Genomic DNA, 142,456 nt, shown 5'->3' on the forward strand with positions numbered 1-142,456 from the left:
ATAACCCTTATTTCTAATTCATCTTTATCAGCTGAATTTTCAGAAATTCCAAACTCATCTCCAAATGAATTGTCATTATTTCCAATCATAGTGGCCTTCTACCCAATTCAGACAACATAATTCTTTACAAACTCAATAGCCACATATATTCGGTCATTCCACAGACAAATAAAAACTCAAATTAACACAAGCAACATATAGAAATTTCATATTGAAAGATATCACTACATAAATAACAAACAACAGTCTCATCATAACATTATTCATCAAAAGAAAAAGACACAGGTAATAATCCCTCAAACTATACAAGCAGGCACTAAGAAATGTACCAAAAGGAACCATAATATATATAGACAATTTCCTTGATCTAAATGATATGCTTCATTACTAATTCAATCTTGAAACATACATTTAGTTGATGGTAGCATTATGAAAATGCAAACAATCAGAATGAGATTACATTCTCCACACCTAAACCTAAAGTTTTGAGTGAAACAAGGGTGGGAGTGAAAACCCCACACTCGACACGGTCAGAACCAAACAAATCAATCATTTGTATAGTTTTAGTCTTGTTAGAGTAGTAGAAAAGGCGCTCAGAAAAGTTAGCTAGGCGCTTGGAAAAGTATACCGTCCCTAACATCAATAGGTCGCCATTTTCGCAAACTTCGATGGTATCAACAATCCACATGCCATCATCAAGGGGGATCACATATTCCATGCTCCAAGATTCGTCCACTCCATATTCCTTCATAATCCATATAGTAAGCTCACATCGTCCAATATCAAATTCATATTCGGATGCTACCTTGCAAAACCATAGGCAACCGCTCGAAGCAGAAATGGACCTTCCTCTTATGAAGGGCAATCCATGAGCATGATGAGGAGGAGCTTTAAAGAAGCTAAAACATTCTGTTTCAACATCAAAGCAAGAAATCCATGACGCTTCTCCAATGGTTGCTATCCAATGGAGATTTCCATTAACAAATGCACCTGAACCAGAATGGTACATATATGGATTAACATTAACAAGGCGCCGCCAAGATCCTGTTCCAAGAGTGTATACATGACAGTCCAATTTATCATCATAGGGCTTAGAGTGAATACAGACCACCTTGTATTGGCCAGTGATTTTGCTTGTCCCAAATCCAAAACCAGATACGTCTGAAAAAGAATTTTGTGGATCTGAGGGCAGATCTAGCTTAATAACTTCACGAGTGATCGGATTACATACACAAAGCATATCAAAACCCACCCTTAGAACAAGAAAACCATTAAAACAATTCCTTATTGTTCCAATGAAGCGGTAAGGGAAATCACACTGGGTGAGTGGATCGAGATGGAGATTGAGCTCGCCTTCCAATTCCAAAACTTTCAACCGACCTGAATCCTCCACAAGAACTAGGGCGGGGGCGGATCTGGCAAAATGAGACTTGACAAATGCATCAGACTCCAGCAGATGGAGCCATCGCTTGCAAACACATTTGCTTATTGGAATGCTTACAACAGGTAGTCTAAAGAAGATCTCGCTGATGATTTCTCGAGGTAGATTTTTGAAGAAATCTGGCTTCATTTTGGGGATGGATTGAGAGGGTTTTCTACAAATTCATGGAGCAGATAATTGCACAACTAAGTTTTGAAGAAATCCGGCTTCATTTTATCTACAAATTCATGGAGCAGATAATTGTCAACTAATTGGGTCAGGGTTTAGAAAGAGAAGAGGGAGAAGAGGAGAGAAGAAAGATAGGAGGCGCATTTAGGGGTTTAGAAAAGACGGATTATATATATATATATATATATATTTGGGTTATTGGATCCGAATCCGGGTATGGAGGATCCAAGCTCATATATGAGCTCTGAGTTTGTGTGGAGCAGCTACACCAGCGCATGGAATCGTGTCCGGGGTACAGATAAAGCGCACTCACACACGCACATACACACACATCCACTGCATAAAAACACACACACTGAACGTATCAAATACACACACAACACACAGAGATGAGCAGCGGCGGTGGCGGCGGCGGTGGTGATGAGGTCGTTCTTCCACTGTCATCACTCATCACCTGATTCCTACTCCCCTTGAGTGTGTGTGTTAGTGTGTGTTTCCATTTCCATTTCATTTTCTTGTTAGTGTGTGTGTGTTATAGAATGAGATGGACTCAAATGAAAATTTATTTTTTAAAATATAAATTAGAAATTATTTTTAGTTTTTAAATTATGAAGATCTACTGTGTATTCATTACTTAGTTGGATGAATTCATAATTTTGAGTTCGAATTTTATAAGTAGCAAAAAGTTCCAATTTTTGAGATCGTAGTTTGTACTATAAAAGGAATTTATTATTCTTTTACTGCGAATTCATAATGCATGGATTTATTTTATACGATAAATATCGTATGTATAATAACAATTCCTTATATTTATACATGATTTCTGTTGGTGGCAGACAAAACTCATTAAGTGGGAGACATCACTTTTGCTTTTATTTTTTGCTTTTTCCTTTTGCTTTTTGTAGTGAAAGTCGTAAGGGGAGAGAGGGAGCGTAAGTGAATACTCACTTCTTGCTTCAGACATCAAGGTGAGAGCAGAGAGAGCTGTGAGAGAAAAACAGAGAGAATTGGGGTGTGATATACACGAGAGATTGTGAGGTATTTGAAGAGGGTTTTTCCAGCGTGGGTTTGAGAGTGTACGAGAGTGAGAGGTTGATCTCATCTTGGGTGTAATTCTCGATTCATTGTGTGACGAGTTCGCGGGTTGTGCGAATCGTTGGAGTTCTTCAATATTACGATTGGTGTTGCTCCCGTGGACGTAGGCATTTGCCGAACCACGTAAATCTCTTGTCTCATTTATCGTCTTGCATATGATCTTGATTACTTGTGGAGATTTTCTTGTTTGCTAAGATTGGGGACGTTTCTCGGTTGTATGTGCGTTATAAATTGTTTCTGCTGCATTGGTATTATTGTATGGATTTGCATTTGATACCAACAATTGGTATCAGAGCTTGATATCAAATTCGGGTGGTTAAGCTCAGATTTGAGGGGTATTGAGCTGGTCCTTGCAGAGGCGCATACCAGGTGTTCGACGAAATTCCTGAGAGAAACGAAAATCTGAAACAAGCTGAAAAATGACGTCTACGAGTGGTGCGGTCAAGATAAGAAAGTATGAGATAGCAAGGTTCAATGGGAAGAATGATTTTTCCTATTGGAGGATGCAAATGAAGAATTTGCTAATTTCACAAAAGCTACACAAAGCTTTGGCGGGTAAAGAAAAGAAGCACGAAGACATGTCGAATGAGGATTGGGAAGAGTTAGATCTTGAAGCACGAGCGTCGATCATTCTCTGCCTAGAGAGGGATGTTGCTTTCTTGGTGGACAATGAGGTAACCGCCGCGGGAGTATGGTTGAAGTTAGAGGCGAACTTCATGACGAAGACTCTAACGAATCGGATCTACTTGAAATCCAAATTGTACACTTGCAAGATGGAGGAAGGTACACCTATCCAGGAACATTTAAACAAGTTTGATAGGTGCATATCGGACTTGAAGGATATTGATGTGAAGGTGGAAGATGAGGATCAAGCTCTCATGCTACTACTCTCATTGCCAAAATCGTATGAAAATATTGTACAAACCTTGATGCTCATGGGCGACACTCTGACGATGGATGAGACAAGGACTTCACTCCTGTCGGATGATCTTCGAAAGATTACAACTAGTGGCATGGCTACTAGTGGGAGCAAAGAGCAGGCACAGGGATTGTATACAAGGGGAAAAACAAGTGATCGAGAGAAAGGCAAGGGAGTAAAGGCTAGATCCAGTTCAAAACCTCTTGCAGAGAGACCATGTTTTAAGTGCGGGGAACTTGGGCATTTCAAAGCAAATTGCCCCAGCAAGAAGACAACTTGGAAGAAGAACAAGAACAAGTACAACAACAGCGGGAAGGTACAAGGGACACAAGAAGCTGGTTTTGCTTCGCAGGAAGGGGATATCGGTGAGTGTTTCAATGCCACGGGTAACGAGGAAAGCTCCGGTAAGTGGATACTTGATTCGGGATGCTCTTATCATATGTCTCCGAATAGGAAGTGGTTTTCTACCTATGAGGAAATAGATGGTGGAACTGTTTTGATGGGAAACAACCATTCCTGCAAAACAGTGGGGGTCGGTTCGATCAGAATCAGGATGCATGATGGGGTTATCAGAACCTTAAAGGATGTGAGACATATCCCGGAACTATGTAAGAACCTTATTTCCGCTGGCGTTTTGGACTCCGGTGGATGCAAAATTATCACTTGGAATGGAGTCATGGAGGTTGTTCGGGGTTCTTTAGTTGTGATGAAAGGTATCCGTCAAAGAAATTTGTATACGCTTTTGGGCACAACAGTGACGGGAAGTGCGGCAGTTGGAGCAGATGGAACTAGTAGAAATCAAGGGGACTACACCCGGTTATGGCACAGGAGACTCGGACACATGTCAGAGAAGGGTCTGCATCTACTTTGTCAAGAAGGTTTGCTGAAGAACTTGAAGAAGCCTTGCATGGAATTTTGCGAGCATTGCGTGTACGGGAAAACACACCGAGTTCAGTTCAGGGCCAACAAACACAGGAGCAAAGGTATCTTAGATTATGTGCACACTGATGTCTGGGGGCCAGCTACAGTTACCACCAAGGGAGGCTCCAGGTACTATGTCACGTTTATTGATGATTATTCTAGATATGCTTGGATTTATTTCTTGAAGCATAAGAATGAGGTGTTTGACACATTCAAGAAGTGGAAAGCAATGGTTGAAAACAGGACAGGAAAGAAATTGAAGACATTGAGATCTGATAACGGTACAGAGTATACAGATGGTGACTTCAAGAAGTTCTGTGACCAGGAGGGAATTGCTAGGCACTGGACTGTCAGGAATACACCGCAGCAGAATGGGGCCGCGGAGAGGCTGAATCGCACGCTGCGAGAGCGAGCAATGTCCATGCGGTCTCATGCAGGGCTAGGCAGAGAATGGTGGGCAGAATCGATGTTTACAGCACTTCATGTCATAAATCGATCTCCACATTCGAGCTTAGGTGGAGATACTCCATACAAGCTATGGTCTGGGGAACATGCAGATTATGAGAGACTCAGAACTTTTGGATGCACAGCATACTATCACGTCAGCGAGGGAAAGCTTGAGGCGAGGGCCAAGAAGGCAATATTCTTGGGGTATACAACTGGAGTGAAGGGTTATCGCTTGTGGTGTTTAGAAAATTCAAAGTTCATAATCAGCAGGGATGTTATCTTTGATGAGTATTCCATGGCAGCTAAGTTTAAAGCTACAATGCCCGGTGAAGATGAAAATGAGACGGTCAAGTCTCAGGTGATCAAGATAGAACCTAAGGATCAACCAGGTTCTAGTCGTGTTCAAGAAGTAGGTCATGGAGACACTCGAGAATAGAGTGATGAGGAGTCTGAACTCGAAGCTCTTGATCAAGAGAATGTAGATGTTTTACACCAACAGCGGCTCGCGGATGATTTGGCTTCCACTAGGCCAAAGCGAGCATACAAGAGAGTTCAAAAGCTGGGGTCAGATCAGCCTTTGAAGCATTATGGGCAGGCAAACTTGGTCAGGTGCGCACTACCAGAGGATGATGCGGTACCAGCATCATACCAGGAAGCTATTCGGGATAAGAATAGCGCAAGCTGGTTGGCTGCGAATGAAGAAGAGATGGTGTCTTTTCGGAAGAATCAAGTTTTGGAAGGGGTTCTACCTTTGCCCAAAGGAAAGAAGGCTATTGGTTGTAAGTGGATCTACAAGAAGAAAGAGGATAATTCTGAGCTCGGTGGGATCAGGTACAAGGCGAGGTTAGTAGCAAAGGGATATGCACAGAAGGAGGGAGTGGACTGCAATGAGATTTTCTCTCCAGTAGTGAAGCACACTTCTATTCGGGTGTTGTTGAGTGTTGTGGCTCACAGTGATCTTGAGCTGGAACAACTCGATGTCAAAACCGCTTTCCTGCACGGAGACTTGGAGGAGGAGATTTATATGCGTCAACCTGAGGGCTACAAGGTTGAGGGTAAAGAGGATCATGTTTATCGCTTGAGGAAATCCATGTATGGATTGAAGCAATCTCCTCGACAGTGGTACAAGCGGTTTGATTCTTTCATGCTGAAGCATGGTTATTCCAGAAGTGATTATGACTGTTGTGTCTATATTCGGAGACTTCCTGGAGGTGAGTATATCTATCTTTTGTTGTATGTGGATGACATGCTTATTGCCTCGAAGAGCAAGGTGGAGATAGATAGACTGAAATCTCAACTTGGTAAAGAGTTTGAGATGAAGGATTTGGGCACTACTAAGAAAATACTGGGTATGGAGATTAGAAGAGAGAGGACAAACTGTGTTTTGTTCCTGAGCCAGAAAAGCTACATTGAGCGGGTTGTGCAAAGATTTGGGATGCAAGATGCAAAATCGGTGGCAACTCCGTTGGCTCCTCATTTCAGGCTCTCTAGAAAGAAATCTCCCACTTCACCTGAAGAGAAAAAATTGATGGAGAAAGTGTCTTACACTAGTGCAGTTGGCAGTTTGATGTATGCTATGGTGTGTACACGTCCGGACATTTCACAAGCAGTTAGTGTTGTGAGCAGGTTTATGGATAATCCTGGAAAGACACACTGGGAAGCTGTGAAGTGGATCCTTAGGTACTTGAAGGGTACCAGCGACACAGGATTGTGTTTTAGTGGAAATACATGTCAGGTTAATGGGTTTGTGGACTCGGATTATGCGGGTGATCTAGACAGACGACGATCTACTACGGGATATGTGTTCTGTGTACACGGTGCCCCCGTTAGTTGGAGATCGATGTTGCAGGCTACAGTGGCTCTTTCCACTACCGAGGCTGAGTACATGGCTTTGGCAGAGGGGGTTAAGGAAGCTTTGTGGCTGTGGAGTCTTCTGGGTGATTTTGGGATTAAGCAGGATCGCGTGGACCTGTGGTGTGATAGCCAGAGTGCTATACATTTGGCAAAGAATCAGGTTCATCATGCTCGTACCAAGCATATTGATATCAGGTATCATTTTGTGCGGGATGTCATAGAGGAAGGTGATATTTCTCTTATGAAAGTGCACACAGATGAAAATCCAGCAGACATGTTAACCAAGGTGGTGACGGGTGGTAAGTTTAAACACTGTTTGGACTTGCTACATATCAACCCGTGTTGATAATCAAACGGGGCAGCCTTTCGGGGCGGTGTTGGGGTGAGGTGGAGCTTATCCTTTTGTGTTCGAACTACAGGAGCTTGATCCCTGGATTGGGTATGTAGGCAACCATGGAAAAGTGGTGCAGCTTGTACGGGTGTCCATGTTCGTGGGCGGTGCTCGTATTCGTCCTACATTTGAGGTTTATCAAATGAAGTACGAGGTGGAGAATTGTTGGTGGCAGACAAAACTCATTAAGTGGGAGACATCACTTTTGCTTTTATTTTTTGCTTTTTCCTTTTGCTTTTTGTAGTGAAAGTCGTAAGGGGAGAGAGGGAGCGTAAGTGAATACTCACTTCTTGCTTCAGACATCAAGGTGAGAGCAGAGAGAGCTGTGAGAGAAAAACAGAGAGAATTGGGGTGTGATATACACGAGAGATTGTGAGGTATTTGAAGAGGGTTTTTCCAGCGTGGGTTTGAGAGTGTACGAGAGTGAGAGGTTGATCTCATCTTGGGTGTAATTCTCGATTCATTGTGTGACGAGTTCGCGGGTTGTGCGAATCGTTGGAGTTCTTCAATATTACGATTGCTGTTGCTCCCGTGGACGTAGGCATTTGCCGAACCACGTAAATCTCTTGTCTCATTTATCGTCTTGCATATGATCTTGATTACTTGTGGAGATTTTCTTGTTTGCTAAGATTGGGGACGTTTCTCGGTTGTATGTGCGTTATAAATTGTTTCCGCTGCATTGGTATTATTGTATGGATTTGCATTTGATACCAACAATTTCTTTAGTTTTACATGAATATGTTACAAGACCATGATCAAAAAAAAATTGTGGTGTGTACTGTTTTTTCTTGTTTGAGTCGTCTTTGATCAGAGAAATTGAGCTCATCAATTTTGTGTTTTCTAATACTTATTCACACTTTGCTTCCTTCAAATCTCGGTTTCAAGAAGAAAATTTGTAGATTTTGTGCTTTAATATTTGTAAAATTAGCTAACAAGAATAAGTTAACCAAAAAATTTGTATATTTTGTCAATTTGATTCGATCTTTCAATTTCAAATCCAGTCCATCAAATGATGGGCTTGGTTTTACCCTTCTTTCCTTTATGTGGATTGAAAAATGAAGGTAAAAATAGGTTGTTGAAAGTGATGCTGAAGTTTTGAAGAGATGAACAAATTTTGTGACCAAGAATCACTATTAATTTTGAGTTTTTGATGGAATGGAATTGACAACATTATCTAAGTTTCTTGTCACATATATATCAAAAATTAGTTTCTTTTTTTTTTATCAATAAAATTCAATAAACTAAAACGGTACCAGAGGTACCAAAACGTCAAACAAGGGGGGAGCACTCGTTAGAGCACCAATCAGAAAAAGAAACATTCAACTCTACAACATGAAAAATCTGATTCCAACTCCAAAGCCTACCTTTGATATCTTTAACGACATTGGACACCTCCCAGTTCTTACTCTCAAACCTACTCTCATTTTTATATTTCCACAGCAGGCTGCAGCCACACAGTTCCAATCCACAATGCTTTAAGGAAGTTCGAATTTCTCTTACCTCTTCCCCCTCCGATGAAAGACTTAAAATGCTCGTCAATTCTTTGTGGCTTAGTCGTTTCAATTCCGATCCATTGATGAACTTGATCCCACACACGATCGGCTTTCGGGCAATGGAGTAAAGAATGTTCAGCCGTTTCCTCCCTCGTCACACACGCATTACACCACTTTTCTTCATCTGGAATCTGTACTTTCCTTTTGAGAAGGTTCTCGCAGGTTGGTAACCTGTTGCAAAGGGCTCTCTAGGCTGTCACTCTTGCCTTGTGTGGTGCTGGTGCCGTCCAAAGTTGAGCGATCTCTTCTTTGAAAACCGCGGGTCGCTCTCCTTCTGCCTTAGCACAGTCCGCATATGCCGCTTTAGTCGAGAAAGCTCCATCCGTTGCACTCTTCCATTTCCAGCCATCCTGTTTGCCAAGACAAGGAGAAAAAACACCAATCAAAGCCATCAAATTATCCTCCATCTCCTTTTCCCTCCCCCTCAACTCCCTTCTCCACTTAATATCCCACTCCCACCCTTCCTCCGTCCAATTCCCAGCCCCCTCCACGCTGCTACTTTGAAGGAGACAAAGGTTAAAGAGCCTCGGAAAAAGAGACTTGAGGGGACCGGTCCCCACCCACTTCTCCCCCCAGAAACTGACCTCTCTCCCGTTCCCCACCACCCTTTGTATGTTGCCATTAAACCACTTCTCTCTCTCTCCCCCCCCCCCCCCCCCCCCCCCCCCCCCCCCCCCGCCCTCCCGACGATTTTGGACCACCACCCCTTCATCCCACCCCTTTTCTCCACCTTCCATTCCCCCCCAACCCCAATTGACAGTTCCCCGTACAGGGAGCGAATGACCCTCACCCACAACGCCTTATCAAAAATTAGTTTCTTGAAAGCCATTCTTGAATAAATGATCTTGCAATTTGGAAAGGTATAATTAATGATCTAACATTATGTTTTTTTTTTCAAGATTAATCATATTTTGTGTCTTCAATTTCGGCATTTTTCAAAAAATGTCTCAAATCTTCGTTTCTTATTTGAAAACTCAATTTTCAGTTTTTCAAAAAATATTAATTCCCAATTTTCATTTTCTATTAAAAAAGAAAGTTAATTCAACAGCGGAATGGTGAGTCACCTTATTGGATTCTTAGGCGGATTTTCTTTTTTTCCACCTCATCTAATAATATGGAGTCGTTTGACATGGGAATGTAGTAAGGTCACTCGCCATTTCATCATCAAATTTTATATATTGAAACATTTTCTAAAAAAGGCTGAAAGTTGGAAGTTTTAAATAGAAAATGAAAGTTTTGGGATATTTTCTAAAAAACACTAAAGTTGAAGGTTTTCGAATAGAAAACGATACTAAAGATATTTTCTTTAAACGGTGAGAAATTTTAAATAAAAAATTATTTCTTATTTTACTTTTTAATTAATTGCAATTTCTTATTTCTTGCAATTATTTCATATTGCCAGATATCACTGCATGAATCCATACATAACAAACAACAATCTCATCATCACATGATTCATCACAAAAAAACACAGATAATCCCTCAACACATGTACCAAAAGGAACCATAATATATATTGATAATTTCCTTGATCTAAATGATATGCTTCATTACTAATTCAATCTTCAAACATACACTCATCTGATGCAGAATTATGAAAATGCAAACAAATCAGAAATTGCCACTACATATAGAAATTTGATATTGAAAGGTATCACTACATAACATCATGTATAACAAACAACAGTCTCATCATCACATTATTCATCAAAAGAAAAAGACACAGGTAATAATCCCTCAAACTATACAAGCAGAAGCAGCAAAATTGCCACTAAGAAATGGACCAAAAGGAACCATAATATATATAGATAATTTCCTTGATCTAAATGATATGCTTTATTACTAATTCAATCTTCAAACATACATTTAGTTGATGCAGCATTATGAAAATGCAATCAATCAGAATGAGGTTACATTCTCCACACCTAAACCTAAAGTTTTTAGTGAAACAAAGGTGGGAGTGAAAAGCCCACACTTGACACGGCCAGAGGTCTCCCCTGCACCAAACAAATCAATACTTTGCATAGTTTTAGTCTTCTTAGAGTAGTAGAAAAGGCGATCGGAAAAGTATACCATCACTAACATCAATAGGTCGCCATTTTCGAAAACTTTGATCGGAACAACAAACCTCATATCATCAAGGGGGATCACATATTCCATGCTCCAAGATTCGTCCACTCCATATTCCTTCATAATCCATATACTAACCTCACATCGCTCAGTATCATCTTCATATTCGGTTGCTTCCTTGCAAAACCATAGGCAACCGCTCAAAGCAGACAAGGACCTCAATCCTTGAGCATGATAAGGAGGAGCTTTAAAGAAGCTAAAACATTCTGTTTCAAGATCAAAGCAAGAAATCCATGACGAATCTTCTCCAATGGTTGCTATCCAATGGAGATTTCCATTAACAAATGCACCTTCACCATTGTGGTAATTATATGGAATACCTTCAAGGCGTCGCCAAGATCCTGTTCCAAGAGTATATACATGACAATCCAATTTATCATCATAGGGCCTACGTTTAATACAGACTACCTCGCTTGCCCCAAATCCCAAAGCAGAAACTTCTAGAGTAGATAGTTGTGGATCTGTAGGCAGATCCAGCTTAATAACTTCACGAGTGATCGGATTACATACAACAAGCTTATCAAAACCCACCCTTATAAAAAGAAAACCATTAAAACAATTCCTTATTCTTCCTCGGTGGTAAGGGAAATCATACTGGGTGAGTGGATTGTAGCTCTCGAGATCGAGATTGAGCAACAACTTCAATTCCAAAACTTTCAACTGATTTGAATCCTCCATAACAACTAGAGCGGGGGCGGATCTGGCAAAATGAGACTTGACAAAAGCATCAGCCACCAGCAGATCGAGCCATCTCTTGCAAACACATTTGCTTATTGGAATGCTTACAGCAGGTAGTCTTAAGAAGATCTCGGTGATGATTTCTGGTGGTAGATTTTTGAATAAATCTGGCTTCATTTTGGGATGGAATGAGAGGGTTTTTCAAGAGTATAATAGAAACTTCAATCTGAGACTTGTGTTGAACAAATTCATGGAGCAGATAATAATTGGAGGCAAAAAAAGAGAGTGTAGGGCGGAAGCGGTGGGAATGGCGGCGGCGGAAATGAAAATAGGGCAACAGATAATAATTTCAAACCCTCTCCGGTGCTTTTTCGCCCCTTTTCAGTCCATTTTCACATTTTTTCCAATTATATTTATTGTAATAATGTACTGACCGTATTTTCACATTTTTTTTCCATTTCAGCACATTAATTTTATTTTAATAATTTCTTGATTCTATTTTTAAACGACGTCTTTGTCAAATTTAACCTTTGGTTTATTTTTCTGTAGGGTTCATGGTAGTTTTTACCATTTAAAAGACAAAAACAAAATTATACACACTATAAAAGAAATGTATAAAATGTACTTGTTTTGAGGATGAAAGGACTAAGATACCCTTAAGACAAAAAGAAAATATCAAACAAATCCCCTTGCTCGACAAGCTCGACGCTCGACGCCTTCGCCTCGCTCAATAGTTCTTAGTTGCTCGACATGCGATGCTCGAGGTGTCTCGCCTTACTCGACAGTTCAATGCTCCACGCTTGACGCCTCCGTCTCGCTCAACAGTTCTCAGTTGCTCGACAGCTCAATGCTGGACGCACGACACTATTTTTCTTAATAATAGTGCCCAAAAGTAGGGATGTCAATGAGTGGGTATTATCCGGACCAAAACCATTAAAATTATTATGGTTCCAGATCCAGAACCGACCCATTGCTTATTGGATCCGGATCTGGAACGAACCATTAAGTGATAAAATAAAATGGTTCGGCTAGGGTAATTACCCATGGGTCTGATAATACACATGGATCCAATAATACCCATTACCAAACTCAAAAAAGTCCATGAGTCTGACTGTCTGAATTTGGAATTTGGAATCAGATCCCTCAATTTGACATTTCGAGTTCAACAGAGTACATTACAGACATCGTCCACGAACCCCTCCCTCCCATCCCTCCCCTCCCCAAGCCAAATTTTTTCTAATTTTTTTTTCAAAATGCAAAACTTTTTATACAAAAAATGTATAAAGTTTCATACAAAAATGAATTTCATTTTTACAAATTTTGGTATTTTCGCCCCCCCCTCCCCCCAAGCAAATTTTTTTTTACTCTTTTTTTGTTTTTATTTTTTTTTCCAAAATGTAAAACTTTTTACACAAAAAATGCATAAAGTTTCACACAAAAATAAATTTCATTTTTACAAATTCTGGTATTTTCGCCACCTCCCCCAAGCTAATTTTTTTTCTTTTCGACAAATCTGATTTTTTTCACCGCTGAACACCCCCGCCCCCACCACTCGAGATCAATTTTTATAAAAACTAATAAAATTTATAAACTTAAAAAATAAAAAAAATTGGCTTGGGGGTTGTGGGGTAGGTGGGTGGTGGGTCAGTGGTGAAAAAATCAAATTTGTAGAAAAAAAATGGCTTGGGGGGTGGGGGTGGGGTGGCAAAAATGCCAAAATTTGTAAAAATGAAATGCATTTTGTTGATGCCTTGAATTTCCCACTTCGGTCAAAATGTACGGGGGTCTCGCTGCCCGTGGGTAGCCCTAGCCGCATAATAAAATATGTTCTCCACTCTGCCCGTGGATGTAGCCAAATTGGTGAACTACGTAAATCTGTGTCTTCTTTACGTTTTCTGTTTGATTGTGCTCTTTAATCATATTATGTCACAACGGGTCGTACTGAAATCGAATTAAAAAATATATATATTTCTGATCAGGTCTGATCGGGCTCAAAACTATATATATATATATAAAAGAAACGAACTCGAAAAAAAAAAAGGTTTATGGTTCAGGTCGGACCGAACCCAAAACAAACAGGTCGAATTGGGTCTGGACCAATTAGGTTTTGGGTCAGGTTGGGACTAGAACTAGAACCAAAACCATTGCTTAATAGCTCAACGGGTAATGAATAGTTTCGGTTCTGGTCCGGATAATACCCACCCACTGACATCCCTATCCAAAAGTAATGAGTCATTATAAATGGGACGAAGGAAATAATATATTATTGAAGATTTCTGATGGTGTTTAATTAGTGTTGTGTCTAAATTCTAATGCACATAATAATACATGAAGCCATGTTTGCTAGCCATGTTGAGATAAATTAAGATAAGTAAAATCAAGATACCTATCCTAAATAAGGTATTATTGATAGTGTAACTGTTTGGTAGCTAATATATAAACCCTACATAACACAAACTAGTTATTTAGTAGTTGTGCTTAAAATTCAAATCAGATTTTTCAAATATAACCTTCTAATTATTTTGAAAAGACAAACATACTCCTTATTTCTAATTCATCTTTATCAGCCAAATGAATTTTCAGAATTTCCAAACTCATCTCCAAATGAATTTTCATTATTTCCAAGAGTAGTGCTGCTATTCATACATATTATGTATAAACATAATACCCATATATTTTAATTAGGAAAGTTTAATTTTTTTCTAATCCTAATTTGCCCTTGCCGCCAACTATATTGTATCAGATTTGATGTTGTCTTTTAAACATGCAAATTTGCTACTACATAAATACTTATTAATTCATGGGTTAAGTATCAGATTAGCCCCTAAGGTGGAGGCCCCTATGGCATTGGGCCCCTTATGGCAAGGGGTGTGTCAAATAAGCCCATATGGTAATTAAAATCGAACAAAATCACCCTTAGCCCTAACGGTGAGTTAACAGCCGTTAACTATTTAAAAAAAAAAACAAATCTTTGTCTACCATGTGTTCGACGAAATGACTGAGACTCGTCAACTCGCCGCAGCTCAGCCTCCTTAATCCGGAGCCGCCGTTACCGCCACCACCGCTGCCATCGTAGCCCCCGCTTCCTCCACCACCACTTCCGCCACCAACGACGGCGTCGTCACCACGGCGCGGAGGATGTCGAGCTTCACGTTGATCTCGTCGCAGACGCAGCAGCTCCGCTTCACCATGAGTTAACTAGTAGTCTGGCCTCGTATTTCATCTACTCTCACCACAATATATTTCTCGTTCTTATCCGAGTCATTCACGTTTTCCTCATGATCGAGAATTTTGGGTGGTCTTTGCTAGTGTTTCTGCTGTGCATTCGAGCATGTTTCATGATTGTTTGCCCTATATTTCACGTGCTCGATGTTCTTTTTGGGTGTACTTTGTCGCGTGCAGGATTCGTGAATTGCCAAGCGTTCTCGGCATCGTTTGGAGCACTTTTTGAAGACAGACCCACGGCCGCCGCCGTGCCACGGCGGCCGCCGTCGATACGGCGGCCGCGGCCCCATGGCTCGGGCCGTGTATTTTCTGGAAGAAACTGCGAAGCACCCTCACGGCGGCACCGTCCCACGGCGGCCGCCGTCCCACGGCGCCGCCGTCCCTGGCTGAATCCGGCAGTTACGGATTTCCATATAAAAACCCATTTTTAGGGTTTTTTCTTGACACTCTCGATCAGAACAGCCTCTAGGGCGATTTTCCACTATTTTCCTTTGGTTTTTAGAGATTCAAAACATTGGTATTCGTTCTTGGATTCATTGGATTGTCGTTGATTGATCGTTTCATTCCGTTGGATTTGTTTTGCTTGGATCACTACGTTTGTAAGAACTCATTTGTTTCACTTAGTTGATTTGAATCTTTGGTTACTTGAATCCTTTAGTTTATGCTTTTGATGAATGTGATGATTTTAGATTATTGTCGTTGAATCTTGATAAGTTACGTGAATCGTTGTTTAGTTATTGTTGCCTAAGTTTCCTCTCTTGTTGGTGAATGTTTCAAGAACTCTTTCATGTTGATTTAAGTTTTCTTTGAAATTGAATTGATGTTTGATTTAGTTTTATGCCTAGGTAATAATTAATCATTGAAGGTTCATGAGTTGATGATCGTCTGGTTAGAGTGCTCGATTGAAACCCTAGTTGATAGTCTTCATGTTTAATAGTCTCCATGTTTAATACTTGTGTTCTTAGTTGTTTATGTCTCCTGCATTAGTTAATGTTTAGTGTTTTTTTCTGTTTATGTCTTGGTGATTAGAGTGTGAGATAGTGCCAGACCCAATTACCGGATTAGAGTGTTTAGGTTTTATTTCTGTACTTGTGAGTAGCACAATTGAAGCCCTGTTAAGTCTTCCTTGAGAGACGACTTGAGTCACCTTACCACCCTAGGACGACCTCGTATAAATTCGAGTCCATCCATTAGGTGTTTTAGGATGAGTCAAATTTTGGCGCCGTTGCCGGGGAAGGCTTTAGGCATTTGATTGTGTTGCATTGTTTTTCGTGTTTTCTTTTGTTTATTTCTTTTGACTCGGTTATTTTCTCCCTCCGGTGCGTTTGATTTGTTTGTTCGTGTTGTGTATGCAAGGACGTAGAAGCTTGAAGAGAAAGCTTGCACCTTACTACGACAACATTCATCGACCTCGTGAGGTTCTTTCAAGCCTGGAGAAGGAGTCTGAGTCCAGTTCGAGAAACCTTGTGGAATCACAGTCTCGAGAGGGAGACCGTGAAGTGAGAATCGCTTCCAATCCCATTCTGGAAGCCGTTGAGGATATACCTTCTTTGCACCCTGACGGAGAAGAAGAAGCTCGGCCAAATCCTGACCAAGAAACCATGGCGGAGTAGAACGTACAGTACATGGGAGATTTCTCTAGGCCGGTTATTGGAAACACTAGCACCTCAGCGATAGTGCTTCCCACGGCGGTCCGGAACTATAATCTGAAGCCTAACGACTCGAACCTGCTGCCGCTCTTTCATGGAATGCCGAGCGAGGACGCCTTACAGTTCATCCGCGACTTCTGCACTCAAGTGCAGACCTTCCCACTATTGGAGCTCACCGAGGATCAGTTGAGGCTCAAGTGCTTACCTTATGCACTCAAGGACCGGGCGAGAACGTGGTTATTGTCCTTGCCGCCGAACTCCATCACTACATGGGGAGAGGCGTGTGAGAAGTTCATGCTCAAGTACTACCCTAATCACAAGACACAGGAGATTAGGAGCCAGATAATGAACTTCCTGCAAGGAGCTGACGAGCCTCTCCACGAGGCCTGGGAGAGATTCCAAGAGCTCCTCCGCCAGTGCCCACAGCACCAGTTAGCACCCGTCATGTTGATGCAGTTCTTCTATGACGGATTGATTCAGACGGCACAATTCATGGTGGACAGTACCGCTGGGGGCAACATTGCCCGAAAGACAGCTGATGAGCTCAAGGAGATCTTCGACACACTGGCCGCTAGTTCTCAACAGAAATCAGTCAGAGGAAGGAGGGTCGAAGCCCATGCTGTAGCCCCAAACAATGAATTGCAGAAGCAAGTGGCGGACTTGATGAGGCAAGTTCAACATCTAAGAATGAACCAGGTGGAGCCTCCACCCGTTCAAGCACCACCAGTTCAAGCACCGCCAGCTCAGGCACCGCCAGCAGAAGGATGTGGCATATGTGACGATTTTAGCCACGGAACCAACGAGTGCCACCGAATGGGGGAGTTCACGCCTGAAGGGGAGGCAGAGGTCTATGCTGCCCAGGGATACCCAGGGAGGCCTCAATTTGAACAGAGGCCCATGTTTAATCAAGGGCAACAAAATTCCAACTCGGGCTGGAGAGCTCAGCAGAATTCTGGATGGAGGAACCAAGCGCCTGGCCAAGGGTCGGGATCAAATCAAGGAAATCAATTCCGCCGTCCTCCTCAGCAATTTGGGTATCAGAACCAGCAGCAGTTCTACCCACCTCAACAGCAGTTCCCCTTTCCTCAGCAGCAGAGCTACCCTCAAGCTTATCAGCAGCAGCAGCAGCCCCCGCAGTATCAGCAGTATCAACAGTTCCCTATGCAGCAAGGGAATTTTCAGCAGCAGTAGCAATTCCAGACTGCCCCCCAACAGTTTCAGAAGCAAGCTCAACCGCAAAAGCCGTCTCTCGAGGACACCATGCAATCCTTTATGGAGATGACCAAACAGAACATGGAGTCACAGTCTGCTACAATCAAGCGTCTTGAGACAACCGTTGGACAACTCTCGGGGACCTTGAACCAGATGCAACAGCAGCAACAACCAGGGAAGCTCCATGGACAAGGATTGCAACCTCATCAAGCTCAAGCTGTCACAGTCCTACGGAGTGGAAAGAAGGTGGACAACAAGGTGGAGATCCAAACTGACGAGCTCCCTAAGGAAACTCGTGAAGGGGAGATGGCGAAAGAATTACCCCCATCGAGAGGAGAAGAGCAGCAAGGAGAGCCCTCGGTGAAACTTCACAAGGCCACCAAGCCATACAGACCGCCAATTCCGTACCCAGGACGGCTGAGGAATGAGAAACAAGATCAACAATTCACCGACTTCTACAACATGCTGGCCAAGGTGAATGTTAACTTGCCACTTCTGGACATGATCAGAAATGTTCCGGCCTATGTGAAGTTCTTTAAGGAGCTGGCGTCCAAGAAGAGGAAGTTTGTTGACAACGAGAAGATTCTTGTGTCCGAGGTTGCCAATTCCATCATGCAACAGCCCTTGCCACCTAAGCAACGAGATCCAGGTAGTTTTGTTATCAATATTGCTTTGGGGAATGGTAAGGAGGCCTCGGGTATGCTCGATTTAGGGGCAGGGATTAATTTGATGCCGTACTCTATTTTTAAACAACTAGAGTTAGGCGATTTAAAACCCACTCGAATGTGTTTGCAATTGGCGGATAGATCAGTTAGGTATCCTCGCGGGGTCATTGAGGATATTCTAGTTAGAGTGGGTGGTTTGATCATGCCTGTCGATTTTGTTGTGCTTGAGATAGGAGAAGTCCACGAGAATGGAAAGAAACATACTTTGCTGCTAGGAAGACCATTCATGGCCACCACTAACACATTGATTGACGTAAAAAATGGAACAATAAAAATGATTGTGTTAGGGGAATCCGTGTCTTTTTCTGTGCATCATAGTCGAGCTTTACCTTCATCTTCATTTACTAATGAATGCTCCTATATAGATGCTATTGATGGCCTCGCCGAGATGGTTTATGTGCAGGAACAAGAGATAGTGGAGGTCTTTGCAGGATCGGCGGACATGGAGGAGTTTGCTCGGGAAGCCGAGGAAAGAGAGAGAGAACGAAGAGACAAACTCCCCATTGATGAGCCTGTGGTGCTTGAAGATGCCACGAAGTGCAAAAAGCCCAAGTTGGAACTCAAGGATCTCCCCAAACACCTCAAATACGTGTACTTGGAAGAAGGAGAGGAGAAGCCCGTGATAATTTCCGCCGAGCTCACGCGTGAGCAAGAAATGGCGTTGATGGAAGTGCTAAGGAGCAACAAGTTGGCATTTGGTTGGGGCCTTGCCGATATTAGTGGCATTAGCCCCGCCACATGCATGCATCAGATTCACCTCGAGGATGGAGCAACACCTAAGAGGGATGGTCAACGAAGACTCAACCCCGTCCTCATGGAGGTAGTACGCAAGGAGGTACTCAAACTATTAGCGGAAGGGATCATTTACCCTATCGCCGATAGTGAGTGGGTAAGCCCGGTGCATGTGGTGCCCAAAAAGGGAGAAATCACGGTTATCCTCAATGACAACAAGGAGTTGGTGCCGACCCGTCCGGTCACGGGTTGGCGTATGTGTATCGACTACATGAAGCTAAATGCCGTCACAAAAAAGGATCATTTTCCGCTTCCTTTCATTGATCAAATGTTGGATCGTTTAGCTGGACATGATTTTTACTGCTTCCTTGATGGTTTGTCAGGTTATTACCAAATAGCAATCGCGCCGGAGGACCAGGACAAGACGGCGTTCACCACCCCATTTGGTACCTTTACGTGGAAGAGGATGTCATTTGGGCTGTGCAATGCATCGGGGACCTTCCAACGGTGCATGATGTCGATCTTCGCAGAAATGATATGTGATTTTGTTGAAATTTTCATGGATGATTTTTCCGTTTTTGGTAATTCGTTTAGTGATTGCTTAGGTAAAATTAATTTGGTGTTAAAAAGGTGTATAGAGAGTGGGCTAACTCTTAGCTGGGAAAAAAGTCACTTCATGGTGACTAGTGGCATCGTTCTTGGCCACGTTGTGTCAAAAGATGGTATAGAGGTTGATAGGGCTAAGGTAGAGGTGATTGAAAAATTACCCCCACCAATCGATGTGAAAGGCATTAGGAGTTTCCTAGGTCATGCTGGGTTTTACCGGTGTTTCATTAAGGATTTCTCTAAGATTACCCAACCTTTATGCCGTCTGCTTGCTCAAGATGTGGATTTTGATTTTAATGAAACTTGTATGCATGCTTTTGAATTGCTGAAGCTCAAGTTAAGCACTGCACCTGTTGTTGTTGCACCCAATTGGTCTTTGCCTTTTGAGATTATGTGTGATGCTTCAAACTCCGCTGTGGGGGCCGTTCTTGGTCAACGTGTTGACAAAATATTGCGTGTGATTTACTATGCTAGCTTGACTTTGAATAGTGCACAAGTGAATTACACCACCACTGAAAAAGAGTTGCTTGTTGTGGTTTTTGCTTTAGACAAGTTTCGTGCTTATATTATTGGGTCTAAAGTAATTGTCCATAGTGATCATGCGGCACTAAGGTATTTGTTGACTAAGTCCCAAGCTAAGCCACGCCTTATCCGTTGGATTTTATTATTGCAAGAGTTTGATCTTGAGATTAAGGATAGGAAGGGGAGTGAAAACTCCGTTGCCGATCACTTATCTAGACTTGAGCATAATGTGGTTGAATCGAGTCAAGATGCCATACATGAGTCTTTCCCGTTTGAACATACTTATGAAATTGACTCTGTGCCTTGGTTTGCTGATATTGTCAATTACCTTGCTTGTGGGGAATTAAGACCCGATCTAACATCCCAAGAGAGGAAAAAGGTTTTTGGCTACTTGCAAGCAATATTATTGGGAAGATCCTTACCTTTTTAAGTTGGGAAAGGACGAGGTGATTCGGAGATGCATCCCGGATGAGGAGCAACAACAAGTGTTGAGGCTTTGCCATGAAGCCCATTGTGGTGGGCATTTTGGTGGACAAAAGACGGCTCATAAGGTCCTCCAATCCGGTTTGTTTTGGCCAACTCTTTTCAAAGATGTTCATTCTTTTTATCTTGCTTGTGATCGGTGCCAAAGAGTTGGGAACGTTGGGCGCAGGAATGAAATGCCCCTCACGAGCATTCTTGTTGTGGAGATTTTTGATGTGTGGGGCATAGATTTCATGGGCCCCTTCCCTATGTCTTACGGTTTTGAGTATATCTTGCTTGCCGTCGATTATGTGTCCAAGTGGGTTGAAGCCATCCCCACAAGGACATGTGATGCTAATGTCGTCTTGAAGTTTGTGCAGGAGAACATATTATGTAGGTTTGGATTCCCCAAGGCCATAATCAGTGATGGAGGCAAACACTTATGCAACAAGCTTTTTGAGAAGCTTATGAGGAAAAACGGCATCACTCACAAGGTGGCCACACCCTACCATCCCCAGACCTCGGGGTAAGCCGAAACAAGTAATCGGCAAATCAAGGGCATACTGGAAAAGACGGTCCAACCCTCCCGTAAGGATTGGTCTCTTAAGCTCAATGATGCCTTGTGGGCGTATCGCACCGCCTTCAAAGGAATCCTGGGAATGAGCCCCTACCGCCTTGTCTACGGTAAAGCATGCCACTTACCGGTGGAGGTTGAGCACCGAGCATATTGGGCAATCAAGGCCACAAATTGCGACCTTACAACCGCGGGGAAGCACAGAGCATTGCAAATGGAAGAGCTCGATGAATTACGCAACGAGGCGTACGAGAATGCAAGGATCTACAAGGATAAAGTCAAGAGGTTGCATGATAGCCGTATTGTGCCAAAGAATCTCCAACCCGGAATGAAGGTTCTTTTGTTCAACTCAAGGTTGAAACTCTTCCCGGGCAAGCTCAAGTCTCATTGGAGTGGCCCTTTCTTTCTTAAGGAGATTCTCCCTCATGGCTCTGTGATATTAAGCAAGGAGAACAACGAAGAGACGTTTACCGTCAACGGGCATAGGGTGAAGCCCTACTTGGAGCATGAAGTGGTTGCCGTTGTAGTGGAGTCCCAAGCACTCCACGACCCAACGTTTTGACAAGCTTAATACCGTCGAGCTCTCGACCTTAACTAGAGCGCTTCGTGGGAGGCAACCCACGTTTCTTCTTTTCTCTTTTCCTTTTTGTTTTGTGTGGAGTAAGTTCTTGTGGTGTTGTATTCTATTGTTGCTGGTTTTAGTTGGGTTTTCATTGGTGTTTTATTGTGGTGTTGCAGGAAATAGGTGTACCGGACAGTCCCCGTGCTTGAAGGATGTGAATTTTGCTGCCGGACGGGCGGCGCCGTCTCACGGCGGGCGCCGTCGCTTGCGCACCACCAAATGTTTCAAATTCCTCACCAAAAGCCGAAAGGGGGTCACGGCGGCGCCGTCCCACGGCGGCCGCCGTCCACGGCGCCGCCGTGTCACAGCGGGCGCCGTCACCCCCATTTTTCCACCCTTTTCCCCAAATTCAAGCCAAAACCCCGTAGGGGGTGCACGGCGGCGCCGTGCCACGGCGGCCGCCGTCACCCCCAGCCCAGCCCGCCCCCTCCCTATAAAATTTAAACCCTAATTCCTCCCCCACCATCAGCCCATTTCCGCCTCCCTCACCACCTCTCTCTCTTCCATTCTCCATAACCACCACTCCACTACCAACCTCCACCCACATCCGGCCACCGCCAACCACAGCCACCGCCGCCACCACCACCTGAACACCACCAGTACCCACTGCCAACCACCGCCCTACCTTCCCACCACCGTCCACCAAACTCCACCACCACTCCCCAACCGTCTCCACCATTACCGGCCTCCACACCAACCACCGCTGCAACCGCCGCCGCCACACAGCAACAGCCACAGCCGCAGCGCCGCTCAGCAGCGTCTTCTTCATCCGCCCACGGCCACCGCCGTGACCCATAATCGCCGCCGCCATGTCCCACAACCGCCGCCGTCTGCACGGCCGCCGCCGTGTCCCACAACCGCCGCCGTCCTTAAGGCCGCCGCCGTCTGCACAACCGCCGCCGTTCACCACCTTCCACCTAGTCCTATGGCGAATCTTCACACGTACAAACGCCGCCGACACCTCATTGTTACCGACGAAGAAGAAGAGGCCCCGCCTAGCCCTCAGGCTTCTCCTAGCCGCTAGTAGTGAAATAATACGCGGCTAATCCTCACGGCTACACTTTTGTGGCGGCTAATCCTTCTATTTTGGTTTGTTGGACGTTGTTAAGGATATTCAATTCTAATATTTGACAAATTCAAACAATAAATCATACTTACTTAACAATGACCACCATTTACATGTCACTACAATTATGAGTTGAAATTATGAATGAGAATTTGGGAAAATGCACAACTTGTACTAATAAATTTATAATATACCATTACAGAGCTTGAAATTATGTGATTATGCATTAAACATGTCATTAAATCCAAATAAACTAATTAGCCGCCACAAAAGTGTAAAAAACGTGATAGCCGTGGGTAGTGAGTTCCGTGGTGGCTAATCCACACGGCTACACTTTTGTGGCGGCTAATTAGTTTATTCATCTTATCTTACAGTTTTATATGTATCACAAGTCATCATGGCAGTAAATATAGATAAGAAGATACTAGAATGTCGGGATAAAAATGTTGGTAAACAAAATAGTCATAAAGATGTAAATAGTCATAATGTACAGAGAATACAAGTTCAAAGTGCATCGGGGGATGTGCAAAACTCGTAGATGGCACTGCCTATCTTGTGCCTGTACAGCTGAACATTATTATTGCCCCACTCCAGGCTCGGCGAGTCTGCGATCAAACGCTCCACGGTCATGCACGCGAAAACACCAGAGCTAAATCGGTCGCTCTGTGCAAACTGCTCGGCAGGATCAACATACTCGATCTGCAGCTGACGCCATTGGAGATTCTGATTCGGGTTCTCCACAATGCGTGTCCTCTCGAACCAAAGGAACACCTCAAGGACCCGGTAGAAAAGACGGCCCAAATGACACAGGGCGCGCAGCATGTCGTGGCGTGACTGTGCCCCAATCCGATACAAGTTCGGATCGAATACGCGGCATTTACCCGTGACCATATCAATGCTACAGATAACGATACGCCCCTCAACAAATACAGGAACAATGACCTGTACAGGAAGAAATAATTGATCAACAATCCTTTTTATTTTAAGTCAAAGTTATTTATGATGTGGGTGTAATTGTGTACCGCAATGGCATCTAACCAATCTCCCTGAGTCGATGAGGTACCCTTGCCATACACTGAATACATCGGCTTGGCAGCCGGCTTCCACGACAACACCGGAGCCTCAGAGCTTATAAGACGCTGCTCTGAACGAGAGTTAAACATACGGCGCGCATTCTCCATCATCTCCTTGTATTCTCTCTCCAAATAAGTCTGCAAAGAAGAAAAACATTATTTCAACAATATTTTATTATAAACGCAAAATATGTTAATGCTTACGAAGAATTCCGTATCCAATATGATATGCGTCCTGTGATCGATGTCCTGAAGCAGGTCTGTACCGGTCACCAGCCTATGCCTCAGCGTCATCATGTACGCATCTACATGTTGCACATACTTTAATGTTAATATTAAGTAAACAATAATACTACATGTAACAAATGCATCAAAAATATTAGATACCTGTGCCTCAAGGTCTTTAGTCCTGCTCATGAGAGTTTGCCAAAACGTCCTCTTGATCGGGTGCCCACTCTCTGCCACCACCAACTTCCTGTAGGTCCCAGTACGGATACCCTCCACCATACGAGTAAATCCCTCAATATACTCCTTGTCGACGGGTTTCGGCTCGTGGCTGTGAACGTATGGGGATCTCAGCGCAGCCGAAGGCTGCCGCTCACGGTGGCTTCGGCGCAGTTGCGCATCCTCTGGTGGTGGTGGACAAACACTGAGGGGAAGGGCAGGTGTTGCCCCAGAAGCAGAAGCTGCCTATATTTACATTAAAACAACACAAGTTAAACATATAAACAGTCCATAAATGACACGTAATTTCAATTAGAAGTTAAATTTAAAACAAATACTGAGTTTTTACCCCAGTAAACTGCTGCCATAAACGCTCCATCTCTCCCTGAGAATAACCAGCCTCGAGAATAATCGGCAGCGAAGAACGAGGCGGCTCGAATGGGTGTGCTGAGCTCGAGGGCTGCTCAGTGTACGAGTAGCGTGGCCCCAGATATGGGGTCAAGTGTACGCCAGCCCCAAAAGTCGTGGGCACACCAAAACCAGTATGCGGGCCCGGTGGGGTTTGATAATCATCACTGGCGGAGTGACCCGCGTCCCTAGCAGGCGACTCGTGTGCAGGGGCTCTCTGCTGCGATGGCGCATCCTCGTGCTCGGGCTCCGTCTCGGGCTGGGGCTCACGTCGCCTGTCCGATTGAGGTCTTGGAGCAGGCATAGGCTGACGTACATCGGTTCTATGCGAGCATCGGCAACGCATACACCCAAAGGTCTCCTCGGCCCAATTCTTCAGCCTCGTGAATAGGCCCTCCTCCACACGCTTCGCCACCCGGCCCTCACTCTCGCGCATCATCTGTTCCATGCGCTGCCACTCCTGTTCGCTCAAACCAGAAGGCCCATGAGCAGCACTGCTCTCTCCCCCGTATCTGGGCCTCCTGTGACTCTGTGACCTTCGGCCGGAAGTCACGGGGCGATCTCCGCCGCCACTCTGATCCCGCTGGCCACTGCTCGACGAGGACGAAACCACCTGTGGTCTCTGCCGCTTTCCCCGATCTTCGCGCCTCGAACTGCGACGTCGGGGTTCCATCTGAATAGATGCCTCAGAGCGGTCCTCACCACTCATTTTCGGTCGAGGATTCCTCTGGCTGAAGACGCCCGGACCTGGAAACTGGACATCTCCTTCATTCGCGACCGATAGCCACCAATGCGTCGTCGCCTCCTGCTGTTCGGGCTGCAACTCATAAAGCCCGATCTCCTACAATAAAAAATATATGTACATGATGATTAATATTCATAACATCAAATATAATTAACTAATAAACACTTAAATTATTACCGGTGACTCAAATAGGGGCTGCAAATCTGCAATGTTGTGACTCAAGAAGGTCCACCTCTTGAATCTAGGTAATATCCCGGCATTATGTATAGCGATGTGGCTGCCCAAGCCGGGAATAACCTCAAGACCCCAAGTATATAGAGCCCAAGAAGGCCCATAGAAGTGGTACTTCCATTCTTCCGACATCTTCTTCATCCTGAAGTTCAAGCGATTATATGCCGCTGCACCCCAAGGAAATGTAGAGAACTCCGACAAGTCCTCCGCCAAAGCCCACGTCCAGATCTCCACGGGTCGTGGCGTGTCCACGCCCAAAATAAATGCGTGTAGCACCAACAGGTGGGCCACACGCAGTGCTATCGAGTCGTCGGGGTCGTCAATCTCCGCCCACTGCTCAAAAAAAATGTTTGCCAACTGCTGAACTGACATGCGCTGCCCGCCACAAACTCGTCTGTAGGCTACATTACTATTCAAATTGTGGCGGGCTGTTGGATCGAAACGATGTTGCCCAAATGACAATCCGGTCACAAGAGCGAAAGCGGCGTGATCAAGGCAAACCTTCTGGCCGTTGATGTAGAACCACATCACATCGTCACTATCCAGCAGATGACGAGAGACAATATGGTGCAATGCCATGTTGCACCTGTGGCCCGGATCCCAATCCAACAAATGTCCAAAGCAACCCTGCCTGAACGTAATCTCCAGTGCGTCGCCCCCAATTTCCCTCAGTCGCTTGGGTACCCGGGACAAATAACTGGTCTTGTAGTAAGAACTGATCTGTGTCCCGAGGCGATTTATTGTGTCGGGCCTCCGATAACCGATCTATTCAATACCAAAAATATATCAATTAAAAAGCCAAAATATAATTAATTAAGAAAAATAACACAAAATTTAATAATAACATAACTAATTCAACCAAATAGAATTATTATTATTATTAATAATTCACGAAAATAATTATGTACATGTAGAGGATCTTCTCGTTAGTTTAATAATTATGCACTACCCAATTCAATTCTTTGGTTGTGTATTTTATTTAAATTATTGAAATGATTTTAAAATTAAACTAAATCAAATTATATACTAATTCAACCAAAATGACTACAACAAAATAACATAAGTAATTCACGTCCCAACAAAATAATTAAATATAATGACTACAATCAAAATGAATATACAACCAATAATTAATTATTTTCGTCCCAACATAAGTAAATTCCGTCCCAATAATTAAACAATGTAATTTTCGTCCCAACATAATTAATTCACGAACCCAATTCACGAACACAAGTAATTCGAATTAAACAATGTCACCAAAATAATTCACGAAAATAACATGCTTCTACTTGTTGTGGAAAATAACATCCTTATTCACGAATTTAAAATCAACGAAATAGGATACTTACTTGATTTGAAGAAGCCATGGTGTATGCCTTCGGACGTTGAAAAAATCGTGAATGCTCTCCTTCAAGTTCAAAAAAAATGATTCTCATTCAAACATGGACAAACAAGAAAACAAAGCAAAAAAAAAAATTCATTCCAATTTACCTTCGGTTTGGAATGCTCACCTCTCTCTCAAAAATTTCCCGATGCTCTTTCTCCTCTGTCTCTCTCTCTCTTTCTCGGCTGCCTCTCTCTCTCACTCTCTCTCAAAAAATAAACTGATGTCGTGCGGCTAGGTTAAAAGTTCTAATTCTTATACATGTAAATGAGTTTCTTGGTCAAAAAAGCCTTAAAGTGCCTTGTGAATTTGAGATACAGCCGTGTATATCCCCCCAATAAAGCTTCCGCGATTCTCGCCTATCTGTATAGCCGTATGAATTGTCCAATCACCCTTTAAGCTTATAATTAAAAAAAAAAAAAAGGTTTTCGTGTATAAATTGAAGAAATAGTAGTAAATTAAGGGTAAAAAATACGAATAGTATATAAAATGATATGAAAAATTATTTTTAAAACATTTAATAGCTTACCCGCCAGTACTGAGTAGCCGTTCGCTGTAGCCGTGAGTAGTTTCTCACCCACGGCTACTGCAGCCGGCTACATATTTCTGGCGGGTACTTGGGTAGTAAGGTTTATTATGTTTCATTGATTCATAATATATGATTTTATAATTTTTTTATCCACCATTTGCTATTATTTTATGTGTTACAATATTAATTCATATACAATCAAATAAACTAAATAAATTTAGACTTATTGAGTTTATTTTGTCAATCTCCTTCTCGTGAATTTACTGCAAAGAGATTCCCACCCTATAAAGCTGCATTGTAGCCGTATGAATTGTCCAATCACCCTTTAAGCTTATAATTTAAAAAAAAAGATTTTCGTGTATAAATCGAAGAAATAGTAGTAAATTAAGGGTAAAAAATACGAATATTATATAAAATGATATGTTAAATTATTTTCAAAACATTTAATAACTTACCCGCCAGTAATGAGTAGCCGTAGGCTGTAGCCGTGAGTAGTTTCTTACCCACGGCTACGGCAGCCGGCTACATATTTCTGGCGGGTACCCACTTGGTAAGGTGTAATATGTTTCACTGATTCATAATATATGTTTTTGTAATTTTTTTATGCACCATTTGCTATTATTTTATGTCTTACAATATTAATTAATATACAATCAAATAAACTAAATAAATTTAGACTTATTGAGTTTATTTTGTCAATCTCCTTCTCGTGAATTTACTGCAAAGAGATTACCACCCTATAAAGCTGCATTATACCCGTGAATTGTCCAATCACCCTTTAAATTTATAATAATAAAAAAAATTAGGTATGTTTAAAAATTTAAAATCAAGAGTATTATGAAACTAGAATTTTTTTTAAAGCTATTGAAGTATTTACCCGCCTGTTAATCCTAGCCGGTCACAGTAGCCGCCGGGATCCATTTCCAGCCGGCTACTGCTAACGGCTAAGATTAATAGGCGGGTAATTGTTTTATTAGCTTCAAAAAAAACTTGTTTCATAATACGCTTCATTTAAATTTTTTTTCAACTTTCTTATAGATGTTTAATAACATGAAAACCTGTCCTTATTTTTTCGAACTTAAGGCATTTTAGGGTTACAAATAATGATGTAAGTTAGTAAATAATGTCATTTCCTCAGATTTAGAGTCATATTTAACTACCTCTCTTACACATTTTCTTACACAAGTGTACTTGTGTAAGAAAAGTGTAAGAACTTTTACGGAAAACGATGCAAGCCTATCACCATCAATTGCAAAGTGGGTAGTTTTATAAGACATCATATATGGGTGGGTAATTTTGTAAGATAACTAACCAAAGTGGGTACTTTATATTCCAACCCTATTTAAAATAGGGTTAAGTATCAAATAAGCCCCTATCATAGTGGCCCTTTTCACGTTGGGCTCCCTATAGTCGAAGTTGGGCCAACTAAACCCTCATACTACCTAAAATCGAATAATCGGGCCCTCCGCCCTAACGGCGACTTAACGGCTGTTAACTATTTTATTTTTATTTTTTTTAATTTTAACAGAGCCACTGCTCCAAGCCTCCACCTGGGTTTTGACCGACAACCCCCTCCTCCTCACCCTTCTCCCCGCCCTCCTCTCCACCCTCCGCCGCGCCGAAACCCTCTCCCGCCGTGCCTTCTTCGTCAGGGACCTCTTCACAAGGATGAGAACATGAGCTGCCTGGACTTCTTGATTTTCTTCGCCGGCGATTTGCCGCGGAAGTGCGTGTTCGAGGAAGGGGCTTTGGGTCCTCTGCTTCGATTAATCGAGTGCGACACAATGCCGATGAAGGAAAGCGCCGCCCCGGCAGAAGAAGGCGCGATCCCTATTCTAATGCAATTGCTCGTTTCCGACACTCCATCGACGCAGGGGAAGGTTGCTAATTGCATAGCGATTCGCGCTTCGACGGATGAGAAATACTGAGAGCTTTTGTTGTAGGAGAAATTCTGTGATTGCTCGAGCTCTAAAACAATGAAGCACATTTTGCAGAGCAAGTGAAGCACGGCAATTGTGATGCTGCTGCACCTGGGTTTTGACCGACAATCCCCTCCTCCTCACCCTCCTCCCCGCCCTCCTCTCCACCCTCCGCCGCGTCGAAACCCTCTCCCGCCCTCCTCTCCACCCTCCGCCGCGTCGAAACCCTCTTCACCATGCTCCAGATACGTTGGAGCGAGTTCAAGCGGAAGGAGGAGAACGTGTGCTGCTGACGGTGAATTCGAACAAGTGGGGCCCACCGATTCAAAACAAAAAAAAAATTAAACCAAACGGCGTTATCTCGCCGTTAGGGCGGAGGGCCCGATTATTCGATTTTAGGCAGTATGAGGGTTTAGTTGGACCAACTTCGACTATAGGGAGCCCAACGTGAAAAGGGCCACTATGATAGAGGCTTATTTGATACTTAAATCTTTAAAATATAAATGAAGAGAGTCGCACATTGGATATATAAAATAAAATAAAAAATATTAAAAGAATATAAAATAAATTAAAGATACAAAACAAGAAAATAAAAAGGAAAAAAATATGAAAAAAGTAATGCTTTTAAGAGAAATTGATCCTAAGACCTATCAAATATTAACCTAACTCATTGTCATTTTTCCTACTTGTTATATTCAATAATAAATGAATAAAATAAATCTTTTATATATGTCAAATTATATGTAGTTTTCTATATAAAATAAAATATATTAAATTTTATAAAAATATTTAGTCAAGAATATAAATTATTAATTAGTTATGTAATATTTGTTTACAAAAACTAAATCTTGAAATGACCACATATAAAATTAATAACAATGCATCTTTTAAATAAGTCAATTTATAGGAGAACGAAATTCTTAAATTAAGCTTTATATAAAATTAATAATGATATATAATCAAGTCAATATAAAGCTTTATATAAAATTAAAAAATGATAAAAAATCAAGTCAATATATCCAAAAATAAATCAATACATATTAGGTAGTAACCAATTAACATAATATAATTAATATAATGTATATAGGGAAATAATCTTTAACTATTAAGGAAAGTGATTTATTTTCATATTTGAAATTTGATACTTAAATTTATTTCCATAAAATTGGTGAAGGCTATAAATGTCAAAACACATTTTAGAGAATGAGAATTTACTAAAATGTCCAATTATGTTTAACAGATTTATCCTATTTCCAATCACAGGCCTTCTACTCAATTCAGACAACATGATTCTTTACAAACTCAAAAGCCACATATAACAACTGTTCATTCAGTCATTCCACAGACAAATAAAAACTCAAACTAACACAAGCTACATACAAATTTCATATTGACAAATATCACTACATATATAACAAACAACAATCTCATCATCACACGATTCATTAAAAAAAAATACGGATAATAATCCCTCAAACTATACAAGTAGGAGTATGAGCAGCATCAATGCCACTATGAAATGTACCAAAAGGAACCATAATATATATAGATAATTTCCTTGATCTAAATGATATGCTTCATCTCTAATTCAATCTTCAAACATACATTTAGTTGATGCAGCATTATGAAAATGCAATCAATCAGAATGAGGTTACATTCTCCACACCTAAACCTAAAGTTTTTAGTGAAACATAGGTGGGAGTGAAAAGCCCACAATTGACACGGCCAGAGGTCTCCCCTGCACCAAACAAATCAATACTTTGCATAGTTTTAGTCTTCTTAGAGTAGTAGAAAAGGTGATCGGAAACGCTTACAACCACTAACATCAATAGGTCGCCATTTTCGAAAACTTTGATGGGATCAACATACCTGATGCCGGGATAATAAGGTCTCATGCTATCATCAAGTCGGATCACATATTCCATGCTCCAAGATTCGTCCACTCCATATTCCTTCATAATCCATATAGTAAGCTCACGTCGCCCACCATAATTTACAAATTCGGATGCTACCTTGCAAAACCATAGGCAACCGCTCAAAGCAGAAATGGTCGTTCCTCTTATGAAGGGCAATCCTTGAGCATGATAAGGAGCTTTAAAGAAGCTAAAACATTCCGTTTCAAGATCAAGGCAAGAAATCCATGACGAATCTTCTCCAATGGTTGCTATCCAATGGAGATTTCCATTAACAAATGCACCTGAAAGATCAAACTGGTACACATACGGGTTACCTTCAAGCCGTCGCCATGATCCTGTTCCAAGGGTGTATACATGACACTCCAATTTCCTACGTTTAATACAGACTACCTCGCTTGCCCCAAATCCCAAAGCAGAAACTTCTAGAGTAGATTGTTGTGGATCTGTAGGCAGATCCAGCTTAATAACTTCACGAGTGATCGGATTACATACAACAAGCTTATCAAAACCCACCCTTATAAAAAGAAAACCATTAAAACAATTCCTTATTCTTCCTCGGTGGTAAGGGAAATCATACTGGGTGAGTGGATTGTAGCTCTCGAGATCGAGATTGAGCGGGGGCGGATCTGAATTTGAATCCTCCATAACAACTAGAGCGGGGGCGGATCTGGCAAAATGAGACTTGACAAATGCATCAGACTCCAGCAGATGGAGCCATCGCTTGCAAACACATTTGCTTATTGGAATGCTTACAACAGGTAGTCTTAACAAGATCTCGCTGATGATTTCTGGTGGTAGATTTTTGAATAAATCTGGCTCCATTTTGGGGATGGATTGAGAGGGGTTTTTAAGAGTATAATAGAAACTCCAATCTGAGACTTGCGTTGAACAAATTCAGCTTTTAGGGCAAAAACAGATAATAATCGGAGGCAAAAACAGAGAGTGAAGGGCGGAAGCGGTGGGAATGGGGCGGCGGAAATGAAAATAGGGCAACAGATAATAATTTCAAACCCTCTCCGCTGCTTTTTCGCCCCTTTTCAGTCCATTTTCACATTTTTTCCAATTATATTTATTGTAATAATTTACTGACCGCATTTTCACATTTTTTTCCATTTCAGCACATTAATTTTATTTTAATAATTTCTTGATTCTATTTTTAAACGACGTCTTTATCAAATTTAACCTTTGATTTTTTTTTTCTGTAGGGTTAATGGTAGTTTTTACCAGACAAAAACAAAACTATACCCATTATAAAAGAAATGTATAAAATGTACTCGTTTTTAGGTTGAAAGGACTAAGATACCCTTAAGACAAAAAGAAAATATCAAACAAATCCCCTTGCTCGCCAAGCTCGACATCTCCGCCTTGCTCGACAGTTCGATGCTCGACGTCGACGCTTCAGTGTCGAGCAATGCGCGAATTACAAATAAGGGTAAAAATGTTCTAAGCGGGTAGATTTTATTGTTTTGAAAAAAGTAGGTATATTTTATATTTCATCTTTCAAAGAAGGTATATCTCATTTTTAGGGGTGGTAAACCGGTGTCGGTTTTTCGGTTAAAATCGTAACCGAACCGGAAAAACCGGTTATCGATTAACCGAAAACCGATTTTTCTCGGTTCGATTCGGTTATCGGTTAGCACTCTCACAATAAACTGGTTAATCAGTTTAACCGGTTAAACCGATTAACCGATTTTTTAAAAATTAATTTATTTATTAATTTAGGGTTTAGGCGCCTTTAGCAGTTCCCACTTGACTTCTCAAACTATTCCAGCCACCTCCCATCCCCGCCTTCCTGTTCTGTTCCACCCCTCCTCCACGGTTCCCTTCGGCCTCCCATCCCCGCCTCCCACCGGCACCGGCGCCGCTGCCTCTCCCACCGGCGCCTCCCTCCCTTTCTCCAGTCCGGCAGTCCCAGCAGCAGCAGCAGTACAGCTCGTCCTAGGCTCCCAGCAGCAGCAACGCTCGTCCGGTCGTCCCTTGCACCGGTGCCTTCTCCGCCTGGTTTCTCCCTCCGCCTTAGCCGCCTCATCGGTCGTCCCTGTTGCAGCTATCCTCCCCTTCGGTAAGTAAAGGGCTCGAAGTCATGTAGAATTGGGAATTAAGCCCTGAATTTTTAGGGCTTGAAGTTTTCATGTAGAATTGGGAATTAAGCCCTCAATTTTTCACATTCCGAATTCAGATATGTAGAATTGAGAATTAAGCCCTCAATTCTTCAGTCACCAATTTTTCGTGTAATGTATGTAACTCATGTGGATTTGTAACTCATAATTGTGGTCACCAAAATTGAAACATCACATATCTGCTTCGTTTCTGTCATCGCATATTTGCTTCAATTTCTGTTCGACCGGCTCTACAGTCCAATTGACCGGTTAATTCGGTTAACTGATTAACCGGTCTGGTACCGAATCAAAAACCGGTTCGCTTTTCGGTTATCAAATTCGTTGTTATTTGGTTCCGGTTAACCGATAAACCGGTTCGGTTATAACCGAACCGGACCGATTACCAGCCCTACTCATTTTGCCTCTTTTCTTTATTCTTTCCGCCTGATTTGAAAATTGCTTTTTTAGCTTAGTTTTTCTTTGTTTCCTTTGTTGGGTGGAGTTAATTGTTCATAGACTAATTATATTTAAATTTTGATTTTAAATTTAATCTATTTTATTGGTTAAAAAATAAATAATTTTTTAATTTTTCTAGAATAAAAAACTTTAACAGTTAAAGATGCATAATATAATTAATTCAAAATATATAAATTAGTAATAACTTTCGGCCTATTCGATGTCAACATATCCATATTATTTACTTGATTTCCACTAGTAACGGGAAGGAAAATCGAATTAGATGGTTTGATTAATTGATTCGATTTTTAAGTGAGTCAATATATCAAACTAGCATATTTCTTATAGTAAATTAAAAATTTATCCATTATAATAAAAACTTTAAAATTTATCCACTTTTGTGTTAAATGACTAAATTGCCCTTAAAATTAAAATTAAAAAATTACTTGCAAATACATCATCACAAAAATACTGCACATTTTCAAAAAAAAAATCTCTATCTCCTATCTCTTTTTTGGTTTGCAGACATTCTATCACTCATCTTTCTTTCTCTTCTTTCTCTCTAGGGGTGTGCAGCGGGTCGGACCCGGACCGACCCGCCGGGTTTGTTGGATCGAAAATTTTAAAATGAAGGATCGACCCGGACCGAAAAATGTGTGCAGGCCGACCCGGACTCGGACCGAACCCGAGCAACGGGTCCGACCCGCCGAAGCCGAAATTATTTTTTTTCCTATTTTCGCACTTAATTTTCATACATAAAACATAATAAATACGATACAAACACATATCAATATCATAGTTTCATCATTCGCAATCCACAATCACAACAAAAAACATAAATCAAAATCATTCCTCCTTTAGGTTTTAGAAATTTTTGAAATTTAATATTATTAATATTATTATAAATATTAAATATATAAAATAAATAAATAATTTTTAATGATATGGGTCGGTCCAGGTTCGACCGGGTCTCGACCCGAACCGACCCGAAAAAAATCGGTCCTAAGAATTAGACCCGATCCAAACCATACATATACAATGGGTCGGTCCGGTCCGGGCGGATTCGGCGAGTCCGGTTCAGGTTTGCTCACCCCTATTTCTCTCTCTCTCTCTGGAGCTGGAGCCGATCAACTATTTGTCGACGTTGGATCTAGCAAGGGATATAATTATGATGGTGCATGATCCATTATTATGCAAAATCATGCTTTTTTGAGCAAGCAATCAGATCAAGGTGCTGTCGAAACTCGAAGATATTGTGTTTTCTTTCTGACAAACATGGTTTTCGTACCTCAATTCCACATGTTTTGTTGTCATTTCCCTTCATGTTTTGCTTGTGAATGCTTGTTTGTGCCCGAATATTTAGTTTTATAAAGATTTGATATCTTGGTGTAGTTTTGGAGCAATTTCAGGAAACCTCAATGATTAATTGGAGGATTTTGAAGATATGAGATTGAAGTACGTCTCGAGAGGAATCCGTGAGCGCAAACGGCGACCAAATCCGAGTCCGGACGAGGGAGAACGGAGCAAAACGAGCGGACTGCGCAATACGCCCAGTACCCCGCGGTCACCACCCGCGGCCGCGGGGTGGGACCGCGGGTCAGCTGTTCCCAATTCCAGGGGTGTACCGCGGTCACCACCCGCGGCCGTGGGGCAGGACCGCGGGTTCCCTGAGTTTTGCCCACGTTTGAGCACCACGGGCGCGGGCCATGACCGCGGGAAAAGAGCGGAGTCGCGTTTTTCAGCCCTTAAACCCCTTTCTCCCCCTTTTCCTCACATTATTCATCTTCCCCAACCTCATACTCACCCATATTCATCATCCCCAACATTCCTACCTCCATATCCAAGCCCTAATCCCCAACATTCATACTCATTCCTACCCATTTGAAGAAGGATTGAAGATGAGAGAAGATTGAAGCAAGCTTCTCAATAGGATTTGTTCATTCTTTCTCTCTTTTTTCATTTATGTTTCTCTTTTCATTGGGTATGTTATTGTTGAACATGATAGGCTAAATTTCTCTTTGATTTGGGGATTAGGCTAGATGATTATTGTAAAAGACTTCAATTATAGCTCAATATTAATCTTGACAATCCTAATTATCTAGAGTGATCTCCCAACTAATTCTAGCCCCCTCCCGGACGACTAGAACGGTAGATTACGGGTCATAGTTGCCGTCCCCGGTCAACTTCTAACTTATAACTCCCAAAAGCACACAAAGATCGACATACTCTCACCCAACTCTCAACCTCCCGGTTATCGAATTGATATGTTTCCAACACCTTATCTATTGCAATTATTCTCTCCCGATTCAAATTGCAAATTAGAAATGCATAGAATGTGGCCAACAAACCATACAAGAAATAAAACAAGGGTTTGAAAAGATAATGTGCAAAGGAACAAACAATATACCTTTAGACCTTGAGGTTGAAGCTTTTTGCCGACACAACAAAGCAAGAACAAGAAGAGATAGAGAGTTGGAGGAAGCTATGGCGGAAAATTTCGATTTAATCCGTCAACTCCAAAGGCAATTGGAGGACATGCAAGGGCAAATCAATGAGCAAGAGGCTCAAAGGAATGCACCACCACCACCACCTATTAGCAATATGTTCCAACCCGTGGTCCAACAAGTGGGAGTGCATGCCCCGAGAATCAATGCCAATAATTTTGAGCTCAAGCCGGCCCTCATCAACATGGTGCAACAAAATCAATTCGCCGGTCTTTCTCAAGATGACCCGAATGGACATCTCGGCAATTTCTTGGAGATATGCGATACTATCAAGATAAATGGAGTTCCGGAGGATGCCATTCGACTCCGACTCTTTCCCTTCTCACTAAGGGGCATGGCCAAGACATGGTATCAATCTTTAGAGATTGGTTCCATCACTACATGGGAGAAAATGGCTCAAAGGTTCCTTATCAAGTTCTTCCCTCCAAGTAAGACAATGAAGATGAAGAAGGACATTGTCCAATTTCATCAATTCGATGGAGAGACCTTCTATGAAGCTTGGGAGAGATTCAAAGAGATGATAAGGAAGTGTCCCAACCATGGTTTGGATCAAAACACCATTATTTGCTCATTCTATACCGGGTGTAGTGGTGAGATGCAAAGAGACATGAATGCATCGGCCAATGGAGCATTGTTGGAGAAGAGCCACGAGGAGGCCACCCACATCATAGAGAACTTGGCCGCCAATAGCTACCAATTTCCGGGGGAGAGGACTATTTTGAAGAAGGTGGAGGCTACAACAAGCTCGGATCCGATAGCTCTTTTGACAGCTCAATTGACCGCCATGAATAACAAGATTGATGCTATGTCAATATCAAGGGTAGAGCCCGTGGTTGAAGAACAAACTAGCTTCGAGGATGTGAACTACATCAACAACAACAACAACCGAGGCCAAGGGAATTTCCGGCCTTCACATCAAGGTGGTTATCAAGGCCAAGGGCAAGGGCAATACAATCAAGGATTTCAAACAAATCGCCACCCAAATCTTGCCTATGGTAATCCCAATAACTTCTTGCAACCACCGCCCGGATTTGCGGTGAGTGATGGCATGATCAAGGAAGAGAAGAAGCTCAACCTTGAAGAGATCTTAATGAAATTCATGACGGCCACTCAAGCCCACATGACAAGAACCGACGAAAGGTTAGAGGCTCAAGCAACCCAATTGAAAATGCTTGAAATGAAAGTGGGACAAATTGCTGAATCCTTAAGCAACCAACATCAAAAGGGGCAATTTCCGAGTAACACCGTTGTGAATCCAAAAGAACATTGCAAGGCTATCACTATAAGAAGTGGGAAGATACTTGAAGAGTCCAAGATACCTCCGGAAGTCAAGAACAATGATGAGAACATTTCCTCAAAAATGCAAGGCGATAAGGAGAAGGAGAAAGATGTGTACAAGGCACCACCACCTTATTGCCCACCAATTCCATTCCCTCAAAGACTTCAAAAGAAAAATGTGGAGAGTGAGTTCTCTAAATTCCTTGAGATCTTTCGGAAGGTACACATCAACATCCCCCTTGTTGAAGCTTTGCAACAAATGCCCAAGTATGCAAAATTTCTCAAGGAAGTTCTATCCAAGAAGAAGAAATTAGAAGAATTTGAGACGGTCAACCTCACCGAAGAATGTTGTGCCATTCTTCAAAAGAAGCTACCCATCAAGATCAAGGATCCCGGGAGCTTTACTATCCCATGTGATGTTGGAAATGGTCGTTTTGGAAAGGCCTTGTGTGATTTGGGAGCAAGCATAAATTTGATGCCTCTCTCCATCTTCAACAAGCTTGAAATAGGAACCATTAAGCCAACCACGATTGCTTTGCAAATGGCGGACCGTTCCGTTTCATATCCAAAAGGGATAGTGGAGGATGTCTTGGTGAGGGTTGACAAATTCATTTTTCCGGTGGATTTTGTGGTGTTGGATATGGTTGAGGACAAGGATGTACCTTTGATCCTTGGACGTCCATTCTTGGCGACGGGGAGGGCCCTAATTGATGTTGCAAAGGGCAAGCTCACATTGAGAGTGAATGATGAGAGTGTTACATTCTCAATCCACAAAGCTCCCAAGCACAAAGATGGGGAAGAAAGAATGAGAGTGGAGGAATGCAAATTGATGCAAGTGATTGAACCTTGCATCAACATGAAAGAAAAATTGAAGGGAGAAAGGAAAGAGGAGGAAGCCCAAGGCTTGGAGTTGAAGCTTCTCCCCACACACTTGAAGTATGCATTCTTTGGTGAGAATGAGATACATCCAATGGGGCAAGACCGTGTACTCCAACTCAAAGAGTTAGATGAGTATCACGCATTTGAGAAGTCAAGCCTCTACAAGGAGAGGATAACAAGTGCTAATGACGAGATGATGCAAAAACGGGAGTTTGCACCCGATGATGAAGTCCTTCTCCTCACCTTCCGTCAATCACTACCTCCGGAAAAGCCAAGATCAAAATGGACGGGTCCTTTCAAAATCAACAAGGTTTTCAACAATGGAGCAATTGAATTGAGAAAGAAGGATGAAAGAACCTTTGTGGTTGAGAAGGAAAGAATCAAGGCATTTTTGCCCTTGAAACCAAAAGTTGAAGTGTTCGTTGGAACCACCCCCGAGCCATAACACCATCATGGAGACGTCTAGCTCATGACGTTAAACTAAGCGCTAGTTGGGAGGCACCCCAACAAGGTACCCTTTAATTTTTGTATGGTTTATTTTTTTTTATATGTTAGTTTTTTTTTGTGAGTCCGAGACAACTTCTCCTTCTCTTTTCTTCCAAACTCATTTTCACTTTGTGTGAAATAAGTTTGGGGGGAGGGGAGAGATGGATTAGTTGTCTCATCTATCTTAAGCTTTACTTGTTTTTGTTTGTTTTAGTATTGTTGTCTTGTTTTTGTTATTGTTGAATAAATGAAAGCTTGAGAGTTAGTTGGGTTGATATTTTTGTTTTTGTTTTGCTTGGGATAATTGTATCAAACTTTGTGATGTTGATTGAATGTCATTGGGCTTATGATATGAATCGTTTCTTGGAAAAATTGTGTGTATCACTTGTGGATTATGCATGAAAAGTTTGAACTTGTGACAAGTGAGTTAAATGTTTTGCCTCCAAGAACTTGAAAATGAGCTTGTAAGAATTGAGCCTTTGATTGTCATACATTTACAATCTCATTTTGTTCTTGAGTGTAAATCATTTGAGCATGTGTGTTGATCTCTAGAACTTGCCATGAGTCCTTTCTTGAAAATAAAAGTAGATGTGTTGTTAATATTGAAGTGATTTAAGGCCATCTTTGTTAGCCACTTAACTCAAATTGTGTCCAAATTCTCATTTGATCCTAGTTTACCCCTTTCGTGCCTTGTATCCTTTCTTTTAATGAACCAATGATAAAGGGGTAGAACTTAGAATGTTAGTGGTTGCTTTGATGAAAATGGTTGGAAAATGATTGAAATTGCTTGTCAAACTTCGATTGAGTGAAAATCACTAGTCTCCTATAAGCTCAAAAAGAAAAAGAAAGAAAAATGAAGAGACATGTGAATAAAATAGTACAAAGGGGAGTGATTTGCCTTTTGAATCATGGTCTTGATAAGTATTCATAGGGTGAAAAGGAAGAAAAGTGGGGATATTGGTTGATTGATTAGAAAAGAACAATGGTGAATATGACATATTCAATTTGGGAATTGTATGGGATATGAGTCACTTTGCCTATAAACACCTCACCTCACCAAAGAGCTCTCATTGCAACCTAAATAGAAGCCCTTTTTGATCTTTATTTGTAACACATTGAAGTATAGAGAGTTAGGATAAATGGCAAGCTTATGGTAGATTGCATACTTGTTTCAATTTGAGTGCAAACACGTCCATTCTAAACACTTGAGAGTTGAGTGCGTCATTGAAACATCCACTTTGTTAGGATTCAAGCTTGGAGGTTATAATATTGAACTCATTATCACTTGTGACTTCTTGGAATGCATTTCTACTTGTGATGCACTTTTGAAAGATTTTTTGTAAAATTTGAAGCCCTTGAAATGACACCAATTCATGCTCACATGTTTGTTTACTTTTATTTCTCTTCTCTTCGTCGTTTGGGGACAAACAACACTTTAAGTTTGGGGGGTTGACAAACATGGTTTTCGTACCTCAATTCCACATGTTTTGTTGTCATTTCCCTTCATGTTTTGCTTGTGAATGCTTGTTTGTGCCCGAATATTTAGTTTTATAAAGATTTGATATCTTGGTGTAGTTTTGGAGCAATTTCAGGAAACCTCAATGATTAATTGGAGGATTTTGAAGATATGAGATTGAAGTACGTCTCGAGAGGAATCCGTGAGCGCAAACGGCGACCAAATCCGAGTCCGGACGAGGGAGAACGGAGCAAAACGAGCGGACTGCGCAATACGCCCAGTACCCCGCGGTCACCACCCGCGGCCGCGGGGTGGGACCGCGGGTCAGCTGTTCCCAATTCCAGGGGTGTACCGCGGTCACCACCCGCGGCCGCGGGGCAGGACCGCGGGTTCCCTGAGTTTTGCCCACGTTTGAGCACCACGGGCGCGGGCCATGACCGCGGGAAAAGAGCGGAGTCGCGTTTTTCAGCCCTTAAACCCCTTTCTCCCCCTTTTCCTCACATTATTCATCTTCCCCAACCTCATACTCACCCATATTCATCATCCCCAACATTCCTACCTCCATATCCAAGCCCTAATCCCCAACATTCATACTCATTCCTACCCATTTGAAGAAGGATTGAAGATGAGAGAAGATTGAAGCAAGCTTCTCAATAGGATTTGTTCATTCTTTCTCTCTTTTTTCATTTATGTTTCTCTTTTCATTGGGTATGTTATTGTTGAACATGATAGGCTAAATTTCTCTTTGATTTGGGGATTAGGCTAGATGATTATTGTAATGGATTGATTATTTGCGCTCAATATAAATCTTGTTTGTTCCTTTGCACATTATCTTTTCAAACCCTTGTTTTATTTCTTGTATGGTTTGTTGGCCACATTCTATGCATTTCTAATTTGCAATTTGAATCGGGAGAGAATAATTGCAATAGATAAGGTGTTGGAAACATATCAATTCGATAACCGGGAGGTTGAGAGTTGGGTGAGAGTATGTCGATCTTTGTGTGCTTTTGGGAGTTATAAGTTAGAAGTTGACCGGGGACGGCAACTATGACCCGTAATCTACCGTTCTAGTCGTCCGGGAGGGGGCTAGAATTAGTTGGGAGATCACTCTAGATAATTAGGATTGTCAAGATTAATATTGAGCTATAATTGAAGTCTTTTGCTTAATTATCGATGCCTAGTCCCTAAATCGCCTTAATCATCTTATTTATCCACTTTGCTTATTTGATTTTTATTTGTCTTTGCACTTGTTAAGTATTTAGTTAGATAATCAAACCAATCACTCAATCGTTTAGTCTAAATAGTTGAGTAAAATGAATTAGGATAATCACTAGATTGAACTACTAATCCTTGTGGGATACGACCTTGCTTCCGTATATTACAACTACCCGTATACTTGCGGCGTGGTGAAAATATTAGCGAACACTTTCTCTCTTTTTTTTTTTTTTTAATTAGTGCAAATTAATAGTGAGATGTAGCCATGGGATTAGATCTAATACATATTTCTAGTGAAACTCCAAAATTGGAGAGATTGAAATACAGATTGCGATGAGTATCAATCATTCCATTACTCAAAATCCAAAATTTGGCCATTTTCGAAAGATATCCAAGAAGGGTGGGTTATTGGTTTTGGATTGGATAAAAACACTATTATCAAATAACTTCGATACTACGTTTACATCAATAAGGTGGATCCATATAGTATTTTGATCGATTGAAAGAAAAAAAAAAATTAGATAATTAATTAATGTTCTTGAATTCACGACTAGATCTATGAATTCATAACTTAATGTTCTTGAATTCACAACTAGATCTATTGCAACTAAAACTAGAATTAACAACCAATTTGATGAATTCACAACTAAAATTGTTGGAGTTGATTTTCTAACTCCATAAATATCTCTCTTGTTGTTAGTACTAGTACACGCGTCCGCGCGATGCACGGCCAACATCAAAATTAAATGATATTTTAAATAAAAAAAGTATATCTATTTAATATATTCAAAATATAATTCATACTTTTAAAAGTGAAATATTTCACATCAATTAATTAAAAAAAATATGGATACGAAAACATATCAATTTTTAACTTTATATTTTCAATATTTCAAATATCAATTAATTAATTTTAATTGATAATGAGTACAATACATAAATTTATCAAATAAATAAAGATCTACAAAATTATCTATTTTTATATAGTTTAATATATTTTTTGAATGCATATTATGGGGGTGGGTACTTTTAATTCCATCCCTATTTAAATTATCTTTACTCGATCATTTTGTCTAAATAAAAATTTTACAAATAAAGTTCCCAAAATTCTGATTTTGCAAAAAGAGATAGGATTTATTTTCATAAATAATAATTGCTAAATTGATTAAGTTTAATTTTATACTCCCTTCTTCCCACATTAATAAGCCATAAGGGCTGGACACAGATTTTAAGAAATAAATAATTTATACTAATAAAATAAGAAAAAGAGTACTTATTTTTTTTTTAAGATATGTTTTTCAAAAAAGTAAGAGAGATAATTATGAGTGGAGCACATTGACATATGATTTAAATAATGGGTTATATGATTCCTATGTAATAAGCTTCCAATTTAGAAAATGACCTATTAAAATGGGACGTCCAAATAAGAAAATGTGACCCATTAGTATGCAACGGCTGGAGTAATATTGAATAATAATGTTCCGTTATTTTAGTTGGGTTTCGATTTTAATAAAAAAAAATTTGAATATATATGACAACATTCATATTTATATGCATTTAAATTTTAATTCGAATTTTTTATAGACAAATAATTTTTTAATTAAAAAAATAATTCTTTTAATCTTTCGACCAAGTCAAAGAGATTGAAAGAGGAGACTCGGTTGTTCCTATAAAGAAGAAGGAAGTGGAGATAAAGGGAGAGAGAAAAGAGGAGCTTGTTGGTAACTCCTAGAAACAAGGGAGAAGTGGACTTAGTGGATTAACCGCAACAACCATCAAACCTAAGTGAATTTAGTCCGAAAGCCATCAACACAGACACACAGTATTAGATTCTCAAATATTAAACTCCTAAAATTCCTTCAACAAAAGATATTCAATTATTCGTCAGCGTGCCTGCTTCTCACAAACCATCAACAAGTTCAATCAATTTTTTTTGTTTTTTTTTTCAAATGCATACAAAACTCCCTGCCATATCTATAATTAATTTAACATCCTTGCACCCCCTGTTTTTTTTTTCTTTTCCGAAAAGCTCTGCCCACTAATCCTCTTGCCTAATACTAATACCCATTCAACAATACCAACTCATACGAATCAACCACAATAGAAGAATCGAGCAACGGGATTTGCAGCAAGCCAGGTAAACTACTGATCTGCAAACAAAAAGAAATTTTGGCAAGTAACCCTGACCTCAATTGCTTCAATTCCTTTCTCTTATTTCTTGTTCTCCACACTGCAAATAACCCAAATCCATCTCTCCTTCTTCTTCTTCCACTTGGTTTCGCACGATGCCGACTGCTAAACGCAACACCTCTTTTTTTTGATAAAAAATGGATATTCAAAGAGGGTTTCTCTCAATGAAAGCGCCAATTGATACGATTATATCAGTGGTGGAGCTTTTCGAGCAAGCTCAAACTCCAAAAATTAAGAAGTGAGATTTGATAAAAATCAACCAAAATATTCATTTCCTGCTGAGCAAACTTAGAGATTACATATTTATATCTGCTAATAAAAACCTAATGGGCTGGAGCATAATTGGGCCAATCTAGAGATTGGGTTGGGCGTATCACATAACATAATTCTTTAATCTATACACATCCTATCCTCTATTCTTGTTTATTTGTCCAATCATGCAATTATTTCATATTGCCAGATATCACTGCATATATCCATATATAACAAACAACAATCTCATTATCACATGATTCATCACAAAAAAACACAGGCAATAATCCTTCAAACTGTACAAGCAGGAGCAGCATCATTGCCACTAAGAAATGTACCAAAGGAACCATAATATATATAGGATAGTTTCCTTGATCTAAATGATATGCTTCATCACTAACTCAATCTTCAAACATACATTTAGTTGATGGTAGCATTATGAAAATGCAAACAATCAGAATGAGATTACATTCTCCACACCTAAACCTAAAGTTTTGAGTGAAACAAGGGTGGGAGTGAAAAGCCCATACTTGACATCGTCAGAGGTCTGCCCTGCACCAAACAAATCAATACTTTGCATAGTTTTAGTCTTCTTAGAGTAGTAGAAAAGGCACCCAGAAACGTCTATCTCCACTAACATCAATAGGTCGCCATTTTCGAAAACTTTGATGGGATCAACACTCTGCGTCTCATCATCAAGGGGGATCACATATTCCTTGCTCCAAGATTCGTCCACTCCATATTCCTTCATAATCCATATAGTTACCTCATGTCGCCCAGTATCATATTCATCTTCATATTCGGATGTTACCTTGCAAAACCATAGGCAACCGCTCAAAGCAGACAAGGTCGTTGTTCTTCTCAAGAATCCTTGAGCAAGATAGGGAGGAGCTTTAAAGAAGCTAAAACATTCCGTTTCAAGATCAAAGCAAGAAATCCATGACGCTTCTCCATTCATGTATACTATCCAATGGAAATTTCCATTAACAAATGCACCTTCACCATACTGGTGCACACACGGGTTACCTTCAAGGCGTCGCCAAGATCCTGTTCCAAGAGTGTATACATGACAATCCAATTTATCATCATAGCCATAGGGCTTACTACTAATACTGACCGCCTTGTATCGGCCACTGATTTTGCTTGCCCCAAATCCAAAACCAGATACTCTTGAAGAAGGCAGATCCAGCTTAATAACTTCACGAGTGATCGGATTACATACACAAATCATATTAAAACGCACCCTTACTACAATCAAACCATTAACAGAACTGCTTAGTTTTGCTTGGCGGTAAGGGAAATCATACTTGATGAGTGGATCGTGGCTCTCAAGGTTCAGATCGAGCTCGCCTTCGAATTCCAAAACTTTCAACTGATTCGAATCGTCCACAACAACTAGAGCGGGGGCGGATCTGGCAAAATGAGACTTGACAAAAGCATCAGACTCCAGCAGATGGATCCATCGCTTGCAAACACATTTGCTTATTAGAATGCTTACAGCAGGCAGTCTTAAGAAGATCTCGCTGATGATTTCTGGTGGTAGATTTTTGAAGAAATCTGGCTTCATTTTGAGATGGATTGAGAGGTGAAAAAAAAATCATGAACTAATTGGGTTAGGGTTTAGAAAGAGAAGAAAGAGAGAAGACGCATTTAGGGGTTTAGAAAAGACGGATGTTTTTATACATAGAATTGGGTTAATATTGGACCCGGATCCGGGTCGGATCCGGATATGGAGGATCCGAGCTCATATATGAGCTCCGAGTATGTGTGGAGCTTTCTGGTGCAGCTACACCAGCGCATGGAATTGTATCCCAGCTAGTTACCGTTGTCTTAGCTGTCCGCTCCCAGCTGACTGTTGTCGTTCTCTTCTTCCCACACAGATAAAGCGAACTCACACACACACACACACATCCACTGCACAAAAACACACACACTGAGCGTATCAAATACACACACAACACACAGCGATGAGCAGCGGCGGCGGCGGTGGTGATGAGGTCGTTCTTCCACTGTCATCACCTGATTCCTACTCCATTACTAGAGCTCATGTATCTTACAGGTTTTGTTCCACACTCTTCTCCCCTTGATTGTGTGTGTTAGTGTGTGTTTCCATTTCCATTTCTTTTTCATGTTAGTGCGTGTGATAGAATGAGATGGACTAAAATGAAAATTTATTTTTTTAAATATACATTAGAAATTATTTTTAGTTTTTAATTATGAAGACCTGCTATGTATTCATTACTTGGTCGGATGAATTCATGATTCTGATCAATTCAAATCTCGTAAGGAGAAAAAGTTTCAATTTTCGGGATCGTAGTTTGTACTTTTAAAAGGGGTTCGTGTAGAACAGAAATCATTGGTGACTTTTAAATCTTTAGGATATAGTCGATCTATCACTTTGCTGAATAAATTCGTGGTTCCATAAGTGGCGGAAGATTTAATTTTTTGAATTTATTATTTTTTCACAGCGAATTCATAATGCATGGATTTATTTATACGATAAATATCGTTTGCATAATAACAATTCCTTATATTTATACACGATTTCTTTAGTTTTACATGAATATGTTTCAAGACCATGATCAAAAAAATTGAGCTGATCGTTTCCCTGTTTTCTAATACTTTTTCACACTTTGCTTCCTTCAAATCTCGGTTTCAAGAAGAAAATTTGTAGATTTTGTGCTTTAATATTTGTAAAACTAGCTAGCAAGAAAATTTGTAGATTTTGTCAATTTGTTTCGATTTTTCAATTTCAAATCCAGTCAGTCAAATGATGGGCTTGGTTTTTTACCCCTCTTTCCTTTATGTGGATGAAAAATGGGATTGGTTTTACCCTTCTTTCCTTTATGTGGATTGAAAAATGAAGGTAAAAATAAGTTGTTGAAAGTAATGTTCAAGTTTTGAAGAGATGAACAAATTTGGTGACCAAGAATCACTATTTTGAGTTTGTGATGGAATGGAATTGACAACATTATCTATGTTTATTGTCACATATGTAACATAAATTAGTTTCTTGAAAGCCGGTCTTAAAGCTTTTAACATATTGATAAATGATCTTGCAATTTGGAAAGGTAATGATCTAACATTATGTTTTTCTTATTGGGGTGAATCATATTTTGTGTCTTTAATTCCGGTATTTTCCAAAAAAATGTCTCAAATCTTTGTTTTTGGTTTGAAAACTCAATTTTCAGGTTTTTCAAAAAAATATTCCCTAACTTCGGTTTTCTATTAAAAAAAAAGTTAATTCGACGACAGAATGATGAGTCACCTCATTGGATTGATTTTTTCCACCTCATCTAATAGAACAAAGTCATTTGACCTGGGAAATGTAGTAAGGTGACTCGTCACTTCATCATCGAATTTTATACTATATTGAAACAGTCTGAAAGTTGGAAGTTTTTAAATAGAATACAAAAGTTTATCACTTTTATACTTTATTATCTACACACTTAAAACTCTAATCTACAACTCCTTAATTCCCGTGCCGAAACCAAACGTGTCAAGATTCGTGGGACGGAGGAAGTAATTTTTTGTACGGGAGAAGTATTTCTTTGTGTAATTTTGTTTACGTTCTTATATATAATTGTGGCAGTTGTGGGTCGTGTGGGTACGAATTGAACCTGAACTCTTGCAACCGCAACATATCAACGATCGATGCAGAATACGGGAAGTCGATGAAACGAGGGGTCATATCGTTTTTCTCGGTTGATGAGAGTAGGTTTACGCAGATAAACAAGCTCCGTTGGCTACCGTACTTGCCTTCGTGGAGGCTGTTTCGACGACGAACTAAGCTACTATGTCGGAGTTGCGGGAGCTACATCGGCACCGCGTCGAACGTGGAGGATGGCAGCATTTCTTCCTCTACATTTCAAGTAGTCAAGAAAAACTCAACAGCCACTTGGGATGGGATTTCTGCTGCTAGATTGTATGAGATCAAGATACGTTCTTTGAGACCGATGTATTTTGAGTGATGCTGCTGCAGATTGACAATATTTGATATCAAAATTTGAAGAATTAATCCAACAACAACAAGTATAAGATGAATAATTGGAATAATCGATGTTTAAATTATTTTTAAGTTTTTCCTTCTAGAGTAATGTTTCACTCATCGACATATGTATTTTTCATTGATTGTCTACGTTTATAAACTTTTTTTCATATCTTTTGTTTTTCTAATGATTATAGAATATTATTTTATATTGAGGATTTTTTAAAAATGTAGACAGCTTTTTAACAAAAGTTATGCTAGACATTAAATTATACACTAAGCGGATATTTATACTGCATGATTGATAAAATAAATGATTGAGTATTTTTATTTTCGAAAATAAGATTATTCTAATCCCACCATTTTGATGGGATGAGAATCAAACTAAACTAACTTAAATGATAAAAACAATCAAAAGTCCTGGAATATCTCAAAGTTTTAATCCAACGAAGCAAACAAATGATTAGTCTTACTATTCTTATCTATCAAGACTAATCAGTAAAAGTAAACACCCCCTAATTATATATTTTACACTAATCAAAACCAACCAAAGTCAATAACATCAGTGCCACAAAAATGAAAATAAAACTGAAATCAATGGGAATATATAAATGGCTAATCAAGAAGTAGAGAGTAATTAGTTTTCAACAGAAATATAAGAAGACATCATCAGTTTCCCAAAGCATAATAGTCACTGCAATATGATAGACTAGTAGATGATAAATCTGCCAAGTGTTTATACCGTGGCTATAGTTTCTGGATCACGACCGAATTCGCGATTCCAGCATCGGCTATCGTCTGGTCCAGATCGGTGAGCTGTTTTGGAGGGAAACCCATGGACTGCAGCTGGTAAGTTCTTGGTCCATCAGGTCGCGATGCATCAATGAAGCCTCGGATATCTCTGATCGTGTGGTGGTTGTTGAAGCGTGAAACCATGCGCGTGCCATCCGCCAACCTCAGCTGGATGGACGTGGAAGGCTGCGCCTGATCAACAACCAGACCGGGGGATGGCGTGGGAGCAGCAGTCAGCACAGTGTGAACGCTGCTCGCCTCCATTGGCGCTGCGTCACTGGTACTACCTAGAGTCCTCCCAACGCCTCGGAAGGGAAGACTCTTTTTCGCTGGTTCCTGTATATTTACAAAAGCATGAGCAACTAAGACGACGAAAGACTGCTGCATTGAAGCAGTTGCCAGTGAAACAAAACTGATATTGAATCGTTAGAAGTGAGCATAAACCTTGTAGTCTTCCTCCTTCCTTGTAAGATTAACATGAACAGCAGTCCTCTTATCTGCCGGTGCAAGCTCCCTCGGGCACTCGGACTTTGCAATGCTCTGCATCATGATATATATTCACAAATACCACCACGGTTTCGTTAGGAAGCTTATAAACAAAAGCGTCAATTAGCAAACTCTAGAGAAGTTTCTATACAAACACTCTACACAAGGAATCCCGAGCGCAATGTCTAGGAAAGAATACAAGACACCTGAGTATAACTGATGAATATCAAAAGCAACAACCCTCAAGATATGACATCTCTCAATCAAGAAAACAAGATTACCAAACTTTTGAGCTGGATGGAAAGGCAATAGCTATCAGAGGGGAAAAAAAACAGAAAATCGAGTTTCTTGGAAAGCTAAAAACAGAGTGTGATCCTATCAAGATTAATCTACTTGGGGCTGTGAGCAATCTACAAAACTAATTCTTAACAACACAAACACTCTACACAAGGAATCCCGAGCCTAATGTCTAGGAGAATACAAGACACCTAGTTATATATGATGAACATCAAAAGAAACAATCCTCAAGATATGACATCTCTCAATCAAGAAAACACGAATGCCAAACTTTTGAGCTGGATGGAAAGGCTACCGAAGAAAAAATAAACAGAAAATCGAATTTCTTTGGAAGAAACAGAGTGTGATAATATCAAGATTAATCTACTTGGGGCTGTGAGCAATCCACAAAACTAATTCTTAACAACAAACACACTCTACACAAGGTATCCCGAGCATATTGTCCGGGAGAATACAATCAAGAGAAACAATCCTCAAGATATGGCATCTCTCAATCAAGAAAATACGAATTCCAAACTTTTAAGCTGGATCGAAAGGCAGTAGCTTTCATCGAAGAAATAAACAGAAAATAGAATTTCTTTGGAAGCTACCTAGAAACAGAGTGTGATCATATCAAGATTAATCTACTTGGGGCTGTGAGCAATCTACAAAACTAATTCTTAACAGCACAAACACTCTACACAAGGTATCCTGAGCCTATCGTCCAGGAGAATACAGCAAGAGAAACAATACTCAAGATATGGCATCTCTCAATCAAGAAAATATGAATTCCAAACTACGAATTCCAAACTTTTGACCTGGATGGAAAGGCAGTAGCTTTCATAGAAAAAATAAACAAAAAATCAAATTTCTTTCGAAGCTAGCTAGAAACAGAGTGTGATCATATCTAGATTAATCTACTTGGGGCTGTGAGAAATCAACAAAGCAAATTCTTAAATCAAACGAACAAAAACTGCAAGAATGTACCTCCAAGAAGGAGGCGTTTGCAGGGTCATCAAGCCTCCTCAGAGGCCCATCATCAATTGTGAATCCATTTCTCCAAAAAGTAATGTTGTGGGTGACAATTTGAGGCAGCTCCGGCTCCGGGGTAGCAGACGACACCTCCCCGGAGAGTAGCCTTCCCGTTCCAGCAAAGCTTCTCGAGCTCGAAGAAGGCAAGAGATGTTCAGCTGCTGCTTCTACACCTCCTGATTGTCTTGCTTGATTGAATATGGCGTCCACATCATTCGCCCTTGGTGGACCACGAACAAGCATTCCACTATCGCATAAAATAGCATTAGCTCAATCGAATTGAAGCATAAACACCAGTTTCTTCATTGCATAACTAGCTAGGGTTTGATCAAAAATCATAGATAATAATCGAACTTAATATGCATAAACACAATTTCCTCAGTATATGATGAACTAGTATTTGATCAGTAAAATTGTAAACTACATCGCAAACCCTAAAAGTAGAAACTATACCTCTTTTCTCCACCGGTGTAGTATTCCTGAGGATCAAAATCAGGATCACTATCAGATTCCTCATTATTAGGGTTCTTATTCAGATCGGCCAGAGTCCTAATTCCACCGCCACCGCCACCGCCTCCACGTCTCGCGCCTCCAGCAGCAGAAGCACCAGCACCAGTTTTAGCAGCGGAGCGGAGGCGATACGGACAGGACGCAGGCGGCGGTGACGGGGATCGCGAGCGGGAAGGAGACGGCGACAGTGACTCGGAAGGCGAATAGTGAGCATTCGACTGCGCCGCCGGGGAGGCCGGACCGGCTGCGGCGGGCTCGATGGGGTTAGCATCGTCTAGGAAGGTGGAGACCGCGGCGTCGACATCGAAATTGTGCGACTCCAGAAAAAATAGGGCTTCAGATTTGGAAGGGCAAGCGGTGATCTCGCAGAAGGTGTTAATCAAGGCAATATGAGGGTGGCCGTCGAGGGTGGCGTCTCCGGCGAATTCCGATGACTGATTCGCCATTGTTGGAGTGTTTTCTCTTGGCTCGAATCGATTCTTTTCTTGTTGAGAAATTATTGTATTGTTGGATTTAATATAAAATACATAAATATAGATATTTACTTAAAGAGTCCTACTTATAACAAGTATCCCCACAAATTATATTTTTATTCTACTTACAACAATTTTAATAAATTTATTAAAATTCGTATTCATTCTCGACAAGACTTTTTTTCATGGAGGAACGGAATAACTTTTTACAGTGATACTATATTTTATTTAAGGGGCAATTGTCTGTAAATTCCTAACGTTTATACAGAATTGGTTTTTGCACCTTTTTTTTATTTTTCTACTTTTAAATACCTAACCTTTAGTTTTTGTCTCAAATTTGTCCGACGACCGGTTTTTTTTTACGCCGACGCCAGAAATGACATGGTGGCAGCCGGAATTGATGCTATGGCAGCCGGAAATTGACACCTAAGCATATTATGACATGTGGCATAAAATAAAAGAGAAAAAAAAGAAAAAAGAAAAATGCCCTCATGTCTTCTTCCCATTTCCCCCACCCCAAACCCTAATTCCCCCATCCCCAATCCGGCGCCACCCCTTGCGACCTCCGGACACCGGCTGTAACAACCCGCTCTTTTATTATATTTAAATCCAGTAATACGATAATTATTATTTCATCTTTCAGTAAATCAAGCTCAGTAATTATTTATGATTTAAATTCAGCTTATGACACTGAATTATTTTCTAATTGAAGCATGGTTATTATTTTATTTCTAAGCCAGTTAGCTTCGCGTAAATAAAACCGCGATGAAAATTATTGAGTAAGCCAATAATTATTTATTTCAGATTCATAACTGACTTAGTAAAGTCATGTTAATTATTAATCACAATAGAATTAATTTTCTATTTTTTTTATTTCTTGAGTCGTGAATTTATTCCGGCTTGTGAAGAATTAAATCTACGATATTAATTTAGATATTATTCCGTGTATTAAATCTAGCACGCCATGCTCCCTCAGCCACTCTATTCTCACCCGTGCTTAGTTTTTATTTCACTCCTACGTAGTCAAAAAATTGCAGCAAGCAAAATCTCAAATATTCAACAGACAAATCTAAATTGTCAGCAGCAAATCTAATCTCATTAATTCTTCAACCACGCTCAACAATTTAGCCGTACTATTCATCATCCTTTCACACTAATCAGCTCTCCTTAAGTTCAGTATAAATTCATCCTCATTCACCTTCTTCATCACAGCAACAAATCTACTCCTTCCATCGAGAAATCACCAAGCATAATCTCCTCATTCCCATTCCACAAACGTTCCTAGCAAAAAGAGGAAAGACTGCACTGCTCTTCATCATTTTCTGCCAAAGCATTTTCAAGTATCAGTTCATTCAAACAATAACCAACCAACAAAACCATTTAAGGTATTTTCAGTTCACTATCTTCATATATGCATTTCACTTCCCTCACTTCATATAAAAGAAATTCGAAACATAGGATGAGAAATATTACAGAAAGATATAGCGAACCACATATGCATACTTGATCGATAACTTTTCTCAACAAGTCGAGGACTCATACATTGTTATACTCTACACCTTAGAACAACGAATCATGAGAACCCCCACGCTTAACAACTAGAAACTGAAGTAGAAGAAGAATGAAAGTAGATAACTTAGCTTATTAGAAGAGTAATGGCTGACCGCCCTGTTCAGTCGAGTCCAAGGAAACAACTGACTGCTCTGCTAGACTCGGCTTCGAGTCAGCGGCGGCGAGCAAGCGAGATCAATCGACGATATACATAGGCAGCAGAGCCCGCTGCTCGTCGGAATTAAACAGCAGCGGCGACCTTCGGCTCCGCCGAAGGAAGCCTCGGACTCGAGTTGAGGAAGGAGAAGGCAGAGGCCGTGGCGACAAGCGATCGAGACCCCGGCTGTTCGTCGACCTCCCTACTACAGCGGTGGCAACGACGAGTGGGCGGCGACTCGCGGGTGAAGCAGCAGGTGTTCGCCGGCCTCCCTACAGCAGCGGCGCCAACTTCGGAGGAAGGCAGCCCCGGCGAGCTGGCCTCTGTCGGCAGCAGCTGTTCTGCCGTCTCTCGCCAACTCCAGAGCAGCAGCAACGGCAGCAATTCCAGGAGAGGCAGCGGCTGCCGAGGCTCCAGCTGGCGACGGTGGCGGCAACTCCAGACGGCGGCGGTTTCAGGCGAGAAGCTCGCCTTGGTGCTCCACGAACAGCAGCAGTCGGCGGAGCTCTGCAACAGGAGAAGCAGCAGCCGCGACTCCGGGCGAGCAGCAGCAGTTCCAGGCGGCTGAGCGGGATGGCGCGGCCGAAGGCCTAGCGCCGCTGGTCGCGGCCCAGAGCTGAACAGCAGTAGTCAGCGGCAGCAGCTCCACGCGGCGACCTCGCTGTGAGTCGCCGGAGCAACAGAAAGCGACGCTCCTCGCCGTTGAAGAGAAGAGTCGCGGCGGCGGAAGTTCGAGGGAGGAGATGGCTGGATTGAGCGAGAAAGAGAGATGGTTTCCAGCGATGACTCGCCGGGAAGAAGGACGCCGGAATCGAGCGAGAGAAAGAGAGATGTGAGCAGCGTGATTTTGAGAGAGAGAGTTGAGCAGCGTTTTTAATTGTGAGAATGAGGGAGATGGTGGGTTCTGCTTTTAAAAAAAAAAAAAGAGAGTCTCGATAATTATATTGAGAGAATGAATGTTGGCTTTAATAAAGAGAGAGAGAGAGTTATAAAAAAATGTGTGTGCAGCGTGTGTTTTGTTAATAAAGAGGAGAAATTTTACTTTATTAAAGATAAGGAGAGAGATGATGTTGAGTGGTATGATTTGTGTTATAAAAAAAAGAGGGGGACCGATGATAGTGAATTGTGAGAGAAAGAGGAAAATATTGGTAGAGAAAAAGAGAGAGAGAGGCGTGAGAGATAAAAGTGGAAGAGAGGAGTGGGCCTTCCTCAGTTGGGCCGGGTTTGGGCCGATTCCTTTTGGGCCTAGTTTATTTTATTGGGCCGGAGATTAATTCAATTGGGCTTTGCTTATTTTATTTCCATTGGGCTAATATATATATTGTTTGGACTCTATTATTTTTATAAATGGGCTCTTATTATTTATTTTGATTGGGCTTCTATTAATTGTTAATAATGAATTTATTATTTTTATTAATTGAACTCCTACTATTTAATTGATTAAGTTCAATGAAATTTATTTAGTTAAGCCCAATGAGATTTATTAATTTAGGCCCCATTATTAATCCTAATTATTTTTAATTAGTGATAAATTTTTAAGACTTACTAATCATTAATTAGTAAGTAAATTAGATTATTTTAAGATGAGTAGATTATTAAAGATTAATAATCCGTCCTCATAAGACGAGCTTTAATTCCTTAAATAGGATTAGCATCTCATAATTTAATTAAAGGAATATGAGTCATGCATAATCATTTCACGCATCCTCATTTATTGAGATTTTTCGAGAATTAGAATCTTATTTTATTTTCTCGGATTAAAGGTCAAGCACCAGAGTTAGAGCTAAACCGTGAGTCTGCTATTCAGGTGGGCTTTCTACGTATAAACTAAAATTATATATTAGAATTGTTAAGACTTTATGCTTATGAATTTAAATGATATTGTCAATGCCTAAATGCTTTATGTTTTATTATTAATTGCCTATCTGATGTTAATCGAATTCGGATTCTGGATGGGACCGCAAATCCCTTCGGAATTAGTGTACACCTTGTGATCGTGAGTCATCTAGCGGGTTGGCCGATCATAGTGTCCGTAGAGGGAGGCCTCCCTCTCGGCACGAGTTACTGATATGGTGATTAATGATATAAAATACCTGCGCGGGTTATTGATGAAAGAAATGATATAAATTTTGGTAAATACGAGTCTTTAAAGGAAAACCCTCGTATATTACTACTGTTGAAAGGCTTGACAATAAAATATTATGCATATATGTAAATTTCGGCAAGTGTCCACTAAGTACTTTTGTATTTAGCCCTGCATGTATTTTTAAATGTGCAGGTTGAGCTGTGATCGAAGATGTAGTGTGCAAGCGGAGCTTTTGTCAATTTAGGACGAGAACCTCAGAGTGGAGTATATGTCTTCATACATATACTCAAGTTATTGTTATTCCGCTGCGAACACTGATTATGTTAAGATATTATGTCATTTGTCAAACAATATGTATTATTTAATAATGTACTAAAACCATTGAGTACCCCGTTTTGGGATAATATTATGTACGGTCCCCTTGTGGCCTTCGTTGATATCTAGATATTTCGATTGAATTCTTTATACAAGTCGAGTCGTCAAGAAGCTAAACATGCCCCTTTTCTAATCCCGCTCCTAAATCCCCTCCCCTAGTCGCGGTTTTCCCGAATTTGCTATCCTTAGCAAGTGCGGTCGTGACACCGGCGCCCGCCGCCGTCCGTCCCCGATTCCCTTCCCCCACCTTGGTGCCGCTAATGCCTCAATGGATTTCGAGAACGACTGCAATAGTAGAGTACCCTTCTCTGCCCAAATCCACAACAACGACCAAGGCACCGGATTTGAGAACGACGACGACTGAACCAAATGGAGGAAGAGAGCTAGGGCTCAGATCGATTTGAGAAGGGGGGAGGACATACGAGACGACTTGAGAGAGAGGGAGAGGCCGACTCTCGTCCCTCCGTTGCCCCTGCCTCTTCCTCTGCTCACAGCTTCTGCTTTTCGCCGCCGCCACCCTTTGCTACGACCTCAGGAGCGTCGACGGCATCTAGAGAAACAAATGGGTAACGAGAAAAAATCGGCTGCCAAAATCATCGGCAAACCCGAATCTGTAAGGTCTGGTTTTATTTGCCGATTTGGAGGTGTGCCGATTTCATTTGGAGTTTGATTTGGTTGTTGCATTTGGAGTTTGATTTGATTTCATTTGGCAATTTGGAGATTGATTTGGTTGTTACAGTACGTGATGGTGGTGGTGAATGGAGGTGTGCCTGTTCTACATGCATTTTTCATCTCCTTTAGCGCGTTTATTCATAGTATTTGGGCGTTTTCATTGAAGTTCTTGAGTGTCTTTGGTTTGATTTGTTAAATTTGTGTGGAATAGACTACTCGTCCGTGCTCGTGTTGTTTTTACAGGTTTTGGACTCGATTTGTGAAGTTTTGGATGAAGCGTAGTGGAATACGCGAAGTGACGAGTCCATAGGCATGAACGGGGCAAGAATCGGGCATCGGATGAGCAAGAACGGGCGCCGGGGCGTCCGTGTGTCGGAAGACACGCGCCCGTGCGCGAGGACGGCGCCGGGAAGTCGCGCGGTCCGGGCATGCGGCCGCATGCCACGGCCGCGCGAAGATGCAGAAGTCGCTGGAAGACCGCGCGGTCCAGACACGCGGCCGCGCGACATACCCGCGCGAGGAAGGCAGGAAGTCTGGGGAGCTCACGCGGTCTGGGGGCGCGGCCGCGCGAGGAGGCCGCGCGAGCTCGCGCGGTCCAGCCATGCGGCCGCGCGACCATGCCCGCGCGAGGCGCCGAGTCAGCCCAAGTTTTCCGATTTTTCACCAAAAGCGCGTTTTTGGAGTATTTTAGAGCTCAGACGACCTAGGGCACATAAATACCATCTTTTAGCTTATCCCAGACATCTTTTATCATATTCTGACTTTTCCTGAGAGCTGTGAGACACGGAGCAAGAGCAAGATTGAAGAATCTCGACTTCTCTACGGTTTTTCATAGTTTTATGTTTATTAGTTTTATTGAGATTGTGATTGTTAGTCATATGTCTATGTGTGGCTAAATCCCTTTTCCCAGGGTTTAGGGAGTAAACATGATTCGAATTTCTGACTGTTGATTTAATTAATTGAGATTTATATTCTTTTCTATGTTCTTGTTTTAATTGCTTGCTTTATTGCTTGATCACCAATTTAGCATTACCATAGGTTTTAATTTGAGATCGGGAGATGATAATTATAACCTGAACTAAGAACATAGAACACATTTATTTTAATTCTAAAGGGAATTAATAATTGTGAAGGCGTTAATCCTAGGAACTTTTAGGAGTTACATGTTAGAAGTGTGATCCGGGGACGGTAGCCTTGCATGTAATCAACGATTTGTATGCCACGGGAGTGGGTATGAATTAACTTTGAGATTGCCTTAGGAATTATCTCATTAATTGAATCATACGTGTTAGTTAGGAGAATCTGTTGAAACCTCTGCCTTGGGAAACTTTCTTTCTTCTGTTACTACGTGATTCTTACAGCTTGATTTCTTTTCAGTATTCCTTTATTTCAATTTAAATTTGTTTTCAAGTATCAAACCTTTACAATTCGGTTTTCCAGATAGAGTAAAGTGATTACGATTAGGCATTGATAACAACTAGTCCCTGTGGATTCGACCTTGTCACTGCTATACTCAATTGCACCCGTACACTTGCGGCGTGTAAATAAAATAGCGAACAAGTTTTTGGCGCCGTTGCCGGGGACTGATTTTTATCAGTACTATTCCGTTAATTGTTTGATACTACTCTGGACTTTTATTTCTGTTATTTATTTAAGTTTTTTTACTTCTTTCTTGTGGTTCTAATTTGAAACTGGTGGCTTGTTTAGGTGGTTTATGAACACAAGATCTAAAAATTTACCTCTAGTAGATTTTGATCCGGAACTTGAAGCTTCACTCCGCCAGAAAACTAAAGCCACACTCAAGACGATGGCCACTGTGGAAGAAGTCCGTGCATTGAGAGAGCAATTGCAAGCGGTGTTGGATGCTCAGAAAAATGCTGCTGAGCAGAAACAGCCGCCTATTGATGAGGCATTTACTCCACTGTACCAGTACCAAGAGCCGCCCAGAGTCAACGCGACTAACTTCGAGCTAAGGACTGGGCTGATTACCATGGTACAACAGAACCAATATGGAGGTAGTGCCATAGAGGATCCAAATGTGCATCTGAGACAGTTTCTGGAGTTATGCAGCACTATAAAGATGAATGGCGTAGCAGACGACATTATTCGCCTTCGTCTATTTCCCTTTTCACTGCGGGACAAGGCCAAGTCATGGTACCATACTCTGCAATTGGGTGCCAATCCAGCATGGGAAGACTTGGCACACCTGTTTCTGCGAAAGTTTCACCCTCCTGGTCTCACTTTGAAGTTGAAGATGGACATCGTTCAGTTTCAGCAATTTGAAGGTGAATCATTAGCAGAAACATGGGAACGATATCAAGAGAAATTGAGGAAGTGCCCGTCCCATGGCTTTGATGAAGGGACTCTAGTCGTCATGTTCTACAATGCTTGTGGAGAGCGCACGAGGATGTTCATGGACACGGCAGCTGGAGGCTCCATACTCAAGAAGGGAAGCGCGGACGCGATGGAGATCATAGAAAGTATGGCAGCTACCAGCTACCAATGGCCGTCCGAGAGGGTGCAGCTGAAGAAAGTTGCTGCAGCATCTAGCTCAGATCCTTTGGCAGTGATCTCGACTCAGCTGGCAGAACTGAGTTCACAAATTTCAGCAATGTCTATGGGAAAACCTGAACCAGCTGTGGAGGATCCGACAGGCATAGAAGATGCCAACTTCATTCATGGGAGGAACTTCGGAAATTTCCAGCGTGGACAGCAGAGTGGCTACAATAGAGGACAACAATATCAGCAGGGAGGTCGCTCACACCCGAATCTGTCGTATGGGAATCCCAATAATGCCATACAACCTCCACCAGGCTTCTCGGTCACCAATGGAGTAATAAATGAAGAGAAGAAGCCGAATCTTGAGGAGTTGCTAATGAAGTTCGTGGCCAAGTCCGACGAGAGGATGGAGAAGTTGGAGTCCAATGCTGCAGCTGTGGGAACCCAGATGAAGATGTTCGAGACCCAATTGGGTCAACTGGCCAATGCGTTTACAAATCTACACCAACAGGGTCAGTTTCCGAGCAATACAACTGTTAATCCCAAGGAGCATTGCAAGGCAATCAATTTGAGGAGTGGGACTACTTATGAGGGACCCAAGATGCCTGAGGACGAGATCGTGTCGCCGGTTGATGAGAAAGAAGCTGAGGAGGTCACCGTTGAGGTTTCTGGCAAAAAGAAGAATGAAAAGCAGAAGACTACTTCGCCAGCAATAGTGACTTTGCCGTTCCCTCAGCGACATCAGAAAGAGAAGGTGAAACAGCAGTTCTCCAAGTTTTTGGAGATCTTCAAGAAGTTGCACATCAATCTTCCATTGGTGGAAGCGTTGCAGGAGATGCCACAATATGCAAAATTCTTGAAGGACATCATCTCGAGAAAGAAGCGGCTGGGAGATTTCGAGACGGTGAATCTCAATGAGGAGTGCAGTGCGATCTTGCAGAAGAAGCTCCCAGCCAAGCTTAAAGATCCTGGCAGCTTCACTATTTCCTGCATCATTGGAGGCCAGCAGTTTGGGAAGGCGCTTTGCGATTTGGGGGCAAGCATTAATCTCATGCCCTTATCTATTTTCCAGCGGTTGGCTATTGGAGAGATGAAGCCGACGTCGATCGCGTTGCAGATGGCAGATAGGTCGGTGACGTATCCACGGGGGATAGTGGAAGACGTGTTGGTGAAGGTCAATGAGTTCATATTCCCAGCTGACTTTGTGGTGCTGGATTTTGAGGAGGATAAGACCATCCCGTTGATCCTAGGGAGACCGTTCTTGGCCACAGGAAGAGCCTTGATAGATGTGGCTAATGGGGAGCTCACTTTGAGAGTGAATGATGAGAGCCACACCTTCTCCATATATCGAGCTTTGAAGTTCTATGATGAGAAGGAAGATATTGACATGGAGGAGTGCAAGTTGTTGAGTCTAGTTGATTCCTGTGACACACCATCTTCTTGGAAGGGTCTCAGCGACCCTCTTGAGGCTTGCATCTCTCATTCCTTTTTCTCTACTGATTTTGATTTTCCTCTTGATATGCATTTGTTTTCTGATGAGTTATTTGAGTGTTGTAGTGCATTGGAGAGTGTTGCAGAGATTGCACCTAGGAGAGGACGATTTCTGGAGCTGCGCACCGAGGAGGAGAAGAAAAAGATGGAAGAGGAAAAGGGGACCGCCCCAAAGCTTGAGTTGAAGCCGTTGCCGGATCACTTGAGATACGCCTTCCTAGGTGATGGTGAGACGTATCCGGTAATTGTATCAGCTCATCTTACTTCTTGTGAATTGGATTCTTTGTTGCGTGTGTTGAGAAAGCATAAGTCTGCTATTGGTTGGTCGATCTCTGATTTGAAAGGGATTAGCCCAAGTGTCTGCATGCATAGGATTTTGCTTGATGATGATGCTAGGCCTAGAGCGCAACCTCAAAGGCGCTTGAATCCTATTATGCAAGAAGTCGTTAGGAAAGAAGTGTTGAAACTGCTTGATGCTGGGATTATATATGCTATATCTGATAGTGAGTGGGTAAGTCCTACCCAAGTGGTGTCTAAGAAAGGGGGGATGACTGTTGTGAAGGGTGAGTCTGATGAGATGATTGCTACACGTGTGGTTACTGGTTGGAGAGTCTGTATTGATTATCGCATGTTGAATGCTGCTACTAGGAAAGACCACTTTCCCCTCCCCTTTATTGATCAGATGCTTGATAGATTGGCTGGGTATGAGTTTTACTGTTTTCTTGATGGTTATTCTGGGTACAATCAAATTATGATTGCCCCGGAAGACCAAGACAAGACTGCTTTTACTTGCCCATATGGGATTTTTGCTTATCGTCGCATGTCTTTTGGTTTGTGTAATGCTCCTGCTACGTTCCAAAGATGCATGATGGCTATTTTCCATGATCTGATTGAGAGTGTGATGGAAGTTTTCATGGATGATTTCTCTGTGTTTGGTAGTTCTTTTGATCATTGTCTAGAGAATTTATCTGTTGTGCTTGCTCGTTGTGAGGAAACTAACTTGGTGCTTAATTGGGAGAAGTGTCATTTTATGGTGCGAGAAGGCATTGTTCTTGGCCACAAAGTTTCAGCTGCAGGTTTGGAGGTTGATCGAGCCAAGATTGTTGCCATAGAGAAGCTCCCGCCACCAACCAATGATAGAGCAGTGCGCAGTTTTTTGGGTCATGCCGGATTCTACCGCCGCTTCATCAAGGACTTCTCAAAGGTTGCTAAGCCGCTGAGTCAGCTGTTGGAGAAAGATGTCAAGTTCTGTTTTGATGATGCCTGCACAGCTGCGTTTGAGACTTTGAAGAAAGCCTTGGTCACAGCTCCTGTTTTGATTGTTCCGGATTGGACGCAGCCATTCGAGTTGATGTGTGATGCTAGTGATATTGCTATTGGAGCTGCGTTGGGTCAGAAAAGGGACAAGATTTTTCGTGTCATCTATTATGCCAGCCGGACTTTGGATAAAGCTCAGGCGAACTACACGGTTACCGAGAAGGAGATGCTGGCAATTGTTTACGCTTTTGACAAGTTCCGCGCATACTTGATCGGGACGAAATCAATTGTGTACACTGATCACGCAGCCATCCGATTTCTCTTTGATAAAAAGGATGCCAAGCCACGACTCATTCGGTGGATCCTGTTGCTGCAAGAGTTCGATATAGAGATTCGGGATCGTCGTGGTTGTGAGAATGTGGTTGCCGATCATCTCTCTCGCCTAGAGAATCCGGTGGAAGGAGAGGAACTTCAAGTTCCAATTAAGGAGACATTCCCGGATGAGCAGATTTTGCTAGTGAGCTCGCCTAGGCCATGGTATGCCGACTATGTGAATTTCCTGGCAGCCAAATATCCTCCACCTAAGGACTTGAGCACTTATAAGAAGAAGAAATTCTATCATGATGTGAAGTTCTACATGTGGGAGAAACCTTTTCTCTACCGACGATGCGCTGACATGGTGATTCGCCGTTGTGTGCCAGAAGAGGAGTGGGGACCGATCCTCACTCAATGCCATTCATCACCAAGTGGAGGCCATTTTGGAGCCAATAGAACCGCCTTCAAAGTCTTACAAAGTGGTTTCTATTGGCCCTCCATCTTTAAGGATGCCCACGCTTTCGTGTCTCGTTGTGATCGTTGCCAACGTATGGGTGGTATTTCTAAGAGGCATGAGATGCCTTTGACTAGCGTGGTGGAAGTTGAGCTATTCGACGTGTGGGGGATCGACTTTATGGGTCCGTTCCCTTCATCCTATGGGAACCAATACATCCTTTTGGCCGTTGAGTATGTGTCGAGGTGGGTCGAAGCCATTCCCACCGCCAAGAATGATTCAAAGGTGGTGATGAAATTTCTGCAGAAGTACATCTTGTCGAGATATGGAGCGCCGCGAGCCTTAGTAAGTGATGGGGGATCACATTTCTGCAATCGATGGTTGGAGAGCTTGTTGAAGAGGAATGGAGTAAAGCATCGTGTCACTACGGCATATCATCCTCAAGCGAATGGACAAACCGAGCTAGCCAACCGTGAGATTAAGCAAGTGTTGGAAAAGACTGTGAATGGAGGTCGCAAGGATTGGGCGATATTGCTAGATGACGCTCTTTGGGCGTATCGCACGGCATACAAAACTCCTTTAGGTATGTCTCCATATCAATTGGTGTTTGGAAAGTCGTGTCATTTACCGGTGGAGTTTGCCCACAAAGCTTTTTGGGCGGTGAAGAAATTGAATTTGGACTTTCACTCGGCTGGAAAAGAGAGGATGCTTCACTTGAGTGCTTTGGAAGAGTTTCGTGATCAAGCCTATGAAAACTCTAGCATTTATAAGGAGAGGACGAAGAGGTTTCATGACAAGATGATCCTCAAGCGAGAGTTTGCCGCAGGAGATCAAGTCCTTCTATTCAATTCCCGTCTTCGTCTGTTTCCGGGAAAATTGAAGTCGAAGTGGTCGGGACCGTTCACCATCTCCCAAGTTTTTCCTAATCGAACGATCGAGTTGAGCAAAGAAGGAGATGAGCCGTTTCGAGTGAATGGGCAGCGAGTGAAGGCTTACTATAGCCCGGATCAAGTCCACACGGTGGACGTCATTGATCTTCATGATTGTTGAGTCATGAAGCGTCGAGCTATCGACGTTAAAATAGCGCTTATTGGGAGGCAACCCAAAGTTTGTGAGTTTTTCTTTAGTTTTAGTACTTTAGTTTCGTTTTACTTTCGTTCGTGTTTGTTGTTTGCTGCGTTTTTGCAGGTATAAACCCAAAAAAAAAAAAAAAGAGTAAAAAAAAACATGTTTTTCGAGGAGTTGGACGCCCAGACCGCGCGGCCCAGGCATGCGGCCGCGCGAGCAGCCCGCGCGAGGAAGGCAGACACTCTGGAAGGGTCACGCGGTCCAGGGGCGCGGCCGCGCGAGGAGGCCGCGCGAGATCGCGCGGTCCGGGGGCGCGGCCGCGCGACACGCCCGCGCGAGGAAGGCAGATTTCCGGAGCAGTTCACGCGGTCTGAGGGCGCGGGCGCGCGAGGAGGCCGCGCGAGCTCGCGCGGTCCAGCCATGCGGCCGCGCGAAGCACCCGCGCGATCCGGACCCGGCTGCGACCCGCGCTAAAACCCGCCCAGAACCGGTTTTTCACCCTTTTATCTCTCTTTTCACGATTTTCACACACACAACACCCAATTTTCACACACTAACACCCCAATTCATATTTTTCTCTTACTTTCTTCCATCCAATCCATCCAAGGTATGTTTTTCTTGCCCCAATTACTTATGTTCCTCAATTCTTGGCAAGATTTACTAGCTTTTGACCGATTGTTTTGTTTAAATTCATGATTTATTTTCTTAGTTCCAAACTAGGGCTTTAATTGGGGATTTCTCGTTTTCTCTTGATTTCTCTTGATTCTATGCTTATATTTAGACGAATTCATGCTTTGGAATGTCTTATTTATCATGGGTAAATTTAATTGTTGGTCAATTTGAGCTCTTGGTGTGGATTTGGTTCCTATGCTATGATGTGGGGGATGATGTTCTTTGGCCTTCTTCCTATGCTCTATATTGTTCTAGCTTATGTTCTTAATCACATGCTACATATTTTAAGCATAAGCAACACATGAGTTTGGCCTTTGAATTGTTTTGGTGTGTTGGGTGGTGGCTTGATGTGCCTTGATTTTATTATTCTTGTGTGTGTAATTTAAGTTTGGGGGATAGTTTATAATGCAGCATGTTTGGGTTTTGCAGTATCCCCAGCATGCCACCGAAAGGGAAAGCATCCCGGGCCGCCAAGGGAAAGGGCAAGGTTACTGGGTCGTCATCCAGAACCAATCGTGCGGCGCCGCCGGTTTCGGAGTTCTCACCGGCCCACTTCGGTGTGGAACTCCCTGATGATGCTTCACTGAAGAACTGGGAGAAGCTCATCCACATCCCGGTCAAGCCCACAAAGTACATATGTCCAACCACTGTGGAGAAGTTGGGCATCCAGGATGATGTTTGGGCTATGGTCGATCGCGCGGGACTTCGACAGGTTTTCACAGGGAACTGGCACACTTATCGGATTCTCACGATCGAGTTCCTGTCAACTTTGAAGATCAAACATGATCGGACCATTCCCACGGAGTGCCAATTCCGCTTGCTTAACAAGGACTACGGGATGACTTGTAACAATTTCAATGACATTCTTGAAAGTCCGCGGAGCGGGATATATGGTGTTGCCGGTTTTCAACCGCAGCAGTTATGGGCTGCCATGGCTGATTTGACTCTTGAGGACACCAAGCATTTCGTCACTGGCCGTGCAAAGGCCAAAGCATTGAGAAACCCGGTCTTCAGATACCTACAGCGGGTGATGGCCTACAATTACTTTGCTCGGGAGAATGTGGGCAACCTACGTTCTGACGAATTGCTTCATTTGAACTGTATGCTCACCGGCGACAAGATTGATTTAGCCCCTCAGTTGCTAGATCAATTTCACAGTCAGCGCACCTCCCCGACCGCCTCCATTGGCATTGGAGGATTTGTCACCGCCCTTGCTCTCGACTTGGAACTTGAGATCACGGAGACCGCGGTTTCTGAAGACATATTGGTGGATTTGAAAGTGCTAAAAGCTGCGGGACACATCACGGGTGGCCGGAATTTAGACTGGATCTTGAAGCCAAAGCTATACTTTCCATTGCCCAACCCGCACTTGACCACTGTGCTGGATGTGGCAGATCATTCGAACTGGCTGCTGAACACCCCGGAGCACCTCAACCTCATACGCCAGCGCCCACAGGCAGGACGGTCAGCGGCAAGAGATGAAGCTGCAGAGGAGGAAGCAGCTTATGAAGCAGGGGGCGACGTGCCCCAAGAGTCTGAGGCGGGGACTTCATCCTACTTTCCCCACCATCATGCACCTCCGCCGCCGCCCGCTGGATACGATTTTCCTGCCATGGAGCAGCGGCTATACGGCCACATGGATGCCGGCTTTGCCACAATGCAGCAACACATGTACGGCCATATGGATGCAGGTTTCCAAAACCTGCAAACCAACATCTACGGCCACGTGGACAATCAATTCGCTGCATTTCAGAGGCAGCAACAGGGCTACTTTGATGCCCAATTTGAAGCTGAGCGCGCTGCCCGACTACGGCAACATGAGGAGTATATGCGCCAACATGCGGCGTATATGAGGTCGATGAACGATTGGCAGCGAGCCTTCCCAGGACCGCCGCAGGATCCTCAGGACCCGCCAGCCCCTTGAGCCCCGGTGAGTTCGACTCCGTGCCCTACACTTCCTTTTCAAACTTATTCTTCCTTGTGGAGAATAAGTTTGGGGGGATGTGGCTGTGTGGGCACTCTATCTTTACTGTTTTGTTTCTTTTTAGTTTGTCTTAGTAGTTTTGAGTCTTGTTTTTGTCTGTTGCTCTGTGTTGATGCCTTGGTGAAGAGATGAGATGTGTATGAATTGGTTGGATAACTGGCCTATGATGATTTCTGTTTTAAAATGGTAAAACTGCATGTGTTTGTGTCGACATTGTTGAGATTGGGCATGATTGATAAATGATAAGCATGGTCTTTAATGTGTTCGCAATCAATGAAATAAGCTGTGAGTTTTGAGCCTTGACTGTCACTATTTTCCACAGTCTTATTTCTGTTTCTTGAGTGATTGTTCAAGCATGCTTGTTTCTCGCTAGAACTTGTCTTGGTTTCTCCCTCGAGGTCACATAGTGTGCTTAATAACTGTGAGATGATAGAAGGCCATCTTTGCTAGCCCATATATCCCATACTTGTCCTTTTACTCTATATGATCCTAGTTTCGCCCCTTTGAGCTTTTATTATCCATTTTATTTGGTTTAGCCGTGGGTGGGAACTTGGAATTTGTTGCTATGGGAATGTTGGTTTGTGGAGGTGTGTGATCATGGTTTGTGAACTTCGTCTTTGATTGGAAAAATCCTAGTATCCTACAAGTCTTAAAAATAAAAAAAAAAAAAAAAAAAAAAGAAGAAAAGAAAAGAAAAAGAAAAGAGTGAAAAAAAAAATTGAAAAATGGGTACATAGGACACATTAGAAGGTCATATTGTCATGGGAGATGATTGTTGTGTTGTGGTGAATTATATATTGAAAATTTGGTTTTATGAAAGGTGAAGGATAGAATTGAGTAAGAATGATATAAGGTTGGTGATGATGTTACTTTGATTTGCATCTTTGAGTCACTTAGCCAAACATATCCTACCTTACCAAAGAGCCTACATTACAACCTTCAATAAAGACCTTTTTGATCGTGGTTATAGGAGCACACATTTAGTGATGGAGAGGTGAGACGATTGACAAGCTTATGGATGAGTGCATGTTTAGCTTGAACTGAGCGTATACACGTCCTTTCTGATTGATACACTTGAGAGTTGAGAGTTCGTATTTTCTTTATCTTTTTGGTGAGGATTGCGAGTCGTTGAAGACCATAATTTGAAGTTTGTCATGAGTGTCATTTCTTGATGATAGGAGACACAAATGCATGCTGTTGTTTTTGTTGATAAATCTGAAGCCACAAGGTTATCCACTTTTCTCTGCGCTCTTGTCGATTCAACTGTGGTTCATCTTTGTTTTTGTCCGAGGACGGACAATGGTTTAAGTTTGGGGGGTTGTTCTACATGCATTTTTCATCTCCTTTAGCGCGTTTATTCATAGTATTTGGGCGTTTTCATTGAAGTTCTTGAGTGTCTTTGGTTTGATTTGTTAAATTTGTGTGGAATAGACTACTCGTCCGTGCTCGTGTTGTTTTTACAGGTTTTGGACTCGATTTGTGAAGTTTTGGATGAAGCGTAGTGGAATACGCGAAGTGACGAGTCCATAGGCATGAACGGGGCAAGAATCGGGCATCGGATGAGCAAGAACGGGCGCCGGGGCGTCCGTGTGTCGGAAGACACGCGCCCGTGCGCGAGGACGGCGCCGGGAAGTCGCGCGGTCCGGGCATGCGGCCGCATGCCACGGCCGCGCGAAGATGCAGAAGTCGCTGGAAGACCGCGCGGTCCAGACACGCGGCCGCGCGAGGCGCCCGCGCGAGCTCGCGCGGGTCAGCCATGCGGCCGCGCGACATACCCGCGCGAGGAAGGCAGGAAGTCTGGGGAGCTCACGCGGTCTGGGGGCGCGGCCGCGCGAGGAGGCCGCGCGAGCTCGCGCGGTCCAGCCATGCGGCCGCGCGACCATGCCCGCGCGAGGCGCCGAGTCAGCCCAAGTTTTCCGATTTTTCACCAAAAGCGCGTTTTTGGAGTATTTTAGAGCTCAGACGACCTAGGGCACATAAATACCATCTTTTAGCTTATCCCAGACATCTTTTATCATATTCTGACTTTTCCTGAGAGCTGTGAGACACGGAGCAAGAGCAAGATTGAAGAATCTCGACTTCTCTACGGTTTTTCATAGTTTTATGTTTATTAGTTTTATTGAGATTGTGATTGTTAGTCATATGTCTATGTGTGGCTAAATCCCTTTTCCCAGGGTTTAGGGAGTAAACATGATTCGAATTTCTGACTGTTGATTTAATTAATTGAGATTTATATTCTTTTCTATGTTCTTGTTTTAATTGCTTGCTTTATTGCTTGATCACCAATTTAGCATTACCATAGGTTTTAATTTGAGATCGGGAGATGATAATTATAACCTGAACTAAGAACATAGAACACATTTATTTTAATTCTAAAGGGAATTAATAATTGTGAAGGCGTTAATCCTAGGAACTTTTAGGAGTTACATGTTAGAAGTGTGATCCGGGGACGGTAGCCTTGCATGTAATCAACGATTTGTATGCCACGGGAGTGGGTATGAATTAACTTTGAGATTGCCTTAGGAATTATCTCATTAATTGAATCATACGTGTTAGTTAGGAGAATCTGTTGAAACCTCTGCCTTGGGAAACTTTCTTTCTTCTGTTACTACGTGATTCTTACAGCTTGATTTCTTTTCAGTATTCCTTTATTTCAATTTAAATTTGTTTTCAAGTATCAAACCTTTACAATTCGGTTTTCCAGATAGAGTAAAGTGATTACGATTAGGCATTGATAACAATTAGTCCCTGTGGATTCGACCTTGTCACTGCTATACTCAATTGCACCCGTACACTTGCGGCGTGTAAATAAAATAGCGAACAGTGCCAATTTCATTTGCCGATGATTTTGGTAACAGCTTTAGATTCGGTGGTGGTGGCAGGGGGGAGGCGGCGGCCGGTGGTGGTGGCAGGGGGGAAGCGGCAGCCGGTTGGGGAGGGGAATTAGGGTTTGAGATTGGGGGTTTTGTGAAAGATGATGATGATGTGGAATTTTTTTTTCTTTTTTTTTCTTTTTTTTATGCCACATGTCATCATATGCTTAGGTGTCAATTTCCGGCTGACACGGCATCAATTTCGGCTGCCACCATGTCATTTCCGGCGCCAGCGTAAAAAAAAACCGATCGCCGGACAAATTTGAGACAAAAACTAAAGGTTAGGTATTTAAAAGAAGAAAAATAAAAAAAGGTGCAAAAACCAATTCCGTGTAAACGTTAGGAATTTACAGGCAATTACCCATTTATTTAATTAATTAATTTATCATGAAAAAATAAGAGAGTAAAAATATTTAAATAAATTCTCACTTTAAAGGTTCTCCTTTTTCCTCATTTATAATTTTATTTATCATTTTTCATTCACTTCAAAAATAAAAAATATTATCATTTATTTTTAATGTTATAATATTATCTTTCTTCTTAAAATTAAAAGTAAGAATGAGAAAGGGTGAAATGTAAATAATAATTGTTACTTTTATTGGATGTTTGATTCAATAATGAAAATAAATCACTAATAAGAAATTCTCTTTCTTTTGTTTCTCCTTTGTTGTCCAGGGCAACAAATCGGATGATTGAGTTATCCTCAATTAAGAATAATTATTAATTCATTACTTCAATTAAACAATAAATAATGTATTTAATTAATTGAATTATTTTCCAAACTCTTAAAAAGCCCAATCAAATATGGGCTTAAATTGATTAATTTCATTGAATTCTTAATTTATTAATCAAAATGACAAAATGGATCTAGAAGTAGTGGATTGAGAGTGATGTAAAATTTGAACTAATAATCTCTTGCAAATTTTTAGTGTCTAAGCTTTGCAGCTTAAATTATGACTATTCGACCTAAAGAACGAGTGTTTGAATGAATTGAGTCCAACTAATTTTTGGAATAACAAATATTTTTGGTAGAAAGTTAAATATTGTGCAAAACTAACAAAAGAAAATAAATTTGGAATATTGTTGCGTAGTTAAGCGTATTCTTGTCTGTTGCCAGTTGCCACTATAATACATACTATAAATAAACTAGTTGTGTTTGATTGTTTCTACATAATAATATACATGATTATACTTATTTAATTAAAAATGGTAAATTCTTATCTAATTAAAATTTCGATCAAAATATTTAGATATTTTTATCTTTCAAAATTTATATTAATCCAGAGTTTTTAAAACTTTTATTTGCTTTCTATAATTCGTATTTCATAATATATTGTTTGGAGAGTCTATTGGTTAATTCAACATAAACTTTAGTCCACTTCAAAATTTATTCCGAATTTCAATTTTGCTCAAATCAAAACCGACATGATGAAATTAAAACTAACATTTATATTATATACAAAGATTTCATTGAAATATACACAATACTAATATAAGTTAATATAGTATATCAATTTATAATATTTTTATATTTAATGAATATATAATTTAATTTTAAAATTTTGTATTTCTATAAAACAAATATAACCTACCAACAATTATCATAAAATAGATAAGCAATTATTATGGCACTTAATTAATTTTTACGCATTAAATGGAGAAATTAACTGAGAAAATTATGCCAATAACCTATTAAACTTTCCAACTAAAATAATACTCCTAAGTTTTTTTGGCCAAAAGAAATGTAGGAATTACGGTTACAGTTTAAATGAGAAAACAATTTTGTTATCATTCTACTTTTATACAAATAAAATTGAATTCCAAATTCAACATATAATCAAAAAAATTAATATTTGTTAGGTTCGGAGGATCTCGAATAGGTGTATGGGGGGAATATACCTATGGGCTATTTTTCTTTTCCTCAAAGTGAGTGATCTCCAGATAGAGATCAAAACGAAACTTTACACGCAAACAGTGACGCCTGTTAACTGAAAACAGTTTAGACCAAACAGGGTTGACGACTGATACTGAAAACTATTCAGTAAGGAGTTGTCAGCTAAGTTACTGGAACTTAACTGATGCACGTAAGGGCTTCTGTCGAGTTTGCTAAAACAGAGATGATAACACTCTTCCTGACTATCAGAAGATAGATCAGTCAGACTGATATCGCAGCGGAAATTAAACTTAGTTTCGCAATAGCCTTGGTTGAGCACGTTGTTGGTTTTAGGTTTCTCTTTGCAATTATTCAGTATTCAGTTTATCAATTGAAACAACACAAGTAGGAAAGTAAAACTGAAAGCTATAAACAACACAGAGACTTTTACGTGGTTCGGAAAAACTCTTTCCTACATCCACGGTCGGTTGATCAGACCAACAATCCACTCCGCAAGTGCTTAACAGGTGCACTGCAAACCAAACCGTGTGCTTGCCGAGTGCACACAACCGTACCACTGAAGAAACCACTTCTTCAGTACCCACACTTCACTCGTGTTGGATTTCTCTTGCTTAGCACAACCCGCGCTAAGACTCTCAGAGTCAGAGTACCTTTCTGAACTCCGAATCACTCAAACACTCTAATCTTTCTTCCTGAAAGGATGTTTGAACGGGTGCCAACTATACTGCAAAGAACAAAGTTCTTTGGAGCAAGTTTGACCTTGGCTTTTGGGTAAACAGAGGTTTGCCTAAGGTCTAAGAGAATGTATGTAATCAGCAGTGACTGATTTTGGCTTTGGAATTCTCTTCTTCAATTCAAGCTTTGGGGAGGTTAAGCTTTAGGCTGAGTAGCAATTTTGGCAGAGCTTCAGCCTATGTCGTTGAATCGGTGAAGATTGAAGTGATCCTCGAGCGCTATTTGTAGGAGAACTCTTGAATAGATCCGTTGGCGTAAAACGTCCTTAAGATTTCTTCCGTTGGAGAGCAATTTGAATTTGGGTTGAGGCTTCAATCTTCGAGGTTCCTTGTTTGGTGGAAACGGCTCTCTTGAGGGACAGAAGATGTGACGTCTCTGATAAAGTAGCCACCAAATAGGAATGACCTCTGCAGAGATAAGGAGATCCTGAGATCTCTGCATTTAATGCGGCTGTACTTTTGTGAGTACGTGGCTTCCTTTGAACGTTGGAAGTTCAGTCCGAGGAAGAATGTTTAACTGATACTTGACTTTAGTATCAGTCCGTAGAGTCCACGCGGCACGCATTAAGTAATCAGTTCCAAACTGATTCTTCAATTGATACTTCAGTTGGTATCTTAAGTCTTCAGTCTTTCGTCCTTCAGTCTTCAGTCTTCAGAACCGCAAGCTAAACTAGAAACGAACTCTAACACTTGAGTTCAAAACTGTTCTAGTATATTACAATTAAGACCTATGAATTTTGGTATCATCAAAACAAGGATTAGGATATTCCACAAGGTTCCCAACAATTAGGGCTGTCAAACCTAGCGGGCCGGGCTGGCCCGGCCCAACCCGACGGGTCTAGGTAATTTTTTGGGCCGGGTCGGGCCGGCCCAAAATTTCAACGGGCCGCCGGGCGGGCCGGGCCAAAACGGGCCAAATTCTTATAAGTAAAATTTTAACTTATTATATTTTCAATAATCGCGTATTCACGTTTCCATCTTGAATATTGATAAATGATAAACAAGTTTAAAACGCATTCATATTTAAAACAAAATGCTTTTGAAAAGCAAAAAGGTGAATCATCATTCATCACCTATTCACGTTTAAATCAATAAATTTTACTTTTCTTGTTCATCTTTATTCTTTAGGTTGATAACTAAATTAGAAATTATTTTAATATTAAGTACTATAATATTAAATGACTAAGTGATGATTTAAATCCTAATTTTGATTGCAGACGACTTGGACAAACTTTTTTTGGACTTGGACTCTTGGAGGAATAATGATTAATGAATTTAAAACAACCTATAACTAACGGGCCAATTTAGGCCCAAAAGCCCAGTGGGCTTTTTGGCCCACTGGCCGCGTGGCCCGGCGGGCCGCGTGGGTCGGGCTTGGGAGGCCCGGTTTTTTTTGGGCCTTGGAAATCCTAGCCTAGCCCGCCCAAAACTACGGGCGGGCCGGGCTAATTTCGGCCCATTTTGGCAGCTCTACCAACAATATTATATTTGCAGATTTATAATTATTATAATGTATACATATAGAAGGAAATTAACATAATTACCCAAATTATATTAAAATTAGATACACATAATTTGACTAATTCATTTTAATATACACCTCATGTATATATTATAACTAAAAGGGTTAATAGTGTTTTATGTCCCAAATTTTCAGCGTTTTCCACAAAATGCCCCGAACTTTTATTTTCTTCTAAAAAACCCCAAACTTTCAGTTTTTTCCATAAAATGTCCCGCTATGCAAAATTCGGCGATAAAAAGAAGAATTATCTCGCCGAAAGAATTATTTTGGGGAACGTCTTTATTAGAAAACCATATTAGGAACCACCATTGTTGAAAAACGCTGAAAGTTCGAGATTTTTTTATCATCTTTCCATCATCGATTTTGTATAGCGGGACATTTTATGGAAAAAATTAAAAATTCAGTCTTTTAGGAGAAAATGAAAGTTCGGAACATTTTGTAGAAAACACTGAAAGTTCGGGACATAAAACACTATTAACCCTAATTAAAATATATACCATCATAAGATGCATGCTAATTTTATATTTAAATTAATTACTTTTAAATAAAGAAATAGTATATAGTAGATGTTTACATAAACTATCAAGATTTTAAAAGAAAATTTATTGAGACATTTAATTAAGTTGGTTAATTAATTTAAATCAAATTAATTACACACACACACATATATATATATATATATATATATATGTATATATATATATATTATAATTACTAATTAAATTAATTATTATTAATGATGATATGGTAAAGTTTTAGTCATCAATTTTTTAATAATTGATTTAACTTATATAGGTATAGATGCGCATAAACCGCGAAAATATTTGCTCCAAACATTATTTCATACAATATAGTACTATATCGCTTATACTTGTAAAATAAATAAATAAATAAATAATAAAACAAATTGTTTGTTCAACTCACTTACGGTCACATTTAAACATATACTCACTCCGTCTCTTAAAAACATGTGGCCACGTGCCCACGTGAATGGCACAAATTTTAAGTAATAGTATTAAATAAAAATACTCCCTCCCTCCCGTAAAGATTGAACAATTTCTTTTGACAAGAGTTTTAAGGAGTTACTCCCTCCCTCCATAATAAATATTAAAAGGGCATGAATTATTATTTTTAAAATAATAGAAGATGTGTATAAAGGAGTCTCACCAAAGTTGCATTATTAATCAATCAATTAATAAATGATGTATGAGATGTGTTTTTTGTAAATATTATGGGGGGACTGTAGGGCTATCGATCGGTTCGGGTTCGGTTACCCGAACCCGAAATTGTCATATTTCACTAACCGTTCCCGAACCGTTTTAAGTGTTCGGTTACCCAATAACCGCTTCGGTTACCCGATTCGATTATTTGGGTATCCGAAATACCCATTTAAAAAATTAAAATTCAAATAATTTGCTAGATAGAGGATTTGAACCTTAGTCTCTAGAAAATACACAAAGCAACTCATCCACTAGCCTAAAGTTTATTCTTAAACTTTAAACATATCATAATTTTATTTTAGCTAACACTCGATTTTTAAATAAAAAATAAATTAATTAATGAATTAATAATTAAAATATATATAATATATATATTAAATAATTTATTAAATAATTTTCGGTTATTTCGGTTAACCCGTTTCGGTTATTGGGTTAACCGATACCCGAAATTTTTCTAAAAATATTACCCGAAACCGAACCGATACCCAAAAAATTCGGTTATTGGATACCCAAATCCAGAAATTTCGGTTCGGTTAACGAATTATCCAAAACCCGATAACCAATTAGAGAGCCCTGGGGGGAGTATATCATGAGCGAAAAAAAAATTCACTTTACTGAGCAAATATATCAAAAGAATATATTCTCAATAAACAAGGTGAAGCATTTATTAAGATTCATTTATTCCTTCAATAACAAATAAAAAAAGAAGTGAAGTCCACCTTTCCCCTACATCTACGCCGCAGCTTCCTCCCCTCGTGATGAATTTAATTCCCTTTACCACATCCCAATAAAAGAAGAAAAAATCCGACATCTCATATTTTATTTTATCAATAATGCATAGTTTGGGATCATCACATACAAGTGAGACACAATGACATACGAGATCAATATATGAAATTAAATGAAATACTACAAGATTAAATACACGTGAAAAAAGAAATGTACATTAACAAACGAAGTAACAAAGGAATTACAGAGCTGAAAAGTGAAAACAATTGAAAACAACACACTCTGCTTCACTCAAATACACATATCAAATAAATAAAATGATATTTTAGGGAGTAAAAGGAAAAAAAAAAATCAAAACAAGGATACTCCTAATAACCGCATCCATGCCATAGTCAAATAAAATTAGAAACAACCCCCTTCTTCATTTTTTTTTCTTTTTTTTTCCTTCCAAATTTTCAATTTCTTCCATATATTACAGTATACAACTACCATCAGTTAAGCTTTGAGGCGTACCGCGATTTCAGTTTGTTGCAGAAGGAGGCCTTCTTCGACTCCGACTCCATCATCAATCTGCAGGAATGAAGAAACAGAAGCAAAAGCAGCAATGAATCACAGTGATGAGAGTGTTACAAAAATGGGCTTTTAATCATAGCATTTATATGATGAGAGAGATCAAATGTGTGACACTTATAGTGTAGTATGTCTAGAAATGAGAAGCATCCAACATGACCACCACCACCACCACCACGTCTCAATCATTGTTCGTCGTCTAGAAATCGAGCAAAATCACTACAAACAGTTGGGGATTTGGTTGATCAAGAGGGCCCTCAGCATGGTATTGATACCACATTTTTGGCTGGCCCAATTTACAAGTATCATGTGAACTTACTCCTTTTACTTTCCATGGATTCAATGCTTATGATGACCAACCACTTTCTTGACAGTTTTAAATGAAGCAATACCCGGCATCTATTCTAGGATGTAAACTAAATTAATTAATACTACAACACAGGGAAAAAAACAGTGACATCTACTAAATTCTTGAGTTTGAAAATGTCCAAGAAATGGATAATGGGGGAATCCTATGTCAACCTCAGATTAATTTATCACAAGGATCACAGCTCAAGATCTTGTTTTTGCTTCAATTTAATACTTTCCCAATTCTTTATTCAAGTTGGATCTTAATTCTTTGATCATTCCAAATTTCCAATCTACCTACCTATTTAACAATCATAAGCTACAAATTTACTAAAAACTACAAACAAACAATGAATAATACCCTTAACAAAAAAAACTAAGCAAGAACATAAAAACCAATAAAAAATTACTAGATTTATGATGAAGTATCATTAATCATTATACCTTTCAATAGCTTAGAAACGGTTAGATTTCTTGATTCATTCCAATCTACCTACCTATTTTAAAAATCATAAGCTCCAAATTTACAACAAACAATCAAATCAAGTTCACAACTCAACCAAAAATTAAGCAAGAACACAACACACAAAAAGACCAACCAAAAATTACTCGAAACAAAAACAAGATTCATGAAGAAGCATAGTTAACCATTAATAAAAATTATACCTTTCAATGGATTAAAAACGGTTAGATTTCTTGATTCATTCCCGCCACGCCCTAGTCAGAATGCTGGTTAGCCTATTCGCAGAGAGTCTCTGCAGAGCCTTCTTCGCCCCGGGCACGTCCAGCTCCGCCAGCCTCTGCACGTGCCCGTGAGCACCCGCAGCCACGAGCCTCCTCCGGCACCCCTGGCTTCCCCCGGCCATGAGCGCCGCCACTACCGCCACCGGGAATTTCTTGGAAACCACCTCATTTCTGGGATCCAACATCTGCACCAACCTCATCAAGCTCTTCTCATCCCTCACAAACTCCTTCTTGTTCGAATTCACCGTCAGCAGCGATAGCAGCGCCTTCGCCCCGACCTCCTGCATCCCGTCAGGCTTCAAGGACTCCATCAATTTCACCAGAGATCCCATACATCCGGCGATTGCCCTCTTGTTGCCGTCGCTGATCGCCAAATTCGCGAGCAACGAGGCGGAGATGTGCTGCAGCATCACATTGCCGTGCTTCACGAGCTCCGCAATCTGTAGAATGAACGCCGTCGATCCGGATAGCATTCTGTAGCCGGAATCCGAGACGGATAACGAGTAAATTGCGCGTAAAACGTGCTCCATTGTTTCAGAGCTCGAGCAATCGCAGAATAACTGCAGCAGCCTCTGCAATCCTTTCTCCTGCAACAAAAGCCCTCGGAATTTCTCATCCGTTGACGCGAGAATTGATATGCAATTAGCAACTTTCCCCTGCGTCGATGGAGTGCCGGAAACGAGCAATTGCATTAGAATAGGGATTGCGCCTTCTTCTGCTAGGGCAATGCGGATATCTTCAACGCAGGAAACATTCCTAATTGCGCCGGCTGCGTGTGATTGAGCTGTGACGGAGCCCGATTTGCACAATTCGATGAGAATCGCAACGCCGCCGTAGGCAGAAACCGCCCACGCGTTGTCGGGGTCATCGGTGATGAATTCAACCGCCATGGCGGCGCTTTCCTTCATCGGCATTGTGCCGCACTCAATTAATCGGAGCAGAGGACCCAAAGCCCCTTCCTCGAACACGCACTTCCGCGGCGAATCGCCGGCGGAGACAATCAGCGAGACGGCGACCACGGCGAGCTCTCGAATCGAGAAATGAGCGTTCGGATCGAGGAGAGAGACCAGGCAGCTCATGTTCCCTTCCTTCGCGACGACGGCGGCGGACTTGTCGTCGTCGGAGAGGAGTTGAATCAGCGAATCGAGCGCCTTCCGCTTGAACTCGATCCCGCCGATCTGGAGCCTGGTGAAGAGGTCTCTGACGAAGAAGGCGAGGTCCTCCTTGGGGGAGGCGGCGTCGGGGCGGGAGAGGACGATGGCGGTGGACTGGTGGAGGACGCCGGAGCGGAGGAGTAGCTCGAGGTCGTTAATTTGGCGGGAGAGCCACCCAGCGGCCATGTCGAGGTCGGACTGCATGAGGAGCTTCCCGCCGGAGAAGGAGGGGTCGGAGCAGCGGTGGGAGAGGGTTTCGGCGCGGCGGAGGGTGGAGAGGAGGGCGGGGAGGAGGGTGAGGAGGAGGGGGTTGTCGGACCAGTGGGGGGAGTCGGAGATCTCGGCGAGGAGGGATTTGGCGGCGGCGAGCTTGGGGCGGATGATTTGCCAGCGGGAGGCGAAGGAGGAGACCGCGAGGGCGGCGGGGAGGAGGCGGTCGAGGAGGAGAGTGATGGCGCGGAGGGTCTCGTCGGCGGGGGGCATTTGAGATTTGAGGGGTTAGGGTTTTTCGCTTTTGTGGGAAAAAAGGGGGGGATTTTGGCGGTGGCAGCGGCGTGGGAGGTGGCGGAGTGAGTGTGAAAAGAAGGGAATGGCGTAGAGTGGTAAAAAAGGAGGGAAGAGAATTGATTGATTGTTTCATGCGAAGTTGGCCCCACTTTCTTTAAACCCTACTCACATTATATTATATCATATCTTTAAAGCTGAGTGCTTCAGACTCTGGAAAAGTTGTTATAATCCTCTATTTATTTAGATATTTGATCTAATTTAGATGTTGAATTGTAATCTCTCCGTCTTGGCTTTTGGTATCCAATTGAGAACGGCACGAGTTTTTTTAATAAAGTGATTGATGTGTTGTGAGTGGAATAAGGGTCTCATATTTTATGTGAGAGTTAAAATAATTAAAGTAGAGTAAGGGCCCCACCTATTTTTACTAAAAATAGAAGTGGATACCAAAATGTGGGACGACCAAAAAAGAAAAGTTGGATACTAAAAACTGGGACGGAGGGAGTATTTATATTTGTTTGGATATTTGGTATAGTTTATAATAGCATGATTGTTATATGATTTTCAAGCGTAATACGTGTATTTTTGTATCTCTAAAGATATATATAGTGTATGCATTGACTTAACAGTAGAGTGATTAATGTTTAAATTTAAAAGTTTTTGGGTTGAATTTGTTTTAATATGATCTTTAAATTTATTTATTTATTTTATAAAAGACTAAAAATATATACAGTATACATATAGAGAGGAATAAAGAATTATGTGCTACTTTCCATATGAAGTGTATGCAAATTGTCTCTTCTTCCATCAATAAGTTAAAAGGCTTTTGAGTTATTTAAAGATTAGTTGAGTATGTTTTCATTCTTTTGATAATACAATTTTGAAAATGAAAAATATGCTATTTCCCTATTGTGATTTGTGAGTATGTTTTTGTCTAATAATATGTAGTATCTCTTATTGGGCCCAGTACAATAAAAGCTTAATGAATAAACACACCAGTATCTTTATATATATATATATATGGACGGGCTATAGTAAAAACAACTCTTAAAATAAAAATTACAAATTAATAAAAATGTATGAATTTTATGTAAAACACGTATGAATTCATTGTATAAATGTATGAATTGCGAAAAATAATTTTTTTGCTACCTATAGAATTCGAACGCAGGACCATGAATTCATCCAATAAGGTGATAAATCAACTGTAGACCTTGATGATTTAAGAGCTGAAAATTGTTCATATTTTATACAATAAAATGTGTTTTTATTATAGCCCTCCCCTATATATATATATATATATATATATATATAGAGAGAGAGAGAGAGAGAGTATCTAAGGGCTGAAATGAGAGTATGAAGTGTCAACTTTGAATCACACATTTTATCCAAATATCTCATAAAAAATATGACATGTGGTAGATAGTTTCCAAGTTCTTCCAAGACAAAATACTACAATGTAAAAATATACTCCCCCGTCTCATGAATCTTGACACGTATTTCTTTTTGGTCGTCCCACGAATCTTGACACGTTTCTAAATATAGTATCTTCTATCTCCTACTTTATCATGCACTTTATTACCTTCTCTCTCCAACTTTATCGCTTTCTCTCTCCTAATTTATCACTTTTATACTTTATTATCTACACACTTAGAGCACCTCCAGCGCGCGAGGCGAAGGAGGCGTCGATCCGCGTCGCTGGAGAGGCGCCCGCGCTGGAGACCCGGCCAGATGCGATGCGAAGCCGAGGCGAGGCAGAGACCCGAGGCGAAGGCGAGAGCTATCTGGCGCGTCCGGCGGACGCGCCCATTTTTTTAAAAAAAATCGAAATTCGTTTTTTTTTTAAATGACCGTTTGATAATTTTTTTTATTTTTTTTTTAAATGACCGTTGGGGCCAACGACTGAATCAACATTTTTTATTTTTATTTTTTTCCCCTTTATCTATATATATCACAACTTAATTCCATTCATTTCATTATCTAAAAATCATCTCCACATCAAAAAATTATCTACAAAAAATGTCTTCCTCCTTATCAAGCCACGAGGACGAGCGACGTGCTGAAGAATTTTTCAATCTTGTGCAAGAATTTGACCAAATTGTTCAAGATATTGGTGATCCAGATGAGCAACCTCGTCGTCGGCGACGAAGAGTGGCAAAGAAGGCCTACATTCGTCGGGACCGTGAAGCCGGCGCTCTACGTTTGCACGCGGATTACTTTGATGAAAATCCGGTCTACCCCGACAACATCTTCCGCCGCCGATTTTGGATGCGTCGTGCGTTGTTTTTGCGTATCGTTAATGCCGTCGCATCCGATCCATACTTTCAACAACGCACGGATGCACTTGGGAGACCCGACTTCACGCCATTGCAAAAATGCACTGTCGATGTTCGTATGCTAGCTAACGGTGGGGCAGCGGACCAATACGACGAATATCTCCGGATTGCAGAGTCCACCTCGTTGGAGTGCTTGCGCAGATTCAGTCGAGCCATTATTCAACTCTTCGGCGCGAAATACTTGAGGATGCCGACTTCCGCTGACTGCCAACGGCTTCTAGCAATGCACGAAGCGAAGCACAGCTTCCCGGGAATGCTAGGGAGCCTTGATTGCATGCATTGGCCATGGAAAAATTGTCCAACGGCATGGCAAGGCGCATACACTCGCGGCGATCAGGGGGAACCGACCATCATCCTCGAAGCCGTCGCATCGCAAGATCTATGGATCTGGCATGCTTTTTTTGGGACTCATGGTTCGAACAACGACATCAACGTGCTCAACAACTCGACGTTGTTCAACGATCAGCTGCAAGGAATGAGGGTGCCAGTCACATATCAAGTCGACAACGCCTACTACACAAGTGGGTACTACTTGACTGACGGCATCTATCCCAATTGGCTTGTATTCGTGAAGAGTCCTACACATCCTACGGATCCGAAGGGGAAGAGGTTCAAAGTGATGCAGGAAGCGCCTCGCAAGGATATTGAACGAGCATTCGGCGTCCTTCAAGCTCGTTGGGCAATCGTCAAAGGCCCATCGCGTCTTTGGAGTAAGGAGGCGATGAGCGACATCATGTTCACGTGCATCATTTTGCACAACATGATCATCGAAGATGAAGGCGAGCACGCAACACAGTGGGAAGAAGACGCCGACGAAGCTTCAAGTAGTGCCGCATCTCAACCTCGTGCCGGTGCTCCGCCGAATTTTCGTGCATTTGTTGCACAACAAGCATCCATGTGAGACGCGGAGATGCATGCTCGCCTCACTTTGGACTTGAAGGAGCACATTTGGTCTCGTTTTGGTCCGATTGAGCCCTAGAAAATTGTTCTAATTTTTATTTTTTTTATTGTATTTAAATTATATATTTAAATTATTGTAATGTAGAATTTTAATTTTAATAAAATATGAATTTTAAAAATAAAAGTGTAGAAATGTGAATTTTGTGGAAATGGAGATCTAAGCACCCACCTAAAACACAATGCATTGGAGAGGGGTGTGTCTTAGGTGGGGACCACTTCTAAGACACCCCTCTAAGACACTTGCATTGGAAGTGCTCTTAAAACACCAATCTACAACTCCTTAATTTTCGTGTCGAAACTAAACGTGTCAAGATTCGTGGGACGGAAAGGGTATCTCATATTTTTATGAAGCGACTCAAATCAATAACTATCACGAATCTAGTGTCAAGACAAAGAAAATGAAAATGAATCTATAAATAAGTTTGATAGAAAAAGAAACTGCTTATGAATCAATAACTTTAATTTAATATATCTCACTCCTAAACTTGGATTATGCTTTGGGATTTACTATCGATTAATTAAATAAGAAGATCATTACTTTTTTTTTTTTATCAAATAAAGATCATTACAAATTGTTAACGCTTGCATGCACGAGATTGGATTTTAAAATTATGACCAATGATGTTCATGTGAAATTTGAAATGTGATTTAATTTATATTATTGATGATATGCATATATAATTCATTCATGTTCGTTGACTTGTAGATTACTTAACTTCATCTATAAGATTGATAAACTCATGTGCTCTTTCCTAAAGTTTAGGCTATTATAGGTCAAACCACTACGCCAAAAACGCACATACATAACACTGCATAGATAACGGTTTTTTCGAAAACCGTTATCTATGCGCGCCTTTTTTATAATAGATAACAGTTTTTGAAAAAACTGTTATCTATGTACTGTTATGTATGTGCATAGATAACGGTTTTAAGTAATGCGTTATGTATTAGCGTTATCTATTAGTCACAAAGATAACAGTACTCCGGAACCGTTATGAAAAGCGTTATATATGTGCGTCTATTATAAAGGTTATTTCTACCGTTACGGAAAGTGTTATGTAAGAACATTGATACATAACGCTAAGCCTGAACCGTTATTTTATCAGTTATCTATGAGCTAGTCTTTTTATAACGACAATGTAAGCGTTAGGAAAACCGTTATATATGGATATTTTTAACAACGGTTATTCCGTCCGTTACGAGGACTGTTATGTATATGCATCATTTTTTTTTTCATTTTTTTGATCAATTCATTTTTTGAAAATCATAATATATATATATTTTCTTAATCAAAAATTTGTTTATCTAAATATTAAAATAAGAAAAAAATATTTTAAATTATCATTTTAATGTATTAAAAGTAAAAATTATTATTAATTTTCATATTAGAAATTTAATTAACGGTTATGAGAATTATAATTTTTTTTTCATTTTTCCAATTTTGTATAATTTTTTAAAAACCATAATATCTATTTTTTATAACGGCTATTCCTACGTTACGAAAAACGTTATATATGTGCATCATTTACAACGATTTTACTAAACCGTTATGTATAAGCATTTTGAAAACTGTTATGTATAAATATATAGTGTATATATATATATATATATATATATATATATATATATATATTTCAAAACTATATTATTATAATAATAAATAATAAATAAATTATTGATATCTAAAATCAAAAGCTAATTCTAAGAAAATAAAAATTAAAGAATATTATAATTATAAATATTTAAAAAAGAATAAAACTATTCCTACTATTATAAATTTAAATAAATATTTTTTTAAATTAAATTTAAAATTAGAATATTTTAATTTTGAATATTCTAAAACTTGTACCTAATATTTTTTTAAAATTAAAATTTTAATAATGTAATTAATATTAGTATTATTTTAAATATTTCTTTTGATAATAGTAGAAATTTTATAAGTGAATAGGGCTCCTCTCTTTCTCCACCTCTGTGACGTCTCTATCTCTCTCACCCTCCCATTTTCTTCTCCGGCGGTTTCACCGATTCTCGGCGATTCTCGCCGCCTCGGGCACCGCGACTGGCGTGGTGTTCTTTTCCTCTATCCCTTTCTACTTATTCCCCTAAACCTGAAGACTCTAAAATCTAGGGTTTCATTTTTTTCCTCTATCGATTATGTTCCGTTCGGCGAGAATCACCGCCGCGCCTTCGTCACTGGCTGAGTCGTCGCGCCTCCGTCACCGCCTCTACGGTAAATCCGTTCTCTCTCTCCCTCTGTTCTCTCTCTTGTTCTGTCTCTCTCTCGCTTTATCTATCCCTATCTTTACCTCGTTTACGATGGCCACCGCAGCTTAAGCACCGCCGGCGGTCATCTTAGCCAGCCCGCGCCTCTGCCGGCGGTCATCGCCGTCGTCGCAGCTAATTTTGTCAACTGGAATTTGCAGCTTCTAGTGATTTCGTTTGGATCTCTGAAGTTTATGGAAGGAGGTTGATGGAACTTATTGGTTTCGAGCTCGGTGGTACATTATTCCGGAGGAGACTTCTGGGGGGAGAGAACCTCATAATTTGAGGAGGGAGCCCTATAGGACCGATGATATTTCTGATGTTGAGGTGATTTTTTTCATCTTTTTGTGTCTAATAAGATTGGCTTACTTGTAATTCTATTAAGTTGCAATGGTAATGTACCTCGTTATTCAACTGGATTATATGTTCCTTGAGTTTATTTAGTTAAGGGAGTTATGATGAACTGTATGTGTTATTGCTATTAAGTGGTGAACACCTTTTCTTAGGTTAGTGGTGTGCCGAAAGACAAGGACCTATGTTTTCCTGTGGGTTGATTCCCATTTCACTCTTCTAATAAAGTAATTTTCTCTTAGATGGAGCCAATCATTAGGCATTGTTCTGTTATGAGCCCAAAGGACTTTGCTAATGCTGGCAGTGAGGGAGATGATGTGTTTCTCTTTGGTGTCTGGCAATATATTGTTGGCTATTCTGTGAGTGACAACTTTTCTGGGATTTAATTTTGCTGCAGGTTGAATTAGCTGGGAATTTGTGATATTTATCTGCAATTATGATATGATATTTCGTAGGCATCCGAACTGGAAGTTTTGGGTTGCTATGTTCTAAATTGTTATTAATTTAGAAAGTTAAGATAAGAAAGATAAGAAACATCTCCTGCAGGTTTTCAGTTTCATGGTAGTGCATAACTTCTTTGAGAATTGGCCTGAAAAACTTCTGGAATTCCCTAAAGTTATTGTCAAAGAATTTGGTGATGAAAGTGAGATTGTAAAACAGAAACCCGATGTGATTAAAGGTGATACTTCTAGTGTCCTTGCTACTCTAGAAAATTGTAATGATAGTAGCTGTAGAGTCGAAGCTGATGATGGTCTAGATAAAGATGATGATGCTTGTACTGCAAAATATCCAGATGGTGAAGATGTAGGTGAAAGACCTTAACAAGTTGAGGAAATCACTAGCTCAAAAAGTTTATCTTTTATACATGTTGCCAGTATCTTTATCATATGTATATATTAATATGGTGTCGCAAATTTTCTTATAATTAGAATGTTTTTGTGTGCACCCAGAGTGTACAAGTGTCGATAGTTTTCTCCTGCTCCAATATGCTTCTGAGATTGCTTTTGTTCATTCCAATAATCTGACTGTTTGGTGTAACCTATGGAAAATTAGAATCTGTAAAAGTGCATGAAAAGCTTAAGTTAAATTAAGAAATGCGTATATGAGTTGAATGGAAAACTGCAGGAGATTCCCAAAAATATTATGGGAATCTGCAAGATTCAACTTTCTGGAACATTAGGATCCTTTGCTCAACTTCATTGCTAGATGAAGCTTGGTATGCTTTTAAATGTTTATCTCCTCATTTATGATGCTCTACATTGTGATTCTTGGTTGACTCTTTGTATGATTTTGTGGCAGGTTTGTGGTGGATTAAATGAGTCGTACGTTGAGCTGAAGAGGCGAAGAAAAGTTGTACCAGATGGCTAGCTAGTTGCATATTTAATATGTTTAGTATTTTTGTAAGGCATAATATTATTAGATAGAGCAGTTGTTGAATTTTGACTATATTCAAATGGTGTATGAATTCTTTTTTATGATAATAATATATGGATTTTGATTATTATATTTTAGAATCATTTCTATTTATTGAAATAGAAAATAAGGAAAATTGTGAAAAATAAAAAATATATTGAAATCTAAGAAAGCATACATAACGGTAAAGAATTGTTATGTATAAGTGTAAAGATAACATATAAAATTTACTTTTATAACAGTCACAACCGTTATGTAAAATAAGATAGATAACGTATAAAAATTGACTTTTATAACAGTCAGAACCGTTATGTAAAACAAGATAGATAACATATAAAAATTGACATTTATAACAGTCAGAACCGTTATGTAAAATAAGATAGATAACATAAATATATGTGTTATGTATTTGGATCGAACCGTTATGTAAAATAAGATAGATAACATAAATATATGTGTTATGTATTTGGATCATACCGTTATGTAAAATACTATAGATAACGGATTTTCTCCGTTATGTATGGGCGCCACATACATAACACCACTATACTTAACGCAAGGTTTTCCGCATAGATAACGGATAAAATCCGTTATGTATGCGCGTTTTTGGCGTAGTGAACTAAAGTTTGGGCTATTATTTACTAAATAACCCTTATATATAAAAAAAAATATATACTCCCTCCATCCACAAAATAACCTTCTAGGAGGGAGTGACACTGGTTTTATGAAAAAAAAAAATATTTAGTGTATTGAAAGTGGAGATAAAATTGTTGAGTATATTGGGAATGATGATGAAAAGTTGTACTAATTAGTATTGAGAATGGTGGGGTATATTCCAAAAATAGGTAGGAAGTTCTTTTGTGGACTTTCCAAAAATGAAAAATATAAAGTTCTTTCGTGGACGAAGAAATATAAAGTACTCAATGTTATGAAATTGTCTCTTGATGCATGAATGCACGAATAGGTCATTCTTTATCGAGCATTCACTCACTCAAATTCCAGACATAGGGAGAAAATGAAGCGATTGACGGTAGCTTTTCATTAAGGGCTAATTTGGACATTCATTCAAATGTGGGTGGTTTTCATAGAGGGAACAATAGCAATTTAGCCTTTATCATAGACACCCATATGGCCTCTGGCGCTCTATACTCAAGATCAATCAATCAAACCCCTCATGTTTTAATTTAGGTGCAATTTAGTCTCTCCGTCTGATAGTCAACTAACGCCATTTATAATTTTTTTTACTGCACCTCCTATCTCTCTCTGTTTCCGACGTCACCGGCGAAGCCGTTCGGCTCCAAATAAACGGCTCACATCAGTCATCTTTTATGGGTCACCGAACACTTCATTGGGTTTCATGGCCTTCTACCCACGTGCCATCGTCGCGTGGACGAACTCCATCCTTTAGTTCATGGCCACCGGCACAATATGCTCTCCACGTGTTGTTCCATCTAGGCTCTGAATCGGAGCCGGAACAATCTCACAACATTTTTTTGAAAATCAGCAAATCAAATTCATTTTTCTAAATTGAATTGTTAGCAAATCAATTTATTCAAAAATCAACAAATCAGATTCAACAAATCAACGAAAATTAAACTCGTGTTTCGTCTTCTCTATCAAATTAAAATCATGGTGAAAGAGAGGTGGGGGTTAAGGAGCGGTGGCAGCGGCTGCTCTTCATCGTTGACCGTGAGAGAGTAGCAAGTTTAAGAGAGAGAAGTAAGAGAGAAAAATTAATTTTTTGGGAGGGAAGAGGGGTTACGTGATTTAGAAAGGAAAATGGGAGAGCGAGAGGGAGACACCGGTGGGTGGTCATGGTGTCCGTAGCAGCGGCACTCTTCGTCGGGCAGGAGACGGCGACACATGACGAAGAAATGAGGGAGAGAGGATTATGAGTAAAGGAAGAGAGAGAGTAGTGCAATAATTAACAAAAAAAAAGTTACAAGCGGCGTCAGTTAGCCGTTATAGACAGAGGGGCTTAACTGCATTCAAATTGAAACATGAGGGACTTGATTGATCGAATAGGGTTCCAGAGGCCATATGGGTGTCTACTATACGGGTTAAATTGCTACTTTTCACTTTCATATATTTTTAAGTGTTAAATATTAAATACAATCCCATGGTTGTTCCCTTGGGGCAAAAATAACCCCATGGCAACGTTCGTCGCATGTAAACCCCAGGGTCTCAATTAGTATGCAAATCCATCTACCTATCTAATAGATGTTAACCCGCCGTTAACAAATAGTTGGAATAAAAAGAGTGAATGGAAGTTCTTTTAAGAAATATTTCTATTTTAGTTTTACACGCATGTAGACCTTTTTTTATTATAAAAGTCTGACACGATATATGAACACTTTTTTTAGTGAACAATCTCCATAATTTATAAATATATTAGTATGAAATAATTTCTTTCATTTTTATATATAAATTATAAGTTCTGCCAAAATATGGTGTCCATAGAAATAAGCCTGAGAAAAAGTTCATTAGGAATGCTGGAAAGTTATCATCAGTTATATACAATGGCTATGCGTTTGTTTGTTTTTTCTTAAATTGCTCACTGCATGAAATAGTCCCTTGAGAATTATACTTGTATATGGTTTCTTCTGTTGTGAAAGACTCTTGTTTACCATTTGCCCTGTAAGCCGAAGAACACTCCGCAAAATCAAATCGAATGCAGCGAGCTTGTAGCAGTCTAGCAGAGAATTGAAATCAAAACACACTTGTTTTACGTGGTTCGATCCTTTCGGATCTACATCCACGGGCAGGTCAACTAGATCTCTTTTATTGATATGAACAAACGAGGAAACAAAACACTCCATAATCTCTCAAAACAAGCAATGAAAAGAAACTCTAAAATCGCAGCTAGCTAGAATACTCTCTCTCAAAGCTCTCGAATGACCTATGTTTCACTCTTCTTGCCTTTCAATCAACAACTCTAAAACAGAAGTAAAATACACCTATATATACACTGAAGATCAGACTACAAAGATAGATGAAAAACTCCCTAAAAATTTAGCTTGAAAGCTAAGCTATCGAGCTCTAAAAAACTGCCGAGCAAATAACAGAAAAATAACAGCTTTTCACCAACTTTGCACATAAGTCCTTCCAGCTTTAAATAATTGCAAAATACTCCTCCAAGTTGCATGCATGATCAAATAGTTAACATGCCCAATACAGGAAAGAAGCTGATTTTCGTAGCCATTTGTTTGGGGATTGTGTGTAGTTTAGAAGCATATGTGGGCTTACACGATTAGAAAAAAAAAAACCTGGTATAACGTAATTTTGATCACAGAAGAAAAGCATATTTTTTCCTTTTTATTTTCTTTTTTTTATCTTCTTATTTTTTGTTTTATTTCTTTCTAAAATTATGAAATTCAACTAATTATAAAATATTTAATATGCATATCAAATTAAAGATCATGATAAAAGCTTTAATTATTTAAATATTTTATTTGAAATTTAAAAGTTATACATTTGTTTAAAAAGTAATTAAAAAAAACATATCTCTTCTCTTATCACTTTTTGAATAAATCTATTTTTATTCATTTTTCATAATATTAATTTTTATTATTGTAAGTTCTTTTTTATTTTTTTAATATTCATCTCAAATATATTCAGATAATTTATATATATATATATATATATATATATGATAATTAAGTTGGTAGCAGTTTTATATTAATATAAAAATGCTTCTTGTACATTGCATGTGGTGCAAATACTGGTTAAGATTAAATGATAATGCACGCCGAAAATACCATAAAATTGTGGGTTGAAAGGATCTATTGAGACTAAATTACAACGAGGCTGTCAATGAGGCCTAGCTCAAGTGGCAAAATTGAGGCATGCACCCAAATGCTCTCTTTTGTAAGAGGTCTTAGGTTCAATTCTGGTGTAGCTTTCTCACATTTGTGTGCAGTTTTTCCACAGTGTAGAGGTTTCGCCTACGTGACGATGACTTATTTGATTTATACTAATAGATACCTCGTGTAAATTAAAAAAAAAAAAAAAAAGTTACAACGAGGACTACTTATAATACATAATTTAATGCTCAATAATATACACATTCATGGATGAACTTCCTTTTCTTTTTCGTGTTCATAATAGAATAAAATAAAACAACCACTTTATAAAAATAAACATATTAAATTAAATGCATTTGATATAATAAAATAGGAGGAGAATACACATCTAATTCCTTATTCGTCACTAGACTTCGAGGCCCTATAAAAAATTGAATCGTGTTGGAGAAACAAAAACAATAGAGCAAGAGAAGAAAAAAAAGAAGAAAACTAGAGACACCACAACTACTACTAGGTAGGAGGGAAGAATCTATTGAGATTAAACGGCAACGTGTAGAACTCCTCGTTGCGATTATCGCCTCGGAAGGTCCGGAACTTGACCCACCACGGCATCCCGCGATCCTTCTTCGACTTCTCCACCTCGATCGTGTTGTCGAGGAACACCGCGATCATCAGCCCCACCGTGGGTGGCGACATGAATACGGTGTTCAAGAACGCATTGAACTGTACAAAATATATATGAAAACATCAGATTCATTTCATTTCAATATTGTACTCCATCCATCCCTTTATTAATGGACTATTTCTTTTGGACACGGGTATTTAGGAGGGTGGGGCCTTACCCATCCTGCATTCGTTTGGACCAGTCCACGGCGGTGCGGGGTCCAGTACTCATTGAAAAATTGGGGTATGGAGATCCCAAGGAAGAGAGAGAGGCCGGTTATGAAGAGGTTCCTCATGGAATTCATATTAGTGAACTGGAGAAATGATAGGCCAACGGAACCTGAAATTTGGCGGGAAAAAAATCATTACGAGTTCAATTTTTTGAGGAAACACTCCCTTCGTTCCGGAAGAGTGTATCATATTTTTCATTTTCGTCCGTAAGACTGTATCACTTCCATTTTGGGACATGACCCCACTTTATCCTTTTAACCACAACCACTCATTTCTACATAACCCCACAACCAATTCAATCACAACTACTCATTTCCACTCAACACTTTATATATCATTTTTTTCTTAAAACTCGCACCATCTCTTATGTGATACATTCTTACGGGACGAATGAAGTATTTTTTTTTTTTATTAATTGGTTGTAAATTTATAGATTATTAGTGAATTTTGATTTTTTTTTTTTTTTTTTTTTTTTTTGTAAAGTTGGTGAACAATGGCAGAGGGGGATAGGGGTGGGGGCATTGAATCCTACTTGGATTTTGGGAAAAAAAATATAGTAAGTATTATGTAGATTATATATTTATTATTTGAAAAATTAAATAAATCTAACAAATTCTTCATTAATGTTAATAAACTTAATTTTACAAACCATATCTTTGTATTAATTGATAATTTATAACATCAGAACTAATTTATTACTTATAAAATTAAATTAATTTTGTTTGGTAGATCTATGCTTGTATTTATTATAATTGCATTAAATTATTAAAGTGCATTTAATTCATTAAAATGTGAATATTAAGGCATAATAGAGAAGCAAATTGAGTTATGAATAATTAATTATAAGTCATATTGATAGTTTATTGCAAATTTATCTTATACAAAATCATTCTAGCTTAAGTTATATCTACATGGTTCAATATAATACTATTTTTTTTCCTTTGATGTATTGATTTTATAACAAAATAATGCTTGAACAATATTTTTATGGTTATAACATAATTAATAAAATATTATAATTATATTACAAATGCTGTTACCTTAAATTTTATTTGAAAGTCTTAGACATTTTTTTTGCCTTTTCTAAGAGGACCATAATGGTTCCACATTTTCCCGTGATGACTCAAATACTTCCGACCTACTAATTGGAGAAAAAGATCTTACCAACTTATATGTGTTTCGTCGTTATTAATTGGGCCCACCGAACAAGTTTTTCTAACTATGTCATTGTTGGTAAATAAATACATAATTTTTTTTTAAAAAGTGGAATAGATACATAAACTTTGATTATTTCATATTTCCCCAAAATTAAGATTTCAGCCAAATCAAACTAATGCCATCAATTTTTTTGAAATCATAGCCCCAATTTTAGAAAGTCTAGTCTTACGTCTAAAAATTTCGATGCCACGTCAATTTCAATTTAACCGAAATCTTAATTTTTGGAAATTTTAGAAGTCATCAAAGTTCGTATATTTATTCACCAATTTTATAAAATATGAGGAAAACCCAAATTTTACTAATAATTTGTAAATTTACAGTCAATCGATACTTTTTTTTGTAATGAAGCGATATCGAGATATCGTACCTATGAGGCCGAATAGAACGCAGTATAATGCAGCATATATTGGAAATGGGATTGAAGCAAAAACAGCTCCAAATTTCCCTACACAAAGATCAAAATCAATAAAACAAGAAAAATGGGATATATGATATGTGCATAGACTACAGAGAGCTGAGACTGACCTAAGATGGAAAAGAATATCATGAAGCCGGCCGAGATCTGAACCACTCTCCGGCTTCCAACTCGAGTTAGCCCTAACAGCCCGACGTTCTCCCTAAAAAACGCTCCCACATCAAAATTCTAGTACTCGGACTAACTAAGCAAACAGTTTGTTGTTGATACGTACACGGATACAGTAGAGCCCGTCCCCGTGCCAAAGAGCCCGTCTAGCAGGACGCCTATGCCCTGCACACGAAAAAAAAAAAAAAAAAAACGAGCCACATTACGCGATACTAGTCAGCCGGGCACCACTGCATCACATAGTAGTAACAATGCTATCAGAATCATCCATGGCTGCACCTGCCAACCGATGCCCCGGCTGAGCACGTATGCTGGAGGCGGGGTGGCTATAGCCAGACGAGACGCTGCCTTGTACGCTCCGGTCGACTGCAGCAAGCATCACCACCAAAACAGATACTTGAAATACAAACTCAACTCCCATTTGGAGAGCATGAACTTACTAACTAAAGAGTGAGCCTTGTTACCTCAACCATCGAGACGAGCACGGCTGACATCATCGCGAAGGAGTGGCCAGCAGCGAACGTAGGCGGGCCCCACTGAAGAGGATAAGGGAACTTAAACCTTCACATCAGAAAAACAAAAAATAAAATAAAAAATCAATCAGCCTAAAAAAATTGAGTCTTTTTTTTTTTTTTGGTGAGGAGTAGTGTATATAGGAAGCACGAACCACGGTGCGGTAGATATGAGATTGGCTCTGTCTGTCCGACAGCTGATCTGAGTGGCGTGTGGCCTGCCCCGATAGGCGCCACTAGCCGTGAGTACGAGGGAGTATATCCAGATAATGGCGACGCAGATCAACACGGGGAAACGTTCAAAGATGGGGAAGTCCCTCATTGGCTTGATATGCTTCAGATACTGCAGTTGGGAAAGAAGAAAAAAGAAAGTGTGTTACTTGCAAGAATGTCGTGATCAAGAGCGCGTTTCTTGCAGGATTTACTCGCCTGAGACAAGCCGATGACCAAGAAAAGACTCGGCAAACCAATCTCCACACAGTTTCCTAGCTGCACAGCATCTGAGAGATTAGTAGAACATATAGTGAAAGAGTGTACAAGATTGTTGCAAGAAACGAGTGAACCTATGCGCTTACGGAGGGGAATCCTCGTTGGAACAACCCTAAACCAACCAATCCAACGACGGGTGCCATCCCAAGGGGGCTGAAGAAGCTGTCAAGAAACAGAATAGAATTGATCAAGAACATGTCCAAAAATGGAAGCTGTTTTGGCCTAGTTGGGGAATATAGAAACTATATATATATATACCGCGAAAAAAGACCCCAAACTTGGCTGTAGCCTAGAATGATTTGTATACTAGCAGCAACAATAAGAGCTCCTTGGATAGCTCTCATGGTTTGTATAAATCTCTGCAAAACATAAGAGAAAAGGCGTAAGGTAAGCTCCCTTTTTTCGTCTCACATCATGCTCGTTGAAGAGAGAGGGAATTGGAACGGGTGCTCACTACGTGAGGCTCCTCAATCCGGAGCAGGGAGGAGTCGTTGATAATGTATGCTATGGGAACAACGTAGGCGAATGAGCCTCCGACCACAGCAGGCAACCTGGTTCCGAAGAGTGTCTGAAGAAGCGTGTTGATGCCACCAACGAACAGCAATGTCTGAATGACTCGCGCCTTATCCCCCTTCGTGATAAGAAAAACACATTCTCAAATCCAGTTCATATCCACATTATACATACATAGATAGATGAATACATCTCCAAAGCCTTAAAAAACTGCTAGAATTGATGGTGTGTCTGAAAATTTCAACAATGAAACATAAGTAGTAGTGTAGTACTACTTCTGGATATTATGTCCGAAGCAGCTGCTCGAATTTCTTAGGATAAGCAAGCGAAACATGATTAAAGAACACGAAAATCTTGAAAGGGCACCGGATTTTAAGGTATGTAAAAAATGAATCAAGATTTGCAGCTGCATAATTAGACATTGAAAAAAACAAGAAGAGCAGCTTCTTACATCACAAAAGCCTTAAAAACACTGCTAGAATTGATGGTGTGTCTGAAAATTTCAATGATGAAACACAAGTAGTACTACTCCTTGATACTGTATCCGAAGCAGCTGCTCGAATTTCTTATGATAAGCAAGCGAAACATGATTAAAGAGCATGAAAATCTTGAAAGGTCTGCAGATTTCAAGCTATGTAAATAATGATCAAGATTTGCAGCTGCTCGAATTTCTTAGGATAAGCAAGCGAAACATGATTAAAGAACACGAAAATCTTGAAAGGGCAGCAGATTTCAAGCTATGCAAACAATGAATCAAGATTTGCAGCTGCTCGAATTTCTTATGATAAGCCAGCGAAACATGATTACAGAACATGAAAATCTTGAAAAGGCAGCAGATTTCAAGCTATGTAAACAATGAATCAAGATTTGCAGCTGCTCGAATTTTCTTATGATAAGCAAGCGAAACATGATTAAAGAACACGTAAAATCTTGAAAGGGCAGCAGATTTCAAGGTATGTAAACAATGAACCAAGATTTGCAGCTGCATAATTAGACATTGGGAAAAACAGAAGGGCAGCTTCTTACATCACTTCCGCCCATCATAGGCACGAGCATTGTCGGAATCATCACACTCGTGCCAAGTACTAAGATGTAATTCTGAAATGCTAACAAAACGGTTTCAGCTGCAGATAACAAAATACAACATCAGAGAATTAAGACCACGTAACTAGTAAGAAGACTCGACTTCTGTTCCTTTTTCATGCCTACACGTCGTGTATCTGCAGGATTTCCCTATTGAACCCTTCGCCTCTAAACAGCTAACGCGCCCTTTCTACTTTATTCGACACTATAGGAGAACAAGGCCTACTTCCCATGTGTAAAGAATTACAAGAAAGATTTAGAATATAGTTTCAGACATGGATGAAAATCGTGACATTCATTATCCTACATTTAGTCTGTCATGATTCAAAACCTTTATGTGTGTACTGTTTTAACCACATTAACTACAGCATGTTTTCACCTTACAACATAGTTTCCTCACTAAATGAGCATAAAAGTAGATTTCTCAGTTTCCAAATTTGTAAGAAAAAAATCAATTCAATTATTTCTCACCAAACCAAGTACTACATTAATAAATAATCCCTGCTGCCTCTCAGACCAATTGAATTCAGCCAGGAAATTAAAACATAGCTTGCAAAACTCTGGCATAGTTTGAAGGGAGTTCAATAAAGTCGACAAACGGTACATAAAAGGCGGGAAAATGGCTCAAAAATCGAGATGAGTCATCACTCTCTTTCATTTACTTCAAACATAATGCAATCATGATTCCAACACAAATAGTTAGCAATGAGCATCTTTGGATCATACACTTGCACTAAATTCTTGATAAATAAGAAAAAAAATCCCATAAAAATTGAATTGCAGGGGACCATTATTCCCACTAAAACCAACCAAATATCTATGTACCAAAAACTCATCAATCCCAACAGCAGAGCTCCCCACCTTTAATGAGGCCAAGCCCCACTTCACTCTTTAATCCCACAAAATTCCTTTTTTTTCACACGAAAAATCGCATTTTCATCTCTTATTTCAATAATTTCAAGAAACATCTATTTATCTAAATGATGTCATTTATACTCTCGCCAAATAATGCAAGTAACAAACAGAATTAGTTGGACCACATACCTTCAGCCTCAGACATTCTCATTTACTGTAAAAATTGTTTCTTGATTGTAATTCTGTGCCATACCCTACCCCCCTACCCCCTACCCCCACCCCCCAACTCCACCCCATAAAGCTGGAATATGCTAACTGTAAATGCATAGGCAAAGTCGATATGCATTAATACAATGACGAATGTTGTGCTACATAACTTATGCGAGCATCATTCGTGAGCATTGTTATATACTCCCTCTGTCCCCCAAATAACTTTCTATCTATTTTGCGACACTGCCCCACCACTAATAACATCTCATTTATTTTTTCTTTTCACATTTTCATCATTCTCAATACTAATTATAACACATTTTCACCACTTCCAATACTAATTACTCCTATAACACCTTTTCACCACGTCCCATACACTCAACAACTTTGTCTTAAAACTCTCTCCTAGACAGTTATTTGGGAGACGAAGGGAGTATTTATTTTGATTCTAATACCTCAAAAAGCATTATTGACGTCATTAATTTATAAACTACATAAAAATCAAACCTCATTTTGTTCTTTCTTTCATTCATTTGAAGTTATAGGGAAAATGAACCAATCAAGCTATAATTTTTCATATAATTTGTAAAATTAATGACTTCAACAATAATTTTAGAGGTATAACACTAACATGAACTAAACAAAGGCGGCGCTCATAAAACGTACGTGGCATAACATAACATAACATAACATTCCTCTTAAGACAACAAAAATGAAAAACAGAGAAAACAGAGTGTGAGTATGAGTGTGTGTTGTGTGTGAAAAAGAGGAAAGGAGACATACGCCATGGAGGATTAGAATCAATGCAGTACTCGAGGTCTTGGAGCTGCTCCATGGGAGGGTGTAGAATGTCACCCATTCTCTCTCAGGCGAGGTGAGAGAAAGCAGAGAGAGAGGGAGGGAGAAGGAATAAGGAAGAAGAAAGTGAAAAAGCGGGGGCGACAGCAGATAGAAAAGTTGGAAAAAGTGCAGCCGGGAAGAATATATAAAAGAGGGGAACAAATATGGTGCCACTCACAAACAGTAAAGTGAAAAATGGGAATATATTTATGGAGTAGATTATACATACAAGATAATGTATTTATACACACACTACACACAGTAGTAGAAGAAGCACTACTGCGTCTCCTCATATCATGCGGCGATAGGCTTTGGCTTTTTGAATTTATGCCGAATCTGTTAATTTGTTGCTTCTCTCTCTTTCTTCATTTATTTACCGTTGAAGCCACTGCAGTTTAAACAAGGGGTTATTATTGCCAGAAAATACATATAGTTTGTCAATTTTCTGGTTTATAACATGATCTTATAATTTTACTAGAAAATACATCAATTTTCAATTTAATCGCAATTATAACATGACTTTATAGACTGACCATAAAATACATCAAGTTTCAATTTATTCTCAATTATAACATGATCTTGTAATTAATTTAGTATAATAATATCAAAGTTAAATATTTTTAATTTTCTTTTCATCTCACAATATACTATATATATATACATATATATTTGATAAATATACATCTATATATAAATAATATATAATGTTATTTACTTTTTAACATAGTTTCTATTATATATGTATCTAAATTATTTATTGGTCCTAATATTTTATAATTTCATAATTTAAATAAATAAATACTTATTATATATGTAATATATTAATAGAATATTAAAATCAAATTTATATATATATATATATATATATATATGCATTTTTGTGTTGAATATATATATAGATATATATATATATAATGAAATAATTATTATAAAATAATTAATCATCTAACTTAATTTTTATAAAAATTAATCAATCAATTAACAATATTTTATACATAACAATTTAATATGAATGCAATAAATATTAATACATCTATGATGAAAAATAATCTAAATAAGTGTTAATATATAAGAATAGCCACTTTTATATAGTAAAAATAAATTTTACCCACTAATATAAAAACTTAAAAAAAATACCCACATTTACCATTTTACCCTTATATATAAAATTTTTACAAATACCCACGAATTCACAACCAGTGAATTCACTTGTGAATTCAAGCTTTAAAACTCGAATTCACACCTGAATAACAAGTATTGGTTGTGAATTCAAGTTTTAAAGTTTGAATTCACAACTATAAATAGTGTTAGTTGTGAATTCGCGTGAATTCACAACCCACGCTATTTCAAGTTGTGAATTCACAACCGATAAAACTTGAATTCACAACCAACATTTTTTCAAGTTGTGAATTCACAACCAATAAAACTTGAATTCACAATCAACATTATTTCAATTGTGAATTCACAACCAACGCCGATAATTTAGTTGTGAATTCATAAATTAGGTTCTGAATTCAAGAACATTTGTACAAAATTGCGCGATTTTCATCAATTTCTTCGTTACTTATATTTTTTTCCGATTAAATTCAAATTGAATTCAACTTTTCCTCAAATTTCTCTTCTAAATGGCATATAATCGAATCTGCTATTCAATTTCGGACTCACCAATTGATTGGAGAAAACTGAAAGAAGAAGAGGGGATAGCTTCAAATTTAGCCTAAATTCCAACATAAGCGAATTCGTTCACACAAATGCAATAAAATGGCAACAAACTCTGGTTCAAAATCTAAATTCAATTCTGATAGCATCAAATCTGCATCTCGAGAAGAAAAAGGCCAAACTCCGGTGATGAATTCCTCACCCAAACTCCGGCGGTGCACCACATCATCTGCAACATCCTCGACGGCGCTGCCATCGGTCTCCGCCCTAGACCGCTGCGAGATCTACGTCTGGCGCAACACCTTCCGCCACCGTCGTACTCCAGCTCGCCGTGCAGCTACTGGCCGAAGAAGAGAAAGAAAGGGGAGCGAGAGAGAGAGAGACAGAGAGGAGAGAGCGAGAATTTTATAAAATATGAAGCAGCCGGCCCCGTCACGCCGCCGTTCCTCGACCGGAAGGCCGTCGACGCTGACCAGCCGCTGACCAGCTTCAACTTCGATCCGGCGGTGCTCTGCCATCCGCCGACGCTGATCGGGGAGGAGGACAGCCTGGAGCAGCGGAGGAAGCCGATCGCTGCCGCAATCCTCGACCTCAGCAAGCTCCAGATCGAGAAGAGAGAGAGAGAGAGAGAGAGAGAGAGAGAGAGAGAGAGAGAGAGAGAAGAGAGAGAGAGCGTGCAGAGAGAGAGAAGAGAGAGAGAGAGAAAAATGAGAGAATGAGAGGAGCCTAGGGTTTGCCCATTTATATAGAAGGGCAATTTAGTCCTTTAACACAAAAAGTGGGTATTTTTTATGTTTTTATTTGAGTGGGTAAAATATATTTTTACTATATGAAAGTGGTTATTTTCAAAATCCACTCTCATGTTATAATTGAGAATAAATTGAAACTTTGTGTATTTTCTGGTCAGACTATAAAGTCATGTTATAATTACGATTAAATTGAAAATTGATGTATTTTCTGGTCAAATTATAAGGTCATGTTATAAACCAGAAAATTGACAAACTATATGTATTTTCCGACAATAACCCCTTTAAACAAACTATAGGGAGTAATAATAAGAAAAGGGTTGAAACTTGATTGTAGGTAAATACATGAAACATATTAGTACTTTTTTTAAAAAATTCACCAATAATTTTTGTTTTGAAATCATGAAATATATTACTAGTATATACTTAAATTTTAGTTTTTAATCAATATTGTTAATTAATACATGAACTTTCAATCCCGAATTAAAATTTTTCCAATAATTAATTCTTTGTGGACACCGAATTTTTCTTACGTGACATTTCAGTTGATAACTAAAATCGTGTGTTTCATATAACATAGAAACAACATAGTTTTCTTCCTCTAAAATTACGCTCTTCGTCTACTCGTAACATAATATGAAAGATGAAGAAAATGACGTCGCTTTTATGTTATGTAAAAAATACAGTGTTTTAATTATCGATCATAATGTCGTGTAATAAAATTTCGGGGTTCATGTAGGATTAATTGTTGCTGGAATCTTAATTCAAGCCAAACTTCAAAATGTTAATGTTCATGTGTGAATTGATAAAAAATAGTGTTGGTTAAAAACTAAAATTTGAGTATAATTCGTGCGTTTACAGTTAATTAATTAATCCTTAGGAAAAATAAAATATTTTGTTTAGTATGCAACTTAATTTAATTTAGTTTAATTTTGTCTTTTCGGCACACAAATTTAATTTGTTAAGCATATAACTATTACAGACTTTTTTTTCATCATCGTAGACTTGATTGTATGGAGTCCAAAGTTCGTTTGCTAATAAGTTAATTGTACAGAGTTTGATGAGCAATTTGAATGTAACATTGGAAAATAGCATGAAATGGTTGAAAATGGCATGAAAATTGTTGTCACGAAACTCTCTCTCTTTTTTTTCTTTTTTCTGACCACTTTCACTAACCAAAATTCAGCAATATGAAAATCATTGGAAAACTATCATCGAAAGCTTTTCAACTATACTTTTGAGTTGCCCATCAAACTTCAAAAAATCAAGTTATTGGCTATCAAATTTTATAATTTTATATGTAAGTCAAATTTTTAAAGGGCAAAGGTGCAGATTGCCCCCTGAACTACACCCCCTAGAGCTTTTAACCCCCCATACTCGGTCAAAGCGCGTTTACCTCCCTGAAGTCCCAGAATAAGGGTGCAATTAAGTCCACGCGTTAAACGGTTGTTTAACGCCGTTTCACTTTAATTTTTTTCTTTTTTTAATTTGTGGTGGGCTCCACTCCTCTCTCTTTCTCTCCACTAGATTCTCTCACTATCAAGGCGTACACGCAGGGACGGAGCCAGGGGGCTAGGGGGGGCTAGAGTCCCCTCCCAAATTTTGAGTTTTTTTATTTTTATTTTTTTTTATTTTTAAATATATATAGATTTATGTTTATACCTATTATAAAATAATTTTGTTTTATAAAAGAGTATTTGGTTATTATATTCTCTCATATATACTTAATTTAAGGATAATTCTGTTATTTAAAACTATATAATCTATGAAATATTGTTTGTTATTATTACTATTATACTTGCCTTTTAATAAAAAATGCCTAATATGTATGAAACGCTAAAAAAAATTATAATGTATTGAAAGTACTAATTTGTAATATATAGAAAATATATAATCTATGAACATGTTGTTTGTTATTATTATTATTATGCTTGCCTTTTAATAAAAAATGTCTTAAATATACGGAATGTCCAAAAAGAGTTTTGTGATATATTGAAACTATATAATCTATGAAAATATTATTCGTTATTATTAGTATTATGCTCGTATTTTAATAAAAAAAATACCTTAAATATACAGAATGCCCCCCTGAACTTAATTCCTGGCTCCGTCCTTGCGTACACGATGGGGACGAGAAAGCGGCAGAAGGTTTCAACGCCAACGACGGCGAAACAAGGTGTGCGTATGGCTCCGTCGAAAAAACCCAACAAAATGAAGATGAGGGGATCTAAATTCAGCTTTGCAAGTTTTCTGGAGTATGAAGATGAGGAATACGGTCTCTTGGAACTCAATTCTTGCTGCCCGGGAAATTGAGAGAAGCCTGCCAACTGTTGTCCGAAATTGTTGAACCATATTATGTTTCATATAATCTCATGTTGGCTTGTTATTTCAGAAATGGCAACATGGAAGCTGCTAAGGAATTCTTCAAAAAGATCCCAGTTATGCAGAATGGGAGGATGGATGAAGCTCAGGAGTTTTTTGTTGTCATGCCAAGAAGGGACGTTGTCACCTAGAATGCAATGATAGCTGGATATGTTGAGAGTGGGAATATAGAATCAACATTCAAATTATTCGCGGAGGCTCCTTTGAAGGGTTCACCAATCCTCAAAACTCCATCGACCCACTCCCCCACTCCCCACCATGATCTCTCCACAACAACATCTCCGGCGACACCTCCGCCGCATGGCTCCTCTCCGGCGCCGCATTCCCCTCCCTACAGCACCTCTCACTCCAATTCAACAACCTTGCCGGAATCCTCCCCGAATTCAGCTCCAAGAATCTCGCGCATTTGGATCTCTCTAGAAACAACATCTCCCGCAATTTCCCCAAATTCAGCTACTGCTCCAGCTTGCAGCACCTCGACTACTTTAGTTTCATACCAAAATGTTAACAGAGACGGCAGAGTTGAGCACGCAGGCGAACCAGTAGAGGCCACCGGCGAGGACGATGGCGGCAGTGGAGAAGAGAGTGAGGGAATCCATTGGAGAGAAAGAGAGAGGAGTGGGGCCCACTACAAATTAAAAAAAGAAGAAAATTAAAGTGAAACAGCCGTTTAACGCATGGACTTAATTGCACCCTTATTCCGGGACTTCGGGGAGGTCAACGCGCTTTGCTAAAAGCTCTAGGGGATGTAGTTGATGAGGCAATCTGCACCTTTGCCCATTTTTAAAATGTTAAAGTTTATGGAATCGATTATAGTATTATTTTTTAACTATCAACAACATTAAGTGATCAATCACATCTTTAATTGGATCCAAACGTGAAACGACATTCCCATAACCTATTAATAATGAGCTTATTCAGGCTTCATTGGGCTGCACCTCCTAATATGGCTAAATGTAATGAAATTAATTGAAATATTTAGGGTTTGACTTTTGTAGTTATAGACTTGTAGTTATGGTGTAGTCAACCCTATGTATATTGCCTGGCTAAAAAACCATATTGTACCTAAATTCTCAAAATCATAAAATTCAGAAACCACCATTAAATGGCCTTTGTAGGTAGCTTTTTAGAAATAATTATACCATAGTGCAAAATGTTCAAATCATTTCCCAAACAATTGACCAAACTAAAATAGTCCACAGCTACATATGAAATCGCAAAAAGTAAAATCCAAAGTCAAATAGCATTTTTGTAAAGATAATAATATAGGTATTCAAATTTTGATTGACTAAAAATTTAATTTCTTGCTAAAGAAAATTACTTGATGGAGAGAGTTTTTAGGAAAAATATCACCATTCCTCAACTATGAGAAACTAAATATTCCCCCTTTTTTTATGCATTACCATCCATTCCCCCTACACCTACCCTATTCCCACCCACCCCACCCCCCAAAAGGGTAAGAAAAAGATTCAAGAACTTCAAAAATAGTCCCCTCCACTTCCCATTTTGTTCTTGGTTGCAAACTCATTGCAAGAACTAACTTTTATTGTTAGTATTCACATTTTTTTTCTAGAATTCCAAAAACAAAACATCAAGAAAGGAAAAGAAATAGAACCAAGAATTGGCCAAATTCTAAGAAAATTTGAGAGTGGTCATTGCTGATGATGAGATATTGAAAAATTCCCATCATCAACAATGCCAAGCAAACTTCAAAGAGCCATTGGTGCAGTCAAGGACCAAACAAGCATTAGCCTAGCCAGGGTCTCAAACACCACCTCCTCCTCCCTTGAAGTTGCTGTGCTCAAGGCCACCACCCACGATGACGACCCCATCGACGAGAAGTTCGTCCACGAGGTCCTCCTCCTCGTCTCCTCCAACAAGTTCCACGCTGCGGCCTGTGCCCGTGCCATCGGCAAGCGCATAGGCCGCACGCGGAACTGGATGGTGGCGCTGAAGTCGTTGATGCTCGTGCTCCGGATCTTCCAGGACGGGGACCCCTACTTCCCCCGGGAGGTCTTCCACGCCATGAAACGTGGCGCCAAGATCCTCAACCTCGCCTCCTTCCGAGACGAGTCGAGCTCGAGCAGCCCGTGGGACTTCACGTCGTTCGTCCGAACATTCGCCCTATACCTAGACGAGCGCCTCGAGTGCTTCCTCACGGGCAAGCTCCAACGGAGAAGGCACGTCAACGGCCCGATCAAGGAGAGCCCGACCTACCAACGGGTCACGGCCCGCGGCAGGCGGCCTAGCGAGCCGGTCCTGGATATGAAACCGGCGATGCTCCTCGACCGGATCACGTACTGGCAACGGCTGCTCGACCGGGCCATCGCCACCCGGCCCACCGGCGACGCCCGGATCAACCGATTGGTCCAGACGTGCCTCTACGCCATCGTTCAAGAAAGCTTCGATCTCTACAAAGACATTTCCGATGGCCTCTCTCTCATTCTTGATAGCTTCTTCCATTTACAATTCCAAAATTGTGTCAATGCCTTCCACGCCTGCGCCAAAGCTGCAAAGCAATTCAAAGAGCTAAACAATTTCTACACTTTGTGCAAAAGCATAGGCGTTGGCCGCAGCTCCGAGTATCCAAGCGTGCAATCAATCTCGGAAGACCTAATTGAGGCTTTGCAAGAATTCTTGAACGAACAATCTGCTTTTCTCTCATCCAATGCAAAGGCCACGCCGGAGAAAGCAAGAGAGGGAGGGAGAGAGGGGGAGAGATCGTCGTCGTCCGAGGTGGGATCGCCGTGCACCTCGCTACAAGACCTAATAAACGCCACGGCGACGAAGACGGCCGCGTGCCCGGCCATCTCCATCGATCTCGAGGCCTACGCCGAGCCCCCGCAACGAGACGAGGCATTCATGATGAGCGAGACGTCCTCGGTCCGGTCCCTCCCCGTCACCTACTCGATGGTCGACCTCATCTCGCTATGGGACGGGTCCGACCTCGACGACCGAGAACAACAACAACAACAGCAACAACAACAACAACACGGCTCAGCACACTCGTCGCCCTACGACAACTGGGAACTCGTGCTAACCGAGACACTAGCCTCGCCATCGCCATTGCCGTCGCCGTCGCCGTCACCGTCACTACTACCAATGCCTAATAACAAGCCAGCACAGGCCGCGGAGGTGGGCCCCTCCGCGGCCTCTGCTGGCCCCGTGTCAGATAATTGGGAGCTCATTTTATTTGAGTCGGAGCCGTCTCCGCCGCCGCCACCGCCGCCGCAACCCTACCTACAAACCTACCCAATGCCACCAAACAACTACTACAATCCATTCCTAGTGGACCCCATGGAACCACAAGGCCTTCAACATAGTTTTTCATTGCCTGCATTCCGTGCAGTTCCTCCAATTCCAATGCATTTCCAAAATCAAACACCATTTTTATGTCAAAATGAAATCGATCCTTCGTTTTCGAGGAGTAATTCATTGGATCAACAGTTTTTGGCGCGTGAGCAGCAACAGTGGTTGATGAAGCAAAACAATGTCATAGCCAAGTATATGTAACGTAGCTTAATTAGCATAGTTGATGGAGCGGACGATCTCGTGACAAGAGGCGACACTACAAGAAAACACAGCTCTAACGACCGAAATTTCCATCGCTGCTCCCTCGAAAACGGTCGTTATATGCGTGTTTTATTGTAGTGCGATAAGGAGTTCGATTCTTACCACCAATGCCTTTTACTACTTAGAATTTTACTATATAAAAAGCAGTTGTAAGGAAATTCTATGTGTAACTTGAGATTATTGTTTGCTTTCTTGGTTTTGTTTTTAAGTGACATTGTTGTATATGTTTATTTTGAGTTTGTATTGAGGCATAGGTTTGTGTGTATAAGGCTCTAAATTATTGGTTTTGTTTTGAATGACATTGTTGTATGTTTGTTTTGACTTTGTATTGAAGCATAGTTTTGTGTGTGAAAGGCTCTAAATTATTGCTATTGTGGGTTCGCTACAAAAAAGTTTCTGATAGTGACACGAGAATTGGTAGCTAATATTTGTGTCATGAAAATTAGTTTAAAAGTGTAATTATTAGTGATTAGCTACAAAATCAAATGTGTCACTAATTTTTATGACATACATAATAGCTACCAAACCTCATGTCATTAGTGAATTTTTTTTTTTTGTTGTGGTTGAATTTATATTAGCGTATCACCCTTGAATTTGTTTGTGGTTTTACTTCTAATTAATTGATTGAAATGTATGCATCATATAAAAGGTAACTCTACGAGGGTAACTGTGAATTTCAGTTTATAACTCAAATTTAGATTTATCTTTTATATGTCCTCAATTTTTTGAAGTTATTTAATTATGATTATAATCACATCCAAATTATGATAGCGATTGTTATTTGTTGAAATTACACCTGAAACGATAACCAATCGACGTGAAATTAAAGCCCAAAGTATTCTACTCTATCGTTATCGGTGAGCGTAAAAATTGCGCTTGAAAGGTGGTGTTGTTGCACTAACATCCAAGCGTAATTTCGGCCACACAAGTGATCCGATAACGATAGGCTACCTACCATTAAGAATTCTCTTTAGTTTAGAATATAGTATTAGGCTATGGTTTTGTTGCGATTGACCATTGTTTCAAGTGTAACTTCAGCAAAGAACAACTATTGTTGTATTTTTATGTGACAATTTCTCAAAGTTCAAGATATATACTCCACAAATAAATTGAAATTAAGGTTACAAATTGAATTTCGAAAAAAAAATTAGACTATAAATTATGATTAACCCTTACTCTACTCCAATAAGTGGTGGAGAGTAAATTTATGATTGACTATTGAGAGTTCCACAAATTTATTTTTAAGTCATATACAAATCATTGTTTGATGTAATTATGTACCTTAGTATCCTTTATTTAACATAAAGGACATTTTGCCCTTCAACTTACACTAAGAAGGTTTTTATGCTTCACCTTAAATTAATGATCCCTTGTACAAAACAAAAGGTTAATGATTTCCATTGAGTTATGACTCTTATTGGACCTCAAGAATAAATGCACATTTGTACAATTGTTAGTAAAGTGATGGCCTAATAGTTGATAGATGAGATTTAATGTTCATAATTTTGTGTGTTTGATCGTATATCACTATTATACTAGTGTATTACCCGTCGAAATTCGACGGGTATATATTTTCTTATAATTTATATATTTTATGTTATTCTTATGATAATTATATAAAATAATTTTTTATGTAAATTATTTATATAATTAATTAAATTAAATTAAATTAGTAATACATTTTAAATTATATTAATGTCAACAACTTTTAGCAATTAAATTATTAATTTTGTTGAGATAATAAAAATATCCATTAGTTTTCATATGAAATTTTATAAAAAGTTGACGCGTAAGAAAAAAAAAGTAGAAATACATATAAATTTGACATAGGTATCATATAATTCCGAACTTCTAAAAGCATAACTAATTATGAAAATAATCTCACCTGATATTTAAAAGACCATAACTGATTTATCGAACATCGTATCATTTGGAGTTTTAAGACCAACCAAGTTGTGGGCATCAGCTCGTCGCAAACTTGACAGATCACCTCTAACTTCTGAGCATCATCTTGTCTATTCTTTAAAGAGAATCATCTCGTCTAAAACTTGAAAGAGCATCATCTCGTCTGGAGTTTTGAGTATCATCTCATCTAGATTTTGAGAGAGCATCATCAAATATGAAATTATATTCAACCATGACTCCAATTGTCAACTATCTAACAAACATAACTCTAACAATTTAGATATTTTATTTATATATGTAATTTTATTAGTTCAAACTCTAGAGAGAAAGGAAAGAGAAGAGTTCTTAAAGCAGTAAAAGAGAGAGCGTGTGCTTTATTTAATCATCGTAGGTATTTATAGGCATTACAGTCGGGGTAAAGTAGTAAATTCGTCTGGTCATCTATTCCGCATGCTCACCATTAAACTAATTAAGGCTATTATTAGATTATAACTTGTCAGGTCGTTGTCCCCTAATTACAGAGCTGGATTCTGTCTTCATCATCCCGCTCTGTCTAGTAGCTCTGGATTTCCTTCCTTGGGGCAGACTTCTACTATTTGGCTCCGCTCTGCTAAGTAGTTCTGCCTTCAAACTTAATTTAAAATTAATTTTATTGAAAATTAAGAATATAAATATTATATATATATATACACACACACACAATATGATATATTGCAACATATACATATAATATGTACGCTATTGAGAAATATAAAATTAATAACAAATATACATCTAATCACTAACATTCAATTAAATTAATTTATCGTATATAGATTATAATTTTTTTCTTATCAGACATATAAATCTAATTTTTATCTAGAAAAAATAAATAATAAAATTTATTAATTTAGATTATATGTAATGTTAATATTATTATATATATACATTTATTATTAATTATATTTATTATGATTAATGAATCTTTATATAGAATGTAATAGTTAATTAATTAATAAATGATGAAGATTATATATGGTAAATTTTGAAATAGTGAGATTTTAGATATGCCACATAGGTTAAGGTTTAATCCTATTATATAATAGATTTACAATTTTAGTCTCAATATACCAATTGTAGTAAATAAATTACATATAATCCAAATTAGTATTGGGAGCAGCACACGGCCTTTTTCCAGGTTTCGGGTGCGCTTGTACCTGGGGCTGTGGCGTTCGATCTCCGTTGGATGCTCACCGATGATTTTCTTTCTTTCATCCGCGTTGAGCTTTATGGTCACCAATTGGACTGTCATTGTGAAATTGGTGATGGGGTTTTTAACCTTTTTTTTTCTTCAGATGCTTGTTTGTCGGCTTGGCCAGGCTGAGGTTCTCGTTCTTTGGTTCGGCTCGTGCATGCTCTCTCCGATGGCGAAGATGCCCGGAATAATTTAAGGGCCTCTTGAAGTTTTTCCACTCTTCGTCGTCGTTTGTTTTTCGTTTTTTTGTCCTTTTAGACAGGTACTCTTTTTACTTGCTAAGGATTTTTCTATTGGATTTTCCTTAGCAAGGTTTTAACGAAACTCGGTCCTTAGTCAGCTTTTCTGTGCTTTCAAGGGTTTTTCAGGTTTTTTCTTTTTAATTTAAATCGCTATTTAATAAAAATAATCCAAATTAGTAACTTTGGTGGAATGTAATCCTTCACTTTTAGTTTGATTGGCTGTTTAAAGGCATATTAGCATATGTATATGGCAATACACGGGTGTTTGAAATCCTTTGAACATATTCCCGATGGCCCGCTAAAATTCAATAGCCCGGCCTTAAGTTACTGTTCATGTCGGACTACACAACTGGCGCCCCCCCTCTGATACGTTTTCTAGACTTTGGGATTGAAATCCCTCTCCCAAAATTGCCCTTGATTTTTGTATCCAAAATTCGTCAAACCTGAATTTTGACCCCCAAATTTTCGAAGCTCTCATTTTCGGCGACCCTCGGTTCTAACCAAACGAAGAACACTTTCCTGCGCAGAATCGAATTTTCACCCCAGATTTTCGAAGCTCTCATTTCCGGCGGCCCTCGGTTCTAACCAAACGAAGAACACTCTCCTGCGCAGAATCGAACTTTCACCCCCAGATTTTCGAAGCTCTCATTTCCGGCGACCCTCAGTTCTAACCAAACGAAGAACACTCTCCTGCGCAGAATCGAACTTTCACCCCCAGATTTTCGAAGCTCTCATTTCCGGCGACCCTCGGTTCTAACCAAACGAAGAACACTCTCCTGCGCAGAATCGAACTTTCACCCCCAGATTTTTGAAGCTCTCATTTTCGGCGACCCTCGGTTCTAACCTAACGAAGAACACTCTCCTGCGCAGAATCAACACACGGTGGGTACAAATATGAGAATCCAATTTTGAATCTGGTAATCCTTGTTCCCTTTCTTTTCGAAACCATGCAATTTTTTTATTTTTTTTGTATATTGTTCACACATAAAATTATTGTCTCTAGGGTCTTCGCATTATACAAATTGTTTGGGGGATATATGTTTTCAAAATTTTAGACTTTATAGAGTTAAATCCTTCTGTTTGTATTTTGTTTGTGGGCGAAATTATTGGTGTGGTGCTTGATTTACACTTCTTAAGACAACATTGCTTAGCTGTTGTAATCTTGTTGTTGTGAGTTCTGTAATCTTGCTGTTGTGAGTTCATTTGAAAGTTATGAATTTAATATTTGAGTTGATGCAGGGACACCTGACTATCAATTTTGTGATAGTAAATATGCAGCTGATTATCTTAAAGTGTGCACTCATCAATTGAGCTACCAGATGGCTCGGATCGGATGTAACATCTCCATACGTGCCTCCAACTGCTGGCAGGAGTATACGTCAGATAAATGTGTTGAAAGATGAAGTAGAAGCTGGGACCTTAATCATGACTACAACTCACAAGCTAGTAGAAGAAGGATTCCTTGATGACCCTTGTTGTAGTGGGATTCGCTAGCCAAAGAAGAAGAATTGAGAATGAAGGCAGCTAAAGATTGTGGTGCACCACTGATTGAGAATGAAGGCAGCTAAAGAAGCTACAGATCTCGAGAAAGCAGGACAACACTAACATGCGTGTACCACTGATTGAGAAAATTTTGATGGAATTGTGTGGGAGAAGAGATGAGAGAAAATTTTAACGAAGGGGTTTTTATGTCTTTCTTATTTATTATCTAGGGTTAGTAATTAGATATCAAACACAAACATTGTGTGACTAATTAATTTGTTTAACGAATCAAACTCAAAAATCTGATTAATAATAGGGGTGGAATTAAATCTACCCACATCAATAAAATGTCTTGCAAAACTACCCACTTTGAAAGTCAAAGCCGAAAAGTACTCTTGATGGTGATGGGTTGCTTGGTTTTTTGTAAAAGTTCTTACACTTTTCTTACACAAGTACAATTGTGTAAGATAGGTAGTTAAAAATGCACAAAACCAGATAAATGTGCAATTATTGTAAGATGATTGACGTATAATGCCCTAAGTTTGAAAATAATGAAGGTAAGTTTGTGTATAATAAAACAGTAATACGAGGATGTAAAAAATTATACTTTAAGTATATTTGGAAACAAAAAAAAATTCTGAACCTAATGTATACATTATCCGCCAGTAAACAATAGCCGCTCTCAATAGCCGCCTGGTTTTTTATCCTGGCGGCTATTTCTTAAGGCTATTTTTTACTGGCGGATAATATATACATTAGGTTCAGAATTTTTTTTTGTTTCCAAATATACTTAAAGTACAATTTTTTACATCCTCCTATTACTTTTTTATTATACACAAACTTACCTTAATTTTGTATTCTTTTTTTAAAATATATTCTATGAAGTAGAAATACATAATAGGCTTGTATTTAGACAAATTTGGATCATAGTGGTGTAATAAGTCTCGAATTTTTTATTTTATTTTATTTAACATGAATTAATATAGCCTAACACATAAAATAATAGAAAATGTTGGATAAAAAAAATATATAATCATATATTATGAAATAGTAAAATATTATAGAGCCTACCACATACGTATCCGCCAGTAATTCGTATCCTCTAGAATTAGCCGCGTGAAAGAAACCCTAAGCGGCTACTTCTAGCGGATACTTTTTTACTGGCGGATAATAGTACCATGTCATTTATAACTGGTTTTTATATCACAATATATATAAATTTTATTTATTAGAGTTCATATTAATGGTTTTTGTATTTTTTTCAATTTTGAAGAGCTAAAGCTAATTCAATTGTGATTGGACAATTCAACCGGCAACTCTAGTATGGGAATCTATTGGCTTTGCAGAAAATTGTAATTCACGGGTATTGGGATAGAGCGGGCACGGCTTTTGTGGGATTTCTTTGACCACATTGAAGATTTGATATGGTCGAAATCTTGGGTAGGGCCCATTAGGGTAATTTTTGTTGTTAAATTAGGGTAGAATTTTTGAGAAGCAGCCGCACCATCATTTGTTCAAGCGGATACTGAATTTTTTCGTGTGAGAGTGAGAAGCAGCCGCTGTTTCATTTTTTCAAACGAGGAGTTCATTCGGTCTTTCTTCAAATCCATTCACGCCATGGCTTCTTCTTCAAACCAAGTAAGTATACTACATTTTTAAGTATTATTTGGTATATGTTCGGCCAAGTAAGTTTATTTGTTATTTGTTTTGTATATGTTAGATATATTTATATGTTAAGAATCTATATGTTTTGTATATGTTTCGAATTTTGTATATTTTTAAGTAAGTATATGTTTTGTATGTTTCGAATTTTTATATGTTTTGTATATGGGTGAATTTTTATGTTAGAATCATTATGTTAGAATTTATATGTTTTTATGTTAGAATTTATATGTTTCGAATTTTTATATGTTTTGTATAGTATTGAATTTTGATTTAGATATAGTATTTGTTTGATTTATTTATATGTTTCGTATATGTTAGATATAGTGTAGTTGAGTGCTGTTACAAGTTTGAGTATAGTTTCAGTGTTGTTAGAATTTTTATTTAGTTGAAGCATATTTAGATATATTTAATCGTCTATTTAGATCATTAGGTTAATTTTACTGTATTACGCATAAAATAATAACGTTTTTGGGTTATTCAGAATTTAAAAACTTGTAACATACTAATAAAAACATATAGAACCATAATTACCTAATATCCGCCAGTAATTAATCTTTTTAAGAAGTAGCCGCCGGGTTTGAAAACACCAGGCGGCTACTTCTTAAAAAAATTAATTACTGGCGGATACTTGTTTATTGTGGTTCTATATTTTTTTATTTATGTTTCTAGTAATTTAATAGTTAATTATGCATTATTATTAGTTGATGTTTGTTAATTCATTATGTTTTGTAAATTGAGTTATTTTTTGTATTGAATAGGTCCGTTATTCGAGGCCCGAGCAAATCAATCGTCCAACAGTTGAGATCAGTACGTACAACAATATTAGTTACCTATCGACAGTAGTCCAGAGACTAACCGAAATTGGCGGTTTTGCACTGGAGAATACGTTCAGGCAGGGGTGCTTTGGGCTGATGTTGGATTGGCAGCCGGGCCAGAAGTGCAATGCTGCATTGCACCATATTGTCTCTCGTCATCTTCAGATCAGGAGAGACAATGAGGATGATGAGATCTCCTTCTACATCAACGGGAGGAAGGTTGAGTTTACTCCGAGAGATTTCGCTCTCGTGACAGGATTGTCCTTTGGGGATGATCCTTTTGACCCCGAGGCTGAGCACGATCTGGGGCAGGCTCAGACATTTAGACAATTTTGCCGCTCTAAGCCGGTGTCAGTGCGGGACCTGGCGGATATATATTTCGACACCGTCAATCCAGTGGTTGACCCCGACGGCGGGTTGTACCTCCGTGTGGCCCACTTGTTGGTGCTACACGCATTTGTATTAGGAGTTTACTCCGAGAGATTTCGCTCTCGTGACAGGATTGTCCTTTGGGGATGATCCTTTTGACCCCGAGGCTGAGCACGATCTGGGGCAGGCTCAGACATTTAGACAATTTTGTCGCTCTAAGCCGGTGTCAGTGCGGGACCTGGCGGATATATATTTCGACACCGTCAATCCAGTGGTTGACCCCGACGGCGGGTTGTACCTCCGTGTGGCCCACTTATTGGTGCTACACGCATTTGTATTAGGAGTGGACGTGCGACGACCCGTGCAGTCCTGGACTTGGAAGCTGGTGGATGATTTGCCGGCCTTTTCTAGATTTCCTTGGGGATCGTGCGCGTATAGGAGCTTGAACTACAGGTTGAAGCACAGCACAATCAAAAAGGATTGTAAAAAGTATCACTTCTACGGTCCTTCTTGGGCCCTATTCATTTGGGGTCTTGAGAAAATTCCCGAATTGGGCCCAGCCATAGCCATATGCAATGAGGGGGTTTACCCTAGATTTCGGAGGTGGACGTTCGTGAAGACCAAGTTGGATGGGTTACAGAGTTTTTTTGAGTCTCCGGTAATAATTTAGTTGTTTATTTGTTAATATTATTTTATTTTATGAATATTAATGTTTGACTACATTTTTTTTGTTTCTAGGAGAACGGGATATGGGAGATGATCCCCGATGAGTACGAGGCCAAGACATCTTACTAGCTATCGGTGGCAGGCGTCAATGCTGGGATAGGGGTTCGAGTACCAGAGCCGGGAGTCTTTGGTCATAGGCAGCCTCGGGCGCGCTACACTGGTGGGGACCACAACGAGGATGCTCCTGAGCATCAACCTCGGCGTCGCAGTATGAGACAGGATACTGGCAAGCGCCCGAGGGGACAACTAGTGGACACCTCATCGAGCAGCAGCCATCACGATCAGAGCATTGGGGGCGATCACCCCGTTGATTCTGGTCGAAGGTCTCACAGTCACAGAGCCCCGAGGCCTAGGCACGAGGATGCTCCTGCACCATCACAGTGGAGCGAGGAGGATTGGCAGCGCATGCAGCACATGATGCGCAAGAGTGAGGAACGGGTAGCGAGGACCGTGGAGGACAGCCTGTTCAGGAAGATTGAGAATTGGTTCGAGGACAAGTTGGATGCTATGCGTTGCCGATGCTCGCATAGCACTGATGTTCACGTGCCCAGACCTGCTCCACGATCTCACTCTGACAGGAGATGCGAGCCCCAGCCCGAGCCCGACTCCGATCCGGCGCAGCCTACATCCTCAGAGGCCCCATCGCATCACCGATCCCCTACACATGAGTCTCCTGCACGAGAGGTGGGACAGACTACTGGTGATGCCATGCACACCCCGCAGTGGCAGCATGATCCGTTTGGTGGCCCGACTAGTTTTGGGCATGTGCAGACTCCGCACATGGGTACGAGGCAAATGCCCACATTCGAGGCGTCCAGTTCTTATGGTGGGCCACGCTACTCGTGGGCTGAGCCGGGCACGAGTTCAGCATACCCTTTTGAGCCGGCCCGTTCTTCGGCTCCGATCCTGACTCAAGATGAGATGCACGAGTATTGGAAGCAGTTTAGTGGGGTATGTTGTCGTTGCATTAAATTTACAAGTCATTTAATTTAAATTATGTCAACATTGTTTAACTTGCGTTGTTTTAAGTGAATTATAGGGAGTTTCTGAGGCAGTAGCTGCTGTTCCCCTCAATATTTGTGCACCAGAGGTTCCACGCAGAAGCCGCCGAGAACGGAACCCGTCGGCTGCACTTCGATCACCGTACGTGCACAGCGCCGTGCCGAGATCCGTCGACTCACAGTATGTTGACGGGTTTGAGCGTATGATGAAAGCTGGCAACCGTGGCAACTACCGGATGATGTCGGTGGCAGAGAGCGAACACCCTCTCCCGTTTAGCTTTTGGACCACTATGCAAAACACGATGACGATGAGATCGAGGTTGATAAGGGGTGATGACTTGATAGACGGTGTTGATGCGAGGACCACTATCGTATTGGATACAGAATTATTCGTAAGCATTTAATTAAATATTATTATTGGATACAGAATTATAATCAAATATGCTTTTAATATAATGTTTAATTGCTGCAGAAATATTTCGATGATGAATTCACGGAGTTGATGTCAGCGTGGCGGGATATGTTTCCCTCGAAGGCAGAAGGGCGGTTTAGATTTTCCGACGGAGTTTTTGCTTCGTGGCAACCGCATTCCAAGAAGATGTATATGGTGCATGGGCAGGGGGTATCTTCGACTCATGGCTCTTGGATGCATGCCACAACGGTACACATATATATCTACAGTATAAATATGTTGGAGTAGTTCATTTTTTATTTCCTCTTCACCAATTGCATTTGCGTGTGCAGCTCATTTTGCCTATACATGTGTGTGGACGTTACATTACATGCCGAGTGGATTTGCTGAGTGGAGTTTGCGACATCTTCGATTCGCAGTTGTTCAAGACCCTGCCGCAGAAGCGCTTCGATGTGATCGCCGCCCTATATCCGCTGCAGTGCCTGTTGGGTAAGATGCTTGAAGTGTCCCAGTGGTTCGAAAGGACCACGATTGTCGCCAACCCGTTGGAAAACCTCCAATGGCGAAGGTTGAAAATCCAATATGCCGACGAGAATGAGCATTTTCAGCAGCGAGATCAATGCAGCTCCGGTGTTTTTGCGTGCATGTATGTGGAGCGTCTGATATCAGACTCGCCGAGCCTTGCGTGGGGCAATGGGCACGCCGCCGACTATAGGCGCAAGATAGGCAGTAGCATCTACGAGTTTTGCATCCCCGCATCGAAATAGCTTATGTATTTGTACATTTAAATGATAATTATGCAAATGACGTTTTGATTAGAGGTTGCAGTATCTTTTTGAGTATGTTTCTATGATTTTCCACTTGCATCCTAGATAAAATTATGAAATAAGATGATTTATGCAACTAGCCGCCAGTAAATAATTATCCGCAATCAGTAGCCGCTTGAAAAAATTTCAGCGGCTAATCACGGCGGGTAATTAATTTCTGGCGGCTACTTGGGCTAAACGTCTTATTTGATAGTTTAATGCATACAAAAGCATACTTTGGGTGTTTTATGCTATTAACTAAACTTTTATATAAAACATTGTTCACTTCTCCAAAGTCTCATTCATAATTTCAACTCATAATTGTTAAGACATGTCCATGTTGGTCATTACTAAAGGCGTGTGTTTTCTGCTTCAAATATTTCAAATCAGGCAGCACAATAGCTTCTAAAACATCAAAAAACCGCTAATTATCAAAGTATCCGCCAGTAAATACATATCCGCGGCCAGTAGCCGCTGATGTTTTTTGTTGGGCGGCTACTAGTGCTAAACCATTAATTACTGGCGGATAGTGAGCATTCCATGGTGTTTGCTAGTTCATCGATATTATGCAAATGACACCCAGTATCCAATACTCCCAACTTCAGAACATCAATTAGTGGAATGAAAAAACATCAATATCCATCGAAATTTAATATAAAAGGAAATTAAACTACTGCTCCCAGCCCGTACCCTTGCATGCTCTACGTGTGTGGCCAGGCGAGCCACATAGACCACAGGTTTTGGGTGCTCGTTTTCCCAGACTACTTGATGCATCCGCTGTAGTAGTCCTTTGAGTCGGCCTTTCACCAGCTGAAGGAATTATAGATTCTCTTGGTCGACCAGCTTGTCGCCGAGAAAGGTCTGGCAAAACAATATCAGTTGCAACTTCAAACGGAATTTCCCAGTGCTCTAAGGGAGGGAAGTGATTTACTGGACCGGAGTATGTTTGAACCAGTGAACTCCGCAGGTAGTAAGCTTCCACGTAATCTTCCACTGGCTCTTTCGCCTCACTGCGAAAAGAAAGATTATATTTAGTAGGCATCTAATAACTACAATTTTATAATAAAATAGATTTAGCATACGTAATGGCTGCGATCGCATGAGAACACGGCATGTTGTCCAGGTCGAATTCATTGCATTCACAGCTCTTCGCTTGAAGGTCAACCATGAAGCGACGATCACCAGCACGAACCCTGTATTTTCTCTCGGAGGTCCTCTTCGCAGTGTAGCGACGACTCTTTGAGATCTCCGCACTTATCTTCTGGTTTGCCTCTGGAGTAAGAAGGTCATCGTTCTCTTCCGCAGACGCAAGTCTGTCATTGAACCACTGCTCCAGAACCATCCTGATTGCCTCCAGCATGGAGCATATAGGAAGGCGTCTGGCCCACAACAAACGGGCATTCAAAGCCTCGGCAGCATTAGATGTAAGAAAACTATAACGGGTCACCGGACTTTGTGATCGTGCCCACTTCTCAGGGCCTACGCGCATCAACTTCCCGTACGCCGCCGGCTTCAATTGAGCCATAGCCGACATTGCACGTGAAAATTCTGAGTCCGTGTAGGCGTATGCAGCCTGGCGGAAAAGCTCAACAACAGCTTGCCCGTAGCCCTTAATTTTGTTCTGCAAGTGGTAGTAGCAAAGACCGTGAGTAGCATTTGGTAACTCGCTCTTCACAGCATTAGCAATGGAGACATGCGCATCAGAGACAACTAGTAAGTTGTCGGGCTGACCAAAAGTTTGTCTCACATTTGAGAGGAACCACTTCCATGACTCATCATTCTCGATCGGCCCGACACCAAATGCCAACGGAAAAACTTGCTCGTTTGCGTCTTTTGTCACGGCGACGAACAAAATGCCATTGTTCTTCCCCTTCAAGTGTGTGCCGTCGACCACAATCACTGGCCGAAGCGAAAAGAAGAAAGGTGTGATGGAAGCCGCAAGAGCAAGAAACAGATGTTTGAACCGGTTGTTTTCGTCTACTTCCAAATCCATCACGGTGCCTGGATTCGCTTGACTTAGGGCATACAAATATTTGGGCAGAAGAAGGAACGAATCATCAATTCGACCGTATATCTTCTCTAAGCTGAGATTTCTTGCACGCAGCGCGACATCATATTTGATTCTGACGCCAAATTCACGTAACAACTCCGACATAATAGATTTCGGCTTAATGACCTCTCCGTCATCGCGTATTCTTTTTTCCACATAAGCTGCAACCACATTCGAATGTGCCTTTATTCGTTTCAAAATGCCCAACTCCCCTTCGCAAGAGTGCTCTTTAAACTTATGCACTCCCCACATCCCTCCGCCGTGACAAGATGCACGCACATCGAACTTGCACTTATCAGAGTGCTTGCACTTGTAATAGAGGCGTCCCTGATCTGAGCGTACAACTTTTGCCTCAGCCCCTTGCTTCATATTCCAGAAGCCAACAGCAAGGACCAATTCTTCTTTACTGTTGTAAAAAGAGTTTTTCCCCAAAACAGCAACTCTGGACAGCTCACTCTCGCGAGCAACGAGCGAAGTCGTGGCGTCCACTGGAATCAACGGAACTATCCAATTAGATAGATCACCGGTCGAGTCCGTCGGATTTCCGTGATGGGTTCTACTTTGTCGGATCCAACCTGCTCGCTCGGTCGCCGTGAACTCTATCAGATCATCGTCTAATAAATCCTCAGAGGCGGCAGAATCTGTGCCCGACTCGTTCGTTGGATCGTATTCTTCGTCTTCTTCATCAGAATCGTCATCAGGTTCTTCGGCTTCGTCTTCAGGCTGTACGGCTTCATCCGTCCGCACCTGGTTGAATCTCCCGCACATTTCATTCAGATTCCATGCGGATTCGTCCAACGGTTGCCCATCCCATGAAAAGTACTGTGTTGGAGGCGCGCTCTCGCGAGTATGATACGACGTCTCATACTGACTAGATTGTGCTTCATCATCTCCGTATCCCGAAGCCTGGCCAAAATCAAAAGTAGGGATGTACGCTTCTTCGACCGGGTCGTTGTTGTGCTCAACGTACACCATGGGATATTCTGCAGTTTCCAACAAGCCTTGCACATCATCGTCGTCACTTATTACGCATTTCGTCTCCCTTCCAAATCGATTGGTCGCCAAATAATACAATTGATAGTTCGGGCTCAACGAATGCGTTGTCAGCACATTGTTGATGCTGTATATCAGGCTCGCAACTGTTTCATTTAAGAGGGGAAGGACCTCCGTAGTCCCGCCAACATAGTGTATACCATCGACGACTCCGTTGTATCTCACATATATGTATCTCACGAATTCCATCTATAAAACCACATAAAGTATAGTATTAAAATACGCTTAAAAAGTTTAAAACATCACAATAAGCTCGAAAAATGAAGTATCCGCCAGAATATCGTTATCCGTCACCAGTAGCCGCTGACCTTGTGGGGTCGGCGACTATTGTCGGCGGATAATGAAATTCTGGCGGATACTTTATTTTTTTTGTTCAAAATATTCAATTATATTATAAACAGGTTTAATATTTCCCTAACATGCTTTTAAAGTTCATATAATAAAGAAATTCATTAAAATAACGTAAAACATGCTCTCAACGTTAAAAACAACATACGATTAAACATGCAAACTATAATTTATACAAACAATACAGGAGAATCACCTTTTCGGGCTGAAATTCAACACAAATTGCCTGCTCTCGCACAAAACCACTCAAATCTTTAGGGTATGCCTGAATTTCTGAAATTCAAGGTGAGTATTTCAATTTGTGTTTTGGTCATTCACAAATGCAGCCTTATAAGGACTAAACTTGATTCCTTACAAAAAGTTCACGTGAAGTGTAGTGTTCATTCAATACGGCTTCAATCTATTATTGCATGTCACCTCACACATGCATAAAATTAGCATTAATGCCCCACTACAACCAAAATTTTTGCAGAGTCACCTTCTCAGTATGTACTTTTAATATTTTACTAAAAAATTAACAAAAAAAAAAACAACAAATACAAAAGAGGAATGCGTATGTTATATTTAAACATTCATAACAAGCTGAAAAATTAAAACTTATACATATTTTGAGACAAAATAATATTTTCTGCCTCAAAGACCCAGTATCCGCCAGAAAATCGTACAAAGGACCCAGTAGCCGCCCTACCTTTTTTGTTAGCGGCTACTGATAAAGAAAATAATTTTATGGCGGATACTGTAGTTTTTGGCTATAGAATATTATTTCATTGCCGAATATATGAATTTCCAAATAATTGGTATATAATTTCTTATTATTTTATGTGCAAGTCTATTATTTTATATGCAATCAAATCATGCATAAAGTGAGTGTTATTACCCCCACTATAATCCAAATTTTGGCAGATTCACTATCTCTCATATTTCCCATCCATGTGTACTTCTTGTACTGTAAATATTTCACTATCTCTCATATTTCCCCTTGTAAAATTAAATAAAAATCTAAAAATATCGGTGCATATGTAACAATAAAAAATCACGAAGGATAAAAATTCACAATCATGTTAATTATGAACAAATTGTTTTTTTTGAAGCGAATAACACAAGTATCCGCCAGTAATTAGTAGCCGCTGAATAGTAGCCGCCGGTCACAAACTTCAGCGGCTACTGCGGCCGGCTACGAATTACTGGCGGATACGTGGTTTACTGGTTTCAAAAAAAAAAAAAATTGCTAAGAATTGACATATTCGTGAATTTTTTGGCCTTCGTATTAATGTTTGTAACACACAAACGTCCCCTAATTTATTCAAAATTTGCAAATCTATTTAATCTTATAATGCATGAAAGTGACGTGAGTTCACATTTTCTCACATTTTGTACCAATTTTAACTGTTTTCTTACACAACTCTTACACAATTTCTATCATCATCAACTTTTACACAAAAAACCAAGCAACCCATCACCATCAAACTTGCTTTTCGGTCTTTGACTTTGAAAGTGGGTAGTTTTGCAAGACATTTTATCAATGTGGGTAGATTCCCCTATTAACACTTAATAATATCCATTAATCTGTGAAAGGTAACCATAGGAAAATTATGTGACCATAACCGTTACAGTCAATCAAACAAGCCCTTAGTAATAAGTTAGGCATGTTTTCCGAAAATTTATCTCTCAAAATAAAATATACTCCTATTTTGTATTTATTGCTAATTGCTAATAACGTAATAATAGCACGTGAAAAATATAATTGATTAGATCATTATTGGTACCTAGAGAAATCATATCCTAAAATTCCACGCTGGCGATCTGCTGGTGGCGGGAAGCCTCAGACCTGAAATACCGAAAATACCCTTCTCCCCTTTCACAGCTCTCTCTCTCATCGCACGACACTTTCTCTCTCTCACTCGGGACACGCAGTCAACGTGTCCAACACCTCTATCCCCTCAGCAAAAACCTTTATTCCAAAATCCCAAAATCAAATTCGAATTATCTATGCAGCAATAAATCCAAGCAATCTTCTCTCCTCTTTCGCATTAATTGCGTGTTTTGCCTCACTAATTCTCGGCATTTTCTGAGTCTTTTTATTGATGCGCGTGTCGCCATTTCTTGTTCTTATCCATTGATAATTGCGTCACCAAAGCCCCGATCTCGGCCTTCGGCGGCCTCCCGCTCGCGTTCGATTCTTTGTTTTTCTGTTTAATGAAGTTCTGCAGCGCCGCCGCCTGCCGTTTCGATTGTGCTCGACAGCAGTTGTTATGGAATTCGCTTGATCAACTCCCACTCGCATTGTCTTCTCCCTCGGGTTCCATCACTTTGATTTGTAATGATCTACTCTTTTTTTTCTTGATTTTTTCTTTCTCCAGCTTGTTGGGGTGAGAATTTTGTGAATTTTGATGGAACAGTTGTGGCTAGTGTGTTCTTGAGAAAGAAGGGAGATTCAGATGGCGAATGGAGACAATGGCCGCTGCGTGTTTCCGTTGACAGGCTTACAAATTGGGTATTTTTATTTTATTTTATTTTATTTTATTTTTTGGTTTTTGCTGATGGGATCAGATGCTTGTATGTTTTTAGAAGTTTGTGTTAGAAAATCTTGAATTCAGAAAAATATAAGTGTGTGATCTTGGGTGTAAGACTATTTTGATGTTTTTTTATCTGTTTCTTGCCGCCTTTGCATTTGTTAGATGGTGTTTGTTTTGGGAGTTCAACCAATTCTTCTATATTAGCTGATTGCATGTTTGCTGAATTTTTTTATTCTTATTTTTTGGCAAAATGTTTGCTGAATTTTGATTGAATTGAATTCTCTCTCTAATGATGTGTTTACTTTTCATAATTGATAAGATGTATTTTTATCCTCATTACTAGGATTTCTCCAGTCCTGCCATTTCAGTTGGATATGAATCAAGCAAAATTAGCTCAAATGATAGAAATTATCAAGGGCTTTGAGATATCCCAAAGTTACAATCCATCTTAGTAATCAATGGATTAGCTACTGATTTTATCTATCTAGGCTAATCCATCTTAGTAATCAATAGATTTTTTTATTTTATTTTTTAATTTTGCTGATGGGATCAGATGCTATTTTTTGTTTTAGAAAATCTTGAATTCAGAAAAATACAAGTGTGTGATCTTGGCTGTAAGGTTATTTTGATGTTTTTTATCTGTTTCTTGCCGCCTTTGCATTTGTTGGATGGTGTTTGTTTTGGGCTCAGTTTTGGGAGTTCAATTCAACCAACTCTTCTATATTAGCTGATTGCATGATTGCTGATTTTTTTTTTTTTTTGGCAAAATGTTTGCTGAATTTTGATTGAATTGAATTCTCTCTCTAAGGAGGCTTTTATTTTTCATAATTGATAAGATACATGATTGAGTATTTTTATCCTCATTACTAGGATTTCTCCAATCCTACCATTTCAGTGGGATATGAATCAAGCAAAATTAGCTCAAATGACAGAAATTATCAAGGGCGTTGAGATATCCCAAAGTTCCAATCCATCTTAGTAAACAATGGATTAACTTATACTGATTTTATCTATCTAGGTTAACCCTCTAAAGTAAAAGATCCCTAAAAGTAATTCAATCAGTAGGATCCTGCAAGTAGTGGTGGGAATGGGATTTGATGATAGAAATGAAAGTAGATCAAATTTCTAGAAGTTGCAGAAATTGATTTATTCTGGTAATTTTGTGTAGGGATTTGCAGTCCTATCTTTCACATCTCAGCCTATTTATGGCCTCTGACAGTGGGAAGTTCTATATCTTGGTGGACAACCGGCCTTGGTTGAAGGTTCTCGTGTCTCGGCCTACGCATTTGTGGCAGTTGATGGTCACTAAGGTTGCTGAAGCATCTCTGCCCCAATGCTGATTTATGTAACTTTGATTTTGGCCATTCATTTGAGTGACTCAACTCATTCTGGTGATTGTGCAGTCCAGGTTGTCCCCCTTCGCGAACACGAAGAGGCAGAAGGATAGGAAGTTGATGAGAGAACTTTCAGATTTAGATACTTCTCCCTCATCAAACACAAGTAAATTGAGAAACTTCAAACAGTGGATCTCGTTGATTGATGCAGTGACCTTATCCCGGAAGAGGGCTTTGTTACCTGTAAAAAAGCTTAGGAATTCTCTGATTGCCAACAGCAAGTTACACAGAACATTGTATGGCTTCATTATCTTTGAGGTTGCGTGGAGGGATGTACGTGGTATTAACTATTTGAACGAGCTTCAGGTAGCTAGTCTCGGATTTTTAGTCTTAAGTGCTGCACTTTTACATCTATGCAGTGACTCTGAGTATCCCTTTCTTAGTGCTGCACTTTTACATCTATTCAGTGACTCTGAGTATCCCTTTGTTTGTGTTTCATGGTAAGACTGATACATCGCTTGCAATGGAGTCTAAAGTCATGAGAAGGTGGGAATTCGATAGTGTGGCCCAAGCAGCAAACTCAATTTCTTCATGGTTCCCTGGGACCCTCAACGAACGGATCCTTTTGAAAGAGCATTTGGATGCTACAATAGGTATTCTCATGTTTACCTATTGTCATCTCATTTCCACTTGAAACATTTAGACTTGTTCATTCTTGAGCAGTGATGATGTACATGTATCCTAGTGGCATTTCCTTTTACATGCTTATTGAAGATCTTATGTAACGATGAAAGGCATGAAGCAGTGAGATGACAAGAGTATAATCAAGAATTTAGAACAAAACTCTGGAATATGCAGTTTAATTTCATATGTGAATTTCTTCATTGGTTCTATTGGATAGATTTTAACGCCACTGTGGAATTATTGACTGCCATACTTTAACTCAATTATTATTGATCTTTAAAATGGAGTGTGTTGAAGGAGCAAAAAATGATAGGATGCGACTTTGAGCAATACTACAAGTTTAGGGATGTGCCCTTTTTTGATATATCTATATCATATAAACTATAGTGGGAGCAGAAGCCCATGGATAATTTCAGCCTTTGAATATTGTTCATGGAAAATCCAAGTATTTGTCTGGTTGAACCCATTTCATAGACCTGGCATTGGTTCATGGAGTTTCCTCGAAGACGTGCTCTTCTAAAAAAACTTAAGTTAGATTTTCTGTCTGTTATGTGATTTTTCTGTTATTTACAGTGTATTTTCCAAATTATTCCTAAGATTGACCTTGTCGCAGGAGAAGTTTTTCATGACGCACAAGAAAGTTTCCCAAGGAGTGACAAGAAGGCTGATATTAATGATATTGCAAGTGATGGCACAAGTGTTGAAGCTGAATCTCCATGCTCTTCGAGTAGCAGCTTTAACGTGTATTCAGTAACGATGCAAAACTTAACACATAGACTGCACACACCTCCTCCTGATGGTTTTCCTTACAAAAGGCGGAAACTTATGAGTCCTATACACTTTGATCTTGGGACATCTTCTGAAGAAGCAGACGCCGAAAATGCTGAGATGTTGTCTCACACCCCAGATATGAGTGACTGTGAAGAAACACTCCAACCTTCCATATACCGTGATGTTTTGATTTTATTCCGGTTTGATGATCGTGACCTTCCTTTCAAATTAAGAGACATAATTATGTCTGATCTGCGGTTACTTACTCTACTTGAAGCCGGACTTCCATCATGGGTTATTTTCCTTCAATCCTATCCAGTATTTTGTCATCTTTATCGTCCATGGATGTGTCCGTTGGCCAGGGCTTGCTACGTGCTTATATCCATCGTCACTGTCCTCATTGGGTTTTACGACTTGTATAAAAACGTACCTCTCCTTAAGGCCACAGCATCTAGGTTGTTCGGGCCCCTGTTCGACTGGATAGAATCATTGGAAATGATATCAAGAATCAAGTATTTAGGGACCATGTTATTCCTTCATAATTTTCAAAAGGCGATTAAGTGGTTTCTTTCTGCAACGAGAACTATCCGTTCATTTTTCACATTAGTTATAGAGCCAATGGCTGGACCATTTGCTGAGTTCTTGGAATTCTTACTTCCTCTTTGGACTATGTTCGGAGAAGTTGCCGAGAGTCTCTTTTCAGTCGCGTGGATGGTGGTCGGGTCTTGTTTCACAATGGTCGGAGAGCTCATAGAGATTTTATTGTTGCCGTTATGGTATATCTTGTCTCTTGTGTGGAATATTGGTGAGTTACATATTTCACTTCTGTTCTTTGGATTTCTAAGATTTTTTACTTTAATAATTCCGTATGTATATCGTGTTTGATTGCAGCAATATCCGTTTTATATCCGGTATTCTGGATCCTGTGGGAAACTCTTTATGCTCCAATCCGACTCATCCTTGGATTTTGTAGCCTCGTGGCATACTTATGTACTCTTGTCTACGAAATGGTTGGAGATTTGTTGCTATTCGCCGGCAGCCTAGTTAGTTTTACTAGGGATGTCGAATCAACAGTGAGCTCGTACGAGGTGTCAATCTGGCGCTCTCTATGGAATGACCTTTTCTCTCAGGTAGTTTTGTTGTACTGTTTGTCGCTGGAATGGCATATTTACGTTTTCTTCGCTCATCTGGCTTTTATTTTATCAGATTTTCCGTGCTGTCCGTAGTATCCTCAACGGTTTTGTGGCTTTCTTCACTACATGCAACAGACACCGGCTGAGGTTGGCTATGTTGTTATCTCAGTAAATGATAATTTGCATCTCAACCTTTATTGTGAAACTTTGATTTAAATGTAACGAAATAGTCCTATTTGGAACTTTGGCATCAGTCATCAGCATATGTTAAATTATTGATGTCGATTCTGACTGTAGTTTTCTTTAACTTGCAGCACCTATAATCATATGAAGGAGTTATACCACAGATTGTCGCGCAGACCCAGAAGGGTGGGTGCTCAAAAAACTGATCAAGATCCACATACTCATATATCCGTAAGTATATCTCCAAGCTCGACTCGCTTCATAGTCATAACGCCTTACTTACACGAGACGTGGTGGTTGAAATTATGTTCTCTTGCTTGAATTTGCACTTGAGAGTGAGTCCTTCTGCGAGGGGTTGCCAGTTATACCAGTTTTATTCACATACATAAGACTCTTCATAAACGGGTCTATTTTTAGAGTCTTATCTCAATAAATCGATTTTATTCATGTATATAGTTGTGGATTCACTCGGGAAAAATTTACTTGTTGCAGCCACGAGTTGGGAAGAGTTTCGTCAAGCCCAGGAGCGGGGTTAGATGACATTGACACGAATCGTATACGACAGTTTTCAACGGGTAATATCATCTTGTACATGTGAGAGTTTTGTCCATATAAATCTGTGAAATACGTATACTATGTTCTTTTGAATAATTTCAGCTAACGTTGTAAATATTCTCCTATCTGTTGGTGTGTTTTTCTGAATTAGCAAGTGTAGCTTAATTTTGTCTGTAATTTAATTTACATGTTTTTTCATTCAATGGAAGGAGGCTAAGAATTTGTTTTCACTATGGTAAAACTGCAACAAACAAATTCAATCTGTTTCTGTTGCGACTTTGTGATTACACGATGAATTCGCAACGATACTCATCTGCGAATCACAAGCCGGATCTTCTATTACATTATTGTGCAGCCATCTCGTATGATCATCGTGTTCGTGTATTGTACATAAACAAAATAAAATTAAGAATCTACGACGTTGCACAATGCTGCAATAGAGGATCCGACTTGAAACAATCGTGGTTCGAGCTCAATATTACCGTTTGCTTCACAGTTCAAGCAGTGAGAGCCATCACTTTGATTGTTCCTCTACTGTTGGCAGCCAATATGGTGGGACTTCCCACTTTCCAGCATACAGCGCTTATGAAGTAAGATCCTGCATCTTCCTCAATATCCTCGATGTCCGGGGATCCGAACTTATGCCACGTCACTGGTTTCGTGATAGCCTGAGTTTTATTCGTCTCGTGGTGAGATGAAAGACTTGGGGTAAAAAGAAGCTCCCTAAAGCAGTGTATCGCATACTGACCTTGTGATAGACAAAGACTTCATTTGTTTCACTGCCACAAGATAGGAAATCATCGTTCACGTTCACGGTTAGGCCGACGAAATTCTTCTCGTTGGTGTGCCCTCTAAACGTACGAACCTGAAAAGGCGAACACATATAGGGGGTTGTATTATGTAAAAATATAAATCTATTGCACTTGACAAGGGATTCGAACGAAAGATCACGAGTTCAGTGCAATTATTGTATAGATTAACGTTAACTGCAAGTGGTTAGTAGTTTTAACGTTAAATCAGTATTTTCAAGGGGCGAGTTACGACACTTACGAGTAGATTGTCCTTGACGTCCCATAGCCGGAGGGTGCTGTCTGTCGAAGCAGAAGCAAGCTCATTGCTGGAAAGAAATTTCACATACGAAACCGCCTTTTTATGGCCACTGAAAACACAGAGTGGATGGCAGGGATTTCTCAAGTCATAGTAGTGAATGTGATGATCTGCAGAGCCAACCTGCATCACATGTTGCACCTCAATAAACTCAGAAAGGTGAAAAACAGTATACTCCAATGAAAATTGTGCTAAAATGTATAAATCGATAAGGCATGCACCCTCCTCAAGTCTAATATAAGCTACTGCTTTTTGTTCTTGAAATGTATTTCTTTATCTTAATCTTTTCTCTTATTATAAAGTATAAGTGGATAGAGAAATACTTCGGCGAATCTCGTCTAATAGCATTCATTAAGCATTATATCCAGATTTCAGAGATCAAACAAGTATGGCAGCCTGGTAGAACCTAATGTGAGTCCAAATTTTCCAGTATTTCACATGTCCTACCAAATGCAACAACAAATTCAAAAGAACAGGTGAAAGTTAGCGAAGATGATGTACCGCAACATATTTGCTAGACTCGGGATTGTACTTCACACAACATATATTTGTCTTCATATCGATGTTGATGACACTACCTTCTTGCCTTGTGCACCAAATTTTTACCTGAAAGTTAGAGAAGTCGTCATGATGGAGCTTGGACACGCAGTGAGTAGAACGAAGGCACTTCATGGATGAAAGACAAACAATTGGTAAGCATGCCTGTAGCTAAGAAATGAACATCTACTGCGGTTCAAGTTTAATATGTCGGGCTTCAAAAGATTTCCTGTTTGCAGGTTAAATTTTGTTGATCTGGTTTAGGCATGACATAAAGTACAACCCAAACTATCTCAAACCACTTTAAATAAAATTCACATTCCCTTGTGTATTAGTTGACCAAGCTATCTATATTCCTCATAATTCATTCAGACTAAGATGTGAGCAAGAACAAGATGGGATCTGGGTTTGATTTCAATTCGAGTATAAAAAGGTTAAATTCACCTTGCAGTCATCACTACCAGATACAAGCATTGATGGTTCTGTTGGGGAGAAATCAACACTCCATGCTCGTTTCTCATGCTCCTCGTATTCCATGATGCTCTGAACAAATCCAAAAATTGTAGTAACCATTTTCAGTGTGAGCACACTAAAAGAAATGGGGTTAGAAAAGGAGACATTTGATGAGGGCTACATCCTACTTGTTGAGTGCCGACATCCCAGACAGTTACTATGCCCTCATAATCACTACTGGCTATGTGATTTTTCGTGAACTTATTCCAGCTCAAGCAGCTAAGCTTAGATCGTGTTGTCATCTCAATAACAGGGCAATGCACGTCTGTAGGTTCATTCACAACCTGTAACATAAATCATGTAGTCAGATGCAAGGCATGGAAAAAGAGATTTGGCTTTACAATTATAGTGGAAAAAGCAACTATGTGTATCTAAGCAATAGCCTGCTCCTAGGATATGATCACAAACGATTCTCACCACGTTGGCCTCCTGTTCTGCTGGTAATTAAACCATCCTAATTTTCTGAACTTTACAAAGAAGGACAAGCTTCATTAACACTCCCAATGTATTAGTTTAAGTAAAACTTTGACTCGGCAAACAAAATATAACCTCAGGATCCTTCAGATTATTTGTAGATGATGACTCAACACACAAAATAAAAACCCCGGAATCCTTTACATTATTTGGCGGCAAACATCTTGGTATGGACACGCATCCCACAATATCGCCTAGATTTTCGTCTAACTAATGCAACATGACGACGTCTAACTAATGCAACATGATTTTCGTCTAACTAATGCAACATGACGTAGATCTTTGACTAATGTTCCTAATATTTCATGTTCTGTTTTTCCCACTCATAGTAAGAGTTCAGTTCCTGACTTCCTTCAAAGTTAACATTTCTGCAAAGACGGCTCACAGGCTCCACTTTAACATATCACACACAGAAGTTGGGAAAGGAAGCCTACCGATGAGAAATCAAAAACTTTTATGCGCCGTGAAACTCCAGCAGTAGCAAACAGCTCATCATCACGATCAAACTCTATACTGAACAGGAATTGAATAAATTTATATGCTTAACATCGAAATACTAACAAAATATAAAGGTGGGAGTAAAAGAACGTTATAAAATGCTTCTAAGTAGTATTATGATAACATCAAACAAAATATTTCAGAAGAATCCTGTCACTAAATATTTTGGAGGAACAAGAGACAAAAACTTTTACAGTCGATCATTTCTCCTCGTAATTCCCCTTTTCTTATGTGATAGTCATTTGGGCAGAAATTCCCCCAATGTTACTCAAGCCTTCCTATCTTTTCATTTGCCACGTCAAGCTTCTATCAGTGTAGGTTGTGATTGTTTCCATTTTCAAATTTTGAAATCATGAGAATCCTGGATGAAATTACAACAAATCCTCTGGACTTCCGACTTACCTTGAAACGATATTGGGTGAGTGGAAGAGGTCCCCATGTTTAAGTTCAGCAATTACTCGTAATCGACTGTTCCAAATAAGGTTGAAAACGTTCGTGAGAATATGTGATTAGACATGTGGAGATGGAAGTAAATCTCAATGTACTGATGTATATGAACCGACCTGAACCGAGTAAACGTACTTAGAACTGACTGGAATTCCGCTAAACCAGAACTATATCCTTCTCTTCTGATGATGGATTTATCTTTCTTTCCTTGCTTCTCTAAATGGTCGACCAATTGACGCCTCTTTTGTAAGTAAAACTCCTGAAGTTCGTTAAACTGCAGGATGACATAAGTTCCAGCAAGAGTAAGAAAAAAAAATTGTTATCACATTTGGTATTACTCCAAAACACTAGATTCTCAAACTCACAGTACTAAAAGTAAACCTTATTTATTCTTGATCATCTAAAATACGTGAAAAATCGGAAAAACTAATTCACAAAAACAGAAATGCGTTCCCCATTACTTGGATTTCATGGTCGGACAAATCAAATCATCAACGAAGGACTATTTAAATATAAGGAGAAGATAAAAATTTTGCTAATCTAGTTTTTCCAAACAAATCCAGGCGTTACAATCACATGAAGTTTTTGTCCCAGATAAAAGCTTGATAAGAAAACCTCATCACTAACCTGTGCATGAACTCGCTTTTTCCGCATAACTGCCAAACCAGATTGGCTCATATGTTGTGAGGTTGGTTCATTCAGAGCAGCAGCTTCCTTGCTCTGGGTTCGAGGGATATTTACTTGAGCCCTCCCTTCATCTTTCTTGTACTGGAAGTTCATAGATGTAATTCCTCTTATGTTGTAAGAGTTGGATACAAGGCCTGGAATGTTTCTATCCATTGGCCTAGAGGAAGTGCGAGATCTAATTCCGAGAGGATCACCGGAGACCATCTTCAGTTTAACCGAACACCTTTCTTTTGCTTGGTATAGTTCTATCCTGTGTCTTTCCACAGCATTTAAGTCTTCCTTGATGTATTGCAGATCACTTTGAACCTTACAAATAAGAAGAATAAGAAGAAACATCATATCCAATTGCCCCCTTAGTGTTGCAGTAAGTTAGTAACCCGAGTAAACCATAATGGCTTTTTTTATTTATTTATTTTTTGGATATACAAGATACATATCATGTCATGAAATGAACACATATTACAAAGAAATTTTGCAGCAGAATAATCAAACTACTAGTACAAAGACTAGACCATATCCAAATAAATTGGAAAAACTACCCACACCTTCGTGGGAATAGAACTAAAGATCTCTCACTAAGGAGAGACTTTGGTGCCTCAGCTTTACCACTTGGGCTAGGCCTCATCGACGAGTAAACCATAATGATGATAGAATATAAAGCGAAATAACTATTTATGTCAGAATGGTTATTTCGCATTTATATTCTATAATTCATTATGATTTCATTATGGTATGGAGTAAACTGTAAACCATAATGAATGATAGAATATAAATGCGAAATAATTATTTCATTATCAAACATTCTGACATAATTCATAAATGATGTGATCCCTTTCTCTCCCAATTAACACTGTACTAGACAAACCTCGTTGAGTTCATTAACTTTTTGCTTCCTTAAGCAGTGTAAAAAGTCCAGCAGAATCTGCATGTTTCTCTCTGCTTCTTCTTGTTCCAATTTTCTCTTTTTCTCTGCCACCAGAGATACTAGAGAGTCTAACTCCTTCACTGACACTTGACAGCCCTGTCTACGAACAAAACTTATCAATCCTCTGTAGGAAAAGCAGATACAGAATGTAGCTTGGCATTGAGGGCCATACTCTGGTGCATGAGCTAGATACAATTACTAAAGTAGAAATATCGGAATCCGATTAATGATGGGATTATATAAATTAATGATAGGAGAATAATTATTCAAAAAGTTCTCCACCATGATATGTACTTACTAATGAAAGGTCAAACCAATTCATAATTTGAAAACCTTATAATATCAAACAATCTGATGGTTCAAGCGTTGGGAATCAGTGCAGGATCTAATTCAGGTGCATAGAATTTACCTGCAATCATTGGCTAAGTTAGAAAGGTAAAAGAGGGATTAAATAACATCCAGATATGTCAAAGAAAAAGAAGCACATTGATAAAGATTTACTAAAAACCTATTGTATAATAACATCAACAAACACTCGAGCAATACCTAAATCATAATTACCTGTTCCAACGACTGACGAAATTGTTCTACAGGAGATGCTAATTTTGATAGTTGATGGGCAGATGTCTTCTTCAATAGCTACAAATGTGGTACAGAGAAACCTTATCACAGTGAGCTGCATTGTCAATTGAACTATTTCAAGATGCAAACTAGGTGGGAAATGCATCATAAAAATACAGTAAAGTAATCAAGAAATGCTGCAAAATCAAGGAGAAGAAAAGGCAAACAACACATACAACCGCTCCTTTAAGCTGTTGAAATTTATAGAAGAAATGAAATTTAAAAGATATATATACATCTCTTGACCTTATTTAGTTACTTCCTTCGTCCACAAAAATTGTAGTTTTATTACTACTTTCATACGTCAACAAAAATTGTAGTTTTTCCTTTTTTAGAAACCACCCCTTATATTTTAAATCACATTCACACTCAATATTTACAAAATACCCAACTATTTAACACTTCAATTTGGTGGGTCCCTTTCTCCACTCAATTTTGGTGGGCCTCTTCTACACTTTATACACATCTCCCAAGTATTTATTAAAACCCATATGCCCTCCAAACCACATCGTGGACGGAGGGAGTATTACACGGAACCACATTCTTCAGATAGCCCATCTATTATTTCACTCGTCTCAACTTTCCAGGACCCGCAATTTGGGTGAGAAAATGCAAAAAATGAGTGCAGATGTCTACAAATCAAATTTGAAACTTAATTCTAACCATGAATACATATGTAACATAAGAGATATGACTAGTTACATCACGTTCACCCACAACAACAAATTATGAATACAGTCAGTTTCTTCCAAGTTGATATATCCAGCCTATCTCGTCGCTCCTATCTAATGTCATCTCCAACTATACACTCCTCCCTAACCACCACCACCTCCTCATTTTCCCCAAGAGTCACATAGGCTTACTAGATAATATAGACTCCAAAGAATTATAGAAAATCTAGTGGATTGACTCATTCTTTTCTTTTTAATCATGTTTTGTGTCTCCAATTTTCAACGTTTTCCAAAAAATGCCCGCAACTTTTGTGTTTCTATTACAAAATCCCCCAACTTTCAGCATTTTCCAAAAAATATCTTGTTTTACAAAATCCAACAACGGATTATGAGTCACCTGCCGGATTCTTAGGTGGAATAATTTTTTCCACCTCACCCAATAAAACGACGTCGTTCCACCTAAAAATCTGGCAAGGCGACTCATCAGCGGGACATTTTTCAAAAATGGTGAAATTTGAGGACACAAAACACGATTAACCATTTTCTTTTTCCTTGGTTCGCCAGTACTTCCATGATCAACTTGTGAGTTTCCTTTATCTTAGACAATAAATCTAGCTGTGTTTAATAAAGAGGGATACGAATCTAGTAAAAAGCCAATTCCTCTCCTGTTTATTTCTTTACCTAATATTCTCTTCTTCCGTGCTCATCACTAAACACTAGCAACTTCAGCTTCACACTAAAAGCATCTTGTTTTTAAAAAAATAAAGAAAAAAAAAATTAACAGAAGATTAAAAAACAGATACAAAAATGGAAATCTATCATACATTTACGAAATTAAAATCCACATCATGAAAACGCAACATAAAAAATCAGACACACACACACACACACACGGCGAGGAAACCTTGTTGAGGAGGAAATTGGGGAAGAGTTGAGAGGGGGTGAGAAACTGAGCGCAACAGGGGCAATCGCTCTTGTTCTGGAGATGAGTGACGATGCACATGTAGCAGAAGCTATGCCCGCACGACGTTAGGAAGGCGTCCTTCATAATCTGCATACAAATTGGGCACGACAATTCCTTCTCCTCCGCCCCCGGAGCTGGATCTCCGCCGTGCTCCACCGACGGCACCGTGAAACCCGTGGAGCGGTCCTCCATTCCTCGGGTGATCTGAGATCGAATGAATCGGTAGAATGAGAGAGGATTCGGAAATACGGAACGTGAATCGCATCGATTTTGAGGGCGGGGGAGTGGTGGTGGTGGGGGCCGGGGCGGAGATTTTTCAATTTTATAATCATATCCGCCGCGGAGATGAATGATTGGTGGAATTGTTCACGGAGATGTAAACAGTAAAAAATACTACTGCTACAAAAGAAGCAATTTTTATACTATCTACTAGACACGGAAAGATAAATATAACAAGCCTCATTTCTGGACGAGTGATTAAGCTGCATAATATACGTATAATATACATATCTCTTTTAAATTATGGTATTTAAAATCTTGGACCCCATATACTCCCTCCGTCCCACCATTTTAGTCCCTTATTCCATTTTGAGATGTCCCAAAAAGATAGTCCACTTTTCTAATTAATACTATATAAAAATATTATTTTTACTAAATTAACCTTATTTAATGCTTCACTTAAATATGAAAAGGATGTGTGAAAATAATAAATAAGGGTATAAAAGATAAAAATATAAAAATTAAATGCATTTTCTTAATATGTGTGAAAAGTGGGAGGGGACTAAAATGGTGGGACGGAGGGAGTATATATATATATATATATATATATATATATATATATATATATATATGGTGCGGTTATAGTGAGAACCACAATTATCGTGAGAACATAAGAACCAATAAAATTACTGCATCTGCTATACAAATTAATGTATCCGCTATTAAATTTAATGCATCCGAAAAAAATAATTTTTTTGCTCCCTTCAGGATTCGAACCCAGCACCTGCATCCATCCACCAAGATGATGCATCCACCATAGATCTTGATGATCGAATGGCTTAAAATGGTTCTTCGTTCTTATTTTATTAGTGGTTCTTATTTGAACATCTCCATATATATATATATATATATGATATTTTAATATTTCTGCTGAATTGAAAATTTATTGAAGAAAGAAAGGGAAAATAATGAAGCTCATGAAAGCACAAAATGCAGAGAGTCCAACCTCGTTAAAACTTCTTTAAGGAAAATTTAGAAGGAAAGCCGTAAAGAGGAAAAAGAGTGCTCGTCAAAAAACATCAGAAACGCGAAATAAAAGCAATGGAGAGGGAGCTGAGTTGGGGCTACTTCGAGAGTTCAGACCTGACCATCACCTCCAAGTAACCCCGGCTCCCTCAAACCACAAAAGACCCGACCACGAAAAAGAGAGAAAACAAACCAGCCACGGAGACCAAGAGCTGACAACGAACAAAACGTCGAGAACATGAATGAAGAGAGCGAACCACCAACGCCGAGCCTTGGGGGAGAAACTCTCCAGCAAAGGAACTCGAGAAAGGAAAGCTCGCCACCTACCCAACGAGGAAGAACCCTAACATCGGAGAGGCAGCCTCGGGTCTGGTAAGATAGACCACGAGAAAAACATGTAAAACCAACGGAGTCATACCAAGTTCGGGCCAGAGTCTAGCGCATCAGAACTTTGGAAAGAAAATCCGAATTTGACACTCCAAACCTCAACTCCAAGCCAGAAAGAACGTGTAATTAATCCATACACAATCTTGGAACACCAAAGCAAGAGAACTGCAACACCGAAACTACGACACACGGACAAAAGAAGGCACTTGGACTGTTGGACATCATCGTGATATTCTAATACTCCTATTATGTTTGATATAAATTGTACAATTTTTTATAAATTAAAAATCTAAAAATATTATACAAGTTTGGATGATGTTATATACCACATAGGAGTAATATTATACAAATCGTAATAATAAATATTATTAACTTTATATAATCTTAATACATCAAATTAATCAATAAGTTACATTTTATAAATATTTTAATGCATTCTACCGCACATAATATGAATATGGCATATGGTAAAAGATATCTCAATCAAATACTCCCTCTGTCCCACGAAGCATGAGCAACTTTCCTTTTTCGATTTGTCCCACGAAGATTGAGTAGTTTATATAAATGGCAAACATTAGGAATAATTAGGGATTCTAATTTCAAGGGCTAAGCCCATTTACTAATTTGACCCAACCCCCCTCCCCCCGAAACCCTAAATTACACTTATTTTTCACACACCCCCACTCTCATCTCTCTCGAATACTTGCCGCTCCTCTAATTGAGATCTAGGGTTTTTCTCTCTCCTCTTGTTTTCTATCGCCGCTCTCCCCTACGGTGGTTTAATGACAAATGAGGAATAGTGGGTTAACCCTCGCCTCCCCCTTACCCTTCTCTCGCCCCATCACCGGCCATATGCCGTTCTCTCTCCCCCTCGTCGCCCCCCACCGCGATCATCTTTGCGAGCGGTGGGCTCGCCGGGGGCGACGCAAACGAGACTCCCTCGGCCATCCTCTCCCTCCCCAAGTGGAGGTATGGCAATTTACGACGACCTCGCCACCCATCCCCCTTCTCTGGCTTTCTTCCTCAGCCACCTCCTCCCTCCTCCTCCGTTCCACTCCATCGCCACCCTCCCTCGTCCACCGATCCGTATTGGATTCGCGGTGGTCTTCAACCATTCGAGCTAGAAGCTGAATTCAATTTCAATGATGAGTATCCGCTAGGGCTTGGGGTCGCCGATAGCATGGATGAAGCACAGTGCGAAACTGGAGAGGAGGCGATCGAGGTGATGTCGCCCCTAGATTTCTCCCCTATACTTTCCTTGGAAGCCGACTACGGAGGAGTGGGCAAGTGTGTTGCCATAGCCGATAAAGAGTGCAATGCAATGTTCAAAGAACATGGATTGTTGTTAAAAAGTGATGAGGTGATGTCGTTCTAACTTAATTTGTTGGTGGTGCTATGATTTGTTGATATCTGATTCGTTGTGATGAGCTAGGGTTAATTGTATTCTTTGCTATGAACTTGTTATGATGTGTTAGGGCTAATTGAGTATGTGAGATCTGAATTTGTATGATGAGCTAGGGTTAAGTGATTTCTTTGCTCTCAACTTGAAAAATATAGGTATTTCTATAATGTGTAGTACAGTATAAATAGTGAAGCTAATTTAGTTGATTTTATATTGAATCTCAAATTGAAAAATGCAGGTTTTTCTACAATGTGTAGTACACTATAAATAGTGAAGCTACATTTAGTTCAAATTAAAATTAAAATCTTAAGGTTTAAATGATTTTTAAGAAAAATCAATTTAAAAACATTTTTTTTAATTAGTGGTGAATTATAATCGAACAGATATAGATTTAATCGGTGATTTGTTATCAAATTACGAATTATACCTAGTGTTGTTTGGAAAAGCGAGAGAAATGCTAAGTTGCTGAAAGCACGAAAGTAAGACTGCAGTAGTATTGCGAGTGAAGAAAGCGTCGATTTACATGGTGCATGTGCATGGCTATTTATAGATTACATGTTGAGGGCAAAATAGTAAATTCATTACTAAAACATGCGCCTCGCGTGGTCAATGGCATAGTAGTAAATTTGCCCCTAGGCGGGAGATTTCTCCGCTCTTTTGGTGATTTCTCTGGCGAAGGCCATTCCTCTGGCGAGAACCGTTTCTCTGGCGGGAGTGACTTCTCTGACGGAGGCGACTTCTCTGGTGAAGACCATTCCTCTGACGAGGCCCGTTCCTCTGACGAAGACCAATTCTCTGCTCTGCACATATTACTCCTCATCAATTAGTGAGCGGTGTATTGCATGCGCCCTTCTCTCTCTCTCTCTCTCTCCTCTAGAGCCCGATGCAGAAAAGAAAGACCGGGAGCGAGCCTCGGGGTGCGGCACCGGCAAGGAGCTCACGTGAGCCGGGCGCGCACCGGTCGCTCTGTGAGCCCCAATGTAGATGCTCTTAGATATTGGTGATTTTGCTTGATTTTTTGTGATACATTTTTTACATAAGTACATTTGTATAATAAATGTAGAAGAAAAATCTAAAAATATAACGATTTGATATCAATTAGTCAAAATTTTAGAATTTATAAGCTGTTGTCTCATAAGTAGTCTCTCCGTCCCACGAATCTTGACACGTTAGGTGTCACAGCCCACTATCCCAATGACGGGTTAACCGGGGTTATGACTTGGGTGAACAATAAGAAATGGAAATTTAAAAGGGATTTACCAAATAACCAACATTAATAACAACAAACTAGTGGTATATATATATATAACCACTTAGGTAATTAACAAATGAGCCAGCCATAACGACTAAACCCCAAATGAAAGTTAAACAAAATGAAGGAGTAATAAGTTCCACAATACGATAACAAATTCAGAGTGTTTGCAGCGGAAAAAACGTGTGAGTTATGCATATGGAGATGCATACTCAAGGTTTCATTACATAAACATCAAAAGGGAAATCCGCTCAACACCGATCCATTCCATCGCCTGCTCAACCTGCACATTTAGAAATACATGCAGGGCTGAGTATAAAAATACTCAGTGACATAAGCCGAAAATACAACATGCATACATATATAAATTGAACTGCCATAACAGTAACACACAGGGGTTTTCATAAATGACCTACGCTTACTAAAACATTTCGTTCATTTTCATAAAGGTGGATGCATCCCATTTTCAGTCTATATGATCCATATCTGTCCTTTCTGTCACGCGCCGGGAAGGAGGCCTCCTTACCACGGACGCCAAGACCGGTCGCAAGCGACTCGCGATCTCCATGAGTGTACACGTTAACCCTAGCTAGCGACCTTTGTCTAGCATAGGATCCCAATTGGATTTCCTTTAAAGTTGGCGAACCAACACAGATAGGATACATATAAAAACATAAACATTTTGGCAGTCAATCATTTCATAAACATTTCATTTTCATAACATTTTCATTTTCATAAAGGGCATTGAACATATAAGCATTTTATAAGAACTGAATAAATAGTCAAAACATATCATGCATATATATTCGCATATGAGGCCTACGTCATGCAGGGGATCTCTATATACGTAATAATAAAATAATGCCCACCTCAATTGTTCTTAAAGCTGGCGTGGAGTCGTTTCTTCTTCTGCTTCACTTTCTGTCGCCCGGACCTTCATTGATGAAGAGTCGATAAGTTCGTGAAGAAATTGTCATAAGACAAAGTCTAATTCTACGTGCCTAAGGTATCTTTTAATGTTTTAGGGTTCTAGCATCCATATTAATCTCGTTTCATTCAATCAATAAAATGTAACCACTTATCATGTAACTATCATATAGGTTCGAACCCAATTGTTCGAACATCAACATGTACATAATCCATAACTTCCTTCTACACCCGTCATTTAGTCAAGTACTCCATCAATTAAGAACAAGCTATATATTATTACCCTAAAAATTTAATCATTATAAATCATGCTTTCTCATACTTCGCACATTTTCATCACTTAAATAAATAAATCATTTATAAACACATGCTTAGCAATTTAATATCTCAATTAAATCCCAAGCTCATTTGATAAAGTAAATCATATACTTAATCATTCTATAACACAATTCCACATTTTTTTATCATGTAAATAAATAAGAAATTCCATTATTCATTTATAAATAATAAAACATTTTAAATCCATTGAGATGAAATAAGACATTTTAACCATAAAAAAATCCATACTCGTAAGCTTAGAAAATAATTAATAAATGAGGGCTTAATCCCAAAATATTTCTTTAAAAGTCCATCATAATTTAAATAATAGAATGGACTTCATTTAGAATAAATAATCCCAACTTCCAATATTAAAATTTAAAAGAGATTTAAATTCACTAAAATAATTTAGTGAGAATTCGAACATTTTAAAAAAAAATTAGGCCAAAATTCGTAGGCTTTATTAATCAATTAACAGTCCAAAATCTATTAAAATGGGGCCCAATCAATTTAAATAAAAACCCATCAGCTTTTAAAATGAAATGGGCCCAGCAGGATTAAACTAAATAAAATCGGCCCATTCCCCTCTCACCTTTTTTTTTTTCTCTCGGCCCAGCCTCATTAGAGGGCTTAAGCCCAATTTAAAAAAAACCTAATCCTAACATATATGTACACACATAACACACAAACACACACAAGCCTCTCTCTTCACTCTCCATCTCGGCTCCCTCTCGCCTCTCTCACTCTCACTCAGCTGAGGGCGGCGCCGCCTCCGGCGCGCCTCCTCGCCGTCGCCTCGTCCCCTCTCTTTTCACTCCCTCGGTCTCCTCTTCCCACTCTCTCGCTGGTACAGTCGCCTCCGCCTCCACCATGGCAGAACACGGCTCTCGCCGGTTGCCATCGTTTCTCGGCCGTCCTCGGCCTTAAGGTAGGTCGGCAGAGACCATTCCACCGCTGCATGTGCCTTCTCCGGCCGTTGTGAAAGCCGAGCGTCGCCGCGCTGCTTCATCTGTCATCTGCCGTCTCCGCCATGGCCGGAATCGTGGTGGATGGCCGTGCCTTGTCTCGCCGGAAAGGTAAGTTCCAAATCTTCCCCCTTTTCCTCTCTTTTCTATTTTTAAACCCAGATCTGAAATTTCCCCTCTTTCCCTCTTTTCCGGCCGATCAGGAACAGCCCGTTGCTCCCGCCGCCGTGTCGCCGCTGCCGATGCCGCCGCATCGTCGTCACCGGAGAAGATGAGTCCTCCCTTCTCTCTCTCTCTCTTCCCCTTTTTTTTTAAAACTTAATCTCTCTCTCTCTCTCGTTTTGGCAGAACAGGGGCTAGGCGACCCTGCCGTCGTTGCCGGCGCCGAGCAGCCGCCTGCTGCTCTCTCCTTCCCCTCTCACGACTCCGACAGCACACACACAAAACAAAGTACAAGAAACTCTCCAAATTTCAGTCCAGAATTTACAAGTAGCAAAGTTAGGGTTTTAAAAATCTGTTCTTTCATCATTTCTATTTACAAAAACTGATCTGTACTTGTAATAGATAGAAATATAATGATTATGAGTGCGTGTGTTGATGTTCTTGATGGTTCGAATTTTACAGTAAGTATGGAGGAAATAGGAGGTAACCTTGATATGAGTAGGAAATGAGGAAAATCTTCTTTCTGAATTCACCAAAATTGGATCTGCGAATTTATTCAGCCAAGCTTAACAATGAAATTTTGGATCTGAAAACTATGAAAGAATTGGAAGAATTAATGGACGTTTATTACCTCTTTCTTGTTTTGGGAAATCTTGGAAACTGATTTGGAAAGCTGGAATCATTGAATTATAATTCAAGCATAAGAACGTATAGCTTGGATCAGAATGTTAGGAGGAATGGGAGGAATGTTGGCTGCTGATTTTGATTAAATAAAAGCTAATTGCATGTTGAGATGTTAAAGGTGTAGAAGATGGCTGGCAAAAGAAGGTGTAAAGAGTGTTTAGTGGAATGATGAGTGTGTGGAATAATGAGTGTTTAGTGGAATGATGAGTGTTTAGTGGGATGGTTGGCATATGATGAGTGTTTTCAACACCATCAATTTATTTAAGAGTAAGATGGATGTGGAAATGTGTAGGTGCTAGATGAATGTGATGAATAAAATCCTTATTCTGTATTTGTAATACTAATTTCGGGTTCTCATATAACGAAGCTTCGTTATAACTCTCTATAAATTACATATTTTATAACTCGTTTTATAAGTCGAAAATTAATTACGACTTCAAGTAAATAATAGAAATACTATTTCTATCGTATATAAATTAAATAACATGACTCTGCTAAGTCAGTTATAATCCGAAATAATAATTATTGACTACTCAATAATCCTTTAAATCTCAAACGGATTCAAATAATAATAATAAGAATTTAGCACATCAAAACACATATATAACAATTAAATCACATCAGATTAATCAAATCAGTTTTATTATTAATGGATGCCGAACCCTAATTATTAAGTCTTTAATCAGTGATTAAAAACTGGGATATGACATTAGGTTTCGGCACGAGAATTAAGGAGTTGTAGATTAATGTTTTAAGTGTGTAGTTAATAAAGTATAAAAGTGATAAAGTAGGAGAGAAAATGTAATAGATATTACCTT

The 142,456-nt window shown here is 39.7% G+C and overlaps 14 protein-coding genes, 3 long non-coding RNA genes and 1 other non-coding gene across 20 annotated transcripts; 7 read left to right on the plus strand and 11 right to left on the minus strand.

The window, feature by feature from the left end:
* Positions 1-326: 326 nt before the first annotated feature.
* Positions 327-1,757, minus strand: LOC131002374 (F-box/kelch-repeat protein At3g23880-like). Its single transcript, XM_057928874.1, has one exon. It carries the CDS (start codon positions 1,568-1,570, stop codon positions 446-448), a length of 1,125 nt encoding a protein of 374 aa, XP_057784857.1. The 5' UTR covers positions 1,571-1,757; the 3' UTR covers positions 327-445.
* Positions 1,758-10,688: 8,931 nt separating this feature from the next.
* LOC131002342 (F-box protein CPR1-like) lies at positions 10,689-11,994 on the minus strand. Its single transcript, XM_057928833.1, has one exon. It carries the CDS (start codon positions 11,772-11,774, stop codon positions 10,689-10,691), a length of 1,086 nt encoding a protein of 361 aa, XP_057784816.1. The 5' UTR covers positions 11,775-11,994.
* A 9,395-nt stretch (positions 11,995-21,389) lies between these two features.
* On the plus strand, positions 21,390-21,866 carry LOC131002343 (uncharacterized). The gene has a single exon (XM_057928834.1). It carries the CDS (start codon positions 21,390-21,392, stop codon positions 21,864-21,866), a length of 477 nt encoding a protein of 158 aa, XP_057784817.1.
* A 9,269-nt stretch (positions 21,867-31,135) lies between these two features.
* LOC131002344 (F-box/kelch-repeat protein At3g23880-like) lies at positions 31,136-32,463 on the minus strand. The gene has a single exon (XM_057928835.1). The coding sequence runs from the start codon at positions 32,461-32,463 to the stop codon at positions 31,366-31,368; it is 1,098 nt and encodes a 365-aa protein (XP_057784818.1). The 3' UTR covers positions 31,136-31,365.
* Positions 32,464-37,139: 4,676 nt separating this feature from the next.
* LOC131002391 (small nucleolar RNA R71) lies at positions 37,140-37,246 on the minus strand. The gene has a single exon (XR_009094276.1). It is a non-coding gene; the product is annotated as a small nucleolar RNA R71 (small nucleolar RNA).
* A 6,682-nt stretch (positions 37,247-43,928) lies between these two features.
* LOC131002375 (F-box protein CPR1-like) lies at positions 43,929-46,142 on the minus strand. Its single transcript, XM_057928875.1, has one exon. It carries the CDS (start codon positions 46,021-46,023, stop codon positions 44,911-44,913), a length of 1,113 nt encoding a protein of 370 aa, XP_057784858.1. The 5' UTR covers positions 46,024-46,142; the 3' UTR covers positions 43,929-44,910.
* Positions 46,143-46,267: 125 nt separating this feature from the next.
* Positions 46,268-48,618, plus strand: LOC131002376 (uncharacterized protein At4g08330, chloroplastic-like). Its single transcript, XM_057928877.1, has 2 exons — positions 46,268-46,515; positions 48,049-48,618. The coding sequence occupies exons 1-2, from the start codon at positions 46,424-46,426 to the stop codon at positions 48,425-48,427; spliced, it is 471 nt and encodes a 156-aa protein (XP_057784860.1). The 5' UTR covers positions 46,268-46,423; the 3' UTR covers positions 48,428-48,618.
* Positions 48,619-49,033: 415 nt separating this feature from the next.
* LOC131002377 (plant UBX domain-containing protein 4-like) lies at positions 49,034-52,097 on the minus strand. Its single transcript, XM_057928878.1, has 4 exons — positions 51,484-52,097; positions 50,986-51,277; positions 49,681-49,776; positions 49,034-49,572 (listed from the first exon to the last, which is right to left on the minus strand). The coding sequence occupies exons 1-4, from the start codon at positions 51,984-51,986 to the stop codon at positions 49,192-49,194; spliced, it is 1,272 nt and encodes a 423-aa protein (XP_057784861.1). The 5' UTR covers positions 51,987-52,097; the 3' UTR covers positions 49,034-49,191.
* A 23,662-nt stretch (positions 52,098-75,759) lies between these two features.
* Positions 75,760-79,089, minus strand: LOC131002378 (uncharacterized). The gene is made up of 2 exons (XM_057928879.1): positions 77,151-79,089; positions 75,760-76,136 (listed from the first exon to the last, which is right to left on the minus strand). Exon 1 carries the CDS (start codon positions 78,863-78,865, stop codon positions 77,186-77,188), a length of 1,680 nt encoding a protein of 559 aa, XP_057784862.1. The 5' UTR covers positions 78,866-79,089; the 3' UTR covers positions 75,760-76,136; positions 77,151-77,185.
* Positions 79,090-80,905: 1,816 nt separating this feature from the next.
* On the plus strand, positions 80,906-82,123 carry LOC131002345 (uncharacterized). The gene has a single exon (XM_057928836.1). The coding sequence runs from the start codon at positions 80,906-80,908 to the stop codon at positions 82,121-82,123; it is 1,218 nt and encodes a 405-aa protein (XP_057784819.1).
* Positions 82,124-84,104: 1,981 nt separating this feature from the next.
* Positions 84,105-85,968, plus strand: LOC131002379 (uncharacterized). Of its 2 annotated transcripts, none has more exons than XR_009094272.1 (3): positions 84,105-84,412; positions 84,606-85,154; positions 85,921-85,968. It is a non-coding gene; the product is annotated as an uncharacterized LOC131002379 (long non-coding RNA). The 2 variants fall into 2 exon arrangements; XR_009094271.1 differs by lacking the exon at positions 85,921-85,968 and having other exon boundaries at positions 84,108-84,412; positions 84,606-84,771; positions 85,038-85,835.
* A 4,384-nt stretch (positions 85,969-90,352) lies between these two features.
* Positions 90,353-97,386, minus strand: LOC131002380 (nucleobase-ascorbate transporter 1). Its single transcript, XM_057928880.1, has 14 exons — positions 97,152-97,386; positions 95,247-95,344; positions 94,162-94,338; positions 93,966-94,066; positions 93,794-93,869; positions 93,648-93,707; positions 93,374-93,561; positions 93,171-93,267; positions 92,986-93,072; positions 92,813-92,871; positions 92,649-92,740; positions 92,491-92,568; positions 90,854-91,014; positions 90,353-90,734 (listed from the first exon to the last, which is right to left on the minus strand). The coding sequence occupies exons 1-14, from the start codon at positions 97,225-97,227 to the stop codon at positions 90,522-90,524; spliced, it is 1,563 nt and encodes a 520-aa protein (XP_057784863.1). The 5' UTR covers positions 97,228-97,386; the 3' UTR covers positions 90,353-90,521.
* Positions 97,387-103,519: 6,133 nt separating this feature from the next.
* Positions 103,520-105,889, plus strand: LOC131002381 (clathrin coat assembly protein AP180-like). The gene has a single exon (XM_057928881.1). It carries the CDS (start codon positions 103,691-103,693, stop codon positions 105,506-105,508), a length of 1,818 nt encoding a protein of 605 aa, XP_057784864.1. The 5' UTR covers positions 103,520-103,690; the 3' UTR covers positions 105,509-105,889.
* Positions 105,890-109,359: 3,470 nt separating this feature from the next.
* LOC131002382 (uncharacterized) lies at positions 109,360-110,741 on the plus strand. The gene is made up of 2 exons (XR_009094273.1): positions 109,360-109,866; positions 110,217-110,741. It is a non-coding gene; the product is annotated as an uncharacterized LOC131002382 (long non-coding RNA).
* A 6,154-nt stretch (positions 110,742-116,895) lies between these two features.
* LOC131002346 (uncharacterized) lies at positions 116,896-118,644 on the minus strand. The gene is made up of 3 exons (XM_057928837.1): positions 118,402-118,644; positions 117,335-117,846; positions 116,896-117,235 (listed from the first exon to the last, which is right to left on the minus strand). Exons 1-3 carry the CDS (start codon positions 118,642-118,644, stop codon positions 116,896-116,898), a joined length of 1,095 nt encoding a protein of 364 aa, XP_057784820.1.
* Positions 118,645-121,458: 2,814 nt separating this feature from the next.
* LOC131002384 (uncharacterized) lies at positions 121,459-127,082 on the plus strand. Of its 2 annotated transcripts, XM_057928883.1 has the most exons (10): positions 121,459-121,993; positions 122,076-122,170; positions 123,361-123,502; positions 123,596-123,892; positions 124,032-124,179; positions 124,824-125,786; positions 125,873-126,111; positions 126,188-126,261; positions 126,429-126,528; positions 126,790-127,082. In XM_057928883.1, the coding sequence occupies exons 2-10, from the start codon at positions 122,115-122,117 to the stop codon at positions 126,835-126,837; spliced, it is 2,067 nt and encodes a 688-aa protein (XP_057784866.1). In that variant the 5' UTR covers positions 121,459-121,993; positions 122,076-122,114; the 3' UTR covers positions 126,838-127,082. The 2 variants fall into 2 exon arrangements, with proteins under 2 accessions (XP_057784866.1, XP_057784865.1); XM_057928882.1 differs by having other exon boundaries at positions 121,550-121,993; positions 126,429-127,082.
* LOC131002385 (E3 ubiquitin-protein ligase COP1-like) lies at positions 127,056-134,630 on the minus strand. Its single transcript, XM_057928884.1, has 13 exons — positions 134,237-134,630; positions 132,602-132,679; positions 131,981-132,136; positions 131,056-131,421; positions 130,545-130,702; positions 130,384-130,449; positions 129,918-129,996; positions 129,138-129,293; positions 128,941-129,039; positions 128,461-128,565; positions 127,903-128,082; positions 127,601-127,717; positions 127,056-127,520 (listed from the first exon to the last, which is right to left on the minus strand). The coding sequence occupies exons 1-13, from the start codon at positions 134,486-134,488 to the stop codon at positions 127,350-127,352; spliced, it is 1,983 nt and encodes a 660-aa protein (XP_057784867.1). The 5' UTR covers positions 134,489-134,630; the 3' UTR covers positions 127,056-127,349.
* Positions 134,631-138,585: 3,955 nt separating this feature from the next.
* LOC131002386 (uncharacterized) lies at positions 138,586-139,753 on the minus strand. Its single transcript, XR_009094274.1, has 2 exons — positions 139,452-139,753; positions 138,586-138,865 (listed from the first exon to the last, which is right to left on the minus strand). It is a non-coding gene; the product is annotated as an uncharacterized LOC131002386 (long non-coding RNA).
* Positions 139,754-142,456: the final 2,703 nt, after the last annotated feature.

Source organism: Salvia miltiorrhiza, unplaced genomic scaffold (assembly GCF_028751815.1).
Source record: "Salvia miltiorrhiza cultivar Shanhuang (shh) unplaced genomic scaffold, IMPLAD_Smil_shh fragScaff_scaffold_112_2, whole genome shotgun sequence".
NCBI classification, from domain to species: domain Eukaryota; kingdom Viridiplantae; phylum Streptophyta; class Magnoliopsida; order Lamiales; family Lamiaceae; genus Salvia; species Salvia miltiorrhiza.

What these genes read in the sequence shown, in the direction of transcription:
- LOC131002342 (XM_057928833.1), bottom strand. Translation starts at nt 11,774, where the DNA reads ATGAAGCCAGATTTATTCAAAAATCTACCACCAGAAATCATCACCGAG.
- LOC131002375 (XM_057928875.1), bottom strand. Translation starts at nt 46,023, where the DNA reads ATGAAGCCAGATTTCTTCAAAAATCTACCACCAGAAATCATCAGCGAG.
- LOC131002380 (XM_057928880.1), bottom strand. Translation starts at nt 97,227, where the DNA reads ATGGGTGACATTCTACACCCTCCCATGGAGCAGCTCCAAGACCTCGAG. An exon ending in GGATTGAGGAGCCTCACGTA is followed by an intron (nt 94,067 to 94,161) that starts GTGAGCACCCGT and finishes TATGTTTTGCAG; the next exon opens with AGATTTATACAAACCATGAG. An exon ending in CTCATATCTACCGCACCGTG is followed by an intron (nt 93,268 to 93,373) that starts GTTCGTGCTTCC and finishes TCTGATGTGAAG; the next exon opens with GTTTAAGTTCCCTTATCCTC.
- LOC131002346 (XM_057928837.1), bottom strand. Translation starts at nt 118,644, where the DNA reads ATGAAGCAAGGGGCTGAGGCAAAAGTTGTACGCTCAGATCAGGGACGC. An exon ending in GAATACGCGATGACGGAGAG is followed by an intron (nt 117,847 to 118,401) that starts GTCATTAAGCCG and finishes TACCACTTGCAG; the next exon opens with AACAAAATTAAGGGCTACGG. An exon ending in TTCGACCTGGACAACATGCC is followed by an intron (nt 117,236 to 117,334) that starts GTGTTCTCATGC and finishes TTCTTTTCGCAG; the next exon opens with TGAGGCGAAAGAGCCAGTGG.
- LOC131002377 (XM_057928878.1), bottom strand. Translation starts at nt 51,986, where the DNA reads ATGGCGAATCAGTCATCGGAATTCGCCGGAGACGCCACCCTCGACGGC. An exon ending in CAAACGCCTCCTTCTTGGAG is followed by an intron (nt 49,777 to 50,985) that starts GTACATTCTTGC and finishes ATCATGATGCAG; the next exon opens with AGCATTGCAAAGTCCGAGTG. An exon ending in GGAAGGAGGAAGACTACAAG is followed by an intron (nt 49,573 to 49,680) that starts GTTTATGCTCAC and finishes GTAAATATACAG; the next exon opens with GAACCAGCGAAAAAGAGTCT.
- LOC131002376 (XM_057928877.1), top strand. Translation starts at nt 46,424, where the DNA reads ATGAGCAGCGGCGGCGGCGGTGGTGATGAGGTCGTTCTTCCACTGTCA. An exon ending in AGAGCTCATGTATCTTACAG is followed by an intron (nt 46,516 to 48,048) that starts GTTTTGTTCCAC and finishes TAATTGTGGCAG; the next exon opens with TTGTGGGTCGTGTGGGTACG.
- LOC131002345 (XM_057928836.1), top strand. Translation starts at nt 80,906, where the DNA reads ATGTCTTCCTCCTTATCAAGCCACGAGGACGAGCGACGTGCTGAAGAA.
- LOC131002384 (XM_057928882.1), top strand. Translation starts at nt 122,115, where the DNA reads ATGGCGAATGGAGACAATGGCCGCTGCGTGTTTCCGTTGACAGGCTTA. An exon ending in TTGACAGGCTTACAAATTGG is followed by an intron (nt 122,171 to 123,360) that starts GTATTTTTATTT and finishes AATTTTGTGTAG; the next exon opens with GGATTTGCAGTCCTATCTTT. An exon ending in GCATTTGGATGCTACAATAG is followed by an intron (nt 124,180 to 124,823) that starts GTATTCTCATGT and finishes ACCTTGTCGCAG; the next exon opens with GAGAAGTTTTTCATGACGCA.
- LOC131002343 (XM_057928834.1), top strand. Translation starts at nt 21,390, where the DNA reads ATGAGCCCCTACCGCCTTGTCTACGGTAAAGCATGCCACTTACCGGTG.
- LOC131002381 (XM_057928881.1), top strand. Translation starts at nt 103,691, where the DNA reads ATGCCAAGCAAACTTCAAAGAGCCATTGGTGCAGTCAAGGACCAAACA.
- LOC131002344 (XM_057928835.1), bottom strand. Translation starts at nt 32,463, where the DNA reads ATGGAGCCAGATTTATTCAAAAATCTACCACCAGAAATCATCAGCGAG.
- LOC131002385 (XM_057928884.1), bottom strand. Translation starts at nt 134,488, where the DNA reads ATGGAGGACCGCTCCACGGGTTTCACGGTGCCGTCGGTGGAGCACGGC. An exon ending in AGTCTAGCAAATATGTTGCG is followed by an intron (nt 128,083 to 128,460) that starts GTACATCATCTT and finishes CATGTGATGCAG; the next exon opens with GTTGGCTCTGCAGATCATCA. An exon ending in AAGTCTTTGTCTATCACAAG is followed by an intron (nt 127,521 to 127,600) that starts GTCAGTATGCGA and finishes AATAAAACTCAG; the next exon opens with GCTATCACGAAACCAGTGAC.
- LOC131002374 (XM_057928874.1), bottom strand. Translation starts at nt 1,570, where the DNA reads ATGAAGCCAGATTTCTTCAAAAATCTACCTCGAGAAATCATCAGCGAG.
- LOC131002378 (XM_057928879.1), bottom strand. Translation starts at nt 78,865, where the DNA reads ATGCCCCCCGCCGACGAGACCCTCCGCGCCATCACTCTCCTCCTCGAC.